The sequence below is a fragment of the Apis laboriosa genome, unplaced genomic scaffold, assembly GCF_014066325.1.
Source record: "Apis laboriosa isolate Shangri-la unplaced genomic scaffold, ASM1406632v1 scaffold56_cov145, whole genome shotgun sequence".
Classification (NCBI taxonomy): Eukaryota; Metazoa; Arthropoda; class Insecta; order Hymenoptera; family Apidae; genus Apis; species Apis laboriosa.
In genome coordinates, this window is record NW_025223765.1 from 304,739 (window position 1) to 448,917 (window position 144,179).

Genomic DNA, 144,179 nt, shown 5'->3' on the forward strand with positions numbered 1-144,179 from the left:
TGTTCGACGAAACAGAAAAATAAGTCTGAGTTCTGAGGTCGAATCATATTGGAGTCGAATCTCTATAAGTGTAAAATTTAGATATCTTTTTATCTTATCTAGATCCATTTCTCTTTTTTCTTCTCTTTTATGTTTAGTAAAACAGACTATTACTACTATCCCATAAATGCAAAATTTGAATTTTCATTTTTGAACTTCGATTTGTCTTCTTTAACTTTTCGAAAATTCAAAATACAAAGGAAATGCGAATCTGATCAATTTCGTATCAATTTCAATACCATTACACGATAAATGCAAAATTTATGTAGTTATCCAAGTATTACTATACTATAAATCCTCTTCTTATTTCTATTAACATTTTTCACGTACTTTTTCAGAAGAGAAAATGCACTCCTCTAACCTAAGAGTTGTCAGAAAAACTCTCTCTGTGAAAAGAGCGGAAAATAGTGCAATTAATGAACCGGTTATTGGTCCGCCACCCGTTATTTGTTCGCTACCCGCCTCCATTTGGCTAGAGTATGAGTTATGGCCTTGCCTATTTCACTAACTATACTTCTTTCCCCCCCCCTGCCACACTTTTCGCGAGGATAATTTTTCTGGCAACCTAACCTCTAGAGATAAAAGAGAAATGTTTCTGGAACATTTTACGGTCCAGAGGCTCTTTTAGAAATGAGCATACGGTATATAACGTACGTAAAGAGGAGGGGGAATAAGAGTCGAGAAAATATCGAAGTGTGGGGAAAAATGGCCGCGCGACATGCGGAAAAATGCGGTGGATCAAAGGCTCCTTCCTTTCAGAGGCGTTCATTTAATCGAGCGAAAGACGCTCTCCTTTTCAAGCTTCTCAGAAACGAGAGAGATCGATCGACTTTCATGCGTACCTTCTCAACCGAGTTGCTTAAGGCGAATTTACACTTTAACGTGCATCGTGAATAATTTATTTAATTTATATTAAACACTGTTTTCATTCAAAATGGATAAAATATAGTCGGTTTTCATTTTTGTATATACAATGATTCATGATGTAGTCAGAAACAAGTGAACAGTAACGCTCTCTTTACTATCCTATTACTATATTTACCAATTCTCGAAGAAGGAACCTTGAAGCGAAACTTGACACCGATTTTTTGTTTCTTACACTCATTTCTTTCAGTTGAATAAGCTTGAACTACGACACTAAAGTATTATACTTGTTATATTTCGCTTGTTAAGAAATTTTTGAAAAATTTAGCTTAGAAATGAATTCAATTATTAAATTGATGTAAAATATTTCAAATATTCGAAATTTGTGGAAATGAATCATTGATGCATATGCACAAGTGTAAACTCGCCTTTATTCTGCCATTTGTACAGAGGAATTAAGCAAATTACGACACGAGACGTCTTTTGTTCATTTTCTTATTAATTTTGACTTTTGTTTTACTGTACACCGGACAAGTAGAGAGAAAACACTTAGAGGTTAGGACTTTTAAACGATTAGCACCTTAGATGCCGTACTTGTACCTAAGAAGATGCAAGCGTATTTAGCATAACTTTAAGGTGAAAAAAAAAAAATATAGAGGTTAAGGATTAACTCTAGGCTTCAATAGGGATAATAAGGCTCATTGTGACAGCAATCAGAGGTGCCCCGCGGTCGAAACAAGCACGTTTTTTTCGATCGCACATCTCGCGTCTGTCGTGCACTTCTTGCGAATCTTAGTCTCGAGTCCTCGGTTCTGATTGGAGCGTGCGTGAGAGATGTGAATCGAATCAATAAGAGCGAAAGAAGAGAGAGAAGCAGAAACGTGTGACAGAGATTTGTACGAAAAATTATCCTTTGACAATTGTTAAAAACAATTGCATTTTATTAATCTGGTTTATCAACTGAAATTAGTATCAACTATGTAGAATAAAACTTTTTTTTTTTTTTTTTTTTAAAACACAAATACTCCATATCTATTTATACATATGCAAAACCTATAATGCATTAATCAAATTATTAAGAAATTGTGATGAAATAAGTACACATGCACTACGTAAAAGTCAAAATCATCATTTACATGGAACTTGAAAATTGGCAGAAATAATTAATAATAAAATTTCGAAGAATTGCGTTACGCAATAATTCAATTAAGAAAAATCGAAATCGTAATTATTTTTCGAGTTGTCTCGAATTTTTTAAAATTTCACCATCAAAGAGTCAATCGATTTTTCGAATCGCCACATTTTCGAAACGCTTAAAATCTCTGAAATTCTGTACGACATCCGAGTTTAGTCTACTTCTGGCCCACGAATATTTGAACAACGGTTATCATACTGAAAGTCAAACATCATCCCTGCCGGTGGAATATCGGGGACGATGACAGATTCTAGTAGTCGTAGGACCACAGCGGGGAACCAACACCGACCGATCGAAATTCTAGAAGTTGGAGCTGCGGGTTACCGACACCCGACCGCAAATTACCGATTCAACGACCATCCGATTCGATGAATTACGCAAGTTCGCTACCCGGGACGAAACTATCGAGAACTCGATAAGAAAGTGGGAAAGTTAAAAGTGTTATATCGTGCTTACAAGATCAATATTTGTATCGGTCAGAAATTTGGAATTATTGTTTTAATTATTCCACTTAGTGGAATATTTTATTAATTTTAATTATTGATTAAAAAATTAACGGTAGAGATATCAAAAGTAAGACGTAATATAATTTTAAATATGCTTTAAGTTTTTTTCAACTTCTTAGATGGCTCTTTAGTGGCTCTAAACTAATCTAAGTTTGAATGACCTAAGCTTTTTAATCTAACCTAATTTTCTTTAAATTCTTCTATTCCATAAAGTTAGATTCTAATCTAACTTTAAATAACTTGATTAATTGTTTAATTTTGTTCGTGTTTTTTCGATTCTTGAAACGTATTAATGATTTTTTATTAGAAATAGTAGCAACAAGAATCAAATTAAATAAATACACATTTTTTAGGTTAAAAATACAACACATTTACAAAATATATCAAATTAAACTTTCCAAACTATTTTTTACGAGTAAACATTGCATTCATAGTAATTTGCAATCCAATAATATTCACTATGCTGAAAAACAATTCTCGAATGCAATACTCGTATATAAAAATAAATCTTTAGAAAAAAAATAAATTTATAATAAAACTTTCGAGATTAATGCAATATCCATTACACCTAAAATAATTCTTAAGAACAATTTTAAAGTGGAAATTCATTTGAAAGAAAATTGTTTAATATCACACATAATATTCACTACATACGAAATAATAATTCCCAAAACCAATTTTTGAAAATTTTATTTTCAAATATCTTCACCTATGATTATTTTTTATCTCACACTGAATTGACAATAATTATCCAATAATTTTCATTCTCAATGCAGTATTCACTAACAAAAATAACTCGATAATTTTTTCAATTTATAAATTTTTACATTTTATACAAAAGTTCACAAATAACTTTAAATTATCCAAAGTTTATCTATAATCTAATGTTTTGCATTCAAAGGTCACAGAATGCTTTAACTCGTCTAAAAACTTTATCTTATCACGTACAAAAATTAAGAAATGTTCTCTTATTTTCGATTTGCTCTTAACCTATAACCTATATAAACTTTCGCGTGCAAAAGTTCACAAATTGCTTTAAATTGTCCACAGAATTCGTTCTATCGTGTGTATACACACTGGATGTAATTATTATTTTCGATTTGCTCGACACCTAACCTACAAATTTTCACGTGCAAAAGTTCGAATGCAGAGTTTCGAACCAGTCCAAAATCTGGATCCTATCGCGTGTCGTCTAGATACCAAGTGTTTTATTATTTTCGATTTGCCCGGCACAAACAACGGCCAGAGATTTGATAATTATCAGAGCATCCCCAAACATCGTTACTGACCGACCGCCTAGATTCGCGCCACCCGTTCTCTCGTCAAACATTATGCGCTCCGCTTAATGAGATTGATGCAATCGGCCGGCGCATTTAATCCAGTTAATTTACATTGGGTCCTAATATCGCACGCGAATATTCCGCTAATGCAGTCGGTAATGAGAAACAGAAAATTGCTTGTACAAACCGGCCCCCTCCCCCTCCACCGGACCTCTCCCCCCACCTCTCTCTCTTCCCCCTCTCCTCCTCCCTTCAATAGCGACGAGCGCGTGCGAGACGCGTGCCCGGCTTTCGACCCCGATTTTAACTTGACGCGTTTCCTCCGTGTTTTCGATTTGCCAGGAGAATAATAATAATTGTCTGTGTGTATACGTGTATCTTCATCAATGGAATTTTCAATGGGAGACACGGAATTAATTTAATTTGGAAAATGATTTAAAACGGAGGGGGGGAGGGGGTTCAAATGAACGGATTTCCTTGCGAATTGAACAATTTTTCGAATTCTTGAAAATTCTTCAACAATTTTTCATATTCCCTAGAATATGAATAAAACATTGCAAATAACTTGTGCACAAAATTATATATAAATGTAATTATATATAATTATATATTATATTATATATATATTATATATATATATATATAAATTATATAAAATTATATATAAATGTGCAAAAATTTTCAATTGAACGCACGTACTTAATTATTCTCACTTTAATCAGTCATTCACAGTATACTTAATACAAACAGTATACGTAATATAATTCTCCTATTAAAAATCAAGTTTCAAAGTGTCCCACTATCCACGAGAACGGTTTTTTAATCGCTTAAGAGGGGGGGGGGAGAGAGGAAGGTGAGACAAATTAAATTAGCCAGTCAAAAAGAGAAGAAAAGGAAACGGAAAAGGGATGAAAGAGGCAAAAGCAAGGGATAAAGATGAGCTGGTTGTCGAGGGGAAAGCAACGTCAGAAACGGGACACGTTTATGGGTTGGATGGCGGTTAACGATTTTATGGAGACCCATCTAATGAGATTATCGGATTACTTCCGCGTCGGTACGGGTGCTCCATCCCAGTTTATTATTCCCACACAGTAGATTATGCGCTCATTCTTGAATCTTCTTCGCCCTGTAAACCTCGACTAGGTGTCTTTCAGGTATACAGGCACGTTTTCACGCATTTGCAAACTCGAAAATTAGTACTGGCTTCGTTTTGAATTATAATTCTGTGAGAACTTAATTGCATCGATAATTAAATTTCGTTTATTAGGAAAGATCTTTTGATTTTACATTGTTTTTCTTTGTTTTCTTTTTTTTTTTAAAGTAACTTTTAAGAATAGAATATAAATGTTGTCTTTTATATATTATTTAAGGGATTATACTAGTAGACTGAAATATAATATTTGAAATGATATTATTTTATCATTTCGTAATTATTTAACAAAATTATTATTATCAATAGTATCACTTCTGATTATTTAAAGTGGAAAAAAAAAAGAAAGAAAGAAAGAAAGAAAAATTTGAACAAAATTAATTTTACAAAAATCTCTCTCACATTCTAAATTGAAAAAAAAAACTTCTTTCCAATATTAAAAAAGTAATCATAAAATTCCAACTTCTTCATTCCATCCCTTCATTTCCCCTAAATTATCAATCCACGAACAGGAAAAATTCTTCCTATTCACCATCCTTCAATTTATCCCATCCCCTTGTTGTCAAACCAATAGTCAGCTCTTAATGATTGCACGTGACACATTCGAAATCGCATGGCTCAAAGATTAAAAAGATGGCGCGCCATATGGGTACACGTTGCGCCATCTCCGCTCCAAGCTTCTCTCTCTCTTGGTCCAACGGAGCCGAGGGACAGTTTTCAATCAAGGGACAATCATCCCTCGACGAGCAATCGAACCTTTTTATCGAAACATTGCGGCCAGTAGTCGTTTCCATCCCACGGAACGAAACGTCACCGGCCGATCATCGAACAACGACGAAGAAATACTTTTTCGCGGCGAGGGTACATACGGAGCAATATAAGAATGAGTGAGAGAGAGTCGACACTATTAGAGTATTCGCGTGGAAGGGAGAGAAAGAGCGCGTGTGAAGATAGAAAGCGTGTTCAGAGCGTGTGTATGTGTGTCTGTGTGTGTGTGTATGAGAGAGAGAGAAAGTCGAGTTTAATAATAAAGGACAAAGTCCGGTGGGATACATAGCCGGACGAAGGAGGCAATATTTTATAATACGGACAAAGAGCACTACGGCGACTGGAAGAATCTCCAATAATTTGTTACTTTAATTTTCAATAAATAATTATTATCGGTGTTACAACAAATCATCGGCGTTAAATCTATCCTTTGATCTCCTTGTGAACGTGTGTGATCAATGCGGTTGTCATTCATTAGAGAGATTTCAGGTTAGGTTGTTGCACATGAAATGAACGAGTTTACGAGTAGGTGTTTAATTATTTGGAATTCAGTGATTAAAAATACTCAATGGTATTATTAGTTGGTTAATGAACTACCGATTTAATGTATCTATTAATTATAGTATATCTATATTTATTTTAAACGATTAGAATTGATTCTTTGTGCATAGAGAGTTCTAATTTATAAGTCGATTAGAAAAATTGAAATTCATAAGTTGTCAGTGATGGAATTGTTAATTAAGTATCTAATTAATTTGGTATTTTGTTTTATATCACTTTACGTGTTTAACAGGTGAAATAATTCTATTTTTATGTATTTTATTAAAATAAAATTCTGTACAACATGACTCTTTTTACTATATATAAAACTATTTGTGCCATAAGGAATTAAAATAATTGAATATAATAATATTTCTGATGCTGAATAAAAATCAATATCGATTTTATCAAAAAAAATCATTTACATATTTTTAAGTAATTGCAAAAGCAAAAAATTTGAAACCCATCATTTTTTTGATCGGTTTGATAGTTCTAATGTTAAGGCTTGAAACTCAATTGAATTGATTTTATCGATCGTATTATTAATAGACTGTAGATTTTTATGTAAAAAAACTCAAATTTTTATTGAGATTAGCTTCATTTCTTAAATATAGTGCATATTTATGTTACGGTTTGAATATTTTTTTTCACGTAATATACATTTTTTAGATTTTTATGTATTAAAATTTTGCATAAATACATAAATATTTATAGTCTATTTATTATAAAGAAATGAATTATGTCTAATGCATAATAAATATCACAAGTTTTATTCTTGCCTTAACAACAAAAGTTTAAGTTAAGCTTTCCAAAATCAAATATTTAAAAAAAAATTCTTTTTTATCAATCAGTTAGAAATATAATAATGCCTCTATAAGTAACAATTTATTATATTCATTCAACATAGAGATCTTGAAATCATTTAATTATATAATTTTTCTCTTTTTCTAACATAATTAATTCAAAGAAAAATCGAATTCCTATAATTTTGATTTTGATTTTTTTCTTTTATAAAAAAAAATATTCATCACATTGCATAATAAATTTTGCAAATGAAAAACAAACGCAAAATAATTTTAAATTAATTCTTGGCTCTAATTAATAAAAATGTCGATAAAACTTGAAAACGAAAAACTTCCAATTACCAAAACCGAGCGAATTTTGTAAAACTGTCGCTTCATTGATTAAAAAATCTTATATATATCGTTTCTATGCATAACTAACAAAAACTGATTCCAAATCACTTGTATATTCAATAAATAATTAAAAATTTCAAAAAAAAATCAGAATTTTAAAATTTCAAAAATTTCATCTGCAACAATCTAATACGAATCTCTATTCTTCGTCGAAAGGGTACATCCATTTGGAGTTTACCCTCGTGCGAAGAAGTCCCAATCGGGCATAACTAGGGCCCACGCATTGGACCCATTACTTTGTATGTTTGCGCACACTTTAGAATACGCATGTATATAGATATACATATATATATATATATATATATTATCCTATACCGTATATGTAATAATTCTTGGTCTCGTGGGAAGTGCCAGGTGCGCGACGCGTTGCGTATTTAGCAAACGATGAAACCGCGGGGCAATGGCGAAAGAGAGAGAGAGAAAAAGAAAGAGTATCTCGATTCGATTTTTAAAATTAAAGGATCGATTCTTGCTTGATCGACGACTCAGGGGACGGTAGGTGCATACGTCGAACATTTTCAAATTTATCATGGTATTTTCATTGAAATTTTATTTATTTGTTCGTTTGCTTGGTTAATTAATGTACATAAGAGAAGCATGTTAGATTAATTTACAGTAAAAAATGAAAAATGACCAATATGGATTGAAAACGTAGAAATTAATCACATTATTTATCTTGCATAATTAAGTAAATCTACGTAACATAATGGAACTTTACAAAATTTATAAATTACAGTAATTAAGTAATTTGATTATTTTGTTACGTTATTTAAATTTTAAAATTGTAAGAATTTTAAAACAAAAATCCATAATTTATTAATTACAACTTATAATTATCGATAACATTGTTAGTTTGTTAAATTGTTGTGCAAAAGATGTTGAGCAAATTATTATTTGAATTGAAAAAGAAAAACTAACCAAAGAATTAATTGTTAAAATAATTTCGAAATATAATGTGCAAGTGTTTTCATTCAGAAGCCAAATTGTTATTTTTATCATAGACAAATTATTAAAATTAATAATATAGAAATAATTGGGTACTATAATTATGTTTTTATCTGAATAGAATATAATATAATTTTTTACCAAATTTTTATCAATTACCTTAAAATCTTATCATCCTCTTAGTAATTACAAAAATTGAAAGCAGTCAATTTCGTATCGTATATTTGATTTAATTTCTGAAAAATTTCTTAATTTTAATTCCGAAATATACAATTACTATTTCAAAAGCCAAATGACATTAATGAAATTGATCAATTTGGCTTCCAAGTGACACTTATAATTCTAGTGTTAAATTTCGAAACCTTGAGACTTTGACACACATAACTCTAACAGTTAGTCCCTAGATGACTAATTGGAAGAGAAAAAAGAAAAAAAAGAGAGAAAGAATTTACGAAGCAAAGAAGCTGCGACTTCAATCTCGCGAAGTATGATTCATGAACCGTTCGTTTCTATGCATCAGGTCACGGTCAGTGGCCAATGAAAAAGATGGCTGCTTCTTATTTAGCGAGGCAAACGATCGAGGACATTCCTGTCAGCGGTTTTGCCCCGCAGCCTGGCCAAGAACCATTTTTCCAACGTAAAAATAGCATTCTAAGAGAAAAATGTATACCACCAATGGAACGGTTAATAGAATGTCGATTCTCTATGTGACACGTGTCGGATGTGATCGGGGATAAAAGCCAGGGAACGAACGCAGTCGATAAAGCGACAGCCGGTTCACCTGTATGACCGACATTTCTGTTTATTTGTTTATTACTATTTTCTCGTATACGTGAAAAATGGAAATGCACAAGTGGAAGTCCATTTATGTAAAGCAGTTTGGGAATGATTATTTCATAATATGATAGACGTTTAATTGATTTTTCTCATTATTTGTGATTTTTTTTACGATTTTTCCTTCGAATAATCGGAATTGGGTTAAGTTAGATTCTTTGATCTGTGATTTTTCATTCAAATAATAAATAAAGGAATAGTTTTTAGTTATTTTGATTAAGTGATTATGATTCTTCGTTCAAATAACCGAAGGTAAATTAGATTATAATATTTTATTAAATTAAAATATTTTTTAATTATTTAATTTTTTAATAAGTTAATTTATCAATTATTATTTTATTAATATTTTATTAATTTATTAATTATTTAATAAGTTAATTTATCAAGTTTTTATTTCTATTTGTAATAGATTTTAATACATTAGAATATATATTATGAAAATGGTACAAATATTTATCATGAAATTTTCATTTATAGAAAAATCCATATTTTACATTTAAAAATATATTTATATTTTGATTAATTGAGAATTCAATTTAATTAATTCAATTTCTCGAAATCTAATAGAGTACTTGTTAAAAAGTAAAATTGATGAAATAAAATGAATATAAAAAACATAAACATCTAATCAATCAAAAATCTAATTCAATTTTAAAAAAATATAAGAGTATGTTAATAATAATAATTAAATAAATATTAGATCTGAAAAAAATATTTGTATAATAAATTTACATATATTCGAATTTACAAAGACATGTTTTAAATTTATCAAATTATCAATATATTATTTTTGAATCATTTTGGAAATTCTTAAATATCTCAACATAAGAAGAAATTCGTATAATTGAAGTGACAATTGATGATAGTCGGATAATAAGAGCTCAGCCAGAATCAATTTAATCAGGCATTAATGAAAATTGCGTTCTAATAAATTGACTTCTACTGTATTGCCAACTCACGCATATTGGATACGAGACAAAGCATTACGTAAATTCACATTCGATTATCTGTTCTTTTCGTAATCACGTTAATATTGGTATTCCAATGTTATTTCAATGAATTTGCGAAATCACGAATAAACTTAGCTTGAATATATCTAATACGAATATCACACAGTGTAAATACGAGTATTATTGCGGCAATTTAATTAACGAAATTTATAGTTTATACAAAATCGTTTGATGAATCAAAAATGCAATTAAAATTTTTGAAAATTTTCAAAATTTTTTTAGTAATAAATTCTAATAAAAAGAAATAACGCACACTTGCTGCAAGAATAAAATTTGCACTTATCAAATTATCGATTTATATCGAATAAATTTGCATTTATTAATTTGAATTTCTCAAAGATTGCACTTATTCAGTTATTGATAATCTTCAGATTTGTACTTATAAAATTATTGATATAAAAAAAATCATTTTTACTTGTACTTTTTATTGTATGTTTTTAAACTGTGAAACTTATTTCTACAAGTAACATTCAACATCAGTTCCTCTTTTAAAATCGTAATCTTTTGAATTACAATCACTGTTAAAGTTATTCAAAAAATTTTATTATTATTATTTAACACATGACATTCCTTCTCAATCACTTTTCGTCTTAACAATATCTTAACGATATTATCAATGAATCGAATACCGACAGAATACCGATATTATCGACGTTCATAAATGACTTTATCGATAAGCATACCTCTATTTAAGAAGTATTCGCATAGAATTTTCATACTTGTCACGCAATTTCGTCACTTAAAATTTCGAACATAATTCGATATAAACCATCAATCATTAGTTGGACAAGGTTTAATCGCGTCGAACGATTCAATTTGACGAGTGAAGCGTAGAATAGACGGCCGATCGAAATCTAGTTTCGATCTCACTCCACGATAGCGACTTTCCAATGCAGTGCGCGTGCAAATTGTGCAATCACGTTGAATCAACGAAGCGACACGAATATCCGCCATAATCGAGAGTTAAAGATCGTCGCATGATCGTGCCTCCTCTCGATTTAATTTATCGAGCTACATATATGACGCGGAGAGTATAAAAAAGGAAAGTGGACAAACGAGAAATCGTGATTATCGAAACTTTCGAAAGTTACTCTTGCAAATTATTTTTCATTAACTGCGTTGAGAGCGATAGTTATTATTGGACAGTCATTTTGAGCGATAATAATAATAATTTTGAGTGCTACAAATTTACAAATTTTCAAAAGTTTTACTATCAAACGAATTTACACTCTTAAATTTTCTATAAAGATAAAATTTTTCGAGAATTATTTATTACTGCTATTTTTTATTAATAGACATCGAGAATGAGAGCGATTCCATTAAAAATACTCTCAAAGTGACTCAAAAAGTGACTAATTAATTTTCAAATAAATTTAAGAAAAAATACTCTTAAGAATCTTTAACGAGAAATATTCTCGATAATTTTATTGTCTAAATAATAAATCTATTTTCAAATTAAGGATATAAATTAATTTGGAAATAAAATTCTTTAGAATTGTTTGCTATATTTCATTTGTATACATTAAATTAAAAATAATTGTCCAAAAGTAATCTTCATTCTCAATACATTATATATTCCTAAGAGTAACTCTCAAGAAACTTTTAAATATTAACTCAAAAAAGTATAAGTCCATTTAAAAAATTCTCGAGAATTGCTTTTATCTTTTGCTAATAAAAACTGCAAAGAAAAGAAAAAAAATGATAAAAGTTATTTCGCTAATTATTTTATTTCTCTAATTACGCAAAATTATTTTAATTATTTTAATTATAACAATAATAAATACAGATAATGCTCCGATCGTCCCCATGAAGCGCCGTTTGACGAAGAGAAAAAACGCTAGGTTAAACAAAATAACCGATAAGAAGTAATATAAAAAGCGTAGAAAAGAAGAAAAGAAACAGAGTTACTGTAATCTCTGTCGGATGAATGACATGAAAAGCAATACTGCGTGAACGAGGCATGCGTGCGAGGAGCGAGTTTGCTGAGTGAGCATGAGCGAGACAGATGGACTATAACGAATGTCACCGAGTGCGAAAGAAAGGGAGAGAAAGAGGGACGCTCAGCGAATGAACATACGTGTGTGTAAGCTACCTGTGCCTTGTAAAAAAAAAACTATGTATGTATATACGTACCGTATACACACTGGTCACACCGGAGAGAAGAGGAAGAAAAGAAGTACATTACACACCACACATGTAACACGTAAACTCTCACGGTAATCTATATATTTAAAAGAAAAAAAAAGAAAAGAGAAAAAAAAAAAAAGAAAACACAATCGTTACCGTCTCTTCTGAAAACAGCGGAAGCAGCGAGAAAATCGAGAACGCCCCTTCTCTGAAATTTCGAAATGTTGCGCGCTTTTAACGATCGAACATATGCGGAAGAGGTGACGAGAGAGAAAAAAAAAAAAAAAAAAAAAAAAAAAAAAAAATAAGAAATGAGAAAAAAAGCAGAAAAAAAAGAGACTCGGTGAGATAACGTTGTTAAATCGAATGAGGACACATGGGGGAAAAAAATAAATAAAAACGAATGAAAATAGCAATAATCGAATCTCAGACTGAATTATTAAGTGGAAAAAAAAAAAAGAGAGAGGAAAAAAGAAAAAAAAAAAGACGAATGGGAAAGATTTGAATATTACACCGCAATCTTTGTTGTCGCGGCGGCGACGCGCGAGCGTGTTAATTATTATAAATACTGTTACAGTGTCTTGCTATATTGGGGAGATTAAAATAAAATCTCGAAGCTCGAATTATGTTTTATTTATTTATTTATTTATTTTTAGTTTACGAGTTTCAATCGCAACTCGTTTTAATTAATTTACTTATATAAGATGTTAATATAATAGAGGCCAACAATAAATATTTTATATATTTAAAATAAAATAAATTATATTTGAAACAAAATAAATTGCAAAAATTGACACTTATTTATCGAGTTAATTATTAAATAATGTTTGTGCAAAAATATATATATTTATAAGCACAGATAAAGAAATAGAAACGAAAAATTTATTTCATGTATTAAATATTATAATAAATATATGTATATTTGAATGTTAGATGAAGAGAGAAAATATGATAATATCTATCTTCGTTTCGAGTTTTGTATATTAATTTTCGTGTTTGTTTTGGCCTCTAAAATTGATCGCATTACACAAATATATTAACACCTTATATTTTGTTTTCTATCCTTATCCTCCCTTCTTTCAGAAGATATGTGCAAGCGAGAATGAACGAAACGAGAGATCGTGCCACCGTTTGGATCTCAAGTTTGCGATTCAATCGGTGCAATTTCACGAGTAAATATTTTCACACAATCTCTTGTTCATTTGAAAATATTAGTTTGGATCTTCTTTGTTATTCTTGGAATCGAGACGATGTTATCGAATCATTTTTGAAAAGTCGATAAAATATTCCCGAATACTTTATTATCGATAAATATCACGATTAAAATTACAAGAAGATTGATATTTTAAAATTTCTCAATCAAATCAACGCGATGGAAGTTCCTTATAAAATTAGATATAAGTTCTATTATAATCGAGAAAACAAAAACATAAAAAAAAATAAAATGAAATTCGTATAAACTCAATCGATATAAAGAGAATTAAAATAAAAAATTTTACGTGAGAATCATTCAATGTCGATCAAAATCAAATTTGATGATTGCTAATATTTGATTTTTAATTAATATCTTGAAATAATTTGTTTTCCATCATAAAATTCATTTTGATCAATCTCTAATTAAAAATCGTTATTATTCTTAAAATTGTCAAAAGTACAAAAATATATTATTTCATTTAAAAAAATGATATCTCAAGATTTTGATATCTCTATTACCAATTGAAAAATTATGTCTCTCTCGAAATGAAATAAATTTGTTCTGATATATTTTTTTCTATATTTAAGAACAATTATTCAAATGTTCAAATGTTATAATCAAAATTTAATTAAAAACTCAGTTATCAATTGACATATTATTTTGAAGTTATACCCATGCATTTATAATTCTTAAATTTGATTTAAAAATTTAGAAGCTAAATTCAATGTAAGTCATTCTTTTATTTTCTGGAAATGACGTACATAATTCAAGAATCTCTTTATTATTTAAACTTTCAAGTAAACAAGTCAATTAACTACTTTAATAGTCTAATATTGACTTAATTGATGTGAATTGAAAATTTGAACAATAAAGAAATTCTACAAATAGGTAAATCATTTCAAAGAATGTCACTTATATTAATTGACTTGTGAACCATAATCAAATTTGTTTAAAATAATTTTTATTTCACATTTCTCGTTCCAAAGTGTTCATTCATCTAAAATTAACACAATTGATTATTCCATTATTCTTTTGTAATTAAAGAGTTTGTTAATAATAATTTCTTACTATACTTCAGTTAAATTTTCACTTCAAATTTATTTCAAAATTTCATTTTCTAAGATTTTTTTGAGATAAGAATTATGGAAAAGGGATTAACTTCGATCTTTTCAGATTAAATAAGAAAATAAATAAAGCATCAGAAGTTTTCCAATCCATAAATTTCTTAGAAATCGCGTCTTGTCTCCATTTTAAAAGGAACGTAGCTTCGAGAAACGAAGCTTTTTCGCCTTGACAATGTCAATTCGTTCGATTTATAGTCACCGCCTTACATCGACGCGGTCAATTGCCGGTCACCAATCGTTCTTTTTTTGATTTAAAACTATTTCTCTTCTCTTCTCTTCTCTTCTTTTCTTTTCTTTCCTTTTCTTTTCTTTTTTTTTTTTTTTTTCACGATTGACCAAATCTGTCTCGCTGTTACGCGACACGCACACTCATATAAATCCTTTCCATCCGGCAGCACGTGCCACGATCGAAATTCTCTTCACGACGATGATTTATCACTGGCCTGCGCAAGTCAAGACTCGGCGATAACCATACACCCACACGTCTCCTCTCCTTTGCATCCTCGTTTCGCGTTTAGTCGCGGTGATTTAGGGGGTAAAGACGACCAAGTCACGAGACGAAAGAGTAATGGCCCTATCGGTTTTTCGTTGCAACGTCGAACAATAGCCAATAGCTTTCTCCGACTTTTCCGTCGACATCTTTGGACGCCATGATGGGTTGGTAATCGAGGAGAATCGTGACTGCGCCGTCGGTAAAGAAGAAAAAGCAGGAAGGCAGTCGGACAATGGAAATGGATAACGAAACGGCAGCAATTTACGTTTAAACGAGGTGGCGTTGTATCGGTGGCGTGCTATCGGCATTATCTTGCTCGTTTTCGCGTGACGAAAGCTGCCATTTGCGCGAGCACTATCCACTTGTGCGCCACGGGGCTGCTGCTTTTGTTTTTACACTGGGAAGGGCTCTTTGTCAGCACGGATCAGCGCCGATCCACGTATCAGGTCTGACAAAACATAGGAGGAACGGTGCGGAAGGTTTGCGGACAAAGAGGCCATCACGGCAGTCAAAAGGACAATTTTTTCCGGGAGATGGATTCATTTGTCGGGATAGGATATCGTGAATCGTGAAAATAATTGAAATTTTTTAAAATTTTTTTGAAAGAGAAAATATTAAATAATTAAGTATAGGAAATATTTCATAAGTTTGAATATTTGAATAGTTCAAAATCAAAGCAAAGTAAGGAACTTGTATAATTTATAAATGTTCAACGATCACAAGAGTGATTTTTAACTTTTAAGTTCAATATTTGCGAAGAAGTGATAAGAAATATTCAAAAGTCAGCAAAATAAAATTACGAACTTCTATTATTTAATTGAATTTTAACAACCACAAACTGAAGTAATTTCTAATCTTCGACTTTAAGTTTTGCAAAGAAAGTTAAGTGATGAGAAATAAGCAAACTGGCACTTTGGATAGAGAATATCTAATTATAACGTAATTAAAAACTGATTAAAAGTTATATACTTTATTAAATTATGGATTATTTACGTTTTAACTTTAACAATGATTCTTCTAATTTTGTCTTTTTTTTTTTTTTTTGAAATATTTAAATATTCATCGATAAACTGTGAATCTTATATTTGGAAAAAAAATTCATCATGATACAATTAAATTACTGTCAATCAAAAACATCAGTGCCTCACATCTTTGCCTCTTCTTTAATTTTCTAACTCAATCAAAGAATTTTCCAGAACTTCAAACAGATATTATCATTTCAAATTACTTTTAAACTAACTTATTTCACATCACTTCTAAATTAATATCTATTACATAGTTTTTCAAATTTTTTATCCAAAACTCATTACAAAATAACTTTAAATAGAAGAAAGATATAATTTTTCACATACAATTAAATTAAAATTAAATTAATAAAATCCATTTAAAGATTAATATAGCATGTCAACCTAACCTCCAAAGAGCCCTGTGTATCTTATCGATTGGTGGTTCCAGAAGCGAAAAAACTTCCGATCAATCAACATCGATAAGTTAATGAAAACAACAAGAGGAACATTTCAGACTATTCTAGGTTAGGTCTTCTTTCGTTCGGCGGACGAACAGAGCCGAACGATTTATTGGAGACGAGACGAGGCGTACGGTCGTGTCGTGGCTGGAACAGGTTCTCGTCCAAGGGAGATCAATGGAGGCGGAGAGTTGGTCGACGTTTCCAAATTGGAAAATAACGCGTGACCCCGTGCATGACGGCCAGTCACTGGTCCAGCTCGTTTCGACCGGTTTCGCATCCTGTTACCTGGACGTTACTCTTCCGCGTCGCGGATCCAATTGAGCTCGTGTGTCAGCTGGACGACTCTATCTCGTTAAGCATTCCACTATCCGTGCAATAGGTGGATCTTCGAATCTTCTGCCTGCGAAACTTTCTCCTCTCTCGTTTATTCGAGGAAGATTCGAAATTTTTGCATATCTCGCTGTGACGTGGTAATCTCCTCCTTGATTAAAGAATTTTTTTTAAATATTTTTGAATTTCACGAGCTTCTTTTTTAACTTTTACATTTGCACAAACTAGTTAAGGAAGATGAAATTAAAGATAAAAGAGAAAATTGTGAGATTGAAAAATTGGAAAAGAAATGATGTCTGATATTGAACAAGATTTATTAGATTTATTAAAATGTTTGAAAAATATATTTATCTATTTGATTAGATATACACAAGTATAAATAATCTTTTTAACTCTATCAAGTCTTTTTGAAACAAAAATAAATTTCCCAGATTCAATTTTTAATAGTTTAATAATTTCAGGTATTTAAAATAAAAATTAATTCGTACAAGTAAAATAATCTTAATTATACGTTGATAAAAATTATTTACTTAAATTACTCATAAAAAAAATAAATAAAATATTCGACCATTATCAATTCATTCATAAATCGTTAATTTTATTTCGAATAAAACCGTGGCCAAACCCGACACAGAAATCTACGTTCCACGATAACCTTTTAACTAACCTTATTTCTTTTATTACCCATTACTCGACCGTTCCGTGGTAAAATTAATCGTGCACATTTTAATCGCGATGCACATCGCCGGACTAGTTGGACTCTGCATCGCGAACACCAGTGAAAAGCCCCCCTTAATATTGCGATAACGTTTATACGCGTGCAGGAGGAGGCTGTAACGAGTCTCCTTTTAAGGAGCAGCCATAAATTTCCAAAGTAGCCGTAAAATGATTATAAACGAGCGAAGTTATCCTTAACTGTGCGCCGACGTTGATTTAACGTAGACTTTACGTGCCTAAAGGAAGTGTATATTGTTGAGGCCGAAGTTCGAGTCTATCCCTAACGAACAGTCCTTTGAGACCCATAATTCCGACAAATCAAAAATCGTATTTTGTCCGAAAGTTCGTTTTTTTACTTCTGTTAGTTGCGAAAGTATAACGAGGAAAACAGAAAGACATGTGTGGACGCAAGAAAGAGCATTAGAGAAAATAGCATGCAAGTATTATTATTAAGGATGGATCGAAATTTAGATTTTAAAAATCGAATTGGAAATTTAAAAATAATATTTGCATTGTATGATAAAATATAGGATATAAAGATAAATATAAAGAATGGAGTATAACATGATTGTCAGCCATTTGATTAGAGTAAAGACTGTGGTGCACTCTACAGGCGAATATTAGGTTAGAATCATTTCTTATAGAAATGTATTTCTACATGTTGTGAGTTTTATTTTATTTTGTAATAAGTCAATTTATTTTCTGATTTTCTTTCTATATTTTTCTATATTTATTATATTTATTCATTTTTAGAAACTGTATTCTATATAGGTAAATATAATTATTAGCATTGACTTGGTTTAGATTAGAATAATTTGCTGCTCTTTATTGTAAAAATTTGTGCTTTGCATATGCTTTATTTTTTTACTTTATAATAAGTTAATTTTTGGATATTGAAATATTTGTACAAAATATTGTTATAGTCTTTTATGAAATATTATTATTTTATTGCAATCATTTTTAATTTTTTAATTATTCACAATTATAACCTAACAGAAAAGCTTTTCCTAATCTTTAATATTGTGGAACCGTAAGTATGTCTATAGAGTGCACCACATTTTTTTTTTTAGCATATTAAAATGGCCGAAAGCAACTTTTTTCTTCCGTTTCGAGTTTCAATTCTGCAAGAAAAGGCTTTATCCTTATATTCATGGCAAACAATACAATAGAACACCTGTTATTTTCTCTACTTTTCCAAAGTTTCATTTTTAAGTTCTACCACCACAACTATTTTCTTTCATTTTCTCTCCCAACTTTTTCCAGCAATCCTGATATAGAAGTAAAATAATGAGCAGACTGCACAAGTTCGTGCATTTATGCAAAATTTAAATTGTACAAAAAATTACAAAATTCACATAATACGCAAAAAAAAAAAAAAAAGAATATAAAACATCCAAAATCAAGTACGTGTTATAATATTTAAAAGATGAAATAAATCTTTATTTTTTAATTCCACATAATTGTATCGATAAAAACACAAAAAGATACATTTGTATTTCTTCATTTGAAAAATTTAAATGTTCTAGTATCTACAATATTCATTTAAAATCAAAATAAAATTTGAACCAAGCTCAAAGAAAAATGTTAATTATAATCTAATTATATATCACAATTAGAATAATATTATAAATAAAAATATGTAAAACTGAAAAAATTCAGCTCCTCCAAACTTTTGACATAATAAAAAATATACAACAATGCTGACAAACTCGAAAACCAACCAGGGTCTAACACCAAGGAATCGGATAAACATTTCACAGACTATAAAGAGAAAAGTTCTCTCCGACTTTTAACAAGCTTGCAAATCCGCATTGTTGAGCCCAAAGCAACAAAAGTAATTTCGCTAATAAAGTAAAATCCGCGAAATCAAGTTCCCGTCCAATCTCTCCTAAAGACTTCTTTTCCACCTCTCTCCTCCCTCCCCTCTCCCCTCCCCATCTTCTCTGCAACCTCGAATTACCCTAAAATTCTCTGAAAGATTCACCTAATAAAGGTTATGCAAGGTTAATTACTATTTTTCGTTAACAAAGTCCTCCTCAACGGATCATTCTCAACGATGAGTTATGACAGAGAAAACTTTAAAGGGTACATCTCTCCTTCTTCAACCCACTCCTTCTTAACCTGAAAGTGTACACTGTTTCGAATGAGCGTCCGCTTTCCAGACACGTCTCTCGGTCGAAATTTAATTTAAACTCGCTCTCTGTCCTCCGATACGATCTGGTTGAAGGGTGTTCGAGGAGAGATTATAAAAATAGCGGTAACTGGCGGTAACGAGGGAGGAGGGGGAGGGGGGAAAAAAAGGTGAAATTTGCTCAAGGTTCGCAAGAGGACACCTTAACGAACCAACTATTACGTTGATTGGCTGGCTCGTAGCAGGACAGCGATTATATATCTTGGTGCACGTTTGAGAAAATAAATGATTTTGGGATTAATAGCGAGGAATTATGGATTCCCAATCTGTGGAATCGAGACCTTCAAAGTTGGTTGGAAAAGTGATTTTTTTTTTTTTTTTAAGGCGAAAATTATTTTTATAACGTGTTTCATATAATTCTATTATGAATAAGAATAATGATTAAAAGAAATTTAAAAGAAAACGATTGAAAGAAATGATTAACGAAGTCAGAAATAATCTACAGAATAAAATTTTAAGCAGAAATTTAATTTTTATTAAAAAGCTTTGATAGTGGGAAGTAAATCGTGGAATGAAAAAAATTTTGGTGACGAATATTGGATTTTTGGGCAAATATCAAAGCATTTTTTTCTTGTTAAAAAAAAAAAAAAAATGTGACGAATATTGGATTTGACAAATATAAGGTCAGATGAATGTATAGAGATTCCACTGTATAAATGAAAATGATTTATTAATAGTTATTTTTATTTGCAATTATTTTTTTTTTTTTAGAATGTATTTAATTTTAATAAAACTGCAGGAAAATACGATAAATGGAAATGATTTATCGTCTATCACGAATGAAATTATTTAAAAAAAAATAAAGATTCATTGGTGGTATATAATTAAACTGCTGAAATTTATGAATTTAAAAATTATGAAATATACAATGCATAAATAGATTTAGAATATTCAGTAATAATTTAATTCTATTAAAATATTCGAATTATATTTTTGTAGTTGTGTTAATAAAAATCTAAATTTGGAAAATATCCACAAATACCATACATATATACAAATATATTTTATACTTACCATGAAGATTTTTTTAAAATTCTTTTTCATTTCTTTTCTTATTTTCCACCTGACTCATTTTTATATAAATAAAACGTTATATTTATAAATTTTATCTTAATAAAAATAAATTTTTAAGGTTGTTATCTGTCTATCGTAAAAAATGAGATCGAAATATTGTCGAGAAAAAAAGAATAGAATAATCGATAAAGTATTTGAAGAAAATGTAAATTAATGCGATTATACGTGAAAATAATATGAAAAAAATATGTGAAAATAAATTTTTAATCGAGAATTTTGGACGATTTTTACTGGTCTCACGAAACGAGGTTTGCATTTGTGGCCAAGTTCCGGTAACCTTGTCAACGATTTCGAAATTTAAAAGCTTCGAATTCGGGAAACGTAAAACCCAATGACCCGGAATCGCGTGATCGCCCCTATTCTGCCTTCCTGCAAAAGATTTATCAGCCAGTTATAATTAACTCGAATTTTTCCAATTTTCACAACAAAAGGAAATTTTTCGATATACGTAATACGAACTCTTTTTTCATTTTTCTTTTTTTTAATCGTAAATAATTTTCCATGTGTCAAATAAAAATTAATTACATTGCATATATGTAGGCTAGTCAATAACATAGTTATCATTAACTATTGTTCTAGGAGAGATATGTACATAATTGCCACTAGATGGCTACGTGAATGCATAACTGCATTGTTGGCATACACAGTACGAGTATATTCATAGAATAGCTTTGAAGAGGAGATTTTAGAAGCAACAATTGACGTACAAAAATATCGATTGAAACTTGTTTGTTAAGTTATAAGCAATTGGAAGATGCAGATTGGAAGTGTTATTGCAATATGACAAAGATAGAGCAATTATTCGATATTGTAGATTCAAGAAGAGATATGGAAACAATTGCAATGAAAATTTAATGAAAATAAATTAGAGTTGAAATATATTCTATAATTGAAATTCTATTCGATTATATTAGAATTTCTGTAAAATGCATTTATTCTTGGTAAAATTAAATCGATTTGAAAACAATTATTAACAATTTATCAATTTAATTTCAGCCACATAATGTGTTATCATTCTTTGCAAGTGACTATTTAAAATTTTAAAAAATATAACACATTTTTATAGAATTCTATCCATTTTTTCTTTCATAATATTTTTCTACAATATAAGGAAAAAATACAACAAAAATACAGCAAAGAAAAATATGAGATTTAATATTCAATTATTTAAAAATAATTATTTTAAAATGTTATAACAATAACATAAGTGCTATTTATAATATCATCATCGTATAATATCGTATAATATCATCATATCATAAAATCTTTATTTGAATTAAAGAAAATTGACTTTTCTTTGATTTATTATAAAATTAAGAATCTCACACAAATTTTTTTAATAGATAAAACTGAATATCAAAATTCTTTTTCTAACATTTCAAAGTGACACATTTTCACTGTCACTTTTAATGTACTTTTTTATTATTTCGTTATTAAAATATAAATTCTCCACATCTGTTCTATTCAATCCTAACCTCTTCAATTTCGACGAAGTAAAAGCTTCCTCAATTCCTTTTACATTGAGATATAGATACAGCGTACAGTTCGGATAATAAAATATATAGTTCGTTTAATAAAACACTCGAATATTAAGATACTGGTTTGATTGAGATCATTCTGCACTTGAATGATGGAAACGAGGGCAAAGCTTACAAATAAACGTGCATCTCATTTTCAATTTTGTAAAAACACGTGGCACTTCTGGTCTCAGAAGAATAGTTGGATCGTTATTCGATGCAAGTTGCGTACCGCTGTTTTTCTCTCTTTCTCTCTCTCTCTCTCTTTCTCACAAAGATTGCAGTGAATCGCGTTACTGGGTAGTTCGTTAAATGGGTAGATTGCAGCGGTTCAGTTGGAAAATAAAAAGCAGTCTATAGAAGAATGGAAGGAGAAAGAGGTGATCAACGGGCAACACCGGAAGGAGAACTGAAGTCAGAGAGATGAAGAAGTGGAAGACGTATACAGTGTTCTCAGTTTCTTCTTTTTTTTATTCTTTTACATGCACAATAAAAAAATTACTCTCCTTTCTAAAGAATGAATAGAAAAAATATTTTTTGTTGTCGAAAGAGAAATTTCTTGACCAAGATTTTTAATCAAGTGAGACAAAAAAAAGAGAGATTGAAAATTAAATTATTTTCGAATGATATTTATTATTATTTATTATTGTTTGATTATTTCGGATAATAATAAAAAAAAATTAATTAAAGATTTTTAGAAATATATCAACATTTAATTAAATTAAAAAGCATGAATAAGTGAAATATGTATATATTTAATAAAAAGTGAAAAATGGCTTTTGAAATTTTATACAGAGAAAGCATTTCACTGTAAAAGAATATCTTTAGATAATTATAAATTTAAGAAAATCGAATCTAATGATCTTAATTTTGAAAAATGTTGTAATTATTCATTATTTTAATTATTTTGTTAATTATTCTTCAAAAAATTCTAATTCATTTCAGTTCATTTTAATATCTATTAGAAAGTTATTAATAAAAAATATTTTATTAATAATATATATTAATAATATTAATAATCATTAAGAGTATAAATTAAAATATATTGAATTTAGATTATATAGATTATGTTCAGACTAATTTATCTATAATATTTTATAATTTTTATAAAATCAATCTATAATATCTAATAAAGTAAAATCAATCAATAATATCTAATATATTTTTATCTTTAAAATATATCATTATCCAAATAATATTATTTAAGAAAAAGTAATGTAACATAAAATAAATTTATTTTCAATAAAAATATATTTTTAAAAAATATTCAATTTAATACTATTCTCATAAAATGAATTTATCTATATATATCTATAAATAATAAATTTATTGCAATGATGATGATACAATTTTATTCATTGTCAATTGCATTAACAATCAATTGCATTAAATGCAATAAGATTTTACAATAGATGAATTTAATAAATGATTTACGAAGTTTATAAAACTATTTTAATATTGACATTTTAAGTCTTTTGTATTTTCCTGATATATATGGAATTTAAACAATAATAATCTCTGCAATAGCAAGTTTAATAGTATCGATTATAATCATTTCTTTTTATTTAGTATTTTTAATCTCATTGAGATTATTGTGTTGTATAGAAAAAATATTTTGTCACTGATCAAAGATTACAAACAATTCTATATATTATTACGATGAGCTTCGTGAATAGATCAACTAGAGAATAAAACTGGTTTTCATATCGTTATTGGTTTTCATATTTTCATAATCTTCCAAATTTAAACAAAAATAATTCTATCAAGTAGGATCACTTTAGCAATTATTATCCTTGATAAATGAACATATCTAATAAATAAAAGAATTAAATTAATCCATAATTTATCTCACCTTATAGTCTATTAATTTTTTTATCTTCTTAATTAAATTATATCCTGACCAAATCTAATCTATAATCCACTAATTCTTCTTCTTTATTATTTAAGAACTAACATATATAACAGAATAACATTATAACTAATATTATAACCAAATCAAATCTAACTTAACTTATAATCCACCATTTTCTTTTTTATCATTTAAATTAATCTTCATAAGAAAGAAATAAAGCAAATAATCTAACAAGTTTACCAAAAATTATTCGTAAACACATCAGAAATTAAATTTAACTATAATATTTATACATAAAAAATTCTTCAAAACGACAACATATTTCAATATTTTTATCGAAATGGTTGAGACCAAACGTCTAATTATCGATCAATTTCAACACATCGTTTCGAGTCTCTCGTATCTCCAACATAGATTCAAGGAAAAATAATCGCCGCAACGTGAAATTAGATCGTTTCACCGATCGTTATCAACGGTAAGTGGACGTCGGCCGAAACTTACTCGCCTTTTGCACGAACAGGCACGCCAAGGCTCCTCGAACCGAGGCTCTCGAGGCACCACGGCGCCATCTAGGCAAATCGTCAGAACGCAAAATTCCTGAGAAGCTTTAAATTTTCGAGGTTCGCGCAAGAGGCCGCGCGATTGCACGCGGTGGACCGCACGCGGCACGTGAGACCGCACCGCGATGTAACGAGGCGCATTCCAAGCGTGGACCGCATAACAGGTCCCGATGGTTGCGCACCACTGTTCCACCGAGCAGTTGGCCACGAAAAATAAGGCGGCCGATCAGGTGAGAATCACTTCCTTCCCCGCTCCACGGCCGCGTCTGATTATCGTCTGCCGATCGATCGAATTATTTCGAAGGAGAAACTGCTGCGAGACAGAAAGTTTCGGTATAAATAACTTGAGATGGGTGAGGGAAATATTTACACAATATATGTACTTTTACTTTTGCAACGAAGTTTTTTTCTATTTGCACAATATACACGATTTCCCTTTTACTTATTGTATTATACAATTTCATTAGTAAAATTGGTTCAGAAGAATTTCTTTGTAACTTGATTGGAAGTTACAATTAATATTTTTCATTTAGTAAAATTGATTAGAATAAATATACGAATAGATTCAATTTAATAATATCGAATTAATTGTCGTAGAATCGAAACATTATCCAGAGGAATAAGTTCTTTGAGAATTGTTAATAACTATTTCATCGTAATTTTATTTTATTTAATTTATTTTTATTTTAGAAGTAAGAAATAATTAAAGAAACGCATAAGTAAATGACTAAGTAAATATATAAATATATTGGGTATTACTAATTAACAGTCATGTGGCGCTAGTATCGCGTCACTGGTCGTCATACTTTAAGTTCAAAGGAATATATATGCTTAGGAAACTTCAATTTCTAGAATTGGTCAAAATAACTCTAGATAGTTAAACAAATAGAAAGTGTGGCATTTTAATTACTATACATAAGAAAATTGATTAAATCGAAGTAAAGTTAATAGTGTAATATATACAAAATACATAATAAATGTCAGATAATCTATATTTTGTCTAGAAAATTATCTACAATTGAACAAGTGCTATACTTTAGATATTTTTATTTTATTTTTATTCTAGATATCGTATATCTTTACACCTGAGTTGATTATTCTTGAAAAAATTGAATAATAATGTACGATATAGATAAGTAAAATATAATTCCAAATATTAATGCTTAATGTCCATCATTTTAAATAAGATTATTAAGATTACAATTAATAAATCGTTAAAGAAAAAATTAATCAATTTATTGATGATCTATCTCTTCATAAATTTATATGGAATTCTTTGTTTCCTTACAGATAACTCTTCGTTACTTTTATTTTATTATGATGTACAATAGAGACAAGATAATTGAAAAATTCTTTTCCATCTCAATGATCTCGAAAAAAATGAAATAAAATGAATCATAAATTTTAATGAAAATTTTTTTTAATCATTTTGTTATAATGTATAAGTAATGGAAGAAATAAAAAACTGAAGAACATTTTTTGTATCTCGATGACATTAAAAATAAAAATAGGAGAAAAAATTAATGATTCATTCGCATTTCTCCGCGAATGTCAAGTTTGTGTTTTAGGTTAAACGTTGCTTTCTACATATATATGCTAATACATATTAATTTTCTTATATTTTTTCTCAGGATCATTGGAGGTCAATTGTCGTATAACATTATTTTCCCGTTATACATACATACATCAAAATGGTAAAAGAAAGTCCCGTTTAGTCAATTTCAAAAGTAAGATTATCAGCTATTGAGGACGAAAAAAAAGAATATTTGAAAGAAAATTTTTTATTCGATTTCTCTAACAATTATGTATAAATACAAATAATAATTAGAAACATGCGTTTTTTTAAAAAGATTAATTCGATTTTATTTAATTATCTTCATCCTCATTTTTACCATTTTTTCCCTTATATTTATCTACATTGCGATATAAAAATTTTCTTTCATTCTTTTATAAAATAAAAATTTCTATTTTTATAACAAAGTTTTTATAAACTACAGACAAAATGTGTGGAGCATTAAAAGTTTTTTCTTTCTTTGATCCATTAATCATGAAAAATATTCTTTTTATATTTTTTATATATTATAAAAATAAAAAAATAAAAACACCAATCTTCAATAATTCCAAATGAAACTCGATACTATTTTTTTTTAAATATTCTATCCATTTGAAAATCGAATTTTTAAAACCTTTTGCATTAAGATTTTTATATGCAGCGAATTTTCGCTTAAAAATTGGCGGAATTGTGAAAGAGTTACAAAGGATTCTGTTTAAAAAAAAAAAAGAAAAAAAAATATACGTCCTCTTAGTAATACTCTCTGAGAAATAAAAAATCATAATGATTAATAAATCGATACATGTCAGTTTACATATTTCGAGTAAAATGATAGAAACCGATAATTATCACGGAAAAACAAGTTAAATTCCCGCCATTATTAATCACATTCCCTGTTACGATGCCTTAATTACGTTCGTTAATTACGTTTCCTTTGAAATTGAAATCATATTGGCTTCCTATCGATCGGGAACATGCATATATATACATATACGTTACGTTTCCATTAAAGTTTTGTTTACTCTTTGCCGAGGTTTTTTTTTTTTTTTTATTTTGACCGCGTCGAGTCGAGGAGATTTAGAGGAACGCTTGTTGTTGGCTTCGAAACTCATGCCAAAAGCGAATCGTTCGATCTGACCGATGAAAAATTATATATCGTCCCGAGTCTGCGCTATTTAATTTTAATCAAATGAGTGGTAACCGTGAGGGTTAAGGGAACAAAATATCGTCGAGCGTAAAAATATTTTTTTTATCTTAATTACATATCATTCTTGTAGAAAAATTTTTTTTAATAAATTTTGTGATGTTTTGTAATTTTGTGATGTTACATTACATTATAATTTGTTTATATATCGTTTCACGTTATGTAAAATATAAATTATTTTTATAAAAATTTAATAAATTTAATAATAAGTCAATTAAAATCATCGAATATAAAAATGCTTTTTTAATTTAAAATTTGAATATTTGTAATTCTTCTAAGAGAATTTTTAATAAAATCCTATTATTATATTATAATTTTGTATATTAATTTATAATATGTAATTATATATGTCATGTATTAATTATAGTAATTAATTATAATAATATATTTCTATTACATCATTTGGGTAATAATATCGATTATTATTATATATTGGATATATTTAGATAAATCTGTTTATTAGATTAGTAGATCTGTTTAAAATAATTATTTATGGAAATTAGTTTTGAAATTAATCGATTTACGTATGATTTTAATTGTTTGCTGGAATATGTTCATGAATATGAATTTTATTATAACCTTGTAAATTTTGTTATATTCCTTTATTATTTAATATCTTTTCTATCCAACACTTGGAAAAATACATTGCAAAAATCAAAAAAAAAAAAAAAATAAATTAGATCTGATTCTAGATCCCTAAAAAGCAAGTAGAACTTTTTGAACATAAAACTCAAATTTAAACATAACACTTGAAATATTTCAATATATGTTGAAAAATAAAAAAAAAATTCTAGATAAAAAAATCTTGATTGAATATGCTTTTTCTAAATTAATTTTTTGTCGAGAATCGTTTCCTCGTTCATTCATTTATCAGTCCAACAATCTTTATGTACCATCATCCGGTTAGATAAACACAATCAAAATGGTGTTACTTAATTCGGAGAAGAGATTGCAAAAACATTCGTACACTCTATTAATACACGATGAAACTTTGTTTCCATGAATGAAATTTTAATAATGTTTAATGTTTATGATTAATTGAACTTTAATTCGATTCCTAATACTCTAATTACATATACGTGAACATTTATGTAATATAAAGTAATTGAAAATATACACGACTTAAAATTAATGTGCAATTTTTAATTTAAAATATAAAATATAAGTTAAATTTACAAGAAAATTTTCAAAATTCATGAGATTTGATACAAAATTTTTCCTAGAATCTTCTTATGTAGAATATTAATATATTTTTGAAGCACTTTTGGAGAATTCTAGAAACAAAAGTAAATGTTGATTGAAGCTTATTTATTAAATTATAAGTGAAATTCATCCGCAATGAAGCGAAACGAAAATAGAGTGAGATAATTCTATCTCACATTTTTCTTCTTTACTTATAACCTCAATTACTCATAACTTAAAAAATAAACCTCAATTAAAATTTTTATACATTAACTTTTGTGTATGTTTTGTCGCTATAATTGAGTCTATAATTTTCATTAATTTAACAAAAAAAAAATTATAATCAAAAGAGAGTCAAATATATTTCTATAACATTAACCTATATTCGTCCCCAATTTAAATTCAAACAAATATATTTCACTTTATTCCCAGCGATTATTAAATCATCTCCCAAATGAATTAGAACGTTACATATTATCTCGAATATAATCTATATTACACAACGCTACGGTAGATAACAATTTAATCAACAAACAATTCTCTCCATGCACGCTAAGAACTTCGATCCAACGTCGACGATTCGAAACTGAGCAGAGAACATTTGTTACACCGAATTTTTGCACGTCCTGACTTAATTTAATTTTCTCGAATTCCATATCACTATCTCGAAGGGATTACAATTGCTACCTCTGAATTTTCATTTCTTCTTTTTTTTTTGTTTTTCTTTCATGATTTCTTTTTCTTTCTTTCTTTCTTTCTTTCTTTCTTTCTTTCTTTCTTTCTTTCTTTCTTTCCTTTCTTCCTTCAATGAACCGACAATTTATATTTTTTCGCTGGCAAGCAAGAGATTTAGAGAGACAGCCAACTCGGCTCTGGAATTCGTGCCAAAACCGTGCAATCTGCGCGATCGAAGCAACCGTGCTATAAGCTACATAGTTCGAGATAAATCCGCTTCGTCATTCGATGACATCACGAGGCAAGTCGCTCGAATATACACTATCATTATTCTCTATAAATGCATGTTGCGGATCATTCTTCAATAAATGAAAACACGTTTTTATCAGAATGATGTAAACACTTGTATCTTGATCATAAATCAATATAGGGAAATCCAATGTAATTAATGATATAAAAATAATTTAATTCTTATTCTTTAATTTAATTCTTCAATGTTCGTGGTAAGTAATAAATGCTCTTATAGTTTCTTTATTTTTAATCGTTGTGTATTTAAAAAAATTGTAAATTGTACATAATATATAAAAAAATCTTTCTAATCAAAATGTTTCATATATAATTTCTTCATTTCTCAAAAATGAAAAATTATTCATATTTTTGTATTAAGATATTTTATGTTCTATGGATTTAATTTTTGATTTGGTTAGAAGTTAGAGAATTCTATATGGTTTTTTTTTTTAGAAAAAATTGTCTTAATTAAGTTTAACATACAATTTAACATTTGTTTATTTTTTAAGATACATTGAAATATTTTAAATTCTTTTATTTCTAGGTTGTTTAATTTTTAAGTAAGGTTAGAAAACTTTATACGCTCTTTAAGGATTTGAATTTTTCAGATTAGATGCTACATTTATATTCCTAGTTATATAATTTAATATTTTAACAAATTGTTAATAAAAATTTAAATAAAAAAAATTTAAATAAGAAATCAATCTAAAGTTAAGACGTTCAAAATCTTCGAGATTATATTCATAACACCTAGACTCATTAAGAATATGAGTATCATAAGTTATATCGCTCTTTGATCCATTCTCACTTACAATTAGAATATTGTTCCACGATCGGTGGTCGACCTATCAACAATATCTTTTTAATAAAATCGAGAGCATTCAATATAAATTCCTACTATTTGCTTTCATTATGGGTTCTCTCATGTCATTATATAATCACGTCTGAACACTTATATTAACTCGTCTAAATTCTTGTGCCTTGAGAGATGCGACATAGACTGATGTCAGTCTCACTATTTTAAATTGTCACTTGTCCGGAAACCTTTATTTGCAAATTATTTATTTAATCAAATTATATATATATATATATATATATATATATATATATATATATTTGCGTAAATTATACTATTATATATATTGATTCAATAATTCAACAAATTAATGAATTAATCTTTTGATTTCCAATTTTTTTAAACGAAATGCATGTATAGTCAAAAATATTTATACACCATTATATTTATTATTACATGAAATATTAATAATTAATTAATTTAGTTCAAATATTTTTAAAATATTGTATGATTACAAATATTGGGTAACAAATAAAACTATCTAAAAGGAAATATTAAAGTCTGTTAAAAAAACATTTCATTATAAAATAAAGATGTATAGAAATATTTTCTATAACTTTTGGACATAGATTAAATATATTTTTTTTATTTGTATATATTTATTATTTGTAAAGAATTCTCATTTATTAATAAATAAATAAAGGAAAAATATATCAAAGTTATTAAGTATTAAGATAAAAATATATCAAGTAATTGAAGTTTATGTCAGTTCTATCTTTGTCACACCGTTATATTCTATTCGCTTTATATAAAATTACGGAAACTAAAATCACTTATATCTTAATAAATAAGAAACGATATATTTTTATATATCCTTGTTTAAAAAAAAAATAATTAAACATATACGCAGAAATCATCTAATTCAAAAAATTTTCTTATTCAATTTTCTCGAAATCTAATTTTTGAATGAAAAAAAATTTATCCAAATAAGAATTAACTATTTTTAAAATTTTCAAAACTTGACTTATTGAAAAAATTTTATTTCATATTTTCGTTTCATTTTGAATTCTCTATTATATCTATAGTATCTTCCTAACCTATATTTCTGATTAAATCCTACGCCTTAATTTCTCATTGTCCTCCATAAATCGAAACATTCCTATTTATTTAACAAACTCGTCCGCCCATTTCTGTCCAAGAAAATTTTTGAAAACACGGAATAACACAGAAATCGCGTGCGAAGCAACACTGTGAACCAGTTTCGATGATCGTCTGTTAGCCTAGACGTAACGAACGTGCGACCTGGCCAATTAAATTCAATCGAAACTGAGTGAGCCGTGTCAATGTACAATCGTAACTCCACGTGGCTTCGATAGAGAAGCTATGCGATTACTAAGAAACAAGAGTTACTCGAGAGATACGATTCAACAGTGGCAATTATCCACCGAGAAGTCGTTTCACGCGATTGGAATGATGAAAGTAGGTTTTTCACGTCGTCATCCAATTTTCAAAGATTGCAAAAGATCTGTCTAGTTTACGCGATATGAGATAAAACACGGCTTCGTCATCCGTTAGATTTAACAAATTGTGAAAACATTTAGAAATTAAAATAATTTTGTGGAATTTATGAAATTATATGACTAAAATTTAAAATTTAACGAAGAAAACTTCGGCGTAATTTAAAGAAATAGTAAAAAAGAATTAAAGAAAAATACTAACTTTTTTTCTGATATAGGATTTATAGAAGCTTATATAAGGTTCGATAAATGTTATTATAAAAATTGTTAATCTGGGTAATAAAATATTTTTCCTGATGTTGGATTTATGTGAGAATGTGAATGATAAAATAATAAAATTTTCTTTTTCAATTATTTATGAACTAGAATAAATTAAAATATAATTACTAAGCCATTAAGTTTGTTAACAATGGAAGAATTTATTTTTTTCAAATGTTTATCAAAAAACTTTAACGGATATAACTTTATATATAACTAATAAAAAAAAATTGTTAAGCATTTAACTTACATTTAACAATTAAAAAATAACATTTAACAATTAAAATAACATTTTTCTTCTAAGAATTTTCTTTGTAAAATTTAAAATAGAAAAAATTAAAATAGAATAATTTCAAAAATTATTGAATTGAATTATGAATAGTTTGCAACGATTATAACAATTAAAGCAATATTTTTTCTTTTGAAAAATAAAATTTATCGAATACCTTGACAAATGTAATCTTAAAAATTATATAAATTTAATAATAATAATTGTATAATTTTAATAATAACTTACAAGTTTTTTAATAACTATATTAATAATAATAAATATCATATAAATCAATAAAAGTCAAAGTAAAAAATTTTTTTCTTTCTTCGAAATAAAATAAGAATTAAAGTAAATATTTCTTTTTTTTTTTTTCAAATTTCAACAATTCTAAGAGTTAAAAGCAACGTTACGCGTCATTTCATAGTTGAGATTTTATCGGAAGAGCCGATGAATCGCAATTTTTAAAAGAATCATTTCTCTAAATATAGCGATCGTAATTCACAGCCAATTAGAAGCCATTGATCCCTTGATTCGCTGAGCTAACCGCAAATTATATATATTATATATTATATATATTGTATATCTATACATATTGTATGCACATAGATGAAAATAGCTAGATATCCAATACAAGTCAATAACCTCTGGCAAATGGTCTAATATAATTTAGCAATATACTGTAATGTATAATAATACAATACTACATAATACATAGTTAACAACATACCTCATCCATCAGCTTTAATATTGCTTTTTTATTTAAACCATTACCAGATATCAGAATAATTTCTCAATTTGTGATAAATTCTAAATAATAAATTCTTTTTGTCGTAATATAAGCAACAATGATATACGTATATTATTGGCTATTATCGTTCCTATCTAAGAATCAATTATATTGTCAACTTTATTGTTTTTCATCGTGCACGTTTTAACACTTAGTTACTGCCAATTAAAATCGAAATTAGCTTGTCTTCACAGGAATATTTGTTTCGAATATTAAATGGAAACGAGGAAGGGGAGGAGAGAAAGAGAGAAAAGAGAGAGAAAGAGAGAGAGAGAGAGAGAGGAGAGAATTCAATTGAAATATTTTTACACGAATTAAAAGCAAATAAATGTATATTTTTTGATAACTTTATTTCCATTTTGCGATTATGTATCATGTCGTGTAAAGTAATTGGCCTAGATAGATACAGTGCCAGTGAAAAAGTTTGGAATCGTTAAATATTGATTGACCAATTTTCAACATTTCATATTTAGAAAATTATTAATTAAACAAAATTTTCGATGCACCTTTTATATTTTCTTTGCCGTTATAAAAATAATTTATTTAGTAATGTAATTAATTTTATAATTCGTAAAAACTTATGACTCATATTTTTCATTATTGATAATTTTTTATTGATATTCAGCATAAATATTTACAACAATTTCTTCTCTTTTTTTTTAATACGATTTATTAATTTTATAGTAAATCGATCTAAAAATTACATAAGAAAATTTTTTCTTCAAAAATCTAAAAAATTAATGATATCTGCAATATTGATTTTAAATTAAAATGAAACTGCAATTTCTATAATTGTTAAATATATTATAATATATTTTGTATTTTTTATATATATAATCGGTGGTTATAGAGATATTTTCAAATAAAAGTTGTTACTGTTACATAGAATTTTGTCTATACGTATCCATGATAAAATATGCGTCAGTAAATTATACGACTGTCACTTATCAACTGTTTATATAAATATGTATAAGTAGCTGATACCCAAAATATTTAACGGGTGAGCTATAATATCACGCTTAATTATCTTACAATTATTTGTCCAACAAATATTTGAGAAAAGAAATTGCTGTATTTTGAAAATGGACGAATATAATACAATGTCATTTACTGATGAATTTTCAAACATATGAATATTTTAAAACACAAATTGTGAATTATCTGTTAAAAAAGTTTATGCCATATCGTGCACAAATTATTTATCTTGTCAATTTTTTCCAAAAGAAAATTACACAAAAGTCGATTTAAAAAATAAGCTATACACAAACCTAACCTAACTTTTCCAAAAAAAAAAGACTTACACAATTTTCATAACGAATTTACGATCCAAAATAATGATCGTCGAATCGGATCTCAAAGTATCCCATCTATAATTCCTATCTAAAGAAAAAAAATCGAAAGAAAAATAAACAGCGAGCACCTCATTCAAATCTAACTTAAGATAATAAAAATCGTAACTCGATTTCATCACGATTTCAAAGGAATCCAACGCCACGACCTCTACGCGTAATCTATTACATCTAATCTAGAGGGAGACGAGACAAGGAAAAGCGAGACGCGGACGAGCAGCGACGTGAAATTGAAGTGAGGGGGAAGAATAGGGCGGGAGGGAGGGAGGGAGAGAGGTTTTCGCGGCGAGAGGAGGGGGGCAAGCCTCTTACACAGATTTATATGTAACGTTCGACAGGCACTCGCTAGCCATTGCGAACCGTGTTCGCCAATGCGATAGTGTTTTCTCGTTTATCGTTCGACGATATCTCGGTCGGTCAAGCGAGAAGGAACCTTGGATACGAAATTTCGGCCGAGACCTTGAGACGAGCCGAGTCGTTTCGTCAAAGTTGCTCGAGTCAGACGCGCTACTTGGCTCGCTTTGCGCCGGTTGTTCGTGCACTGCCGACCGACATATCGCGAACGTGAAAGAGAAAGAGGAAGAGAGAGAAAGAGAGAGAGAGAGAGAGAAAGAGAAAAAGAGAAAGAGGTTTGAGATTCTCTTTTTTCTTTTTTCGGATTTTGTGGTCGATAGAGGGGAAGAGTTACGTATCGAGGAAGAGTATCGAATTGTTTGGATCGGAGGAGAGGAGGAGGGAGCCGATGTTTGGTAAAAACAGGAAAAAATGTCGGGTGAGACAGAGGGATAGTTTCGTGGCAAGTTCAAGGCTGAGAAGATTTGCGCGGTCGGCAAACTGGATTCATTGAGCGTGGACAAATTGAGTGTCGAGAGTGCGTGCTCGCCTGGATGAAGTTGCACCGAGCTACTGGATGATAGAGAGATAGAGGAATCGTTACGATAGACAGGTACACGATGCAATTTTCCAATTTATTTTGTAAGTGATTTTCTTAATTGGAACTGTTCTGATTCTAATTTTTTTTTTTTTTTTTTTTTTTTTTTTTCGTTCTAATCTATCGCTCGTTATCGAGAAAAATGAAATTTTAAGGAAGAACGAGCGAGTTAATTTATTATTTTTTAAGTTTGTTGGATTTTTAAGTTATGTTGTTTCGAATGTTTCCACGTAAGGAAATATTCTGATAATTTTTTTTTTAATTGATTTTTTGATCGTTTTGAACAGTGATAATTTCATTCTGATGATCATGTATTTGAGAAAAATGAAATTTCTAGAAGAGGACAAAATATGTGATTATTTTGGGATAGCTTTAAATATAGTTATTTTAAATATTTTTATTTCGAATGTTTATATAATCTTTAAATGAAAATTTTCTATATTCTTATAATTGAAAAGAAATACTGTTAAATAACATACTTTTAATTATTATATAAAAGCTATAATAGATATCTGATGTATATCATTTTAACAAGTGCGTGTTAGAAAGTTTTGATATTGAAATTATTCAATGAAATATGAGAAGTAAATATAGAAATATTTAAAAGTTGAATTAAAATTTTAATCCCTTGTATTAAAATCAAGATATCCATATATTGTAATTCTTGAAATTATTATGCCTCTTTTTATGTGTAATTTATTTGACTTTAAAGACATTACAAAAAAAAAATATATAGTCGATTCTCTATAATTCGAAAATTTTGAAATATTTATCGAATTAGTTGTCACATTGTTAAATTAATTTGCAATCTTTAAAAATCAAAATTTATTTTTATAAATCAAATTATACTCAATATGTCAATCTTTAAATTATTGTAATTTCGAAAAGAAATAATGATTAACTTGATCTCATATTAAAGGGCAAAGTTTAATATTTTCACGTATTAAAATTAGATTTTCTTAATACATATTTTTTTTAAAAATTATAATAGTTTAGAGATCGATGATTTTTTTTAATCAAAATTTTGTGATCTTTTAATTTTAAGTTTGAGTAAATCATTAAAGTTTCTACAAACTTTTCACTCAAATTGTCATTAGAATTCGATATTTTCACATGGCTCTTTTTTTTTAAATGATAAAATCGTGTCGAATGTCTGGAAATAATAAAAAACGAATTTTTTTTTTGAATCTTACAATTGAAAAAATATTTATACAAAAATATTTATATTTCTGTATATCAAATTTTTTTTTTTCAAATTTCAATGAGACGAAATCTTTATATTTCTTTCCCTTTAAATTCGAATTATATAAGATATTTAATGAAACATCATAGAATAAGATAACTTCAAAAATATTTATTTAATCTAAAATATAAATTTTAATAATTCAAAAAAAAATATAGATTTTGAATTATTACAGCAATGAAATGATATAATAGAGCAATTATTATATCATATAAAAATATTTGAATGAAAAAAATGTGGAATTAGATTGAACATATAAACCATAGAATTTTTTTTCGAATTTTCTCAAAAACTAGTTTTCAAATAAAAAATTTTATTCTACATTTTTTTTTTTATTATTTTCACATGTAGAATAACCTGCTGTAATTCATTCGTATCCAATAGGGAATTTCATTTGAAAAATCTTCAAATCTGATTTACTCGAATCAAATGAAAAAATTTTATTCTTTTTTTTTTTGTTTATTGTTGCAATCATTCTCAATTACTGTGCATTTATCCCTCATCGATATATCGTTCAAGCAGATATTTTAATTTCGTAATGAATAATTATAAATTTCGTTCTACAAATAATATAAACAAATAATATAAATTGTTTAATATTTTAATAGGAAATAAATTGTTCGGATAATAGAATATTCACCTTAGATAACGCACAGATAACACGTGTTCCGATAAGAAAAATATTATTTTTTTTTACTATAATCAGATTACGATAAAAATAATATTTAATAAAAAATATTAAACAAAAAAAATCAATTACTCGTATTCACGTATACACAATGGCGATAATGCAAGTAGAAATTATATTTATACGAGTTTCTAATATCCGAAAATCTATTATTCATATGTTCGAACATTCTATTTATTTATTTTATTATTTTATTATATTATTTTAAATTTTCACAATGAACAAGAAAAAATGATGAAGACACTTCATAATCTAAAGTATTTAAAAAAGGATAGTTTGAAAAACAGATAGAATCTAACAATCTCAACAAGTCAATATATCGAAGAATAAATAATTAAAAAATATATAAATAAATAAAAATAAAATATATAAATAAATATAAATATATATATATAATAAATAATAAATAATAAATAAATATATAAATAAATATATAAATAAATAAAAATATATTTCATTTATGTTATTTCTTGTAATTGTCATTACATTATTCTTTTTGAAATCTAAAATAAATATAAAAGTTGGCGTTACAAAAATATCTCTTAAGATTTATTCGACTTTAATTATAAACAATTGAAGTTTGCGTTAGAAAATATGATCTGTCTCCGTCACATCGCTGTCTTCAGTGTATTTCCATCTCGTTTCACCTAGCGCTAACTTCAATTGCTTGCAACCTAATAAATAAGCCTTAATCAACATTCTTATATTCTATACCAACTTTTCTATTCGTTTTGACATCTAGAATCGATATTCTAAACGTTGTTCCAACATATTAACATATCCTATACAATACAATAATCTTACTATACATCTTTCTATTATTTTAAACATTGCAGATTTACATTATATGTGAATTATATTTATGGTACATTTTAATTTTAATTAATTTTAATTTTTTTTTGTATACAAGAAAAAAACGAGATAAAAATCAAATTTTTTCATCTAAATTAATTGAATAATCGGAAAAACAGAATTTTCCTACTTATACGGTCACCTCTGTAAAAATACGAATTAAACGATCTGTTTCGATTCGAGGATTGATCGATCGATCGATCGAATCGAGATGAACAAAACTGCGATAAAAAGTATCCTGATGACAGATTAAATCGTTTCTGTCCTGCTCGAAGAGGCGAGCCGTGTCTCGACGAGTTTTAATGGAAAGCCCGTTCTTGCAGGTGGCTCGGAAGAGAGGAAAAGAGGTTTTCAAAAGTGCGGGGAGAGACTGAGACGTCTCTGTATCGGATTCACTTTACTCCAGGCTTTAACTGTCAACCGATCTACCGAACGAAATTCGACAGGTGAGTGAACGGAAATCGCTGGCCAATTTAAATCGTGATCTAATGGAAAATGGACGAGAATAAGTTTGAGATATAAATTAATCATTTGAGAAGGATTTATTTTTGCCGCTAATTGTATTGAATTATGTACATGTTTTATGGATGGAAATTTTATAGAAAAGTTTTTTAAAAAGATAGGATGAACGGCCCAGTTATTTGTTGATCAGTGAACTTTCAATAAATTGGAAAAGAAAATAGATAAAAATATCTGAAGACATGTTTTATATTATGAACATGTTTTATATTATGTCAATATACGTATTTGTTATATTTATTATATATTAAAAAAGAAATAAGTATATATAATAATAGCAAGTTAAATAAAAAGATAAAATAAATTAATTTAAATTGCTATATATTTAAAATAATAATTAAATCTTTATTTATCTGCATGGAAAATATAATCTATATAATTTTTCCATTTTTTTTATAGAAAATATTAAAAAAGGTTAATCAGGGATTAATAAAATAAAGATTTTATTTTATTTCATTTATAAAAAGTGTTATATTAAAAAGATATTAATTTTCTATATATTAGGAAAAATTAAATCAGAGAGGTTAATAAAAAAATTTTAATAACAAATTACAAGTATTAAAAAATATTATGTTTCTATATTACGAAAAATTAGGAATAAATAAGTAAAATAACAATTTGTTTTATATCTTAAGAATTTTTAGAGGAATAAAATTCGAAGATTTTCGAATGATTATTAAATTTTCATTAAAAACGTTTAATCTTAGATATTATACAGATATTAAAAATAGAAAACATGAGCCAAAAATTTTTATTTCGGTTCTGTAGATACGATTTACATAATTTCGAGATGCGAATGCTTACCATAGTTTGTGGTATTCCATCTTCATTTACTTGGACAGATTCTATTCACTCGAATTATGCTAAAAATACTCTTAAAATCTTATTCAATTATTAAAACGTTGAACATGGAAAGACTTTTAATACAGTTAAGCAAAGAAAAACAAAGAATGGAATGGCCGAGTTGTAAAAAGTTTTAGCAATTACAAATACCACTCGTAAATTTAATCGTTATTATCCATAAAAATATTTATTAAATATTAATTTTTTAATAGCAAATGTAAAAATACATTCTACTTTATGTTTAATTATTTTATGCACTTGTGCGTAATATAAGTAAAAATATCTCACTAAAATATAGCTATATTTTTCCTTTACAAATATACGAAACATCGTTTTGTTTACTTTAATCGTTTGCTCTAAAAAATTAAAATTGAATCAGTTATGAAAAAAATCTTCGTACTATCAAGACTATAATTTGATATGGTCTATATTTAGATACAACAGATCTATGATACAACATTCTTTTTGTCATAATTGTTACTAAAAAATATATATAAATACATTAAATAAGAGAATAACTATAAATTTGAAAAAATTTTTTGAATGTTTTATATATTGATATAAATACAGAAATTATCGTGACTTATGTTTATTCCTTACAGTTAAAATATTGGCTTAATTTAGATTCTCCATTTTTTTTATTTGATTTAAAAAAAAAATAACTAATACTCATTATAATTCATTTGAGTCAACAATGAATATCCAATAGATAATAAAGAAAAACTACCAGTTTCTTCTGTATTATATTAAAGCTAACAAATTGTTTCATTCCTATTTCTATTTTCTTATCTCATTTTGTTCTCGAAATATAAGCAAACGAATATTATTATTTTTCATCTAACCTTAATAGTAGTATTAAATCGTTCTTTATTTTCTTTTTTATCGACTAAGAATTATCGACCGAGTTTCCAAAAATTCGCAATAACACGCCACATCCACCACTTTCGTGACACAATATAATTTCTGTGAAACTGGCCGTGAAATCGAAATCGATCCGGAAAACGAGGCCTCTGAATACAAAAATCATTGACACGTTTCTGTATGCACGAATAACGATACGTTGACAGGTATGTGGAACACTTTTGAGAATCGCATAGTCGAAGAGTTTCTTGAACTCTGTCGATATTTTCGATTCGAAATGTCTCACGCATTACATTTATTGTTACATAAATGTGTTAAGACGTGACATTTGGGAAAATATTGAAAATATAACGAGACGATAAATAATTGTCGGATTATTGTGACGAATTGTACGAGAAACAAGGAAAAAAGATGTTTTATTATCACGCGTGCTATAACCTTATCATTGTTTGAAGATGAAGATTAATTTTTATATGTTTTTATCACTTAAATAGAGAGCAAATGATTTCGAGAATGTAACTTTTTATAAAAGACAAAAATATTAAGTTGTTGTATATAAAATAGCTTGTTAAAATTGATTTTTGCGCTTAAATTAAACAATTAAATTAAAAAAATGATTAAAATATAAATAAAAAAACTTTATAAATAATAATATATTATATTTTCGATATATTCGATAATATTTTGAGTGATGTAACGATATTTGGCTAAAAAGAATAAATATGGAAAAAACAATATAGTAATTGCAAAATGTAGTATGGAATGGCATATTAAATATATTACAAAATATATCATTAAGATTTTTTAATTTTAATTAAAAGTGAAAGGTTATGTTTAGCTCAAATTTTTTCATTCTCAAAATTCCATTTAAAAATTAAAAATGAAAAATCAATCATTTAAAATATAAAATAATTTAAGGCTTTTTAATTTTAATTAAAAGTGAAAGGTTATGTTATGCTCAAATTTTTTTCATTTTCATTTCAAAATTTCATTTAAAAATTAAAAATGAAGAATCAATTATTTAAAATATTAGTTTAAATCAAACGAATTTTAAACTTTCTATTTGATTTATGAATCATGCCAGTATTCTTAATTGATTAACGTAGCACATCTAAAACCGAAGTCTAACCAATCAATAACAATGGTAATTTACGATCATAAGAAAACGAATATATATGATATCGAATTATGAAACCTAAGATAAGAGATATTATGATATTATAACTCTTGCAATAATATCCGGCATAGGAACAAAATGAATAAGCCAGAAGTTTCGAAAATTTGATATGTTTTATTCAAGAAAGAAAAGATAAGTTGAATTAAATTTTTTTAAAATTTTCATTCATTAAAAGATCAAATTTCAATCGATCTTTAATAAAAATGTAGATTTACGATTTAAAAATTTGTGATTTAACAAATTGTAATTTGAATATTTAAATCATATTAAGTTGAGATAATTAAATTGTAAATGATATGATAGAATATGGAAATAATGATATATTACGATTTGTATTTGTATTTGAGAAGATTTTAGTTCAGAATGATCAAACTATAGACTTATAAGATTAAAGTAATGAAAAATATATAAAAGCCTTGGAGAGTATAGATAAGCATATATTGCTATTTATGCTTAAACATTTAACTAATTTTAAATTAAAATAATTTATAAATAATATAATATAATATAATATATTATAGAAATGGAATGATGAAAAATAGATGCCTTGCAATTCAATTTTAGAATAATCTGTAAAAGCAAAATAACAAAAAATAGACCAAAGAGTGCTTTAATGATAGATATAGATTTTAATTTGTGTTTAATTAAAATAGAACTGAATTGTAAACAACATAACAGCAAAATAATAAGAATTAGAATTAAAATGGCATCTTGGTGATATAATATAGACTGCTATTTTAACGTTTAATGGCAAATTATAATACGTTAAAATAGTGTAATTATAGAGGAAAATGATAAAACTTTCGCAATTTTTTCACGCAATCTTTCGAATTTTTTTACTTGAAATGTTGCAAAATGTAGAACACTGTTTTCTTCCAACGGGACGAAATCGCAATGTAAAGAATGTTCAATCAGAAGTGAAGTGAAACAATATTTCTCGCATTCTTCAAAATTAATCTTTTATCAAATTAATACATCGACCAACAATCTCTTAAGTAATCGATATTTCAGCGATATTCTGACATAATAATTTGACGAAGTGATCCGCAGAAGACGATAAATCATTTAATTTCAGGAAAGAGGTCAATTAATGGCCCCGGATGTGTACAACAAAGCTTTCAAGATTAATTATGGTGAAATTCTTTCACGATAATTATCGGTCGCCATTTTTCCACAATTATTCATTATCTCCCCTAAAATTCCTGAATACTTTCAAGGATCAAAATCAAAAGCGAATAATGAAAATAATTTATCACGTTTTAGATGTACACTTATCATTGCCATTGGCAAATTTCTTTATTCATTTTTTTATTTATTTATTACTTTATTAACTTAACTTTGTAGAAGTTGTATTAGAATGGAAAACTTATTGCTTATTGATACGTTGTAAATTTCAAGATAGAAATCGTTAATCTTTCTCAGGTGTATAAAACAATTTTATTGATCCAGCTTGTAACAATATGGGCAATAGTCGAAAGAAATAACGAATAGTAATGTACTTTCAGATTGGCGAAATGTGATTGATCAAATTATTGTTATTTTAATTACAACCTTCGCTTCTATCTCTGATAACAAGTATTGAAAAAACATATTCGATTGGTTTGATTAGTTGATACGTATAGCAAATTGAGTGTCATATTTTTTTTTAAATTGACGTAAATTATTCGAGATATTTCAAATTTCTTTATTTTGATGTAAACTTTATTTTATCGTATTAATTATGGAATATTATTCGAACGATATTTTCAACATATCTCAATTTATTTTAATCTTAATCTTTCCAGTTTCTTTATTTTTTAACTTCGTCAATTTGTTTCTTATTGATTATATCGATATAAATTTTATTTTTCAAAAAGAAAAAAATTTAAGAATTTCCAAAAAATCTATTTAAATTGTATAGATTTGGCCAATTGATGTCTGTCTTCTCATTCTCAAATTAATTTTAGAATTTTTCCTTTTAATTAACAATTGTTTTTTTTTAAATGTATAATAATAAAAAAGCGAGTTGAACGAGTTGAAAAATAATATTGTACCATTAATGAAATAAAATTGACCATTATGCAAAAATGTAATGAAATTAAAGAAAATTCGCATGGGAAAAAAAATTCAAGAAGATCGTTTGTACGATATTTTATCCCATAATTAATACGAAGCGAGCTTTATTTATTTATTTTTTTATATATTAAAATAAAGAAATCTGAAATATCTCGAATTTCGTTTTAATTTAATATGGACGACTCTGTGTACCATTTCGAAAAATGATTACATCAATTTCGTTGGAAAGCTTCCCGTTATCAGAATAATTTCATTCTCGAGTGAAATTACAAATTCGCCACGTTGAAGGGGGACCGAATTTAATACGACGTTTTAATTCCATAAGTAAATCGCCACAGACCTTTTTTACGCATAATGCATGATGTCAAAGTGGTCCGTGTTTCTTTCATCCCCTCCCCCCTTTTTCTCTCTCTTTCTCTCTCTTCTCTTTTATTTTCATTCATGGCCAACGACGAATTAACATTTATCAAGCACTCGACGCCGACAAAGAAATATAAATTGAAAATTTCTTTTCGAACGGTTGTATTTATCGAATATTCGAAATATAATTTGTTTATACCGAATGATAAAGCAATACGTCCACGTTATGATTTATGGATGAACATTATTCATTTTCATTATCTGTAATGCGTTTCCAATCCCACTGCACCTCCACTTTTATATACCATCGTTAAATATAATTCCATAACTTTGTCGAGCATACGTACCTTGGCTCCAAAAGGTGTTGGCGCGCCATTTCAAACGCGATAACCTTTCTCTAAAATTAAACTTAATTGATTCGAAGTGTTTCGAGAAGTGTTTGGAAGTTTACCAGTGTGAAAAAAAAAAAAGAATTTTGGAAAAAATTTTCAACTTATCTGCAATGAAAATATTAAAAAACACATTCTGAAGACTTATTGTCAAGGTATTTATATACATATATATATATTATGTGTGTGCTTAAAATTTCATTGAAATCGGTTCAAACGTCTATAAATCTTTAGATTTTACACGGAAAATCGCAAAGAATTTAAATTTTCACCAACTTTGACCACTTGTAAGTCATTATTGTAGCAATTAATTGATTTTGATGAAATAATTTTTAAATCTACAATAATATAAAATATATTTTAAAAATTGACCTTTACTATTCTCTTTTTCGACCAATATCAATCTTTTTAAAATTTTATTTTTTTATACATTTTTATCGCTCAAAACAATTCTCAATTAAATCCAATTTTAAGAAATATAATCAGTATAGCGTTTTAAAGAGTATGCCAATATTTTTTGCAGCCACTGTACTTTCGTTCCATCGTTTTATTTTATTTTGTTTTTTTGCCCGAAAGATTTTTCGTTACGAATTTTCATCTGCCTGTTGGAAAAAGATTCTGCGAATAATTATAAACACGCGGAGCAAGCGTATATAATCAGGCGGACTCGCGAGCTCAACAACGTTTCGCTTTTTCCTTTTTTTTTTTTTTTCTTCTCTCCCCTCCTTTCTTTTTATTTCAGAAGGGAATTAAAAATGCAACACGCAAGCAACGCATCATGCTTCAATTACGGGAGACGCATCTCAAACTAGTCGCTAATTCGAAGAGCGCCCTCTGTCGAGCTGTTCCGAAATTACAAATATGTATTTCCTTTTTTCGCGAATTCTCGTCCTCTGTGGCAATTTTTTTCACGATTCGTCTCTCGTGTGTATAATATCTTTTGATTTCAAGATTGATATTCGCGTTTAGATATTCGTGAATATTTTTGGAAGCGATTTAAGTTAAAAAGTGTGGAAAAGTTTGTTGGAATTTTTCAACAGTAAAAGTTCATCAAAATGATTGTATAGGTTATAGATGCTTTGATTTTATTTTTTAATTGTTGAAAATAATATTTGTTGAAAATATTTTGGTGTTTTGGCAGAATGATGATTTGAAATTTGCATTTTTAAATAGTATATTTGGTATTTTTATCGAGATGTCATTTCCATTAAAATGTTATAATTATAATAATTAGATACTAGAATTAATTAATCACATTTTGATCAAGTTATTATTCACTTTTTTCGAGGTATTTTTGTTGTAATTATATTATTATTATTACATAATAATTATTATATTATATAATAATTAGATAATTAATATAGAAATAAAAATTAAAAATATGAGTAATAACTTTTAATTTTTGCATTTGTTAAAAATGTATCTAGCATTATTTGCAAAAAAATGTAATTATGTATAATTATTTTTATATAAATATTTTATATATGTTAATTTTTCTTTAATTTATATAAATTTGTTTTTATAATAATTAGGTTCATTACGAATTAATATATGAATATTTGATCAAGTATTTGGATCAAATAATAGAGAACGTTTAAAGATCGAGGCAATCGATCGATTAACACATCGACCTCTCTAATTATTGCTAAGCAGAAATGCATTCGCTTAAGCGTGTTGGAAATATTTAAATATTAAAATCATTTCTAGCTGACCAGTCTGTTACATATTTATTATTGGTTAAATTTGTTATTAAAGATGTTTTCGATTAATTATCGAGAGGATAAAGTATTAAAGTGTCAAAGATAAGAATTTAATTCTTTATAATACTAATACTTCACATTAATACTCGAATATATTATTGCTCAATTTATTAATTATAGAATTAAGAATGATTTATCGTGCCTTATCATATGGACGTATGTTTATTGAGGTTGTAAAGTCAATTTGAAAAAATATTTGCTTATAAAATTTATAAAGACACGTTTAATATTTTATATTTCTTTTTTATCAAAAAAATTATTAATTTTATAAGATTTATTTATTTATTAAAAAAATTTATTCGATTAAAAACTTATTAATATTTTCCAATTTTTATATATCATAATCGTTAAATTGAAAATTTTTATTCAATCGATTTGATTTTGTATATTTCATTATTTATTTAAAAAGGAAAGAATATTTTAAAAATATCGTTAAAATCTGAAAATATTTATATTATTAATGTATACATTTTAAATAACGACTTTTCATTGTAACATTTATCGACTTGTCCATGAATCGCATTTCTCAACGTTATTTATAAATATTAATAAATATTAAATATTTTTCAGTAATATTATTTTCGAAATAATGATATAAATAAATTGTTGCAAAAAGTTTATGAACGTGATTACAAACTATATTTATTAATATTTTTATATTGTATAAAAACCCACACAAAATATTTGAATAAACATTTCTCATATGAAAAAATACGAATATAAAACATTATCAAATATCAGTAATACTTAATTACTTTATCTTATATTTTACCTATTCTATCTTAAGTGTTATATTGATTTTTACATAAAATTTTCTTTAAAAAATTCTAATATATTTATATATAAAATACATCACCAATTAAATAATAAATGTGATTATAAGCCTGTACTTAATTCACACTGTTTCTACTTCTACTTTAAGTAACAATGATTTTCACATAAAATTTTCTTTAAAAAATTATATTATATCAAGTATATTATCATTTCAGCTATACTTGCATTAATTTATACTATTCTTACTTTATCATATGGTGAATCATATGGTGAATATAAGTGCTTGAAATACTCTACCTCTGCTTTAAGTGTAACATTGATTTTTACATTTTAAAATTACCTTTAAAAAATTTTTATTATATTATATCAATTATATAACTATATCACTTGCATCAGTTCACATTGTTACACTGATTTTTATGTAAAAATCTCCTTTAAAAAATTCTATCAATACATTATGAAGTACGTTACCAATTCGGCTACAGATGTGGATCCTATTTGAATCGTAGGAGATAATAACGGTGGAGGCAGGCACGGCAGGCATATCAGAGTCTGAAAGAAATATCTGAAATGAAAAAAACGCTCGTTAAGGAATTACGTTAGGAAAGTTTCTTTCGAAACGCTTTCTCCAAGATTAACAAAATCAGATATAAATCTCGGGGACAGGAAGTTCGGAACTCGTTCGAGACGCTGACAGCGCTGCTGAACGATCGTAATAACGAAGAATAAATTTTCCTAGCTGTCCGAACTTTCTTCGTCCGAGCGAGTAATTAAGTTTTCGACCAATGTCACCGCCAACAGTTCCAAAAACCTATCTTTTCGATTTACGAAATTTTTTCCCACTTTAATTCGTATAACCAAATGTGAAAAAATGGAACGTTCTTAACATGTGTCTTGATATACAATATCAGGATATTCGAATATTTGCCGAATTATTGACGATGCAACGAGACGTTTCGAATAAAAGTTGAATAGTTTCGTCCTAATTTGTTTTTATTTGAAGAATTTTTATAAGAAAGTATCAATTAAAGCTTGTTTGCGTCGAAAAATTTTCAATCTAGGATTTATTTTAATTCGAAGTTTGTATCATCCATCCAGAACGTATTTCGTACGAGATAAAGGGAAAATAAAATTTTAACCTATAAAGTATTTAGGCTTTAAAAATATTTTCACACAAAGTTGTATATAAACAGGAAGAAATGAAAATAAGAATATTTAATAGAAGTAGTGAACATGACAATAAAAAAAATTTCCTCAAGATTAATTTTTCAAAGCATTAAAGTTCTTTTGAGTAGAATTTTACATATTTTTCTTATCGCAATATGATGATTAAAGATGAATGGTGAAGATCTGTAATATTATGACCTTCCTATGACTTTGAAACGCACACAAAAATTCATAAAAATATTTCCTTTCTTTCTACTTTCACAAGGATTTGCCAGAGAAATCGCGAAAGAAAAACGTATTTTAACGTTAATTGCTGCTAAAAAAAAAAACAAAAAGCGCAACTATAAAATTAGAATCAAATTTAACGATGATCAACCAAAAACACATTCCATGAAATTTTAATAATCGAAACACATACGATATTATATGCACAGGGGATATTTTATGTTAATGTAAACGCGTAAAAAAAGGAAAAAAAAAAAAAAATTGCGAGGGAAAACCTGTCTTAACAGAACACTGTATAATGCATACAACCGGGGACAAAAGTGAGAAGAGATAGAAAGAGAGAAAGAAAGGGAGGAAAAAAAGAGCCTAGTTTCCTCTAGAGAAGAAGTTTCGCGATATATCGTGGACGATATTCTTGAAAACTAGGCCGACACGGGTCACCCGTTGTTTTGTTCTTCCTTCTTGTCTCTCTCTCTCTCTCTCTCTCTCTCTCGGTCGCTCGCTCGCTCGCTCGCTCGCTCCCTCCTCTTTTTCTTCATCCTAAAGTCGAGCATTCTCGTAAAATCGGGTCTCGACGAGGGGTCAAACGCAGCGTTGCATTAATATTCGATAGAGATCGAATCCGCAAACCTAGCCAAACTGCCGCCTCGAGCTTGTAAATTTACATTGGAAATCGGCCGGAAACACGGCTGAACACTCAACGGGGAAAAAGAAGTTTCCCTTGGATACGAAGCGGCGCGGCGCGGCGTGCGTTTCGAGACGTTGTTGTTGGATGTTATGCACGAGTTTCAGTTTACAGGGACAAATTACACGATTGAACGATCGGCTGACAGAATTGGTCAACCTTCTCCTGTGCTATATCTATATCTACATCCGAGTTTTATATGACCGTATCCTCTCCATTTTCAATCGATAAATCGATTAAAACATGTTGGAATTAAAACTTTGTTTCTCTGATACGAAGATATAGATTCGTTGGAATATCGTGAAAGATATATAAGCAATTCATGGATTAATATTGTTAAGAGAGTGGTAATATTTTTGAGAGTGTAATTTCTAATGTCAAGAATTGATGTAATGGAAATGGATATAAATGGATATTGTTTCGTTTAGGTTAAGAGGCACGTGGCGCTGGTGTTTTTCCAAACTTTTTCCGGTCGAAATTTTTTTCATGTAACGTTCAAATGATCTACGACTCTCTCACTGTAACGAGAACAAATTTTACGAGAAAATTAACTCGGTTTTATTGCTTTATTATAAAGCTAGCTTTGAACTAAGTAACGAGAAGATATTTTTTCTACAATATAAAAATGTAATTATTAAATTGCGGATTTATATGCAAATACATAAAATTAAACACGTAGAATATAATATTATTATTATTATTATTAAATATTTCATATTACAACAGATATACAATAAAAAGTTGTAACTAATACGTAACAACAAAATAATGATTCAGAAAATCAACAAACAAAATATTAAAAATTAATTTTTTTCAATTTTGAAAAAAAAAATTATTCGTATACTGTACGAAAATTTTATTATTATATATTTCATATTAACAGATATATAATAAAAAATTGTAACTAATACGTAACAACAATATAATGATTCAGAAAACAAAATATTAAAAATTAATTTTTTTCAATTTTGAAAAAAAAATTATTCGTATACTGCACGAAATATTTTTACACATTAATTCAAATTGCACAACAAAACTCATTAAATCGAGAATAACGAGCAACGATTCCCAAATTAGATTAAAAATAATTAATGCCAAAGTTAAGAGTTATAAGATCTTTTTTTATATCTTGCCTTGTGTAATTAAGTGAACATTTTTTCACTCGCAATTTATCAAAATCGTCGCAGGGAAATGCGATTCCACGGAAATATATATATACACGTTCCATTAATATTCTATAAGGATCGGGTTCGCGAAATAGGTGCAACGGTGAATTTACATTGGAGAAACGTTGGTGGAGAACGATTACAAAGAAAAAGTCAAGTTGGAAAGCCGCGGAATATATCGAGTGACAGGAGGAGAATATAATGCGTTCGAAACACGAAGTTAATGTTCGAGCGAATATTAGAGGTGGAACGAGAAATTTGATCTATGAACTTGGGAATGAGTTTCATTGATCGTGCGCGTAGCGGTGAAAATAGACGTTAATGCGGTGTATTAAGAAAATACCGTTCCGCGTATCGAATTACACAACGTTTTGATTATTAATTGAAATTAAAAATTTTACGAGTGAAATTGTGTACAGTGTATATTTTCTTAAATCTTAAGATAAAACTATCGAATGAAAGCTCAAGTAAAATTAGTTTTAAAATTTTATTATATACTTGTAACTGTCGTTTCTAACGTCGTATGCTACAATAACTGTGTTTATCCATGTTCATAGGTATTATATATTGTTTTGATTTCCTTCACAAATGTAATTAACACTATTTATAATTAAAATACAGATACGTGTATTATTTCATCATAGATTTTCTTTCTGTGAGTTCTCTTCAAAGAAACTTTGCAATTGTTTAATAAGAAGATTAAAAAATTGTGCATTCCTTATTGGAAATACCATCGTTCTCTTTAGTTAAAACGTTCTATCTAAGTTTGAAATTTAATTTTCTTTCATCCAGTTAAAATTTTCCACCCTTCTTTTTTTTACTTTCCAATAACGGATTCGCTTCTTTCAAGAGGTACAATACAAGGTGATACAAATTTTTGAAATTCCATATTTCGAGACTATAAGAATAATAAATCAATAATCATGGATTGAATGATATACGTTTTTGTTATCCTGGGATTCGTATTTTTTAAACTATTTATTTTAAAAAGAGATTGTGGAATTTTGAGTTTCTAATTCTACTTGAAAAATAAAAAACGTGGTATTTGGAATATTGCAAAATATTTTGCAAAATGAAAAAAAATATTAAGTAGGATATTCAGATTATGGAGGTCGAAGTAATTACAAATTACTTCTGTCATAAAAGTAGTTAAAAAAAGAAATCATTAAATTGTTCTGCATAGTTTCCTTGCTAAATTGCTGCACACAATTCTTAAATTGCTAAAATTGTATTATTTTACAAAAGATGACTCATTCGGTCAATTATTATAATCATATTTTTAACAAATTTCTCCTACCATTACCATATAAAATACACAAAAATTCATTTCAATAATTCAATTCCAATTTCAGAAATAAAATTTTCGAAACGTCATTTGCATTTCTCGAATTGTAAAAAAATTTTCATTACGACGATTAAATCTTATTATTATTATGATAATGATATTCGAGTCTTTTATTTTTTTTTTTTTTTTTTTTTTTTTTTCTAGCAGAGTAGATTTAGATTTCAACAAATTCGATTCCACGGTTGTTTCTTCGCTTGTCCCAATTAGCCACCGCCTCAACGTGTATTTGACTGCGTGCGATTAAGTAATTGCCGGCGATAAGAAATTAGCATGGAACGAGCATTACGTTGCTCGATCCAGCCGGCAAAGTTAATCTTTAATTTATGCTAACCGTTATTACCTGGCCTTTAATACTGCCTCACGCAAAACTGTTCGCGAAATTGTTTCAAGGATGAAAGGATAATGCGACTACTTTGGCCAGAAGATAACTATACGCGGAAATTATTTAACGAAAAAATCGAAAAAGTAGCGCAAATTGGCGATATTTAGGCCGCCGCTACGGGAATAATTTTAGTTAATCAATATCAGGTTAATTGTGGTGCTGCAAATTGTACGCCGTTGTATTCATTGTAACATTTACGTATATACAGGATGTCTCAAAAATATGAGAACAGGAGGTAATTTTAAGCGATATTTTCTTTCGAAAAAATATTCGTTTTCGTTTTATCAACGAGTTATTAACAAAAAAAAAAAAAATTGGCCAATCATTGGAGCGCGTAGCCTAATCGAGTCACGACGGTAGCGATGGCTGTGAATCGCGCACCAGCAACGCGAACAAATTCGAGCAATATAAGAAAGTGTGTTTGAATATAAAAAATATTTTTTTATCTGATCAATGAAAAATTATATCGAGTTATATTAGCAATGAATGAATTGTGATATTTAATTTTCTTCGATATATGTCGGTTAGACTTGTTCGTGCTCGGCGACGGTACGTAGCCAACGCTAGCTCGACTATATGGGTTCCGTGATTGGCCAATGTTTTTTGTTAATAACTCGTTACAACAAAGTTGTAACGAGAATTTTTGCAAAGAAAAATGTTGCTTGAAATTACTTCAAGAATCTTTAATTAATGTTCCAATATTTTTGGAACACCCTGTACATGTTTGATTATTAAATCCAAATAGAGGAATTATTTAGTATGACTATTTCTATTATTTCTATCATAATTTCGTAATCTATCTTCATCATATGATTCAATTTAATTTATCTTTTAATATTCATTTTATAGTATTCTATATAATGTACAATTATAATTTATATATATAAAAAATGATACGTAAAATAAAATCTCGTCCACGTATCACAATGTTAATAACAATTTTCGATAATAAAATTTTAAATTTGAAATATAAATGGATAACGAATAACAATTAGATTTGAAAATTTGAAAATTGAAGAAATAAAATTGAAAATTTCTTGAAAAATTAAAATATTTTGAATTTTGTATTAAGGTTATTGGCATAAGAATCAAGAAGATCGATGTATAAATACGTAACAATCAATTATTAAAAGTGATTAACGAATCTTTCTCCTCAGAGAACTCTGGAGAATTCCGTCTAGACAATAGTCTACTTCATGTAAATGAGTGGCATTCATAGCGATAAATTCTTTTTTTTTTTTTTTTTTTTTTTTTTTTTCACTTCTATCATATCGCCACGATTCTTCCTATATATCCATTTCGTTCTTTCCAAAGCGAATAACACTTTCAGCAATCTCGATGGAACTTCACCGACACTTGACCTATTTAAGTGTGGTATTAAGTTTATCGAGGAACAAATAACTTGTATTATACAAGCGATACGTGGAAAAAGAATAGCGGATAACGAATTATAAAACAAAAAAGAAACTGTATTACGAATGTGTACATTTACATGTGACACATTAACCGTATAATAACACATTTTTTGGTTCAATGAATGACATATCGTGAATACGTGTCTTACGTATATGTTTATTACGTCGTGCAAAAAATTCTAAAAAATAAATTCATTGGCATGCTTTCAAGTATTAACGTTTATATTAACGATTCTTCACTTGTTCTAGATGATTGCATAGGTTTTGTAAAGTGATTGAATTTCTGTTAGTCTACAATAAAAAAAAAATAACTTGTATAGAAGATAATTTATGATTCATTGATTTCGATAATTTTGTAATATGTTACAGAGAAAAAGATTTTTAATTTACAAAAAGAAAAAATAATTATACAGAAAATACAAGATTCTTTGCAAATTTAGAAAAAAAAATAATTTAAATTTAAATTTTTCAACAACATATTTCAACAAAAAAAGAAGTTATATAAATTCATCCTTCGTTCAAAGACTTTGAATCACAATAACGAAAATATTCTATTGAAATAATAAACAATTCCAGTGTATTATTGAAAGGTCATTTATCACGATATATCTCGAATTATCTGATTATCACAAGTAGAATCAAGTACTCACGACATAAGAAAGATAAAAAAAAAAAAAAAAGAATTTCAAAACTACGTAACACTTATTCCTAAATTCTGATAATCGTCCAGACAACCGAGATGGTTTCGCAAATACACGAACCGTGTAATATCGATCGTAGACCGATAAGTAAATACTCGTCGGGATAGATATTTTCTCCATTTCCATCGAGAAAAATATTTTCAAACGATTCGGAAATTTGCAGGATGCCGCGACAGCCACTCCTTGAATCTTGAAATCCGAGGAAAGGGAGGTCGAAGGAGGAATGCGTGCCCTTGGAAATTCCCTTTCTTCACGATTCGAACGATAATAATTTTTCCAAGTATTATATACCAATTCTGCAAGGAACAATCTTATTTATCTATATATATATATATATACATATATATCGAGAACGAATTGAAATTGATAGAAAGAGGGATGGAGGCTATCTTCGAGGATTAGGTCCTGCTACGAGGCAAAAGAAAAATATTGGCGGCGAGGGTTGCCTGTATACGTCAACAAAAGCGGCGGCTGACTGCCGATCGACTTTCAGAGCTGTTTCCGTGTAAGCTTGGCGAAGGCCCCCTTGGGACACCGAGTGCACTCGAACGTCGATCTCCCATTCGATTTATTCTGTCTCGAAATGTGTATTGGTATACAGTAGTCCACCTCCGAGTGCCGTTCACTTGGATTCGTCGGAAGAGAATTTTTTCGAATGCGAAGTATTAACGTATAGTTAAGTCGTGGAAAGTATGGAAGCGTTTCGATTGGTTGGTTCTTGTCTAAGTATGTAAGGATAGAGCGGAACGTTATTGGGTAAAAGGTATTTAGAATTTTTATATGAAAAAAAAAAGGATATTTCTTTCGTTTTTGATTCTAAAAAATATAAAAATTATGAAGTAAATAAGTATTATTATATTTATACTATAAAAATTGATTGATACAAAAATATCGATTGAATTAAAAATAATTTAATGAACAAATTTCAATGGATATTTTTGTATATCAATTTTAATTGTATGTATCAATTTGAGAAACAAAATTATTGAAATAATCAATTTGAGAATTTCTATATGATTCTGTTCATTGATCATTTTTAAAATTGGATAAGAAATACTATTGATTGTAATGAATTTTAATCAATTTAATGTTTCTTGATCTTCTTAAAAACGAAATTTTAAACAAATAAATTTTAATTCATATTTATTACTTATTATACGTACTATAATATTTTATTAATAATTTAATCTTGATAAATTTTCAATTTTAATTTTTTTTGAAAGCAAAGCCTCAAACGAAAAAAAATGTTACTTTTTTTTTCCAACTTATGTTTATATTTAAAATCATCCTTTATACGCGAAAGAAAATTTAATTTTATTAAGAGCATAGTGTTTTTCGAGAGATAAGTTCTATTCGAAATTTAACTTCATGTGTCAAATTTATTTTAAAATAATTTATGCAATAAATATATAATATCTTAGATAAAATAGTATTACGTATAATTGTTGATTGATCGATAAAATTCTTATCGATTCAGTTGAAGGTTATCAAGTGGTATTAAAAAAGGAGAACGCATGTTAATATATACACATACATATGTATGTATGAATAAAAAAGTAGAATTTCAAGTAAGAAACTGAGAATCGAAGACGAATGGCAAAAATTTGTAATAATAATAAAACATATGTATGTATATCTTAAAACGATTAAATTATGTAAAATTAAAAAAAAAGGGAATAATAGTAATATAGCAAGTATAATATTGAAAAATTATAAAGGAGAAGAGAAATAATAAAAAAAATAAATGGTCCATTATTTTTGAATAGTTACCAGTTTACCGAGAGAATTACGAAAATGAATAGTACGAAAAAGAACGTAATTTGACGAAACGAAAAAACCCCATAATGGAACATTGCGTATCAAAACGATAACCATCACGTTATGGAACTCGTTAATAACGTCACGTTACCCTGCAATTTACATGCAAATGTCTCGATACAAGGCAGAAAAATCTTTTTTACTCTTTTACTTGAATAATTTCACTTGAAATTTATATCGGTTTAATTCTTGCAACTTTCAAAATATAAGTAAGATTCGAATAAATCAGGTCGATTTCTAAAATTTTTATCTTAAACAAAAATATTATCATTATTATCGATTTATATATATATTTTTAATGAAATTCTACGACAAATATTATGTATATTATGTATGAGACAGAATTCCCTCTGGGACCATGCTACGTTACGCTCCTGTACCTTAAACTCATCTCTCATGCTTATGCCACCACCTTTAGTCGCATGGTATAAACAGAGGATGTGTGCTATGTTATAAGAGTTTCTATTTACGTTTACCCTCGGTGTAGAGGTACCGGCTCGATCGATTTTTCGATTGGGTCGCCGTGAAATATTCGGCAATGTTTAGTTTTGTCAACCAATATGCCTCGATATGGCCATTGAAATTCGAGCGAAACGTTGAAATTTCCCAGACGCATGATCTTATCGTTTTTAACGCCTCGTGGCATGTTTCATCGAGGTCGTCGTGCTTCCGAGGTTAAGTTCGACTGATATTCTCTGTGTCTTTCCTCTCAATACGAAACGAACATACGAAATCGTACCAACATGGCTTTCGATTCTTCTAAATTATTGTATTAATATAATAGTATTTGATATTCAACTCAAAAAATGCGGTTAATTATCATGTTTTGATTATGTATGATTGACAATTGACGGATTAGTATAGATTTTCCGATTTATATCTCAATAGTATGCATCCAACAAAGTGCCAGGCATTTTCTAGGACTTCCTTATTTCTTCCGCATATTAAGCGGTCAAAGTCTTCAGAAGTTGAAAGATTCTTTTCTCGATTAGACGTTTTGTTGATTCAATCCGTTTAAAATGTAATTGACATATCAGAATGCAAGATAATAATGATATCTTGAAATAAGTGCTTTCATAGTTTTGAACAATTAGCTGTTGATTTATTGCTACCAATATTTGTTTTAATCGATACAAGTATGATCAAATACAATCTTATTCTATAATATAAATTTTAAAATAATTTGAGATTAAAATTTTTTTTTATTTATTTCAGAAGTCACAAAAAATGGCTTTAATATGGTACATTGGGATTATCACAATCCTAGGTATGTTGGAATAGTTTTTTATAAATGATATTATAAATAAAACTATAAAAGAATCTTAATTTTTTTATATTATACTATACAACAATTATTAATATTTTAGTTATAGACAAAACACAGGCAGATTTTAAGGTTTCAACTCAAGATCTAACTGTTCATTTAAATAGTCAAGAATCATTTGATTTGTACCTGACGTAAGTATTTTTGCATATAATAAATAAGCATATAACAACTAACTTTATCTAACAATAAATATAAAATATAACATGTTTACTGAATAAAGTATAAAGACTCTATTGTTCACTATATAATCTGTATATTATTTATTTATATTATTTTTACATGCAATTGTTAATTCCATTGCTTTCATTATATCTTAATTTTAAAATATTCTTTCTAAAATATCATTTCAATTGATCGTTATGTTATATTTAAAAATATTTTATCTAAAACAATAACATTGATAATATTTTATAATAATATATATAAAATAATAACATTTTAATTATTATCTTATAAACTATGATAAATTAAGATAAATGTTTTCTATGTTTTTTAATGCTTTAAACTAAATAAGAGATATATAATTATAATAACAATTATAATAACAATAAAATAATTATTTTTTATAGGGAAATGTTATCTGAAGATGTAGTTGTAAAATTCGAAGTGCAACATCAAGATTTAATTCGTATAAATCCAGACGAATTAAAAATTAATAAAATTGATATACAAAAGAATTGGTCTATAAGTGTAAAAGGTCTCAATGCAGGACATTCAATTGTTAGTGTTAATGTCATACCTAACAATGTTTTAAAGTATGTATACTCTTCTTTTACTTCTCCATAATAATAAAATATTTTTAAAAATTAAATTATTTAATTTATATTTTTTTGATTTGTAAATATATCATAAAGCAATACATATGAGAAAATTAATTTCTTTAATATTAAATGTTTGATTTTTTTATTTGAAATAATATAAATATTTATTTTTATGATTAAGATTTCAAAAGATTTTAATCAATATTACATTTATTAGTACTCAGTGGTTCGCAGAGATAGCCTTTTGACCTATACTTGTCATTAGCTCTTCTATTGAAAGTTCAGTCAGTTTGTGTTCATCTGTTCTGACTAGAACATGATACATTAGCTATTCATAACAAAAGTATTAATTTATTTATTTTTCAAATTTTACTTTAATTTAATGCATTTATTTCTATTAATTCTCATTTAAATATTTAACTTGCAAAGTATATTAAATCAAAATAAACTTTAAAAGTTGACATTATAATAATGACACTTTTTAAAGTGATTTTAATACCTCAAGATCAATTAAACAAAATTAATTTGAAGTAAGATTATAAATTTATTGTAATTTATTTTTCAAATTGTTTTATAAAGTTTGTGTGAAATAAATCACAATACTTAATTTTTTATATTTTCATAGTTTTTCAGATGCATTTGTTAGAGTGACAGTTGAAAAATCAGATATACTTTATCACATAAGTATTGTGGTAGGATGGTTTTACTTTTTAGCTTGGAGTGTGAGTTTTTATCCACAAATATACAGTAATTACAAACGCAAAAGTGTTGTAGGATTAAATTTTGATTATTTATCATTAAACTTAGTTGGTTTTATTATGTATGCACTTTTCAATTGTGGTCTGTTTTGGATACCAATAGTTGAGGTAAATTAATAAAGTGTAACAAATGCAATTGATCATGATTTTTTATCATAGGTTAATCTAATAATTATATTTTATAGCTTGAATATTTTAAAAGATATCCAAAAGGTTTAAATCCTGTACAAGTGAATGATATTTTTTTCGCATTGCATGCAACATTTGCGACTGTGATAACTATTATTCAATGCTTTATTTATGAGGTAATTGATTAAAATTTATTACGATTATTTTATAATTTTAAAAATTTTTTTACAAAATAATGAAAATATTATTTTTTTAGATAGGAAATCAAAGAGTATCTACTACAGCACGTATTATTCATGGAATATTTATAGTTTTTATTTTAATTTCTATAACATTAGCTATAGCAAATGTAATAACGTGGCTTGATTTCCTATATTATTGTAGTTATGTTAAATTGAGTATAACGTTAATTAAATATGTTCCACAAGCATTTTATAATTATAAAAGAAAATCCACTGTTGGTTGGAGTATTGGCAATATATTTTTAGATTTTACTGGTGGTATGTTATCAATGTTGCAGATGATACTCAATGCATATAATTATGGTAATGTATATAAAATAAAATAAGAAATATATAAAAATAAAAAATAGTATTCAATGAAAAATATTTAATGAATTATAATTTCATTTTAGATGATTGGGAAAGTATTTTTGGAGATCCCACAAAATTTGGTTTGGGATTCTTTTCAGTAGCATTTGATATATTTTTTATCATACAACACTATGTTTTGTATAGGTATGTACATTTTTAAATATTTCCTCATCATAAATCATTTTTTAATTAGAAAGAATTTTAAATTTTTGTAGAATTAGAAATAATGCTTGTATTATTAAAAAAACTTAGTAACATTAACGATTTTAAAGAATACTAAAAGTTGCATGTTTGTTCTAATGCATTATTGAAATATTGATGAAAATTAGTCATTGGATTTATTGCATGTGTAAAAAGTAAATAACTTGCATGTTTCGTATATTTTATTCATTTAACTGTTTATATTTCATTATTTCATAACAAATTAAAATTGACTACATTTTAATATCTATAAACGTGATTAATAAAATTTATATTCAATATAGATAAATTCGGATGAATTTGATAGAAAATTTCATATGCACTACTTGTTACCTGCTTAAATCAATTCAATTCTTATACGTATGTACGTGCTTTTGCTAGTATGAATTGTAGATATGAGGCAGCAAAAAAATTTGTTTACAGATTTATCCATGAAAAGATGATTGACCTCAAACACAGAATATAAGAATCTTTCGTCGTCAATTTTATTTTAGAATCATTTCACAACCATACGCTTTTCCCTTCCAAGTTGCACGAGCTTGCAAAATCATAAATTCTTACAGAGTAGATAATGAGAATGCAAGAAGTATCGAAATACTGCATAAACAAGAGAATTCATATGACGAAGATTCGGGGCGATACCTGAAAGATACGTATTGTTGTGGTTTCCTAACTAGAATATCATAAACAAATATAATCTATGAAATTTCATTTCAATAGAAATGAAAATTCAAAGCTCAGTATTTAAAACATTTTAATACATATCGTTATCGTTATCGTATAACGTTAGATATACAAAATTTACATTCCATTCAAAATTTTGTAATATGTTTTTTTGTAAATGAGATTATTTTATTTTTAAATGTTCTAACGAATCTCAGTTGGTTGTTTATTATGCAATAAAAAAAATCCTTGCTTAATAGTTAGAACTGTATTAACATGCTATTATATATATATATATATATATAAAATATTATATATACATAAAATAGAAAATATTATTATTTTCTATTTTTCATTGAATAATTATAAATATTTATCCAAAATTTTTAAAAATTATTAAAAACTGTGATTATTCGTTGTTTTACATTTGTGTACTTATTTTGAAATTATAATAAAAATTATTTGCATGTTTTTGTGCATTTTAGTCTAATGATAAATTATATATTTAGTTTAATGAATATTTAGAAATCTATTATATTTCAAAATTAAACATTTTAAATTGTAGTTCGTATCTTGATGCTGCAATTAAAGCATGCAGCATGTTTTTTTTTAAATCTGTTTTATATCAAAGATAAATTGTAATAAAATATATGTGACTTTTTATACTTAATCATTGTAAAAAGTTTTTATAAATTCTATAATGATTTTCATTATAGTCGAATTTCTACAAAGCGAAACAATAAAATATTTTGCCATAATTGTTTTGGTATAAAAATATTGGCTTTAATATTTTTAAATCATAAGAAAATTAATATTTATATAAAAGATGTGTGACGATTTAAAGTATATCTGTTTTTTGCATGTGTGTGTATGTGCGTTGTGTGTATTTATGTGTGTGCGATATGTGTGTATGCATATGAGCGTATTTTATTGTATTAAATTTACTAACATCACTAATCAAACTAACATTGTTTTGCAATGAGCGAAAGCTGAGAAAAAAATAAATATCATAAATGTAGAATCATTCATTAGACAATTACATTTTTTTTTATTTATCCTTTTATTATAAAGAAAAGCTATATACAAAGCTATATTTAGTTTACTTTCCACAGGGATCGTAAAGAATATGTCGAAATACCTGGTAACAATTACGGAGAATCGCAAGAAAATGCATCAACTAGCAATATTGCTTAATTTTATGACACTAGTATCAACTACTTGCTTGTTTAGAATTACAATAAAGAATAATGTATTTATCTGTGATTCAAATGCGAAAATGAATAATGATCTTGATACCGATCTCATAATGCTTAATTTGAATACGTTAAATACAATTTTATTCTTACCATTATGTGATATTCATCCATAAAAATTGTAAAGCCATCCAATTATACAACGTAAAAGTTGCATCCACTTTGTTTAATCACTCATAAAGTCAAATAAGTCACTTTTTTTTTCAATAAAACTATCCATTTCACGCGCTTTGATTAAACGATATATGAACTAATAAAACCGCCAAGTTTTTACAATTAAAATAAATATCGATATTTCGATATTCGATTTTATGATACAGAGCCATCTATTGGTCACATAAAATGATACGTTCAGGTTATGCATGTATTGTACGAAGTTATTGATATTAATCCAAGAAAGAGGTAAGTCTAGTTTATTTTTAATTATGTAAATTTATAAAATATTATTATTAAATATTAAATAGAAAATGTAATATTAATGAATATTAATTTTGGTAATTATGATTCAAAAATGAATTTTAATCTTAATGTTGAATATAACCTCTTTTTATAGTTGTTCAATAATGCATATATTTGAATTATAAATTTTATTTATTATATCAATTTCTTAATACCAATTTTATTGATATTATAGTGATAGAAAAAATATATATTTAGTAATTCTTTAAATGTATATTCATATTTCAGAATGAATATATTTTCAATTCTACAACCAATGCAGAAAATATTATCACTTCATAGAAATCTTAATTGTTGGACAGCAGCAATAACAAAAAAGCATAGAAAACTATATTTAAATACTTTTCCAGTGTACCTTGTTTTACCAGATGGTAGTAGTATTAACATTGAGTATGAAGAACCAAGAAAAATAATTACTCTTCCTCTTAATCTTAATACTCTTTCTCAAGAAGAACGTCAAAGTAGATTGGAGAAACGTAAAAAAATAGTTAAGGTAAAGATAATTGAGGAATACCAAGATGAATTTGATGAAACTCAATTTTACAAATAATATATTGCATTATATCATTTAAAATATTATACTTTCATATATAAAATAAATTATTCAATTTTTTATGTTTTTTTAATTGTGAATAAATATAAATCTTAAACTAATCTTAAAATAATCTTGTTATAAGTGAACATATGTATACATAAGTGTTATTTAAAATAAAATGATAAGTATATTTAAAATCAATTATGTATTATATTTCTGTTTATTAATAATATGAAAAGAATATAAATATATGTAATAAATAATTTCAATGCATTAAATATAGCAAAAATAATTTCTGAAATAACTTTATTTTATTTGATAATGTGATAATAATATGATCTATTAACATTTTTTATAACATTGATTTAATATACATCCCACATATATAAAAGCTATTATAAATAATACATCCCACACATATAAAAACTATTATAAATATGATACAATTATCAATAGAACAGTGAAAGTAACTTATAGTCTTTTTTATAAACATTCAAATTCAATAAATATCTCAATCAATTTTTTTTTTTTTTTGCTTACATGTATTAAAACAATAGAAAAAAATTAAAGATATCAAAAAAATTATCCTATGCATTCACTATTCATAAAAACAAAAATTCAAATTAATTCATGAAATTATTGCATTGATTATTATTTTTGATTTGTTTTTTATCTTTACTAAATATTATTATGAGGTATTTAGTAAATTTTCTCTAGGTATTGTATCTAAATGTACATGTCTAATTTTGCTAACATTATGTTAATTATAAGTCATTATAAAAAAAAAGATCATAAATGTACCTTCTAGTAATACAAAAATGAAAATAAAATTTATAAATGTCATATCTCATTATTTAAAAAAATAAACAAAAATTATTAAGATTATTTATCATATTTTCTTAAAAATTAATTGTTGCTTTAAATTAATTTTGTTTTGAATGAGTTTGTTTTTAATGAAACAAAGATACTACAAATATAAAAAAAAAAATTATTTTTGTTACAATTTTGATATAAAGATACGAAATATAAATAAATATAAATAAAAATAAAAAAAAAAAGAATTTTGAAAGATATAATAGAAGTGATAAAACAAGTGAAAAAACAATTTGGTGCCTTTATTGCATCAATCTCAATTAATGATTATTTGCCAAATTGAGCTATTATTTATCATGGGAAAGAAGAGTCCAAGAGTTCACTTTCATTTTCTATACAATGATATAATATTTAATAATGCGCAGTTCGTATGTCATTGTGCGGATGCTTTCGATACTAGTGAAACTCCTCTATTGCGACAACCTAAGAAATTTAGCAGTTTTTATTAGGCAACGATATACAGTAACCATAAGGTGCTAGAACGCATTAAGAATTAAATAACAACGGTTTGCTGCACATCTAATAATTTCACGCGACAGGAAAATAAAATTACTTCTAAAAATATTCGAACAATGATATATTTTATATCTTTTTTATTATAAAATAACTATAACTATTTATCATAAAAATTTTGTAATTTTTGCAATATATTAAATTATAGCATATAAATATTAGAAAATAGAAAATTTTTGATGTATAAACAGTTGTTTAAATATTTAAAAATAAATAAAAAAAAAAAAATTTTATAAAAATTTTTTTATAAAAGATCCATTTAAGATGAATATTGAGATGAATATGAGATAAATTATGTGAAATTTTAAATTAAATGAATTTATTATTAAAATTTTATTATTATTAAAAAAGCTATTTTTTATTTTTTATTAAACAATTTTTCATTTTTTTTTTTATTTGATACTAGAACTATCAAATATAAGTTTCAGATTTTTTTATTTTATAATTATTGAAAAGGTATAGATTTTTTAAAAAAACTAATGTTTTATTTTATTGAAATAAAAATAGCTATTAAAATAATTATATAATTTATCTATTTTCATTATATTAGCTTAATTCTAATTATATAAAAAATATTTAACATTAGAAACCTATATCTCTAGAATTAATTATTGTTTTTTTTTATGGTTTATTTATTTTATGGTTTTTTATTTTTTTTATTATGCAAAGAATCATTTTTTTTAAATAAAATTTAAAATAATTTTATTTTAATAATAAAAATAATATATGATTATTTATGTTATTTTTTTTTAATTTGATTAAATACTTTAATAAATTTAAAATGCATTTTCCTTCGATCTTATAAATTAATCGCTGATTTGAATTAACTATCTGAATTAACTATCTATTTTTAACAATAATTATACATCATTTTCTTAAACAAAAGTTTTTCTTTTGTTTTGGAATATAGTCTTTCTCAAAAGTTTTCCTCTTTGTAGAAACAGAATTCTATTATTTAATATACAAAATTATTTTATTTTAAAATTAATAATATAAAAATGAAATAACATACTTGAAAAACAAAATCTATCTGAGTTTCGCGAACATCCCAAAGCAAATAATAAAAAAGCTCTTTGAATGTTCGTTGAAGCGATCAACTACGGAAAGCAAAGTTGTCATCGATGTCATCTTGATTAAATTGCGATGGAGGAAATGGTTGAACCATCGGTAGACATGGCGAATAAACACGTTTATAGCAGGTAAAGAGCCACGGTACACCATGGTGGGAGTCAGTTCTGTTATAGTAGGCCACGAGGTAGCAGCTCTGGTGTTCCTGCAGGTGTAGACTACCGATTGCACGAACTCTCTCTTAGTTTCTGCTGGCGCTTCAAGCCTCTCGTCTTGATGAACTGCGCCTTTCCGCGAAAACTCGAGATCGCTTCGAAAGCTCCGCGAGAACTCGATTGGACAATGAAAACGTGAAATTCGTGCAGTATCGTGCGATATATCGATAATCGAACGAGCCATTCGATACCTAGACAATTAATAATTTTATCGATTTCCATGCATCAGTTGTGTTCATCGAAAGATTAGCCGGTTGTATATTTGGTTATATTATTAATTCTGATTTTTAAATAGTGAACTATTAATATGGAACGATATTATACTTATCGAGTGTTCATTGATCGATAATGCTATTGAATCTTATTGTTAAGTGTTTGATTTATAGGCGATCGATAAATCATCGAGACAATATTTTTAAGTGGAATTGCAGAATACATGAGCTGTGTACTTGATTTTTGGTCGCCTGAGCGTTTAAAAGAACGTCGAGCCTTTAGAAGGAGAAAGCAGAAGAAATTGAACAGTTCAGCAGCTGAAAAAAATACCATCTTTCCTTGACAGTCATTGTTCGCCGAATTCAATAATTTTTTATTTTTTATATTACGAATAATTTTTCACGAAAAGAAAATTTTTTTAAATTAATGTTGCAATAAAAAATATTGAAAAATTATAATGAAATGTGAATCAAGTCGTAAAGGACAAAATAGAATATTTTTTTAATAATTAAGAAAAGGAAATCGATAGAAAGAAACGTAGAAGTATATTGATCGAGCGAATCACGACAGCTTCGATCGATCGTTTATTTTTTTTATTCGTACGTCAAACTTTTAACAATTTCGCCATTGTTTTTAATAATTTTTCGTTGGATATTGAAGCTGTCGAGAGTATGAAAGAACATTGGTCTTTATGAGTTTCAAAGTTTTTTGATGCAATCACAGTGAAACACGTGCTTTATTTGGATTTTTCAATTGGTATGTGGACGATGGACTTTTGAAAGAAAAAATCAAGCATTTCCTGCTGATCTACGAACGTGAGATGTTTAGCAAACTCCTATTGAGTTTTTGGATACTCAAATGCATCAGCCTTTATGGTATGTTTTTTAATTATTTTTAATATTTTTCAACTATAAATAATTAAATATAAAAATATAATTTTTAAATCAGATTTAATTCTTTAATATTTATATAACTGTATGAAACATATATTTACTTATATAATATTGATAAATTATATTGATATAAATAATTGATATAATAATTGATATATAATTGATATAAATAATGATATAAATATTGATATAAAAATCATATAAAAATAGTACTAACAATAATAATATTAATATTTAATTATTATTTATTTAAATACAACAATAAATTTTTTAATAATTACGAAATTTGATATCAATTCTTGGATCTAATTAATATTTAAATGTTATAATATAGTTTTTTATAACTATTATACATGTTTTAACATAAATTAGATAATTTTTGAATCCACAGCGATAATAAAAATAAATAATAATAATATATTAAATAATAATAATATAAATAAAAATAAATAATATTAATATTAATATTTACAGATTTTTTAATTTTTTTTTATTTTTAAATTAAAATAATTTTAATTTAAAAAAAATAAATATACACATATGTCAATAGCTATAAAAGTATTAATAATATTTAAAATTTATCATAGAAATTAAGTAAACACTTAACATTTAAGTGACTTACTTTTATTATTAACCATTTTTACATTCTCTCAACGTACGAATTTGTAAATTCCGTTGTACGAACCGTTAACGAATCGGGGACAATTATTTAATCATGTAATAGGACGCTGAGGTCACCAATGGTGATGTTTTAAATTTTAAACATGTTTCTTAACAGGCGTCTGATCATTAACATCACTTTTCACTTGTTTCGTTGAGCGAGATCCAATAAAAATTTTTATTCAAATCGAATTACATTTGTAATTCGTATCGCCAATTTATACAAGTAAAAATATCTCTTTTAACATTTTAATAAAAAAAAAAAAAATTTATTATTGAAATTATTGTTTATGAAAAAAATCTCTATAACTTATAAAATTTATATAATAGCTCGTAATTAAAAAAAATCGAAATGAAAAGAATCGCAATATTCTCGATTCATGATCGATTTCAATCGATAATCGATCGCGTGAAAATGATCCGGTGATCCGCGTCAGAGATAAAAATTAGCAGGTAGGAATTTCACGGGCGGATCGCGTCACGATGCGGTTATTTCAGAGTCAGTGAAAGCGACTCTTGTCACGGCACTGATATTATATACACGCATCGCGCAAGTTTCATTCGAGTTGTCTGAAAAAAAGTCGCGCCACAAAATTCGCGATTAAATTTCCCTGTTTCGATTATTTACGAACATTTGCCGCGTTAAATATGCGAAAGTGGTCTTCCATTTTTCGATGAATTTTTTTAAAAATTTTTACCATGGAACAAGATCTCTCTTTATTGATTAATGATCGATTTTCCAGATTTTATAATATCCAACAGATTGGATATTATAAAAATAAATTCTTATTTAAATAATAATATAATCCAAATGATAATAAATATAAACAATAAAATTCAGACTTATTGCTTGATTTCATTATGAAAATATAAAAATCTTTATCCGTGTGAAATTTCTATTTTCTAAAATCACTTTTCTTTTATTTGTATATAACAATGCAAATGTATTCATAGTTTTTCATTTATGAACTTCCAGATCTGAAATAAAATCTATTATTTCTCGTATTGAAATTTTTATTATTTCTTATTTTTTATTATTCAAAATAATGAAATTATTAGATACTAATTATTATATTATATTATTATTATAATTTATATTTTTTTTCATATAATATGATTTTCAATTTGTATTAATTCTTTTATAACATGATAATTTTTCAATATGAATATACAATATGAATTTCAATAGTACACTTTTTTTTTCTTATAATATTGAATTAAATTTACAGAATTAAGTAAAACTATAATTTCTTTTTTTGATATGATAAATAAAATTTATTTTTTAAAAATTTTTTTCCTGGATTTTTTCTAACTTCCATATTATATGAGGATTATAGATTTATAATTTATTTTGGATTTTAGGATTTCTTCGCAAATAGTTTTTATTTTTATATAAATTTATTTTATTTAAAGTAATTATTTTTAATTATTTAAATAAAAAATGTTCAATCCTTTCTAATATATTCTAATATACCACTTATTTATTCTAGCGTATCTTACATATAAATTTTTAAGATGAAATTTGTTATCATTATCAATCTATTATCTTATGAACAAAATTAACATCAATGTAATTTTATTATTACAATGAGTTCAATGAATTAAAGAACAGAGAACCAACAGATATTTTGTGTAATTAGCATGTTAAATTTCTTATTGTTAGTTTATATATATAGTTATATATATTTAATACTCGACAATTGTAGTATACTTCAATTATAGTCGAAAAGACGAAAAATGTTTTTATTATTAACTTCGATAACATAATCAATCATATTTACGTACATATTTAACATAAGAACACGTGATATACATACATATGGATGTGTATAAATACTATGTCATAATCATAAAATAATCTTGTTACTTATCTTTTATTTAAAGCAAATATTTAATTCTAGTCATCCTCTGATTTTTAAATAAACATACAAAAAAATCTGTTTTATTTAAAAAAAATATATAAAAAATTTCATATATAAAGAATAAATTAAGATAAATAAGATAATAATTATATAATAATTATAATCAATAAAATAAGCATAATTTTCTTTAAAATTTCATTTGTATTCATTTACAATTAATTATCAGACTCTCACTATGATATATTAAAGAACTTTAAGAAATAAGGAATTATCAATAATATCGAAAGCAAGGAAGAAATTTCATAAGGAAAATCTCACGCCCTCGTAAGACCTCTTTCATTAATCGCTTTCTTTTATAATTAATTCGGTTTGTTTTCACGCAGAATCCACTCTACATATCAAAACAATGAAAATGATCCGAGCGAATTTTAATTCGCAAACGCTTTCTTTTTCGGTAACAACCTACTTTCAAAGTGTGCAAAAGCGGTCTCTTTGCTTGACGTATATTTCGGGTACAAAATAGTCACAATTGTCTTCGTTCATTCTCGATTCTCGACGACTCACACCATTTCAAATTGTGTTCCTAGGCCTATTGTAAATTTAATTTCTCTAATGCAACCGTCACGTCGTTTCCTCTTGACTCGACGAGAATCAGGTTTGTCAACTGACTCATGCCGGATCTGACCTTTTTTTCGAATTTTGCGATTAAATGCTTTCTTTCATATATTTAATTTCTCTTCGTGAAATCTTAGAATTTTTCTTAGTTAAAATGATTAGTAATTGTTAAACAATTTGGAAGATATTTGAAATTCGAAGTTTTTGTTTGTTATTCTAATTTGTTTTAATTTTAAATTTATATAAGGCACACAAAGTTTTCTAATTTTACTTAAAAATTAAAAAAAAATATATGTATATATATTTAATCTTAATATCTAATGCATCATAAACATTGATAAAACATAAATATTTAATTTTTTTATTTTAATTTATTTTTTTTTTTAAATTAATAATTTGCAATTTTGTTATGAAATTAAAAAATTAGGTTAGAATTAAAAAATTTTTCGAATTCAAAACGGAATATTGAAATATTAATTTCAGATTAACGATAAAATTAAAAAAAATTGATATAAAAAAAAGAAATAATTCCAAATATAATTTTTTTCGAGAAGAAAAATCATACATGTTAAAATGGTGATCTGCAGTTCGATTCGGTTCATAAATCATCGAATTTCGTGACCCAGTCTTCTATTGATGACGTCAAAACGATTCAACAGTAGGTCATCAGGATATTGGGACATCTGAGTGTGATTTAAAAGTTTTCTAAGATAGAAAATTGAGTATATTATACAAATTAGATTTAATGATTAATAGATTTCAGAAAATTAATGAACAGATTTAACATTTTTTAATCTTATTTTTATATATTGAAGATTGTTATTAAATTGAAAATTAGAAGAAAGATTAATCATTAACGAAATTTCATTCATTAATTAAATTATTAAAAATCAAACAAAATAATATAATTATTATTTGAAAATTACTAAGAGTACAAAATAAATGTTATATTACAAAGATTTTTACATAATCTTATTGTTATTCTGATGAAATCTCAATTGAAATTCAGACAATTAAGCATCATTAAAATTTTCTTCATATAAGTGGATTTTTTATGTAAACAGAATTCCACTATAATTACAATTTTTAGAACTTTTTAGAAAAAATATATTAAAAATATTTTTTATAATTTTCAATTTATTAAATATTACATCAAAAAATCACATAAACAAAATATTTCATTATAATTATAATTCTAACTTATAATTGTATATTTCCTTAATTCTAGAATAAAAGAAAAACAATGATAAAGAAAAGAAATATTAATATTTCTAAAATTTCCTTTCAAAATTTAATCTTTAATTTCTTAAAAAAAAAAAAACAATTACACATATTTCTTAAAAAAAAAAAAAATTACAAATTATTTTATCTTATTACTTAAAATTAGAAAACACTTTCATGCAATATTCAGAATAATAAATAGCAAGTTAATTGCTTAGCCATCGAGGTGCAAAGTAATTTTGAAATACCGTTCCACAATCAGCATAAATGACAAACCGTTTCCTCCTTCCGTTGTTGCGCGTCGGCTGCATAATTGCACGTTCCGTTCTGTCGGTGATTTTGGTGTCATCGTAGTCAACGGGGCGGAAATACCAGAAATGTTGCAACACAGATATACAGGAAGTGAAGAAAGGGGGAAAAGGAAAAACCTAAGAATGGTTCGATTCTGATTACACGGTGAAGGAGGACGGAACGTGAGAAGTCGTTGATGAATTCACGCGAGACGGAACTGACTACGCGGTAATTTTATTCCCTAAGGCTCCTAACCTAACTTCTTCTCGAAATCAATGGTAGATCTATCATTCATCGCGTAACGAGATCAAAATTACATCAGTTAAGCGGTTAAAGTGTCAAGTAAAAACTGAACATTCCTAGAAAATAAAGGAAATTCTTTTTTGCGGTTTTGTAAAGGAAGTAGATTTTACTTGAGGAAAATAGATGAGGTTTTTTGAATAGATAAATGGTTATATGAAGAAGTAATATTTATAATACGTGGAAAGAGACAAAAATGAATATTATATATTTTATAAAATATTAATTTTTTTTAATATTGATGTAAGTGTGTAAAATATGATATATTAGAAATGCCAATGTTTTTCACTATTGCAATAAAAAATCAAAATTTAGATATTGAAAAATTAGATTTGAATAAAAACAATAATCAATTATCTCTAATCATTGAATAAGTATTTATTTAAAATAATTATAGTTTATATTCTTGAATATGTATTCTGAGATGCTATCTAAAAATAATTCATTTTTTATAAATTTCTCCTATTATGTAGATATAATAAATATTTATATTTGAAAATTATAATTTTTAGTTTTTTTATAATAAATTTAGTTCTTTTTGACTGATTATCTAAAAAATTTGTTGTTCAATTAGTTAAAATAATTGATGTTCTACTTTCATTTGTATTCACAACATAGTTTATGTTTTTTTCAATTTCCAATACATATATAATATAAATATATAAAAGTAAAATTTTTTAATGAAATTTCTCCAAGAAGTAGTATTTATTATAATTTAGATATTAAAAAGAAATAATATTTACAAATGTATAATATTTACAAATATGTAGTTTATGGAAATATTTTAACTTTCTAATTCATATTTTATTTTATTTTAAATTTTCTCTATCTCTAATTTACTATAATAGCGAAATATTAACCAAGGTAATCTTTAATATTATATTTAATATCATATCTGTTGTGCGTAAATTTTTCCTAGAAATGGTTTTGTAATTTTATTTTGTGAAATATTACCAAGGTCTATAGGCAATATATATTTATTTTTTAATTAAAGATCGTAAGTTTACACAAAAGAAAAACTATTTCTTTCTTCTGAAAGAATATATAGTTATTCCTTTATAAAAAAAGAATATTTTATTTTCAATATTATTAATATTATATTATATTATATTTATTATTTTTTTTTATAAGATAAAATAATTTTAATTTTATACAATATTATTATATTGTAAAATATTTTTATATTTGGGCATTTTTGAAAATCTAGAGACCAAAATAGATTTAAAAATTGATTGAGACTATTTATTAAATTACAAGCAATTTAAATTTGCATTAGATGAAGCGAAACATGGATAAGACTACAGTTTAACAGAAGATCGAATTGCTTTATCTAAAAACTTAAATGCTTTCAATTTTAATCAACTTTTTTATATATTAATATTTATATTTGTTTTAATTTTTAGATCTTTCAAAAATTCTTTACTGTGAATATATAACATATTATATATCAAATATATAATATATAATAATAAATATAATATAATAATTATATTACATAAAATTGAAATATTTTTCTTTAAGATTGTTTTATATAAATATGAATTCAAAAAGACGAGCGATCTTCTTAATTAATATGATAATGTATTGTGGATCGTGATTGTATCATGATCATTGCGTGACTATAAGATAGTGTTGATTGAATTCTGACAGGAAAAGGACGGAAGTAATTTAAAACTACACGTCAATTGTTGTGTAATTTAACTTATATCTCATTTCAAACGTTTCCTTTAATTATTTCATCTTCTTTAAATACATATGTGATGTTTCATATTATCAAAATCCAATCAATCATCCAATCAATCATTATTCCATAGCAATTACGATTCAATCATTGCGAAATGATGAAATTTATATCATGAGGAAACAATTGGATATCATTTTTCGATCCAAATTAACATACTTCTGTACGAGAAATCGAAAAACAAATATTGATCAGATACAAATTTAAAAAGCAGATGAATTATTTATAATGAAATATAAAATGTAGAATGTTTCTACAAATTTTTTTATTTTTTATTATTGTTTGGATTTATAGAGTTTTGAATAAAGTTTTGAATATAAATATTTAAAATGTAGATTCAAATATATTCCATTGATTTTCTAATGAATTTAGTCGAAGAATTGAAGGTTAGAAAATATTAGGTTAGAATATTTTGAAATTTTCTCTTGATTTTCTCAATTTTAATAAATTCTACAATTTTATAATTTGATTTAGATTTCTTAAAGATTTTAAAAGATTTATCTGTATTGCTGTTCTTGTACTTATTATCATGTCTTTATATTAAAATCATTTATAAAACAAAATCTTTCGTTGCGTAAAAAGTGAAATTTCTTTTTTCCAAATCTTATGTGCGAATAAAATAAATTAAAATAATTCTCTTATTTATTTAAGTATGAAAATTCTTCTTTTATAAATAATTTTAATTAATACGCAAAAACACAGAAATAGATATATAACCTATATTTCTACTCAATACTATCGCTCAAATATCCAGTAACAGCTCTAGTTCCAATGCGTGTAGGTAGATGTCGAGAATTTCTATAGTCGAAGTTAACAGATACTTTCTCCGGCAAACGTCGTTCATTTCCTTTTTCCACTCTCCTCATGAATCCTTGCGATTAACCGATAGCATGAAGTAAGCGGTCAATTGGCCTGATCTTCGATCATTTATCTCGATTTAGTATTCGAAAGATTTTTAAGATTGTTTCTAGAAAGTATCTCGAAATAATCGATTCCTCGAGGAAGTGCGATATTCGTTAATACCGTTGAGTGAAGATAGAGAAGAAAGAAAAAAAAAAAAATATTTTTAAAATAAGTAGTATACTTTCACTAATCGTGAATCACTTTCAAGTAAATATCTCGGATGTTTTTGACCGGACAGTTTCGAATGTTATTTCGAGAAGACACCTAAGTGTTAAAGAGAGAAGTTACTCTCGAAAGCGTAATACTTAAACCGCACCCTCTTCCAATTATCGCGTACCGCATCTGTTGAAAATTTAATTTTCACATTTTTTTACTACCTCCGCCAACTTTCTCTCTATTTATTACCATTTCATTTTCCGTCATTGGACCTTGACTATTGAACATATATATTGCATATATATATTTATGTCTTGATCAATTATTTCTATAGTTTATAGTTATATCTTATATGACAAATATTTTTAACTTTCTTCTTAATATTGAGTTGTTAAATACTTGATCTTTAAAAGATTTCATTTTTTTGATAATTTTAATGCAACATAAAAAAATATATTATCTTATTTAGAATTATTTTATTTTATTTTTCATATTGAACTTTCTTCTAGTTTATTAATTTAAAATTGCTGTAACAAATATTAATATTATTATAAATATTAATATTAATAAATAATTTATTTATTTTGATAAATATTAAAGAAATTTAATTTTCTATTATTATGTAATAGAACTATCAAAGCAATTAAATTGATTAGTTTCGGATTTTTTATTTTATTTTTTTTTTTATGCAATTATTAAAAATGATATAAAATTAATATTATATTTACGTAAATTAAATGATTAAAGTAATAATAACTGTTAAACTAATAAATTAAATTATTTTAGATAAAAAATAAGTTATTGTAATTAATTAATATTTATTTAAATAGAAAATAATTACACTTTTAATATTATAATTAAAAGAAAATTATTATATAACTGAGATGTATTAAAGTATATATTATTAAATTAGATTTTATATCTATTATAATATAAAATAGATTTGTGATTGTAAAATTTAATCAATATTAAATTCGGATTACCGAAATAGGAAATGGAAAACGCGATGAACATTCGAAGTAAGGTGAGCGTATAAATTGCGAAAGAAGGTGCAGCCATTGTTGACTTTCCGTTCTCGTCTTCCTCTTTAAGCAGCCTTCCGGTTAGAAATTTATCGCAGCTTGACCAGTGAGAGCTGTTCACGATCTTTCGACTTCTTCTTGCGGTTGTGATCGTTCTAATTTATAACCGCGTTGTTACAAATACTTCTGGTTTTCTTATTCATATTAGTTAATCTCGAATATCAGATTATTATTAACCTTGAATTTTTAATTCTCTGCCATATTATATTTTTTCTATAATATAACAATTAAATCATTCCAATGGTGATTGGCTATTTTAAATTTATATTCTACAATTTTAATTTTCTTTCATTTTTTTTTAATTAATCATATTATGAGAAAGTAGAAAAATTGAAATAAACAAAAAATTAGAGAAACTTTAATTACAATGCCAACAAAGTAATTGATTCTGCTACTAGGCCATAAAACTATCAAGATGAAATACATTAGAATACTGAAATTTATTTTCAGATATTCTTTTTCAAATATTATAATTAGATTATTATTTATTATAATAAACAAGAATCTGAATAATTATCTAAAAATATAATTTGAAATAGAACATTACTAAGCATAATTGAAGTTGATCTCAATTAAAGTATATTTTAAATGTCAAATCTATTGTCTTTCTTTAAGATCATTGTCTAATATCGATTCTTCTCTTTTTCTACTATTTTTTAGTTTCTATTTGAATCTCTACCATGTTTCTTCAGTGGAAAATGTCGAATGCGGGACACCGTTACTCTCTTATTCTCAGTTGGCACCGATAATCTGGTGTCCCTATATTCGTGACCTTAAAACTGAATTCTTGACCTGGTGTCCGGTATCCAGCATGAAAAGCCGTTACGAAATCTTGTCTTAAAATCGATCTTTAAATTCCCTCTGGTACATTAAACATTGTATACAAAGATAATCTCTTTATTTTGAGACTAAGTAGATTGAAAAATATTAAATTATCCTTCAATTGGTAGCGATTTAATTTTTACAAATTAGATATCTTTAACTCATAACAAAGTTATGCGATAATTACGTAGTAGTGTATGTAATATGTAATATGTAATATATAATTTCAAAAGAAGAAAAAGTGACTCACGAAAAAAAAACGTGTTCTTAAGGAAGGAAAATTAGGTTAGGTTAGGTTAGACATGCTAATAGTCAAATTCTTAATAAAATTATTGAACTAAAAGTTAAAATCACCATTTATTACTTATATTAATTAATTTAATTGATTGTTATGAACAATTCCTTTATTTTTTATACTTATATTTATTTTCGATCGTAATTTTTTACACCAATGAAAGATTTTTATTTTTCTCTTTTAACGCAATCCTTTTCTATTAATATTAATAACAATTTTAATTTTATGCTGAATTTTAAATCCATATAAGAAAACCTATTCTTTTTTTTTTTTTTTTTTTTTTTTTTTGAGTGGTTTTGTGAAATCGGTCATTTCATTCGCGACAGCCTATAATAGAAATCTGTCAATAAGAAGAAACTGTTAGCTGTCCAAGTGTGTCAAAACCGGAAGAGCTCGGTTCACGGATACGCGAAGGAGTTTGAAATCGAAAAGAAAGTGATCGAAACGAATCGATGGATTAACGTTGCGTGTGACGGCGCACTGAATCTTGAAAACGACACGTGTCATTTTTTTTTTTTTTCTTGATTATTTGAAAGAGAAAAAGAGTGATCTAAGCAAACTTCCCTGGTTGTTTTGCATCTAAAATGATCCACGCTGAAAGTGGACGCAGTGATAGCGATCGATGAAAGTTATCAATTCCTCACAGCTACGCCTTTCTCGTTTCACCGTTCACGAGAATATAATAAATCTAGTCTCAAGGTCTTTCTATCTGTTCCTGCCTCCCATTAACCGTAACCAGATAAATTAATACGACGTTATACATGGTGGAAGAATTAGTGTGGAGAAATATCATGTTATGCCAAATTCCTTTTAACGTCAAGATATTGTGAGGAATTTTTTCGTCTTTGATTTGAATAATAAATTTCGCCCAGAATAATAATGTTCTGATATCGTAGAATCTTCGATTCTAATGTTTCAATGATTTATCCCAATCTTTGGAGGTTAGGTTGGAAATTATCGAAAAGCGGTCGAAACAATTATTTTATATCACAGTTTATTTCAATCAAATACAATTATATTTACTTTATATTTACACTTTAATCGATATTAAAATAATGGATAAAAGTAATGGTAAATTAGACATAGATATAGACAAATATGTACAATTAGTTCATATGAATTATACAATCTGACAATCTATTCACAATTATATATCATAGAATATAGGAAATAATTGTGATATTCACAATTATATATCATAAAATATATGTAAAAATGTAATACTGATGATGTTAGAATAAAAACGACGACAAAAATATATTTTTGTTCCAATTTTTATCGCATTTTTACAAAGACCAATTATCGACTTAATCCTACCATCCGCCATCTTGAATCCCGTCCATCCTCAAATTTGGGTCGTGAAAAGTGAGTCTGGGTCCGAAAGGAGCAGATTACGAACGAGACATACCGGTCCTTGGATAAGAGAACGCCAGTTATGCGACGGTTCGATAACCTCGACTTGGCCAACCACCTGATTTTTAAGATCGATCTCCAACCTGAATAACACAACGTCCGATCGGTTATCGATATTCGACGCAAGATTGTCCCTTTTCGAGAACCAGTTCACCAGTGTGAGTGGTGGACACCATCATGGTCACCAGCTGTGACCCAAATGGAACGAGCTGTTGCAAGAAACTGTTTCTCCCTTTGTACCATTGTTCTCCAGTTGTTTATCCGGAAAATTCCTCGAATCCGATTGTCAAGTCGGAACACAATGGCGAGATGTTGGGTAATCGTTCTTCTACAATTTTTTGTTTGCAAACGGCGATAAATTGCAGAAGATGAGATAGGAATTGTTTCTCAAAGATCGTTTTCGAGGAAAAATTTTTTTAATTGTGAATTGTTTATGGAACGAAATCTTACTTTTGAATCACATTCGAAGAGAAATTATCTTTCAGATTTTTGATGTAATAATAATAAACAAAAAGAAAAATTTAGGAAGGTATAAATAGATACTTTCGATTAGTATAACCTCTCAAGAGTGAATTATATGAATAACACATAGGATAAACGTGTTGTTGTAATGTTAACGGAGTATGAAAAATATGTAATAAGCATGCAGTAATTGGAGCGATGCATGCATAAATAGTTTAATTTTGAGGCTGATGATACATTCTCGTTTAAACAGTGGATTTTTTAATATCCTTTTTTATTTTAGATTTAAACAATATACAATTTCTATTGAGGTATACTCATAAATAAATAATAAAAGTTATATTGAAAATAATGATTACAATGTTATTGATATATATATATATAACTATAATGATTATTATGTTGTGATTATTATATTTCATACGAATAGAGTTCAAGTTCATCAAAGGAAAGATGTAAATTAAAATGGTTAATCCTTTTCTTGATATTGTTAAGAAAATCATTTTTATGAAGAAAGATTACTGTAATGCATAGCGAGTTATGATTTTTAAGATCACTCGTGTAACATATTCTTCATTTATGTCTCTCCATTGTTACTGCATAACCAATCTTGAAAATTGGTATTAAATTACTATTCTTCTTCTTTATTGAAAAGGAAGACCTGTCTCTCACGAAGATTAAGCTTCGTGCTAATAATGGGTTGACATCGTTCGAGTTACATCCGGAGTTCTTGTTAAGAAACTGCATAAAACATCACCGTTGCACTAATGGAAGCGATGTTTCTGAAGAAATCCCGTTGCTGGTTTTAAAACGTCTTTGTACCGTTAAATCTTTGAACTGATTGCATCTTCGTTTCACGGATGCATTTAAATGCATGATCTTTTCCAATCTAACGTTCATTCAGAAACTAAGTTTTCTGAAACGAACACTTCACAATAATATTAATAATGTCACGATAATTTAATTTATTTTGATACTGATCGAATTTTATTTTATTAATATAGATTAATATAATATTAATATAATAGAATAGAAAAATTCTAAAGAACAGAAGTTTTATTATGAAAAGATTTTATGATACATGAAAAAAAAATTTAAGATAATGCAAATCTACCTGAAGAAGAAATTCTAAAAATTGTACTTGTAAAGAAAAATGAATATTATTATTTAACAAAATTAAGAAAAAAGTTAAAGAAAAATATTTAAAGAAAAAAAATTAAAGAAAAATATCAAATTTAATTTACTTTAATACAAATATAATAAAATAGAAAAATTCTAAAGAACAGACATGAAATTTTATTATAAAAAGATTTTATAATACATGAAAAAAATATAAATTTATAAATTTAACAAAATTAAAGAAAAATATTAGATTTAATTTACTTTAATACAAATATAATAGAATAGAAAAATTCTAAAGAACAGAAGTTTTATTATGAAAAGATTTTATGGTATATAAAAAAAAAATTTAAGATAATACAGTTTTGCAAATCTACTTGAAGAAGAAATTCTAAAAATTATACTGTCAAAGAAAAATATTATAAATTTTACAAAATTAAAGAAAAATATCAGATTTAATACAAATATAATAAAATAAAAAAATTCTAAAGAACAGACATGAAATTTTATTATAAAAAGATTTTATAATATATGAAAAAAATATAAATTTATAAATTTAACAAAATTAAAGAAAAATATTAGATTTAATTTACTTTAATACAAATATAATAGAATAGAAAAATTCTAAACAACAAAGATTCATTATGAAAAGATTTTCTATATGACAAAAAAATTTAAGATAAAGCAGTTTTGTAAATCTATCTGAAGAAGAAATTTTAAAAATTGTACTGTCAAAGAAAAATGAATATTATAAATTTAACAAAATTAAAGAAAAATATCAGATTTAATTTATTTTAATACAAATATGATAGAATAGAAATATTCTAAAGAACAGACATGAAATTTTATTATAAAAAAATTTTATAATACATGAAAAAAATATAAGATTTAATTTAAATATAATAGAATAGAAAATTCTAAAGAACAGAAATTTTATTATGAAAAGATTTTATATATAAAAAAAAAATTTAAGATAATGCAGTTTTGCAAATCTACTTGAAGAAGAAATTCTAAAAATTATACTGTCAAAGAAAAATGAATATTATCAATTTAACAAAATTAAAGAAAAATATTAGATACACATTATCAATTTCCAAAGATTTAAAATTGAATTATATTCGTTTATTCATTTTTTTACGTCTTCTGTAAATAAATCTTAAAGTTAAAATCTCAAAGTTATTATTGACTTTCCTCTCGAATAAAAGTCTATGATCGTCATAGTTGAATTATTAATTCAAAGGATTGCAACATTGTGAACGTATACGTAACCGTAAATGCACATAGAGGTGTTCCTATACGGTCATTGAAGGTGAGGCAATTTTCCAAACCGATTTCGAAAGCTTCGATCGTGTTCGAATCCCAAGGAATCGTCCATTGTAGATCGATTACGTATGCGATTTACGTGTCGATTTCGATCGATTGTAGTATTATTCACGGTTGTATAGAGGCGTATAAAAAATTGAAGAAAGTTGAAGAAAGTCTGAAATATAAATAGAAAGAAATGAATAGAACGTTCAAGAAGAACACAAAAAGCACAAGACTGAAAAAAAGAAAAATTAAATACATAAGAAGAAATACCAAAGAAAGATTTACAGAAGAAAATAGATTGTAAAAAACTGAAGAGTTTTTAAGAAAGAAAATCATGGAAGATTAAAAGAGACTAAAAGGAATAATTTTTTTTTTTTTTTTCTATAAATCGAAAACAGTTTACTGCTTCGTCATTCTCTAATTGCATATAGAACCTATTAATCCTAATGCAGATTACTCGTATCTCATGATGGATTGCTAGAAAATTTTTCTTTCCAATAATATGAAAAAAAAAGACGTTTTCTACAACAATTTGGACTTTCATAATGAATCGATAATTTTTCCACGATTTTCGAGAAATCGTGTTATAAATCGAACAAGAACAAGTTCGATTTTTATCTGAATGGTGAACAAAAGTTGGGTAAAAGAAGAACGAGTTAGAACTCGGTTTTAGCCATTTTCAGGTCGATATTGCTGTTTCTATTTCGTAACAAAAGACAGACATTTCCTGTGAATTACATAAATCGTTGCCGTTGTATCAATGGTAATTTTTAAGGAAGTCTGTCAGAAAGTGGAGCTCGTGCGATAGAGATGCATTTTCTCTGACGTTTTCCATTTCATTAAATGATTAGATGTAATTTAATCGTTTCCAGCCTGTCTTGCAGAATACACGCACCGATGTAACGACTTTAATGGGTGTGCAATTGATGAGTTTTGCTCCATAAATGACGTGATGCGAGAAATAGAAGTTTCTATTAAAGCAGATTTTAAATGAATAAATATTCGATAAAAATAATAATAATAATAAATAATAAATGATTGAAAATAAACTATGACCCAATTTATTTTTCAACAAAATTTTCTTCAATAAGTATTATTACTTTCATTGTGAGAATATTATTATAAACACGGATTCTAAATAAATAAATGAACAATATTTAATAATAATTATGAATAATGAAAACTATTCTAATTAAAAAAATCTTAAATAAATTTTATCAATAATAGTGATGAATAAAATATTCTGATATCAGAAAGAGAAAGTCATTATAAAATTTACAAAGAAAATTACAAAAGAATAATATGAAAATAAGATGTTACTATAATACTTTAAATTTTAGCAGAAAAATAAGAATAAGATTTGAAAGATACAAATATATGACTTTAAAATCAAATATTAGGATTAAATTTTAAAAATACAATTTAATTTAATTTTACTTAACAATTTAATTTTTCAACTTAATATTCTTTTTTCTAATTTTTGAAAAATTGATTGTTCAATAACTGATAAAAGATAACTGAGTTATCTTTACCTATTTAAAATGTATAATTAAATTTAATATCATTGTTAATAGAAGAATGAGAGTAAAATGGCATTTTTAATATTTAATTATAAGTTTCAAACATTACTTTAATTTATATTAAAAATTAATGAAATATATATTTTTTTACCAAAATAATTTGAACATTTAAAAAAATAAAAAAGTAAAAGTAATAAATAATCAAAGAAATGTACAAGTAAATAAATAAAGCATAATGAAGTATTAAATTAATAGTCGTATGGCTTCTATTAATTTTTATTAAAGACTCAATAAAATTATGAAATTTCACTCATAAATTTCATTTCACATATTCCATTTTCTTTTAGTATAATTTTCTGATAATAGCTTTCTGATAATAGCTTTTAAGGATAAAAACTATAACTTCTTTATAGTATATTAATATACAAATTTTTATAGACAAATGGCATTTGAAAAGGAAATCTTCAAAAAGTCAATAACGAAGATATTTATTAACTCTATACTCTTTTACTCCTCTAAAAAGAAATTCGACGAAACGTGTTTAATAGCGCGTTTCAATAGATACAATCGTTGTCTGTCAGTCAAACATTGTTTCATTAGAGCTATGATGATGTAATTTCCAGAAAAAAGAATTTCTCGATTTCGCGATAATCGATGACGAAATCATTAAAAAACCAAGAAATTATCGCTTTGAATATCCGTTCGACATTGTTGGTTTTGTTTTTTTGATTCGTTATCGAGGCGAAACGTGCGTCATTGAGGATGCGTAGAATGATCAGATGCGATGCAAGGTGTTGTTATTCATTTCTATATAGGAACCTTGACATAACCTTCATGCTGGATTAGATATTAGATAATCACTCTTAGAAAGTCATTCATGTTTAAGTCTATTTTTTTTTTGTTCATTCTCTTTCCTTTATTCTATTTTAATGCAAATTTTGCTAACAAACAATTTATATGGAAAAATTATTTTTGAAAAATGCATTGTAACACAATTGAAAATGAACAAATATTAATTCTGATAAAATTAAAAATTTCAAATGGATGACACTTTATTTTCATTATCCCTTCTTACTTCAATCAAACCATAAATTTTAATCCATGATTTGCAAACCATTAACACTACAAAATCAAATAAAATTGATTTTAAATTTTCATTTTTTTCAATTATTAAAAATGCACAAATATTCGTATATCATATATCATACCCTTTAAAAGTCAAAAAACAGTCTATCGTAAACTAGATCTTCTCATATCTATATAATAAAAACAAGCCTCGATCGATATTTTTATGTACAATATTATTTTTTTTTTTTTATTTACTTCAATCCAATCCAAAAAATGTATGATGCACGTTGTACACCTGCTTCAAATCGCGGACCAAATCTCAAAGTATCGCAAACGAGGTGGCCGGGATCGAGCAGGCAACTCGAGTCAAACGGTCTTGATTTCCCTTTTCCTATCCCTCGCTCGAGACCGCGGTATTTTTTGCACAACCGCTCGCTCCACGGACAAAAAACTCGAGCAACTCGAGCCGCTCTCCGGTCTAGGTGACCATTAACGACCGATTCCTCTTGGCTTCTTGGCTTTCTTTTTCCGAATTTCTCCCCAGCTCAGACTGGTCTGGTCGGTTCATCCGTGACGGTTGCCCTATCGCAGGCGCCCCGCCTCCGCCTCCGCCTCGTTTCCCGATCTCTAACGAGATAATCGGCCGGCCGAATAAAAAGAGTTTCTCTTTCTTATCTTCTGACCCACCGCCACTGATACCGAGCAACTTTCTTCGCCCGATTTTCTTTCTTTTACTTTTATCTACCTTTATTCCTTTCATCATTTCGAGCATATATACAATATGTATAAACAATTATTACTCGTCGTTTTAAATATATGTATATATGCTTGAAATCGTCGCATTGAATGAGTTTTTATTATATATTTCAAGCATATATTTTGACAAACAATTATTTGGAATAATTATTAAACTCATCGATTTGTATATATATTTGAAATCATTTGAATGAGTTTTTATCATATATGTTTTATTATATGTGTTTGGTTTTAGTTTTAAAGATATTTTAAGAAAAAATTTTTGTCAAAAATTTTAGGTTATAAATACGTTTTATTATAGCGGAGATGATTGTAATAATTAAACATATTTCTATATATACTAAAAATTAACGAATTATAGATTAGGTTAGGTAAGGTTTCATTTGTTTATTCCATTTTATTCATTCATCGTGTCATGAATTATTTATAAAACTTAAATTCATTTTAGCGTAGATGAATCGTTTAACGAACAATAAAAAAGAAACATTAATAATTTAGAGGTTAGATTTTATTATTTTTAATTCGAATAAAAACTGTATCAACTTATCATAATTAGAAGCAATGTGATTAATGTTCTTAGATTCTATATTATGCTACATGTATTTGTCAATAATTCATTCATAAATTACTCACAAAACATCATTCTGTTGTAAGAAGCAAAATATAATATTCTGGACAAACAGGAATTTTGCTATATAGTTATAAATCAAGAAATAACGACTATGCAGAATTGATAAAAATTTTATAACCATAAATTCTTCAATTTTTTTATATGATCATACCGAACTAATCGTGAATTTACAATTCTTTGACCTGTCAAGATTGCTTCAATCCATTAATAATTTCACAATTTCTCGTTTTTTCATGATGAGCTGTCCTTTGATACAAAATCCAATTCAAATCACAGAGATCAAAGAATAGACGATTTTTTTTTTAATTTTAGTGAAAAGTGGAACATTTGCACGAAAAGCATGAAACGTATGGCGACCAAATATGGCATTAGAGAATTATCTCATCGAGATGTTCCAATTATATTCCAGAGATGGCGCGTCGTTTCATTGTTCCGTTCCTATTTTATGGGTTCCCAAGCATCGAGGAACCGTTGCCCAAGAACTCGTTTCTCAAGATGCTTATTCTTCCAGATGTAACGCTTGATCCCTTGCCTTGTTTTTTTACACGCGAATCTAGGTCGTAAGTTCAGGAGACAGTCGCAATCCTGATTGGCGACTCCTCGACCTGTAATCCTCAAATAACAGGTGAGCCTAGATTAATTCTAAGACGAGGTTAGCACGTTCCATGGATCGAAGTATGAAATACATTTTGTACTTTCAATTGGAACAATTTCAAATTTTTTTTTATCACGAATAAAAATTTTTGTTTTAAAACTCTTTTTCTCGATAATTATATTAATAATATTTGCAACATTGTAAATGTTGTAATTTGTATATTTCATCAGTAAAAATATACGGGTTATGATTTTTATTAAGACATATGTAATAAAAAAATATTAATTTTCTTTTTTTTTTTAAAAGAAAATAGATAACAAAATGGTATATATCTTTATTAAATATTACTCATTCAATCATTAAAATCCTACAATTCAAAACATGAAATTTTCATTTCGTGTAAGATATAATATATCTGCTTGGAGAATTTTAAATTTTAAATTGATAGGAAATTACAAGTACGCAATTAGATCACTTAATGCCAAAAAATTAATTAATTTTTTAGAAAATACTGATATAAAGTATCGATAAATTAAAAAAAAAAAAATCTGACTTTCAAAATCGTGAGAATTATTAAAATATTACATTCTTCGTAGAAAATTACATATAATTCTTTGACTTAATTGCGAAAATTGTAGGAAATTAACTTGCAAACACGCGCAATTAATGTAATGCCAAAAACAGTAATCTTTGATCTTCAATGCACATTTAATTGGAAACATTCCAGCAAGCAAAAGAATATAAAATAAAAGATCTTCGATATCTGTTTGATCTTAGTATTAAATGCGAGTCTAATTGCACTTTCTGCACGTCTTGCAGAAGAGATTGGTCGATAAATCTTCCGCAATTTTCTAATGTTCGTAGGCCGACAGGTAGAGATCGATTTATCGATCACCTAGACCTAAACTTTCCCTTCTCACGAATATTGGGGATTGCGATAGCTCGATGGACAAGTTTCAATCGAGGTGGCCGTGCTTCTTCGAATCAAATCTTCAATTTAGTTATAATAAAAACAAAAGTGAAGTTACTTTGAAAATGATCGATTTAATGTTTTTTAGTGTTTTTTACGAATTTGAGAAAGGAAACAAGTGTGAGTCAGTGCTAAATAAGTAAATGGTATATGGTAGTACATTTTTAGTGTATTTGCGATAAAATCTCTGATTTTTCGTGAAATTTGACTTGAAGAGAATCGAAAGAGAAGAAATGTGTGTCAAATGAATAAATAATTAGGATCGAATTTGGATGTTTTAAGTTTGATTAGATTAAATTAAATTAGATTAAGATAAGATAGGTTAGGTTATCCGGGCAAATGTAAATTTGACTTGGGAGAAAGAGAAAAAATAAATTAATTTAGAAATTTATAATTTATTTTATTATTTTACTTTTTTATAGTTTATTTTATTATTCTGAGATTTTATTTCTAAGAATTAATGGAGATAGTGGATAAATAGTATGTTAATATTTCGTTGTATGTGTCATCTCGATTTATTTTTAATACCAATCTTAGATAAATAACTTTCTTATTACTAAACTTTTAATTGGATTTTATCATGCAAATAATTTTTAATCTTTTTAGAGAATCATAATTAGAAAGTTATTGTAATGATTTTATATAATATTGTTCATCTTTCTCTATCTACTAAAGTTCATAGATCATTGATCCAATCATTGGAAATTTTCAAAGTTCATAATTAATTATTATGTTTAAATCTTTTTGTAAACAAAATTTTTAAGAATTGGAATGGAAAGTCATTATATTTTTCTTGAATTACATTTGTGTTAAACATGTCTTATATAAAGTATGTATTAATTGTATTAATTTTTGACACAATAATTTATAAATAAATTCAATCACTTTAAATAAAAATTAAATAATAAATTATTGAATATAAAAAATGAAAACTTTTAAATATCATATCTATAGAAAAGATAATAAATAAAATACTATCTACCCTAATTATTTTTAAAATAAATAAATGCTAATTTATTAATATTAATAATTACTTATTCAATTGATAATGTTTACTTCATGTAAACAAAATTAATAATACAAATTATTTAATATATTAATATATTATATATCATTTCACAAAGTAAAAATATTATACAAAATATTTACACATCTTCAGTTAAATATTTGATTTAAAATCTAACTCTTGTTGCTCGATTCGAATAATGTTTATACAGAGATGACTCTATCGACCCACTTTGGATCGTTAAATTTCTGGTTCGTGAATCTCGATCGCACATTGACACCGTGAGAAAAAGGAAACAGGTTTGTCCAAGAAAAATAAAAAAAAAATCATTGATTCGCGTTCCAGAAGATTGTTATTCAGGCGTCATGCTAATAACAGTGCAACGAGCCAAAGAAACCGTTACAAAGGTTTGCAAGAATCAATCCGGCCTGCGATGCATGCAACCACGTCTCAAGACAACACCGATCTCGTTCCGAACAATTTGAGGTTTTGTTAGCTCGATTGAGCAACAAACGAAGATCAAATTCGATAAACTGGTTCAGATGCAGAGTTCGATTTAAATTAACGGTTCTCTGAATTGAGTTTATTTATTAACAGTAATATCAAGAGATGTGCGAGATAAAAGTCGTTATTTTTTACGCCATGTGCATTTTTGGGTATTTTTAATTAAATTAAATTTTGCATAAAGACATAAATATCTGCAAAAGTTTGCGTTAAATGAAGAGAACTTCATTTCGTTTCATTTAATGCAAACTTTACTATATATGTATGTATAAATATCGATCAAAGCTTTTATTAAATTATTAATATTATTATAAGCAATTTATGTTAATTTTTATCTCTGAAATTGATTTACCAAAGAGTTATTCTGTACATGTTATTGATTAATTAAAAAAAAAAAAAAACTTAAAGCAAAATTAAATACTCAAGAAAAGTATAATATTAAATTTATCATTAGATGGAATTTTATTAAATATGTATATACATTGGAGACTTTATATAAATAACAGTTTTTATTATTAGAAAAAGATTAAATAGTATAGGAGAAGAAAGTATAATTCTGAAATTACATAAAAAATTTTTATAATTTAAGTTTAGTAATTTATATTTTTGAAAATTTCTAAAATATAAATTTTTACATATTAATTCTAGCTGAAAGGAATCCAAAGAATATTAAACATATTCCCTTTCACAATTACGACATATTGTTAAAAAAAAAAAAAAAAATTACAAATGAAATATTGACGCATTGACGCAATCTTGTTAATGGATTATAAATTTTTTGTTTGATTTGCAAGAAAGATATTTCAACGATTGAAGAAAGATTTAAATTTAAAATGCATACGTATTTTTAAAACCAATAATAGTATTATACCAAATATAGTAATTTCAAATTTTCACAATATGTATTTAGACTTTCATTAACATACATTATATCTTCATTTTATTTCTTTTTAACAATTATTTTAATAATATTCATTTGCAATATAAATCGTCATTATAAAAGCAGATTCATCAGAGTAAATACGATAATTATTTGCTGTAGAAATGCATAAATCAATATACTATACTAATAAATAATTTTGTGATATTAAAAAGTTATTCGAAGATCAAATTAAAAAGTAAAATAATTAAACGATTTCTTGCAGGAGATCCGGCGGTTGCACAAGAATGGCCGACGCCTCTCGACGAATCCGCGGACGAGAAAAACGATGCCGAAATATTTCGAGCGGTCGTCGAATCAATGAGACAATGGACCTTGCACAAGAAATTACATCACAGGACCAGGAGAGAGGTATCGAAGGTCTGCTACGAAGATGTTGGCTGTTTCGAGGACACGGGGCCCTTCAGTTATCTGGAAATGTTACCCTCTCCACCCAAAGATGTCGGCACTAGGTATATGGCGATAAGAAAAAGTACAAAAGTACAATTTGATTCATACGTATAGAATGATTGAACGAGATTTGAGAATTTTCATTTACTTTTATCAATGATTTTCAACTCGTATATCTATACAAATTTATCTAAAAAATTTTATGAAAATTTGAGAAAAATAATAAATAATTATCTTACATATTTATATATATATATTACAGTTTGTTATTGAATTGGATTATTGAATGATAGTAAAAAATTGTTTATCATTTATCTTCATAATTTCATAATTTGTTAAAATTGAAAATTGCATGAGATTGCAAATATTTTATGAATTCCATTTACTTTCATTTTATTCCAATACTACTTTTGTTTTATCAAGTCACATTATTAAGTTTGTAATGTATTATTTTATTATTGTGTAACTACATAAAAATTAAAAAAAAAAAAGATTAAAAGTTAATTTTTACTTTTTGATTTTACAAAGATGCTTCCATTTTTCTTAAACAGCATGATAAATGATATAGTCATATTTATACAACGTTAATATATTTCTGATATATTTTTGAAGGATCCATTTTAAAATAAACACAAAAGTTGATATATCATAGTAAAAGTTTTCTTTATAAATATAAGCAATTGAAGTTTGTGTTACATAAAGAGACAGAAATAAAATATGGTATAATTCAATTAAAATTTTTGTATACCAACTTCTATATTTATTTTTGATCTTTAGATTAGAGATCATCTATATATGTATGACAAAAATACAATTAAGAAATATTCAATCAAAATGTTTTAATACATGTTTTAGCATTTTGTTTTTCCTTTCATGAGAATATGCTTTGATCAAGTTATACAAATTAATCTTTATGCAAATATTTATTAATAAATTATATTTATATATTTTACATTCTATTTATAGAATAAATCAGTTATTAATGAGTTTTTTAAAATTCTATCATTAGCATGTTAGAATTAATACATGATAAAACACCATGTTAAAACTTAATGACCTAATTATATGACCTTTAACAGCACTTTTATGTCATATTATAAAAAAAAAATACAAATAACAGACCATCAGTAAATAGAATTGTTAATTTTATTGTATAGCTAATATTTGAAAATAGCATTCATAGTATTTACTCACAATATTCTCAGAATATTTTTATTTATTTACTTGTACAATAATCAAAGAATATTATATAAAAAAAAATCCAATATTTATTAATTATATCTAGTTAATGTAGTCTGTTTTTCAAGTTTTTGAAGTTTAAATATATTTGATAAAAAAAAAGAAGCTATCATTCTCAAAACATTTGTATAATTAGTTTAATTATAACTTTTCAGTTTATCCAGGCATTATAATATATAAATTCAAATTGAAAATCTATGAATTTTATTCAATGAATCATTGTTTTTAGCATTTAAACTGAAAAATATTTCTATTCTTTGCAGATTTCTGGTGTACGGTAGCAGGAAAGCGAGGTCGATCCCGATGGAGGTTCCTGCCGATGATATAAACGATAATGCACACCGTGCCATAGATCCTGATTTACCCACCAAAGTAATCGTACACGGATTTGGGTCCAGCTGTGACCATGTATGGGTTTACGAGATGAGGTCTGCCCTGATGACGGTGCACGAATGTAATATAGGTAATGATTTTTTATATATTTTTTTCTTTTCTTTTATAAAGTATTTTTTTAAAAAAATTATAATCAAAATTCTTTATTATTAAAAAAATCGTTTCAATTCTCTTTAATAATTTTAGAAATACTTTTCTATTGTATGAGAATTAAGTATTGCGAGAAATAGATAAAGTTTTTGCTGAAATTTTATTATTAAAAAATAAATCATTTTTATTTATACTTTTTGTACAAGAATAAGATATAAGAATTGTCAGAATGTATTTTTTGTTAAAAAGCTTTTTGTATTTCGAAGGATTTCGAGAAAATAATTTTATTCTGACAATTTAACATTGTACTTTGATCTTCATTAAAGATGACTCGAAATTTTGAAATTTGAATAAATTATAGCAATCAACAGTTTTAAATTCTATAAAAAAGAAAATTAGACCATATAATTATTGATTCTTTTAGATTTTTCTCCAATCTTTAAATATATATAATTAGTCTTCAAAATATTCAAATTAATTATATTTCTCTTTTTATCTTAATATTTTTATTATTTTCATATTTCTTATAGAATGTGTAATATTTTCTATTAATATTTACTCTCACTCTAAATAAAAAAAAATAAAGTAAAAAAATAAATTTAATTTTTTCAAAGTTAATAAATTTACATTATCCTCTTTACTTAAAATATTTCATCTAATACTTTGAAATGTATAATTGAAATTCAGATTTATTTTTCAGATATTCTCATTAGAAAATAAATTATCTGCTACTAAATTTGTACAAAGCATATAACTTTCTAAATTTCATTTAAAAAATAAATAATATATATCATGTATATTTTGACAATTATTAAGAAATACAAATCAATAAGTTAAAAGAATTTCAGAATTTGACATTTGTTAAAATTTCAATTCAAAAATAAATATTTCTTACAAAAAAAAAACATTCTAAATTTAAGAAATTCTATTCTTTTTTTCCAGTATGCGTCGACTGGGGTCCAGGAAGCGCAGTCCCTAATTATGTAAGGGCGGCAGCCAACACTCGTTTAGTTGGTCGACAATTAGCCAAATTAGTAAGAAGCTTGAACGTGCCTTTGGAGAAGATTCATCTGATCGGTTTCAGCCTTGGTGCTCACGTTGCTGGATTCGCTGGAGCCGAATTGGGCAACGTATCTAGGATCACAGGTATTAAGACCTGTAATTACGCAACATTTCGTATAATTATTTATAACTCGTTAATAAGTTTCTTTGCTCTCTATTTATTCGAAAAAATATAATTGTGCAATATGTATTTTTGTTGTTTTTCGTGAATCATAATTCTTCCATTTGAAATGAAAAATGAATAAAATGAAAGGTGAAGAAAATAATGATTGGAAAAATTCGTTCTTGGGCAATAAATTATTTCGTGAAGCGATAAATAAATGCGTTCAATTGCAAATAAGTAATTTAGATTATGTTTCAAATTTAAAATTTTCTCGAAAAATTTTCAAACCGTCCAACTTTTTATTACCAAGTTTCCAATTAAGCAAAAAAGGCACTTGCGATTTCCTCATTTAATCTTTGAATCGATTAAACTTTTTCCCCGCATTCTCTCACACCTGTCCACCTTGAACGAAGTTTACGATTTCAGAAATCATTCTTACCACATACCTGTATATGCATACCATTACAATAAATTGGATCGATCGATTATTGTATCGTGTTTTCATGGATTCGTTAATTTATACAAGTTTTGCAACGATTCATTATTTAAATGAAAATCGTAAGAAAGAATCCATTTTGGGCATGGAAAATGAGAAAGTAAACCACGAAATGTTGTGCAATCCTTTGATCGATATTTAAATGGAATAACCGTTCACTAGAAACTGTAACGAGGACTTTTATAAAAATATTTAATTTTTTGTATATAATATTGATCATATTTTCTTCACACGTCAACAACTCGAAATTTTTTTATTCCGTTCTGCTATTTGAACACGAAAGAAATTATCTTTCAATTTTTTTTTTCGAATATGTTAAATTCTTTTTTTTTTTTTTTTTTCTATAATTTTTCATTTACACATTTAGAGATTTTTGAACTTTCGCTTATTTTATTTATTTTGATTACTTAGAATTGAATAAATAACGATTTAATGCAAATGACTGGAAAGATTGTTGTATAATTTTGAAACTTTAATGATTTAATTTAATATATAAGATTTAATATATAAGATAATCTCTTTAATTTAAAATTTAAAAGAAAATTTCAAGATAGATTTTAGTTTAATTTTTTTTTGTATTTTTTTTTATTTTTATAAAATATAAAATAAGTGGCATGAATAATTTCAGATAATAAAAATACAAAAAAAAAGATTAGATCATGAAATATTTATTTAAAATGTAATATTTTTCAAAGCAAATGTGAAAGTGTCTGTTTAATTTTATGCTTGTAACAGGTGAATCTTCTTATATAATAATTTACAACTAATGATTATTAGTAGTTTTAGTCATAATTAAAGTCATAATATATAATTTATAGAATTCCTTTTTAAACTTATTAATTTTACATTAATTAAGATTATTTGACATTTATGATCTTTATGAAAATAAAATTATTACTTATTATCAATATATATTATATACTATATATAATGATATATTATTAAACTTACATTATTATATACTATATCATATATTATAACTTATGAGTTATTTTATATTTTACTTTTATATTTTATTACTTTAACTTATGAGTTATAAAATTTTATATAAATATGTATTAATATTGATATAATATTTTAATAAAATTTTGAATCAATAGTATAATTTTAAATTTGTTATGTATTATATTCAATGTTCAAAGAGTTTATAAGTTTCAATATTCACAGGATTAGATCCAGCAGGGCCATTATTCGAATCCCAGGATCCAAGAGCTAGACTCGATAAAACAGATGCGAATTTCGTTGACGTTATACACAGCAACGGTGAACAACTGTTGCTCGGTGGTTTGGGTTCTTGGCAACCTATGGGTGATGTAGATTTCTATCCTAATGGTGGCAGAATGCAAACTGGGTGCTCGAATCTATTTCTTGGCGCCGTTTCTGACATTATCTGGTGTAAGTATTTTTTGAATCATATAATTTTTATTTATGACAAAATATATAATGATGTTATAATGAATTATATTATATGAATTATAATGATATATATAAAAATCCTAATAATAAATAAAAAAATTTACAAAAAATAAATATACATATAAATAACAATGGATGTAAATCAATGAAATATTATTTAGAATTTGCATCTAAATAACAGAAATTATTTTAAAAAATCAAATATATTTTGTTTATAATTATATGATTATTCAACATATTATTCATTTATATTTGCATGATTTTGTTTCCATGTTTTATTTTTAAATTTTAATAAAATATTTTTTTTTTATTTTTCTCGACACATACATTTTTCTTTTATGTTATTTTATGTTATTTTCATTACATAAAATTTTATCATATAATATTTTTTTATATAACTTTAGTATATAATACTTTTTATTATGTAAAAACTTTTTTCTCGAATACATTTATATATTGTAAATTGTTTTTTGTTTTATACTTTGTTGCAAATTAATTGTTATATGTTCTTTTTAAAATGGTATCATCCATGACATCTATATAAAATATAAAACAAATTCAATAGTGAATTGTATTAAATATATGATTGCATTCAATATGTCAACATATAACATCAAGTTCATTTTTCATTCTGAAAGAAAACGAAAATATAAATTTTAAAACTTTCATAAGTTAATGATGCATAATGACATTCATTATTTACTCTTTTGTTCATCAATTTGTTTGTATTACAAGTGATCGATAAAATCTAATGAGAAGTAATAATAAATCAAAGATTAGAAAGTACTCTATGATCTTTTTCATCCATCATTCAGGATAGTATTACCTTCTCCGCAACATGGATCGAATTCTTTGTCCTTAAGAAAGTGGGTCATACTGCCTATATTGTGAAATATCGCCTAAAGATACTTTGAACATTCATAAAAATCCTGACCAATTTTGCGATGTTTTGATCTACGAGTATTATTCTTATTATGATTCAATAAGCAAAAAACAAAACAAAATGATAGAAATCATTAAAATATTGTTGTATCATCTCAATTATTATAATGAAGACATCGTTGCTCCAATCATTCGAATTTACATGTCATTCCAATTATATAAAATTATCCATCAGTAGTGATATAATTCTGTAGCATTATTATCAATAGTGATATAGTTATAACATTATTTTTTATAAATGTGGATAAGATATTTTACTTTAATATCATAGATATAATATTTTTTTAATAAGGATTACAAAAATTTGCACTTATTATTTTATTTCAAGTAAATTATAGCACTAGTATTATCGCATTTTTCGTCTATTTATTAATTATTCTCAATTCTAGAATTGAAAGTCTAATATGCTTCAGTATAATTAATATTATTCCAAAAAAGAAATTGCATAAAGAAAATATATAAATAAAATTTTTATACATTATTTTATTTAATATAAATATAATAAGAATGCAATATGATAATATAATATAATAAAGATGAAAACTACTATAATAGTGTTTAAATATAATAATAATATAATACAATAGCAACGAACAGCAACGAAAAATTTATTCCATTATAAAATCTTTGATGATGTTCAAGTTTCGCGATACTAATCATATAATCATTAACTACTAATATCCAATATATCTATTAACTATTGATACAATAATCAAATGTACTTATGAATTTATCTACTTCTTTAATTATTTACCATTTCTATTTTTTTACTTTTTAAATATTTAAATTACTAAATTTTCTTTTACAAATATAAAAAAAAAAATATTTTGTTACTTCTTGAAATTAACCTATTATCATAGCAATTAAATACGTATCATAAAACAAAATATAAACAATTTTTTTGTATCTCATTCATAAAAAATGTTTTGATTCTGATATTAATATATATTACTATTAATACAATATTTGTATAATATATATAATGTATACAAAATTCAATTCAAAACACAAAGAATTCTCTCGTTCATCCAATTAACTTTCAATAAACATTTTCATCATCTATTAACAGAATAAAAATTATAATTAAACATAAATTCTCTCATCAATCCAATTTTCAATACATACTCTTATCATCATCCACTAAATTCAACGTTCATATTGCAGCAAGCGCAGTCGAAGGTAGATCTTTGTGCAACCATCGACGAGCCTATAAATTATTCACCGATTCCGTCAGTCCCAAGTGTCGGTTTCCAGCGTTTTCTTGCGACAACGGGTACGATGGTCTTCTTCGAGGCGAGTGTTTCCCTTGCGGAGCGAATGGCAATGGCAGATCTTGTGGCGATATGGGTTATTACAGCAACGAGTCACCTGCTAGAGGTCAACTTTATCTGGTAACTAGAGACGAAGAACCATTTTGTGCTCACCAGTACCAGGTGAAGGTGTACAACAGTCACAGCGAAAGACCTACTAGGAGTTATGGCAAATTGCAAGTGACTTTGGTTGGAGATGGATCTTTCAATGACACGTTCGCGATGACTAAGAAGGATGAAGAACTTATGGTTGGATCCGTGCTTCAGAAGATTGTCGTTCCGCATCCTGCAATCTCTGATGTGGAAGCTATTGAGGTAAGCTATGGATGGCAATGTTTGATCTAAAACATTATTGGATTCTCTAGAGCTTTGATTTGTACTAATATTTTTGAACTTATCATTTCTTATAATACATTGTATAATTTTTCAAACATTTCTACCTATAATAATGTAAAGAAAGTTTCACAGTCATAGATTTTAAATGATAGAAAAATAGAAAAAAATTTTCATTAATCAAATTTAAATATTATAATATTATAATGTATGATTTGATATATGTGTAATATATTTTTTATTCTTTTATTCTTTAAATCTGATCTGAATCCAGTTCCATACATTATCCTATAATAGACTTCTTTTTATCTGATGCTGTTTTAAATGATCAACAATTTTAAAAAGTAAAGATTTAACATTTTTTGATGATGAATTAACATTAGATTTTAATTTTAATATAATAATAAAGATGCAAGCTTTACATTATCCTCAATACTAATCTCAGAAGTATTTGATTTTTTATTTCTCATTTTGTTTTCAATATAATTGTAACTTACATTCTATTAACACTGATATTAATAATTGTTATTATCGTTATGTGGCTACATTCATAACAACATTTCGTTACGATTAGTTTGTTTGTAGTATCGATCTTTGCTATTCAAACATCTGTCTCTTGTTAGAATTATTTATGCTATTAAATAAAATTGATTTGAACATACAAGTACTATTCTCTATCTTTAAAAACTGAGAATTTCAAATCAGAACTGAAAACATATTTTTTTTATTAGTCATTAATTTTCTTATTTTTAGCAAAATGACAAAGATTTGATCTTGCGTTTTCTAATTCTTTCAATAATTCTATCATTAGCCTAAATCAAGTCCATCACAAAACAATGATTCAATTATAGTATATAATATATAAAAAATATATCATAATTTTATTAATTAATCATAGTAGATAAGTTCTTGTACATGATAATATAAAATAAGAATTAGATAATAATATATAGAACTAATTTTTAAGAAAATAATCCTACAATTATTGAACAAATGCTATGGGTAATTTTTCACTATTTTATGTTCTTTTTGAAATAAATTAAACAATGTTAAAAATTAATATAAAGTTTTTATATTAATATGTAATTATTTGTGAAATATATGAAATTCAATATTCAATAATAATCAAATACTTCTGAGATTAATTCTAAAATCTGAAAGCGAATCTGAAAAAGAAATATCCTTATCCTTTTTCTTACATTACAGATCAAATACACGGCATATAGTGGTTGGATCTCCTCAGGCTTGGTGTCCTGGAGCATCGACAAAGTAGCCATAATCGACAGCTTCGGGAAAACTCTTTCCGTTTGCAGAAAAGGCTTGAGCTTAGAATCCGGCAAACCTGTCTATCTTCCCTTATTCTCTGGAGAATGCAATGTTTCCAATGAATCAGATAATTCAACTTCACCAACTCTAGAACGTCTAGTGCAAGACAAGCAAGGTGGTATAGGTCCATTCACCAAAGAGCAAAATTACGAGCAAAAAGACAGTTACTCGATAGAAACATTGTCCAAAGAAAGAACCACAGCATCTTTATCTTCATCAAAAGGTGTAGGCCCCTTTACCAAGGATCAAAATCTACGGATAATCGAAGGTAAAGAGAACTTCAAGTCCAACAACTTTGAGGACCTAGGCAATCGTCGTAGCAACAGTCCTTGGAACATAATAGACATATCTAGCGATGGTGATTCGAATTCCTTGGAAAACTCTGATTCTGAAAAAGGCAGAGGATTCTCTAGTTCCAACTTCTTCACCAAGACTTCATCTCCCCATCCTTCCGTGGAACCATCGACAGAGTTTCTTCCAGAGATTCGAGAACCAGTATTGCAAGTGGATAAAAAGGAAACAGGAAGGTCTTTGAAATTCCCAGAAATCACTGAACCTATTCTGAGGCCACGTTCTGCGAGACAAAATATCAGAAATGAAGTGCACAATCGTGAAAAACAGGATCAAATACAACAGGAGACTTTATCAACTTCTAGAGCCTTTACTGTACAATTCTTGCCTGAGAGGTTGGCTGGTATATTGGCACAGGCTGAAAGATACGCCAGGCAGACTCTTCTTCCTTTGATCTCTCAATATACGCCTAGTTTCGTGAGTGGATCTAGGTACGAGGAGCCCAAATACTTTCCACCTTTGGGCGAGATCGCCACGGAGAATTATAAAGGTTCTATTGAGTTGACTACGAATAGCGGTCAACAGAACTTTTCAATAAAATATAATCAAGATAATCAAACGAATGGAAATACTGAAACTGTCTTTAAGGAAGAAATGAAAACTAAGAGTCATTCTGATATTACACAGGTGATACCTGCAGTTGTAGAAGCAATTTATCCGGAGAAAGATGTGAATTCAAGTACTGCTATGGAAAGTAACGAATGGGTACCAATAGAACCATTCACTTTGAGCAGTCCATCTACATCTAGAAAGGATTTAAATGTTTCTAGATCTCTGAATTGGGAACACGAGAGGTATAACTGGTCCACACAGACAGAAAACAGTAGTTTGAGATCAAAGGTGGATGATTGGGTACCTATTACTATCAAAAACGAAATTCAGATTAATGAATCTTCGAATAACGTTTCTAACGAGATTAGTTCGACCCACGTAGTCACTGACAAACAAGTTGAATTTAGTCAAATGGAAGCTGCAACTATAAAAGAGTTTAGAAATAATTCTGAAGCTGTCACTAAAGACGAGAGGAAATATATACCTCTGACTAATCCAGAAATGAAGGAATTATCGTCAACGAGCTCGAATGACATCTCAGAAACTAGTTCTTCGAGTACTTCTTCGCAATCAACGTATTCTCATATTCAGAAGATTCCTAGGCCTAAGAATACGAGAAATAGTAAAGTTGGAAATTTGACGAGAAGAAGTATGGTCTTCCCTTATGCATATGAGAAGAACAAAGATCCTAGAACTAGATATATACCTTTAATTCCTGAAGAAGATTTGAAAAGGCCTCATTTTCCTATGGAAAGGAAACGTTAAAAATGGAAGTTTACATTTTTGAAAATTTGTGGAACTGTTGTTGAAAATTTTCTTATTGACTTCTTTCGTTATTTGTAGACATTGATTAATTGTTACATTTATTAGGATTCTAGAATCCTAGATACATTCATTTTATTTCTGAAGACTTGAGAAGGCCTCGTTTTTTATGAAAAACAAGCAGCGAATAACTGGAAATTTATGTTTTTAAATTGTGGAATTATCGTTGGGAATAATTTTTTCATTCAAAACAAATTTCTAATTTGTTATTGATTTTTTTTTTATTATTTGCAAATGTTAATCAGTTGTTAAGACCAGTCTATAATAAATCACAATCATAAGTTTTAAATTTAAAGAAATTTTCAGAATTATAATATTATTAGATAATTGTCTAAAATTTTACATTTATACAATACTGATATTAAAATTTAATATCAATAAGATTCGATTAAAGTTTTGAATAAAGTTTCCTTTATATTTTGTTAAACACAAAATAAAATCCAAAATAAAATAATTATAATAAATATTAAAAGATATTAAGATAATATTAATAAAAATATTACTTATACTTATAAAGTATAATAATGATATGAATAATAGTTTAATATATTGATCAGAACTTTAAGTTCTTTTTGTATTTTCCTAAATATAAGAAGAAAAAGAAAAATAAGATCAAAAGTTAAAATAAATACAGAAATTATAAAATATTGGTATAGATTGATATAAATTTAATCTTAATATGATTTGACCAGAACTTTTATTTCTTTATCATACTTCTAGCATATTGATATATAATTCCTAGCAATCAATGAAAATCTAGATTTAGATCTTATGATCTTCTTTTGATTTATTATAAACTGGTCTTTTTTGTGAAATTAATGTTATCAATATCATGCAATGTGGTAATGTCGTTCGCTGGAAATTAATGGCTTTACAAAGAACGCTTTAAAAATTGTTATTTTGGTAAAAATTGGAGCCTTAACTTTATTTTTGTATATAGGAATTTTTTTACAATATATATAATATAATATATATATAATATATATATATATAGCTTCGCAGAAATCTGTTTTTTTTATCTTCACATTCGTTATTATTAATTCTTAGTTGTTAGAATTTTTATTATCATCGTCATCTGTATTTTTATCCCCCATCAATGTTTTTATTTATATACGTCGAACAGACGATCATAAGAGCGAAAAATCCCCACTTTGTATATAATGACCCGATAATTATTCCCTCTTTGAAATTGCGAAACGACTTTCGATGAAATACTATTATTAATTTTCTCCTCGTAATAATATGTACAGCTAACTGTCTACATGAACCACATCGTTCACGATCGTATGGTCCACGTGGACTATAGTCAAAAAAGTATGGAAGAGATGATTTTTAAGTGGACTTCTATGTGTATCTATAATATACCTGTTTTTACTTAAAATAAATAATCATCTTTAAGAAGAAAAATGCGCCTCTCGGTTTTCATCCCGATTCATATTACTTTTACTCGTTTCCTCTCACACTTTTATATTATCTCTCTCTCTCTCTCTCTCTCTCTCTCTGCTGCTTGTCTCTCTCTCATGTATGTATACACACGCAGACATCTTTCTTTTTTTTCTTTTTTTTTCTAAACTCCATTTTTCACGAGCAACCAATTTTCAGGATATGCCCACTCCTGATATGTCCGCGACTATTTTAAAAATAATCCATTCGCAGTCCTTGCTTCTACATTTCTTCAGGTACCGATTGACGCGTCGAAATTGAACGCATCGTTCTATAAAAATCGATTCGATACAAAAATAACAGGTACGTATTTTTTTTGTTTCGACAAATGGGAAGACGTAAAATGTTGAAAAAAAATTTGCATGTCGATCGATACATGCGCTATTCTTCTTAATGAAAATTTTTTATCTAGCATTTTGAAAGATAAATAAAAAATCGAAATTTGTATCATTTTCTTTATTAAATCTTTATTAAAAAAAATAAATTTAAAAAAGTATATTTTTTAAATTATTATTAATGAATATTCTAGTCATGAAGAAATTTTTGATAATTTTTTATTATGACGAAGATATTCGTCATGTGAAAAAAAAACTATAAGTTTTTATAAACTTAAAAATATTATCAAAATTATTCTTATCAAAATTTGAGCTATAAAATTGTTAGTTTCTTCACGAAACGAAACCATCACATTTCATTGTAATTACAGAAGATACAAATTTCTAAAATAAAATTATATAATAGATTAAAAATTGAAATTAAATATTTCAAAATATCTTATATATTATAATATAACATCTATATTATACATAATATAAATATTATATTATTATAATTGAAAAACAAAAAAATAATTATAATTATATAAATAGATAAAATATTTTAATTAAAGAGAACGGCTCATGAAAATGAAAAGCATCATCATGAAATATAACGTATATTTACGTTATTTTCGTATCGACTCGACAGAGAAACGGAAAAAAAAAAATCATCTTGGCTTTGACAGTGCACTCCGTTAGGCAAAGAAGAAGGGACTGCGAACTTATCGAGAACTTACTACTTACATACATATTTAACAAACACGCAGTCTTATCAAATAGAACCCGTGAACGAACTCTGACAAGTAAAAAGATATAGTTGCCTATTATTATTATCCTAATAGAAATTTGGTTCGACTCGTCCCGCAATTAGGGCGACGAAACGATTTTCTTCGCGGTTGATTTTCTACGCGAAATAGCTATCCAAATAAATCCTCAACGTTCTTCGATACTTATACACAGTATTCTCTTAAAAAAAAAAAAAGAAAAAAAAATAAATAAATAAATTTCAATAGAATCGAAGATAATTTATGACGACTAAAAAAATTGAAAAAAGAATTCAAAATAGAATATATAGAAAACATATTTGATACTTATTGAAAGGATATTATTTTATAAGGATACCGTATCTGCGTAAAAGAGAATATTGCTTTCTTTAATTAAAATATTCTATTTAATATTTCAAATTGTAATATATGCAAAAAAATTAAACTTTTTGTTATTTTCTTTGTGATATGTTAACATTAGGAAAAATAAATTAAATCTGTTTTTAGATATTTAATAAAATTTCTAACCTCATAAAACTTCCTAACCTTAACTCTTAATGTGTTTCTTTAAAATTGAATTGAATAGCTATTGACTTAAATTTCAATATTACAATTTTAATATTGAAGAAAATTTTTTATATAGATAGAAAGGCAGCATAGAATTTCAATATATTTAAAGTAAATGAATTTTCAGAAATTTAAAATAGAAAATTTTAACCAAGAAAGGCAAAATATTCCTTGCATGCCACCTTGAATTCATTTCTCTGCCTTGCTAAGCTCTGAATCTACAAATTTCAATTACACAATTAAATATTTCAGAGTTATAAATTCGAGGAGGCGGACAAGAGATATGCACGCATGATTTCTTACACTAACTAAATATTCAACCATTCTTATTCATTTATTCACTCATTCAATTGTCTTTCCCGACAAATAATCAATGAAACAATATTTCCAATAGTTCGCTCGTTCGTTTCGCGTTTTATTAATAATTGTAATTACAGTCAGTCACAAAAAACTTTATACGAAAGAAAATTCATTATTAAATTCAACTTAATTTTAATAAAAAAAAAAATGTAAAAATTTTTATCTTTCTCACATTTCCATTATTTTTTCATTCTTTGAATACAATTTTACTTTCCTTTGAAATACTTATGACAAGGAATGAATATTTCATATATTTAATTTTGTTTTCTCTCAATAATAATTAAATTCAAAAAGTAAAAAAAAAAAACTAAAAAATTAAGAATTGATTTTCTTCAATGTTTTGTATATAAATAACAAAGTTTCAATAAAATAAAATTATCATTATTTTTAACAACACTTATTAACTAAATTTCATTTGAGATGAAATTTGTTATCGTTATACATTTGAAATTAATTTAAGATTAAATTAAGATTTTTGTGGCTAACTGTATATAAATTTTTCAAACAGAAGTTATGAAGTATTCACTTTTGTTCTATTATTCAACGCTTTATCCACTTTTTTTTTTGGAACACTTAAGTTATTAACGCTACGACATACAAAAGATAAGGCCGCCACGATAATACACTGACTAGATCAGTTTCATTTGCTCTCTTTTTCTTTCTCTCTATCGCGCTCGCTCTCTCTTCTTTTGCACACTCTCTCTCTCTCTCTCTCTCTCTCTCTCTCTCTCTCTTCGTGTGTATATATGTGTGGTGTGTGGTGTACGCGCGCATCGCGCATGTGTGTAGACCACCGTTCCAATTCTTTTTTTTCTTTTTTTTCTTTATCAACAAAAATATTCAGGACACGGTGTATTTCTTTCAACAAAATATACTATGTGTCTTGTATTGTATCCTTAATAAATCTATGACACGCAACTATTAGCTGCGCGTTGGGGAAGAATCTTTCGCTCGATCGAAAGTGTTAATTAATTAAAAACTTGTATAAGCACAGTATAGGCCCTGATGAATTCTTTCTAACTTACTAACTTACGCGATATTATACAAAGAAAAGACGGCACAAGAATAATACACAAAACATAAAACATAAATTGCATAAATCATCAACCATTTTATTTTTATAAAATGGCTATAAAAAGTATTTGCACATTTTATTATATATATTTCATTTAAGTATAGAATTTTTAATTGCAAAAGTTTCTTATCATTTAATAATATCTTTATATGATTATATTTTACAAAAATTTAATATTATGAAGGTGAAATATGAAACCTGATAAAAAGACTTAATTAGAAAATAAATGTACGTACTTTTTATAGCCATTATATAAAACAATGTTACGTAGGAATGGATACACAAAATTTCAAAATTTTTTAAAAATCAAAAAGTTTAAACTTCATATTTGTTTTAATTGATACAATTTCATCAATCTATTACAATAACTTATAAACAAAAAAAAAAAAAAGAAAGAAATTAAAAAATAAAAATAATTTTTTACAAGTTCAAAAAATTTCAGAAATCAAGATTCAGAAATTAAAATTTTAATTTCTAAAAAAAAAAAAAAAAAAAATATTTTGAATTTTAAAAGATTCAAATTCAATCTTCACGAATTTAAAAATTAAGTTTCAACTCGTCTCTAATTTAAAAATTTTTTTAAATTAAACGTTTCTTTTTCCTTTTTACTTTAAAAAAAAATTTTTAAAATGTACCGCCTTTCATTGCATATCGCCATAGTTCTCCATGTTTACCTCAACATCCTTGTTCTTAATGCAAGAGTAACGCGGCTGAACAATGTCAACTTCGAATATCGGCGTCTTCGAAAAGTAACGCGGTACAAACCAAGTAAGAGGAGACTGTTAGGAATCGATTACAATGTAAAATTTCTTTACAATGTAAAATTAAAAAAAAATTTTTTTTTTTCGAGCATAGATATAAATACAACGGGAAATTCATATTTCAATTTTCTACGATCGCCATTTAATAATCGATAAAAAGTCGGTTGACGTGGATAAGGACGGAGGTGGCTAACTAGGAACTGCGAGGCACTGCAAAAAGGTAAGAACATGAGCAGCGATTTCTATTGGCAATCGAATGCCGCAGTCTCAAAAATGAAACGTGTATTGCTTTCTTCTCGATCGCTCTAAAACTTTTTTCATTTCACCTCTTCTTTTTCTTTTCTAAATAGTAACGTCCTATAAGGAAAAATATGATAGTTTTAAAATTCTTAAGTATTTTGAATTACAAAACGCAAGAAACGTTCCATTTTCGTGCAAAGAACTATTGACGTCTAAAAGTGAAAGAATCATTTTTTAAAATTGATCTGTTATCGGATCGAGTATAAAGATATTTTTTAAAAGTGCACTAGCGAGAAAAACGCTCGAACGATGGTCGCACGCGAAAAGAGGAACTCGCGCCGACAGCTTCAAACAATAGTCGTGTAAGGACATCAATAATGTATGTAGATTATCAAAAAAGATCACAGTCGGGTTACTAGATTTTTTAGAGAAGCGTCCGCTGAACTTCAATAATTGACTGTATTTCCATTGGATTTGAAAAACCGGATAACTCGAATTTAAGTAGTTAATACTGACCCTGTTCAAATCCCTTTAAACCATTTCAAAGTCCAATGAAAATATAATCGTTCATTCGATTCCCCTAATTTTTCTTTCGCATGCGACCCGACCTTACTTAAGCGTTAGACCTTACTTCCTCCTCTGATCGTTACTTTTCTCCAATATTTTCGTCGCATCGATATGAGCCGCCACTCTTCAACAATTTCACAATCGTCGAAGCGTTTCTTCTTTATAGACACCTGTGTTTCCGCACGTGATTCCACAGATATCGGCAGAGAGAACCAAGAAACCCTAAGGAACGAATTCTACGACGTGCAAGTGACGTGTATCACTTTTTGTCAAACAAGGATAGTTTGCTGCGCACAGCACCCTCGCAAACGACCAATCTCTGCGCAGCTGAGATGTTGCACAGTGGTACAGAACCCTCCAAGCTGGCCTTAAGCAAGGTTAATCTGCTGGAGCCGGCATCGTAATCGGTTAAACGCAAGCTACCAGCTTGTTTTTTCTCAAAATATTCGACTATCTTGGAGATTGTTTTACTGGAAGACCCTATGCCGCTTAATCTGTCCTCCCAACAGGAATCACCACCACCTAGGCTGGCTATGTCCTCGGAGGAGTCGGTGTAAATGGAACTGGTTCGATGATCATCTAATAAGAAAAGACTGCTCGCAGCAGAACTGCTTAGAGTGGAGGTATGACGACGATTTGGTGGCTCTGGACTGAGATCTTCACCTACGCAGCTCCAGAAACCTGATTCGCAGCTGCCGCGCCTTCTTGGCTCCCATCCGTCTCGGAAAAGCGGATGCATGAACAAGCTGGCTGCGCCTACCTTCGTGGCCACCTGAAAAATTGTTTTAAATGTAATTGGACGTATTAAAATGTTTTTTTATATTTATTTTTAATTTTTAATTTACTAATTAATTAAAACTAGACACATCTAATTATTAATTTGTAAATTAAGATTTTATTATTTTAATTAAAATAAAGATCATTGTAAATCTTAAGTTGTAAAGAAAAGGAAAATGAGAGAAGAAGTTTTTCAAATCTTCAAAAGAATGCATTATTTGTTTCTTATTAATCTTATATTTTCAAAGTTACTCATGAAGGTTTGAAATTTTTGAATTGTCTTCATGATTAACTAACCTTTTTTTTCATCAAACAACTGCAATCATGTGGACCCAAAAACTGAGAATATGGTAGCTTTCTTATTGGCTTAAGTTTTTAGTCTGAAAAGATCGCAGTTGACCAACTCCTTACAATTTATGTTCTAGGACTTAGAATTGAAATTAGGATCAAAAATCAATATCAGGACTTTAAACTTAGGACTTAAGATCTTTTTCAGATCTATTGCAAACTGGTTAATTAAGATTTAAGATTTAGAACTTAAGATTTCTTTTTAACTCATTGTGACTAAATAATAGCTAAAAATAAAAAAGATAGTAATAATAAGTCTATAATAATGAATGATCTAAATTAGTCATAAAAACAAATTTTTTATGATCTAAACTTGGATTTAAAAACTATAAATAGTATTATTTCAAATATATAAAATATAGTATATTTTAAATCTTTTTAAAATTTATTGCAAATTAATTATTAGAACTTAAGACTTAAAATTTAGAATTTGTTTTTGATTAATTGTGATCAAAAAGTAAGCTAATTTAGAAGATCCTAAATCTTAAATTCTAACCTCTTTAACCGTCTTAATATCTTAGATCATAAATAAATTGGCCAAATACCATTTTTTCAGAATAATTGATTGCAGTTATTGTTTGATTTATGTCCTTTTGCAGATTTTAAAAATTGCTTCTTCCATCATTGAATTTTGCTATTGCTCCAATTCTTCACACAAATCCATTTTTCTTTAAGACAAATTATGACTTACTATAGAATATATTATATATACTGGCTTTTAATATTTAAATCACAATTAAACGTAAAAAAAAAAAAAAAGGATCCTGAAATAAGAAACAGAATTAAATGGAATATATCGATACCTTTCTTTCCCATTTTTTCCTGGCAGTAGGACTGCTAGGTTCCGAATTAGGTTTCTTTCTGTCCAAGATCTTCGCGATACTGTCGTTCTGCGCAGGTTTGAATTTGGCGATAACATCGGTGACACTTGGTCTAACATCCTCCAGAGATGGAAGTTCCAGACAACTAGAGAACAAGTCACCAAGGATTTTCTTCACACCGCCCAGCGCATGGAACGGATTCGCCGTCATAGGTCTGTAATGTGGATCCCTTCTGCTTGCCAATTCCGCTACTCTCCTTGCAGAATGACATCTCGCTTTGTCGGAAGGTGTCGCATTATCGCAACCTCTTGCATCAGCTGATTGGCTCCGAAGACGAGCAGTTTTACGTTTAGTGGAACGCCCTTCTCTTGTAATCTCGTCCATGCTGGACATGAGATTAGGATCCACGGATTGACGCTTGCCTATGTTGTTTTTAGATTCTTCATAATTGGTGATCATAGTCTCTAGGCTGGAGGTAATTTCTGGGAAGGTCGGTCTTGATTTTGGTTCATACTGAAAACAATGTATTGTGCCCAAGAATACACTTTGTATACATGTCGAGATGAGAAATTGATATTATAAAGTATTTTGTAATCCGTGTGAAATAATATTGTCGAATATACGAACTAACATATTTCAGTTATGTACAAGAAATGAATAGAATGTCATCATTCAAGAAATTTTGATTATCCGAATATTTAAGAATTTAAGAGTAGAATTAAATTTATAAAAATGAATTTTATTTTATTTAATATCCAATTGAATTCCTATTATCTAAATTAACTATTATTATTATAGTTATTTAAATATTATTATAATGTAATAAAATTGGAAATATATTTTATTACAATAAATATATTTAGTAAAAAATTAATTAATTAATTAAATATTAACCAATTATTTTTCAAAATTATTTCTATATTAATATGTTATTATGTATTTTAGAAAAAAATGAATGAAATATCATATGATAAATTCTTATTACAAAATATTAATATATTCATGGAATTCTTTTATGTATATAGATAATTATAGACAGAGATAAAAAAAGAACATAAAAATTTATATGTAAAAATATTGGCTTATTTATTAAATTAAGAATTATTTAAATTTATACCAAAGTGAATATTTAATTCATTTAATTTTAACATAATACATTTTGTGTCAAGCCAGTATTATGTGATTTGATCTGCAGATCGCGTGAGCGTTTGTTCATTACATTTGTTAAATTAATTAATTAAATAAAATGTGTGATATGTATGATATAAAATACAATAAACATTGGAACAGCCATTATAATGCATATTGCAATTTCCGCAATATTTTTGAATCTCTAAATATTAAATATTGAAAGATATATTATTACATTAATATATATTTTTTTTAAATTATACATTTATTCAACAAAAATAAAAATAATTGTTATAATAAAAAATTAGTTGAATAAAATTTTTAGAAAAAAATTGAATAAGAAGACAAAGATTATAATAATCGATATTTCAGATCGAAAGTGATTGCAGCGCCACATGGGTCATCGATAATCGATAATGCTAACGTTATAATATAATTTTATATTGATAGATGATATCAGAAAGTATTTCACAATTTTGATTTTAATTATAAACAAAATATCGAATATCTAAAAATCGATGATTCACATGATAAAAAAATATAATAAATAACTTCAATTGTTTATGACTTAATAAATATATTTCTTGAATAGTAATTTAATTTATCATGTACAATTTTTTATTGATTATATCAACTTGCGTAACTTTCAATGTAATTTATTATATATATATATAACTAAAATTAATTTTTCAAAGATATCCTATGAATATAAAGTAATATTTTATATAAATAAATACGTATTGTATAAACGATTTAAATATTATTATGAAAATTAATTATTTAAATTATTTAAATCATTATATAACGATTTAATTATTATTATTAAAATTAATTATTTAAATGAAGTTCTCAATATTATATATATATAAATTTCGACAAAAATTGAATAAACATTCCATTTTACTCACAGTGCAACAATTGAAGGCAAGCTGCAGGAAGGCTGGCGGCGGATCAGCTGCTGCACAGATTTCTGCCACGGCTAGGTAATCGAGGCCAAAATTATCCGACCGTGGTAGAACATCCGGATCGGCAGGCACACGGCCGATAAGCTCACAAACTACTATGCCGAACGAGAAAACATCTGATCTATGATCGTACCATTGACCCTTCAAACATTCAGGCGACATCCAATACGGACTGCCTACTGTGCTCAATCTGTATCCAGAGCTTGGATCTGGAATTTTTGCAGCCAATCCGAAATCTCCAACCACGGCGGTCATTTCAAAAGTGTTCTCATCCTTCTTGATCAAAACGTTCTTAGACGTGAGATCTCGATGGAAGAGTCCACGACTGTGAAGATAGGTCATGCCACGTGCTACGTCCTTTGCTAGATTCATTCTGATTAGATGGGGTAAAGATGTGTGCCTAGACATGATCAATTGCTCTAAGCTGCCACCGTTTATATATTCTGTCAGAGCATGCAATTGTCCCTCGTGAACGCAAACCCCCATAAACCTGAAACAGATGAAATGAATTTATTATTGTTTGTTATTTAACTGGCATCAATTGTCATAGTCATTAAATTTATAATTCTATATTTAAAATCTATAATTATTAATTAAAATATGTTATCTACATTTTTTTTTGTTTTTTAATATATGAATCATTCAAAAATTAAATTAATTTATTTTTTTTTAAATTATTAAATAATTAAAATTAAAATGTATAGTCAATGTTTAATTTTTCAGAAACTAAATGATATATATATATCATATATCTTTAACTTTTGAAAAATCTTAAGAATTTTGTAAAAATTTAGAATCAGATTTAATTTATTTTTCCTTCAAAGAAATCAATAAAATTTCAATTTTTAGATATACTGAAAGGATATTGAAGAAAATAATACAATATAGCTTAAATAAGAAATTTCAAATTTATATCTTATTCAATTATTAATTATCTTAATTTTAATTATTACTATTCTATCACTATTGTATATTGAATACATTTTGAAGTATTTTATTGCCATTTTTTAAAATCTTTAAGCTGTTTTATTGATATATTCAGAGATTAATAAGTTTTAAGTAATTCTTTTTTTAATTATTTTTTTATATTTATTTTTATTTAATATTAACTTGAGATTAATTTATTTTTAAATAAATCATTTTTTGGAGAGACTTATGTATTTATAAAAATTATTAAATACCATACAATATAAATATATATATTCTTAATATAATTGTATATGAATCTATTCTTGCTAATAAGCTCCTAATCATTACAATAAGTGAATCATATATCACAAAGCCATCAATCAAATCGACATGACAAAAATGAGTCTTAAAAAAAAAATTAAGATCTCGTTTTTCAGTCACAGGATTTTATTCAATTCACTCTCTAGGACAAGCACTGCGAAAATTTTTCTCAGTACATAATAATTAGCAACATTGTTGCTATTATTGTAATCATCCTATGAGATTGGTTAGTAGTTGCGAGACTCTTTTTCTCTATCCCATTTTCTTCTCTATCCTCGAGTTCTCATTACCGAAATAGCACGTAATCGAGGAAAGAGCTCGACTCCCTTGAAAGAAATCCACTTTGAAATCCTCTACATTTCAAGAAATTATTTTCTTCCATTCCAACCGCAACTCGAATCTTTCTACACATTCTAGCTAGCAATAAATATTTTATTGTAATTTTGGTTTTCAAATTATTCTCTCCTTTTTTCTATTTTTTTTTTTTTTTATACTGATATATGTATCTGAAGAATTATTAAGTTAATCAGAACTAAAATATACAAAAATATAGAACAGAACAAAACAATATACAAAAATTTTTTACAAAATTAATACTAGTTTTTATTGATATAGAAATACAATTGCATATGTTCAATTATTTTCATGATGAATTAACTTTTGTCATTTGTAACATCTGTGCAATGCACATACTAAGTAGATAATGCATAAGTAGTTTCAATATTAGTTTATATTCTCTTTTTTTTCTATTATTATTGATATACTTATATTTGCTTATACTTATACTTATATATACTTATATATACTTATACTTATATATACTTATATTTTTTTATATTCACTTTAATTACTTGTATCATTCTTTAAAATATTTCTGTTTTCTTTGGTAATACTCACAATTATAACTATAATTATAAACTATAATTTCAGAATTTAATTTGTTAGATCTCTATGATTAAGTTTACATTATAAACCTAAATATTATAGATTCTAAATAAACACAATATAAGATAGATAAGTAATATAAGTAAGAGTACCAAGAAATTGCAAATCTGTGATTGACAATAAATAAATAAGATATTTGAGTTGAATTTTTCAAGCATTGTGTACGATATTTACCATATTTCTCCCTCTCTCTTTTTTTTTAATTTTAAATGAAAAGGCCAAAGAACCAAAAATGGAGAAGGCGAGGTGAATATTTTTTCCAACGTTCAACGAGGTTTAATTACGAACCACATCGTGATTCTCTTTATCAATCCGCGCACGAAGCGCGAAGTCGTTTCGCTCGTTACTCATCTTTCCCTATAAAGATAGGCGACCTTCGTGTCGAGGATAACTCAGGACGAAGGTCTACGATCCAGATGTGCATGAACGATGAAAGGATGGCGAATACGAGGTGACGAATAAGTATTGTCAATTTTTATTCTAACTTGAAACTTGAATGACAGAAAACGAATGAAAATATTGTTTTAGATTTAACTTTGAGTGATATAGTGGATTATACAAGGTGAACAATTATGATGGCACGTAAATAATACTTGTTTCTGTGCTCTCTGAAAATTCAAAAACTATGGGATTTTTAAAGGCAAGGTGTTGAGTAATCAAAATAAACGCAAGAGTTAATACATGAAATATGATTTAAAATTCATTTTTTAAATTATAAACAATTTATTATTCTATTTTGAAGTATTATTATTGTATATATTTTTTTTATTTATTTTGAAACTGGTCCTCCAGAGATGATAAATATATCAACACTCTCTCTATATAACTTTTTCCTACTCAATTTATTTCTTCTCCTTTTAAAAACAAATACAACAAAGAAAATTTATCACAAATTTGTATCAATCAATGATAAACAGACTATAAAAAAAAAAAATAATTCATATATGAAAAATATATAAAATTATAAATTTAATTCAAAATTTTCTTCTAGATATTTCATTGTACTAACTTTTCTCTACAGTTCGTTTAACAAACTAGAAATACTTACACCCTTGTTAAACTCATTAACGTCGCCTATCTAACGCCATACCTCGACGCCAGTTTGTTTGACTCGTCTGCCAATACAATTTGTTAAAATGGAACCGGAGAGGAGCAAAATCAATAATAAATCTCTTCCCCCCTCCCTCTTCCCTTTCAAAAACGATCATATCGATACAATCAACATTAAAACAAATCGTCCACTCGCAAATACGCGACAACATCATTTACGATATATAATAGAATTAATAATTATCTATAGAAAATATTTTTCACTGTGAATAATAACAGTGACGTCAAATCAAAACTTCCAAACTCTTGAGCCGATATACGTTACACGTTGAACATCTTCAATACACGTGTTTTAATAACAATACGAATAAATCGCATATTTCCATTACAATCCGCACCAATATCGTCGCAAAGTGGCCTTTTCACGTGCACGAGAGGGCACGTAAGACGATTATGGAGCGCTCGTATCGATTCGCTACAGCGCACTCTATTAACACCCAACAAGCTTCCACAGCGTCGCTGGTTGAACGTTTAAGAGCCTGGCGGCCACGATTCGGGCCACGGAACCGGAAAATTCGAATGGGCCGAAAGATTTTCGTGACCTGCCTCCAATTAGCCTCAATCGAGCACCTGCATTTCTCATTCGAGAGAGAATTTTCTCATTCGAGGATTTTCTTGTCGATTTGTGCCCGATTGAATATTCAAACGGCAATTTTCTTTCTTTCTTTTTCTTTTCTTTTTTTTTTTTTTTTTTTAATGCCAGTGAAAACGTGTTATTACCTGATCTGGAATTCTGCTTGGCTCTCTGCTCGGTTTAATCGGAGCGAAATATGATTGATCACACGTTGCATTTATGCATGACTCTCGGTCCACAAGTGTGACACTTTTTGTTTTTCAATTCGTTCGATATAAATTATTGTTGAATTAATTGAACGGTGAATCGAAGATGTAATTATATTCAATATAATTTTAACAACTACTTAAGTAAATCATGATCATAAATTTAAACGATTTATCCTTTATGCTAAAAATAATAAGATAAATAAAATAAGTTAGAAATCATTTTATTGGTATTATTTGAGCAATTAAATTTCATTAGAAGTAATTTAAAATGCTATATTTGATTTAAAAGATCAACTCTTTAATTTCAGACATCTAATGAAATTTTAAAAAAATAATTAAAAATAAATTTATTTTAGTTTGACAAACTAATGTTATATGAAATTAACTAATTTTTTTATTGTTTATTATTAATTCATTCTAGAAAATATTTGAATAAAGTTGAACAGATAAACATTCGTACGAAATATATTCGAAGAATATAATAAACATTTTATCAAAATTTTATTAACGAGTGATCTCGTAACATTAATTGTGATAATTAAAGAGTTGTCTATATACTTTTGATAAGCTGTGCTACATAAATGTGTCATCGTGAATAATCGCTTCGAGGATCAGATTTCGAAGGAAAGAGAGGATAGAATCTACGTTGGAAAGGAAAACACGCTTATCACGTTCGACTCGACTGATTCTTGCCAGAGATTAGATAACTCTGTCGAGGTGATTTCGAGTTTAAGTCAGAAAGATCGGTCGAATCGATTCATTACATTGAAATATTAATGCGTGTTAAATAAAACGTCAATTAGGAATTCGATTCATCCATCATCTTCGTTTATATATATATAGTTATGTTAGGTGATTGACACAATGTTATCTTTTTAGAACTAAGATAATAATTGTGAGTAATTAAAATATTCGAAATATTCTGTGTTCTCAAGTATCTGAATTTTCAAGATTCATTGAAATTCTCTAGTTTCTTAATTATTTAATTCTCGAGCTAGTTTATTTCTAGAATAATTAATATATAGAATATATATAGGTAGAATAATTAATTAAAAATATAAATCTGAATTTTCAGCCGAGTTGTATGTAATTCTGAGATATCGATATCTGATATCTGAAATTAGGAAACGTGTTTAAACTTTAGAATTATCGATGCCTGTAATTTATACGAATCGTATCACGTATTATTTGCGAAGCAACAACGAGAAATTTATGATTCTTATCGAAAATATGTACAAAATATATCTCGATGAAGATAGCAGTGGATTTCTAACCAGGCTCGATTAAATCGCGATGAAAATAAATTACAAAGTAGAAATTGGCAGAACGTTGTGCTTCATGCATAAGAACTTGTTCTTGACGAAAAAAAATTCGACTCGTTTCATGCAAGTCTATATTCTATAGCGAACAGTAAACGAGGTGCGATAGACACGTGTAACCGTCGATTAAATTTCACTACACGAATGAATTAATTAAACGCGTCTAACGAGTCGACGTAATTAACAATAACGTGAATTTCATATATTTTCGTTTTCAACTTCGAATTTCGCGCCGTTATATATCATTGAAAAAAAAAAAAAGTTCGCTCGATATCGTCGCGACCTACGTTATTAACCAAAAAATTTCTCAATCGATTCTATCTTCCCTTTACGCGTTGAATCCTATTTTTCCAATTTTATAATTCCAATTCTAATTAAAAAACTATATTTCGATCATTCAATTCGAGACAAATTCCGAAAAAAAAAATTCACCGTTATATTTTCAATCATCTAACCTATTTACTCTGAAATTAACCCAACTATTTTTCAAATATTATATTTGAATTTCGTAATGCATCAACGATTCTAAACTCTCGATCATAGTGTATATCAAGTTTATCGCTACAGCCAAACAATCGAATCAGCGGCCGATGAATTACCAGTCAATTTATTTTTATCGCGATATCCTCGATAGGAGTATCGCGACTATCGACACGATTCGATTCGCACGCACGCCCGCAAATCGCGTTGCGAGTCGATAATTTTGTGCCGGAGCGGAGAGACCAGTGTGATTTTTCATTGGCTCGACTCCTCGCACTGTTATCGATTATGTTCGAGAAAAACACTGGTACCCGCGTTCTTCGGCGAAACTACTAGAGATAAACGTTGATACGTTCTAAACGTTCCGATAAGATAGGCGAAATTCTTATAACTGCGAACGATAAATATTATCGTCGCGTTCTTTCGTGATATTTCTCGATATCGATTATATACAAATCTTATAACATTATAAACAATAATTTGAAACGAAATATTTCTTAAGGTTTTCTTATTGTAATACAAATTTAATGTGATAAATTATACTGTAATAATAACATTATATATATTTTTTATTTTTAAATATTTAAATATTGTTCGTCTTTTATAAGAATATTTCTATGATAAATTATTATGTTATTATAATTACTATATTTTTATTAAATTAATATGATAAATTATACTTTTTAAATTTTTATTGATCTCGAATTAATCGAAGGTTGCTATATCTCGATGAGAATGGAAAGAATTTTTAAAAAATTTTTCACGATTTAGAATCGAAAGAATGCAAAGTATGAGTATTATTTTTTTTTGACCTTGAATTAATCAAAGGTTGCTACACCTTTATTTGCAAAATATATTTATCAGCAAATGACTATGGCTTTACAAGTTGAACTTGTAACAATAATAAAAAGAAAAGAAAGAAATGAGAAATACTGTACTAATCTCTGTAATCACGAGCCACGATAACAATCATTCTTCGTGATTTCGACAGAGGTTTAAGTTAACTTTCAATCACGTGAATATCAACGTGAAAAATAAATACATAATAAATAAATAGATTTAGGAGATTATTTTATAAGACTTTAGTGGATTTTATTAAAATGTTCGAAATATTGAATCGGCTCGGGCAAATTGCAATGATTATTCACGAGCACGCTCCAAGTAATTGGCGCCAAATATTTAAAATATCGATTAATTTCATAGTAGATGAATATCATAATAAATCTCAACCTTGCTCTAAAATCTAATAATGGAGTCAAATATATGCATCATAAACGAATTTTTCAAATAGATATATCGAATCCTCTACTTTTGTAAATAGCGTCAAATATTAATTTAGATCAAGTCGCGAATGAATATTTCGAAGAAGAAATAATTAAATAAATTTTATTAGGTTAGGTTAGGTTAAACGTAAATAGCGTCAAACATTGATGTTATTTAATCAAGTCATCGCGAATGAATATTTCGAAGAAGAAATAATTAAATAAATTTTACTAGGTTAGGTTAGCTTAAATTAGATCATGGTAAATAGATTCAAATTCTTCATAAATATTTCAAAAAGAAAAAAGTATTTTCAAGTAACTTCAAACATTGATCGAAACTTTGCCAGTATCTTATTAAAAATTCTTTGAAATCTCATTCAATTCTAGAATCTCTATGCAATTATTAAAAATGTACAACAGTCTAATTATTTTAATATTGAAATCAATTTTTCGCATACTATAATTCTCATATATCTAATTATAAGTACACTCGACTTTACATCCTTCTAAAATATATTTTTAAAACCAAAAAGTTTATATATTATTTCCAAAAAATTATTTCCAAACCGAGAATAAAATTATAATCAGCAAGGACCAAACACAATCAAAAAAACGTTCCACTCGATCCCACCAAAACCATCCAACCACATATCAATTTATATTTCACATTATTGGCTTATTAAAAATGTATCGTTCCAAACAAAATCGACGAAATTTAATCGAAGTTCCCTATCTTCCATATTCCATTTCTCTCTTCCTTCAAGCCTCCCCCCTCCTTTCTCCCTCTCTCTCTCTTTCCTCTTTCTCAAAGCTTCTCCTTCTGGTCTGGACATAGAGTCTTCACGGATATTTCGCGGTTTCCGCAGCCTTCGACGGAGAGAAATGCCAGAAATAAGATCCTCTCGCGGGATAAACACACACAAGCGGATCTGGGCCAAGCCGTTTATATCGTTGGAATGCGTTGTCGCCGCGGATGAGCCGTGTCTAGTCAGGCTGCGGAGCGGTTACAGGCCGCCATTATGTCATAACTAACGTAAACCGCGAAACTCTTTTTGGACGTTGCACGATTGGTGTGCAACCGAGAATCGACGTGATTTGCAGACGTGCTTTTGCACTTTACCTTGGTGGAAATTGCCCTCTCTGAATATAATATGTTGAAGATATATATTGCGGATCCCCGCAACAAAATGATAATACCTACCGTCGGTATAGCTCTCGACGCTTCGAAATTAAAATTATATTCGAGGAAAGGTTATTACGTTGCAATTGTTCGTACGAGAAAAGATTAACCGTAGTTTTAACAGCGTTTCTGAGATATTCATGTGAAATCATTACGATACATGATGAAAGATATACACGATGTGTAAGAGGAAAATTATTTATATAATTTGATTTATAATTGTATGATATTTTTTCTTTTTTATTACGAAGAATAGAACTTGTTGGAGGATCAATTCGAGAGAGTGAAACAAACAGAAGAATAGTACGAGTATACTAAAATAAAATATCGATCGAGGCTTATTTATTATGTGACAAGTATTTGAAGTTAATGCAAGGTGTTATACAAGAGATATATATCCTGTCGTATGAATAATTGTTGTATAAAGAAAATGCGTTCGATTTGAAAAGAAAAAAAAAGGAAAAAATAATATTTTGTTAAAATCGTTTGGATTTATAAATTATCAATATGCAAATGTAAAATTAAAACGTGTTGAATATATATAACACCTTAAATATTTATACAAAATGTATACAAAAATATTATCCTTATAAAACGAATTTAAACGAAATAAACAATGACGATACGAGATGTTTGAAATTATTTATTTAAAAAAAAAAAAATACCTCCGATATCCAACTATGTACAGGCTACTGAAACAAGCACGATACGAAAGAATATTTTTCAATCCATTCATATTCTCGATATCTATTCGACAAACGAATTCGAGTCGACGAATTAAAATCGAAGGAAAAAGAAAAAAAAAAAATTGACGGCTTGATTGGTTCGAGAGGCAACAAAATATTGCGTTGACTCTTGAAATTTTTTTCTTTTTTTTTTATTCCAATCTAGAGCTAGTTTCTATTTCTATCCTGCGACAACTCATGTGGTCCAGTTTTAATTTAAAGCTCCAGCAAAGAAAGCGAACGACACGCGTCACTTCCCCCGTGTTTTCTCTCTCTCTCTCTCTCTCTCTCTCTCTCTCTCTCTCTCTCTCTCTCTCTCTCTCTCTCTCTCTCTCTCTTTCTCTGTCTCTCTCTCTCTCTCTCTCTATCTATCTATCTATCTAGAGAATGTTTAAATAAAATAACAGAATATATATTTCGTGCACATATATATATATATGTGTTTGTATTGGAGGAATGAAAGTATCGAGATTGCATCTGAATCGAAGAAATAATAAATGGTCAAATTATTGATGAACGTCGATTGAGGAGTGTATCGTTATGGAGAGAAGAGAAGAAAGCGAAGTGGATTGCGATGTAGGTGATAATGAAATTATTCGAAATGTGTGTGATTTTTATTAAAGAAAAATATGTTAAATTTTTATAATTTTATTCTTCTATCTTAATTTAATATTATAAGTATTTTTTTTTCGAGATTATATCGTTACAAGATATTTAAATAAATAATTATAATCAATATTTACCTGATTTTCTTATTAGAGATTATCTGTTATGCATATGTGTGCAATTGTTGTTGAAACATTGTCATTATTGTTCGATTTTATATTGGAATTATTAAATATTAAAAAAAGAACATGAAATCGTGAAACTCTTTCTTTAATATAACTTTTTTATCGATTGAATAATGTTCGGTGAAAGAGAAAGAAGAATTAAAAATTTACAAAGATATTTAGTTACATTTCAACATTTACATAAATTCAAATTTTTAATATCAATAACAAAAAAATAATATTAATGAATAATTTTAATCCAAATATGGAATAGACAAACAACTGCGTGAAAATTTTTCAATCACTCAACTTTTGATTTTAACAAATTCTCTCAATAATAAAATTATAATAATAATGAACAGGAAATGAACACCAAATAATCCAATTAAATAAATAAAAATCTCTTCTCCCATGAGTATCGACAATATCATTTTAAAATTTCAAATGAAAACACGTCCTAATATTCAAATATAATCATTACAACAACGCGTATACCTATAATTTCTACTTCCAGTTTCTTCTTCTTTCGAGAAACGACAGAGAAAATTCGGCACGTGTACAAGAGAGATATAATTTGCTCGTCAGTCGAGTTTCTCTCTGTGCAAAAGTGGACCGGATTCGGACTCACCTGAGTATGTTTGGATGGCTGAGCTTGTTCATCAGCTGGACCTCTTTCAACATGTTCGGTCTGTTCGCGGGCAGCTGGTTCATCTTCAGGACCATCACCTGACTCGTCACTTTGTGAGTAACCTGGAAAATACGGATGCACAGATGTTCACTATAATTTCATCCATTTTACACGCCGTTTTGCCGCGAACCCTTGACCGTTTAAGCGTTTTCTGATTACGTTTAACGGTTACTCGAGGACCGATCTATTAGATTTGGATCTTGGATTCGATGTTATTGAAAAATAATTGGCAAATATTTAAAAAAAAAAAAAAAAGAGTCATCATAACATGTAATATTAACCAAGATTTTACACGATCATCGTTTAATTATTAAATAAAATACAACAAAAATAAAAGTTAGGTTAGGTTAGGTTAATTGGTAAATACTTAAAAAAGAATCAAGGTTATCATATTATATAATATTGTGAAGATTTTTACTTGAAGATCGTTTACTTAAATAATTAAAATAATTAAATAATATAATTAACAAAAGTTAAGTTATAAAAATAAAATAAAAGTTAGATTAAGTAAGATTAATTTAAATAATAAATAAATATTTATATTATAATTGTGAAGATTTTACACGACGATCATCGTTTAATTATTAAATAAAATTAACAAAAATAAAAATTAGGTTAGGTTAAATAATTGATAAATATTTACAAAAAAAAAAATCAAGGTTATCATACTATATAATATTGTGAAGATTTTTACTTGGAGATCGTTGTTTATTTAAATACTTAAAATTAACAAAAGTTAAGTTATAAAAATAAAATAAAAGTTAAGTTAGGTTAAGTAAAATTAATTTAAATAATAAATAAATATTTATAGTATAATTGTAAAGATTTTATACAACGGTCAATTAAGTTTAATTATTAAATAAAATTAATAAAAATAAAAATTAAGTTAAGTTAATTAAAAAAATTAATTAGGTTAGGTTAAGTTAATTTGTAAATACTTACAAAAAAAAAGTCAAGGTTATCATGCTGTGTAATATTGTGAAAATTTTACTTGACAGTCATTGGTTATTAAATAGTTAAAATTAATAAAAATAAAAGTTCAGTTAGGTTAAATAAGATTAATTTAAATAATAAATAAATATTTATAGTATAATTGTGAAGATTTTATATAACAATATCAATTATGTTTAATTATTAAATAAAATTAATAAAAATAAGAGTTTAAATTAAGTTAAGTTAGGTTAAGTCGTCACGTATAGAATAACCTACTGTCGATAATTCATTCGATTCGTATCGAATCGAAAATTAATGAATTTCACTCGTACTTGAAACATTTTCAAATGATTAATTTTCTCGAGGACAAAGTCTCGAATTTTATTACACTTTTCTCCTTATTTCTTCATAAGGAATCATCCTATTTCCTATATTTATACATATTATTCTGTCTCTATATAATAATTAAAACATATCTTTATGTTAATTCTATACTTGATATATCTTCATATTAATTCCATTTCTACTAGTTTATATTTCGAAAAAAAAAAAAATCTAAATTTTTGAAAATTGAAAAAATCTAATTTGAATAAGAATAATATACATATACAAGTATAAGCAATCGTTTAAGAGTAAGATGAAAAAAATGGAATGTCGACTTAATTGACAGCTCGTTAATAGCTCGCTCGACAAGAGTATTTATTATCGAGATTCGAAATGAGTCGATCGTTTCCATTGTGGATAAGAAAATTATTCTCTGATTAACCATGAACGTGAATAAATAAAATCGTATTTCGTATCATAGAATATGCGTGTTCTACGTTTTTACAGCTCGAAAACGTCAGATTTGTTCTCACGAGACAAGTATAATATATTAACGTGTCATGACAGTCGAGTATGCGTATAATACGATCAAATAATGGAAATCTAGATTTTTCATTTTTTCTTTTTTTTAATACGATTACAACGATTGCAATAAAACACGTATATCTAATTAAATAATTAACATGTGCCATGTATACTTATTTAATAGCACTTCAATAGTAATATCACCATTATTGTCCAATTTTTTGTTACCTGTTAATAATACCTGCTAATTTATTAATACCAATGAGGAAATTATATACGTGTGTACAATTATCATGTTATTTTTAATAAAATTACTATTTTTAAAAAATAAATAATATAAATTTCTTCTTGCTAAAATAATTTCTTTTCTCTTCCAATCATTTCCAATCGAATTAAGATTAATTTCACTTGTTAACTAGGTTTACTTAGGACATTTCTTATTTATCTATATCTATCTATGGACAAACGTCAAATTGATATCACAGTATTCAGAGATTAGAAGAAAATAAATTCGGAATATATATTTGTCTCATCAATTGGATAAAAATCAGCACGAAACGTGAACGATTTCTGCAATTTTTCAAATTTTCAAATTTATTATGGCGTCCCGCCGTAATAAAACCTAGCGTTAAAATCGAGTTACCACAGCTTAGAGAAAGGTGCATATCCATAATTTTTTATAGTTCTTCGTGGAAAATTTCATCAAAAATTCTAACGAAAATCTCTAGTGTTAACTAAATTTAACGCGATCTCGAAATATTGGCCGATGATGGTGGCGGGCTCCGCAGAGGAATTCGTAAAAGTGCGGGAGGCGGCGAGGCGAGGAGGCGTCCCGTTACGCGAGTCACTCGGCGAGAGCAAATTAAAAAGCGGAAGCAGCCCGATTTCGTGCGCAAGCCCGTTCGAGGATTTGAGGCTTCCACGGTGCGAGAGTCGTTGTAACGAGCCGTCGAGATGCGATAACACGAGTTTCCATATAGCTCCTTCGGGGGAGGGTCGAAATTAACCCATCGCCACTTATGAGATATATTGATTGTCGAGAGGATTTTCGATTTGAATTTTGTAAACAATTGATCGAATGGACGATTGTGGAATGGAGTGGTGGTAAGTATTCTAGGATTTGTTTTTTCAGATTTTTTTTTTTGAGAGAGAGAGAGAAATAAAAAAAAGAGGAGAAGAATAGTAAAATTAGAAAGAAAAAAAAAAAGAAGAAAATTAGTTGTGAATATGATACAAGTTGGAAGATTGTCACAATTGAGTCAATTGTAATTTGTAAATTAATCGTAAATTGTTTGAATAGGAGAATTTAATTGATAATTCTCAATAATTCTCTCTTTAGATATAATCCTAGGTTTAACGAGAATTAAGATATTATTTTAAATATTCTAATTAATCGAGGAATGGCTAATTCTAATTAATTTTCTTTTTCATTTTTATTAAATTTCATATAACATTATAGTTCTTCTTCAAGTTATTTCCTCAAGATTCTTTGGAATATACTTTCCTTTTCGTGTTCTTTCGTTTCCTTGATCGTTATGCATACGCCGTTTTGTGAATCACGAAACACGAGAAGATGAATCAATGAATAATAAAAAGGGATAATTTTATCTTCATTATGCATATAAACAAAGTTGGAGGATGTACATCAAAAATAATATTGATTTTTAAAGGAATTTAAAGGAAAAAAAAAATAGACAAATATTTGAAAATTATTAATTTTTCTTCAGTAAATACATATTTTAATAATAAAATGAAATAGTAATGAATTTTATGAATAAAATTGGACAAGGATTGTTATGAATTTTTCAATGGTAAAGTATATGATAATTTTAAAATATAGATATGTAATCTAAGCGATTTCAAAAGTTGAGTGGATGAATATATGTATTAAAATATTTGAATTAATTTGATTTTGCAATTATTTTTTCTTTAAAGCATAAAAATTAATATACATATCAACTAATAACTAGTATTCAAGAATTAACAAATTATGTTTTTTTTCTCAAATGTATATATAGATAAATACATATGTATCAGAATACTGGTAATTACTTTAGTATTAATTAAAATTCTAGAAATATTAGAATCTCAATTTTTATAAATTTTTTAAACTCATAGAACATATAAGTTCTTTTTTCATCATAAACATTACTTTTTTTCTTTTTTTATTAACTTCAAGTTACAATTACATAATAATGTTTTACTTTAAAAGTAAAATTGAATAAAATTATAATAATAATATTAGAAGACATATGATGCCAATATTTACTTAAAAATAATAAAAACTCACATATAAGTCTTTTTTCATCATAAACATTATTTTTTTATTAACTTCAATTCATAATGATATAACAATGCTTTACTTTAAAAGTAAAATTAAACAAAATTATATAGCTTATAAAAGTTTACACTTTCAAATTCAAAATATCAGAAGACATATGATGCCAATATTTACTTAAAATATTTACTTAAAAATAATAAATTCTTAAAACTCAGAGAACATGTTCTTTCATCATAAACATTACTTTATTTATTACAAATTCTTTTTTCATCATAAACATTACTTTTATTAACTTCTTTCTGTTTTTATTAACTTCAAATCACAATTATATAACAATGCTTTACTTTAAAAGTAAAATTGAACAAAATTATATAGCTTATGAAAGTTTATACTTTCAAATTCAAAATATCAGAAGATATATGATGCCAATATTTATTTAAAAATAATAAGTTCTTAAAACTCACAGAACATGCAAGTTCTTTTTTCATCATAAACATTACTTTTCTTCTTTTATTATTAACTTCAAGTCACAATTACATAATACTGTTTTACTTTAAAAGTAAAATTGAACAAAATTATAATAATAATATCAGAAGATATATGATGCCAATATTTATTTAAAAATAATAAATTCTTAAAACTCACAGAACATGCAAGTTCTTTTTTCATCATAAACATTACTTTTCTTCTTTTTTTATTAACTTCACAATGATATAATAATGCTTTACTTTAAAAGTAAAACTGAACAAAATGATATAGCTTATGAAAGTTTATACTTTCAAACTCAAAATATCAGAAGACACATGATGCCAATATCTACTTTAAAATTACTATTTTTACAATGTTGACATTTTAAAAATCTATTTTCGAGTAAATACTCTAAATTTTAAGTTTAAAATACAAGAAGACAATTCGAGATTGCCAATATTTACTTCAAAACATTATTTCGTCATTTCAAAAAATCTTACTTTAGAGTAAACATTACCCACATCTCGAAAATATCGATCTCGATAACTGCCTTCTCACGTTTCACATTCACATCGTCTAAACTTCCGCACTTGTGATCGCGAACACATACACAATCCCTCCTTACACATCATCGTGACAATTCCATCGATACCACCACAACTGGGTTAATTAATAATAATCGAATAAAGGGAAACCTGCGTGAACGATCGAAGAGGGGAGGGGAGGGGAGGGGAGGGATCGATCAAATGGAAAACGGAAGACGAGGAATGTCGCGAAATTCCGCGAGATAAAAAGTCGAGAATATCTAAAAGGAATCTGGCCAGGATTCCTTGGCAGTGGCTGGCTTAGTTGGGCCGCGGCCAAACGATGACGAATACTCCCAGGCCGGAGTAAACAGAGCGCTTGCAAATCGAGCATTTCGCGAAGAAAGAAGAGGAAAAGGAAAAGGAAAAGGGAAAAAGTGGCTACCCTCGCGAACTCTCCACACTCTCGTCTCGGTTCGAGAGAAACGATCCTCCTCCTCCTCCTCCTCCTCCTCCTCCTCCACTCGAATCACCTCGTCGAAAGAGAGTTAGAGAGCTTCGACCTCTCGAGAGGGTTAAAATCGAACTGATTAAACTCTCGATTACGTGTGGAGGAGCTGCCCTCGTAATACAAACGCGTCACGGATCGATTCTTCGATTTCTAATCCTATTTCGAAATCGGATTTTTTTTTTTTCTTCTTTCTTAGCTTTTTTCCTTGTTATTAATACTTTTACTGTTTAAATTTTGTTTTCAAAGAGAGGGAAAATGTTTTCTTTCTTTCCTTTTTTCTCGTCGAATAATCTATCTATTCTTCCTGTTTAAATTGAATTGTTGGGGAAAATTGAATTTCTTTTTTTTCTTTTGAACAATTTTTGGAAGAAAGGACATTATGGATTCAAGGTTACAAATTTTTTGAAATGGAGCAGGGATTGCTGGGATATAGAAAACGAATGTTATAAACAATCTTGTCATTTTTATATTTGCAGTCTTATTCTTATTATTTTTGGTTTTATTTTTTCTTAATGGATGTTTACTTAGATGCATATTCAAATATGGATATATCGATGTCAAGATTTTCTATTTTCACTTTTGGAGACGATTGCCCAGATTTAATCAGAATTACGCGTGTAATAATAGTTCAAAAAGAGAAGCTTGGAAATTGGAATTTTTGATTTATTTTGTGACTTTGAATTAATTAGAATAATTTACAACTGTTGTTTATTGCGTTTCATTTTTTGATTAATAAATATATTTTTCGATTGTAATAAGGATAGAAATTTCTTGATTACCTAATAGAGATTACCAGTTACAAAATTTATACACGCAAAAGTTGTGGCAAGTTTCGTGCAGTTTCTATATACTTGTTATTTCAACTCACTGTGGTAATTTTATGTTGACCTATGAATATATTATAATATATGTAACCAGGTTGGCCAAGTACACGTAATAGCAATTTTATTTTATTAGATCAGTATATTTTAAATAAAATACTGATAATTTATGTATGCGGCATTTTGGATTAAAAAATGTCACCTAATTTTAATAAAATAAAATTCTCTCTGAATAAATATTAATTTTACTACGAATAAATAAAAAGTGTCTGATAACCAATCAATTTAAATAATTTAATAATTCTGATATTAATATTAATATTATCAAATATAATATAATATATAATCTTAAATTTTTACAATTATAATTAATAATGAAAAGATAAGAAATGATGAATTATTGAACAAAAATACTGATTTATAGTTATTACGTCATATTTGTTCTATCATTATCAAACAGACACATCTACATACAATACATGACCTAACCTCAAACAAACAAAATTATGTATATCCATTATCCATTCTCATGGCATCTTCTAATTCATTCATATGCAAAATTCATTTCAATTTCATTGAACTTTATTCCTGAGCATAAGAAAGAGAAAAAAATTGTAAAGTTAATTATAAACGTTTAAAAATTATCGATTCAAAGAAACATAGAACTATAAAAATTCACTTAAGAAAAATAAATCTTTTGTAATTTTAAGTTTCATTCATTTTTACAATTTTTACCATAAATCTTTCGACGATATTAAAAATGAGCGAGTCAAGTTTCAAACATTTTTTTTTTATTATATTATTTCATATTTCTTCATCAATAATTCTATCAATATTAAACAGATACATTTAGTACATGACCTAACCTCAAACAAACAAAATTACGTATACTTTATTCATTCACAATTTCGAATCTTTCATATGCAAAATATTTCAACATTGAACCTTATTCCTAAGCATCCTGAGAGAAAGAGAGAGAAAGAGAGAGAGAAATTTTAAATTAGTCGTAAAAAACGTTTAAAGATTCGATCGACTGAAAGAAACAGACAACTATAAAAATTTCATTTAAGGAAAATAAATCTTTTGTAATTTTACAATTTTTTCCAATCTTTCAACGATGTTAAAAATGCGCGATTCAAACGTTCGAAGAATCAACGAATCGATGAATTATGAAATTATATATTGTCACGGGACGCGTCATCTTCTCGCGCAATAAATCGAAAGCCTGATTCAGAATCCTCGACTCTTCGAGACTTTCCACTTGACGATCTACGGTCTATAAATACCTCATTCCATCTCTGTTTGCATTTACACGTGCATTTGAATCCTCGTAAGAGAACGAGTATCATCCCGCAAAAAGAAGATGTGCAACATCCAAATAATCTTTTTCGCGAACACGAAACTATGCCAAATATTGGGTCGAAACGTACGATTTTACAAATAATTGTAAAATCATTTTATTTATGAAACGTTAAATAATATTTCTCGCGTGCCAATTTTCATAAACTCGAAAAACTTGTTGCGTGCTAATTTATTTTTTTATCGCAACGTTTTATTCAAGAGAAATAAGAAAATTGCTATGAATTATAACTCGATGGAATTCAAGCGGTTACATGTAGATTTAAATTAATATGCGCGAAAAATAATAACATGTTTTAATATCGTGCAATAATTAAGCAATGAAATATTTTAATTGTTAATAAGATTGTAAAATAGATGTTCATGCAAATTGAAATTTTTAAATTTTGAAATAAAAATCTGCTTCTAATAAAATATAAACATGCAATATATTTTTTTGCTTTCACAAAAATTAGCCAAAAATGACCAGATACTTTTATATAATTATAATTACTCTCGTAATAAGTAATAGATATTTCATAGTTTTCATTACTTTTGACCTAAATAAAAATCTGCTCCTAATAAAATATAAACGTGCAATATATTTAATTATATAATTATATAAAAATATCTGCTCATTTTTGGATAATTTTTGCAAATCTTTCGACGATATATTTTTTTCAAATTTTTTGCTTTCACAAAAATTATCCAAAAATGAACAGATACTTTTATATAATTATATAATTAAATATATTTTATATAATTAAATATATTGCACATTTATATTTTATTAGGAGCAGATTTTTATTTAGGTCAAAAGTAATAAAAACTATGAAATATCTATTACTTATTATGAGAGTAATTATAATTATATAAAAGTATCTAGTCATTTTTGGCTAATTTTTGTGAAAACAAAAAAAATATATTGCAAAAATTATCCAAAAATGAGCAGATACTTTTATATAATTATATAATTAAATATATTGCTCTCACAAAAATTATCCAAAAATGAGCAGATACTTTTATAATTATAATTACTCTCATTACTAATAAGTAATAAGTAATAGATATTTCATTATCAATTTTCATTACTTTTAACCTCACGTTTCACATCTTTTTACATATGCGCATTCTCTAAAATTATTATTTTTAACAAAACCATAAAACCATTAAAGATCTCGTTAAAAAATTGTACAAGTTAGTTTTCACCGAATGATCGAAAGGAAGTCGAGTTTCGAGTAAGAAGTCGCGAAGAAAGTCGTCAAATAATTAGCCCGGTTCGTTTAAATAATTCTCACTGTCTACGTCTTTGCGTGTTCACCACGCACTCCATTTCCATTGTTTAAGGCAGGAGAGGCAAGGAGAAAGCACGCGGTGATTATTGTACCGCGAGTGATTAATGGCACAGCACACATGCAACGACTCTTCTCTTTTCCTTTTTTATTTCTTCTTTTTTTCCTTTTTCTTTTCCCTTTTTTCCACGATTCGAAACCCTCTATTCTTCGTTTATTCACCGTGCAACGATCCCACAGACAGAAGCGGAACGAAGCGATCGATACGTTTCTTATTGACCCCTTTTTCCTTCGACTTTTGCCACTTTTCATGTGGATGTCAGTTCTTCACCGCTGTATTGCGGTTATGAATAGTAGATTCGAAGTTTGAGGATATCGGTACAAAGTGGTGAAATTAAAAAATATATATATACGTATAGTTTCAATATTTGGCAAATGGATCTAACATTTCTTTTTTTTTTTTTTTGTATTTTACGATTATTAAAAATATGAAAGTGTTATAGGATAATATTGCGTTTCATCGGTAAAATATAATTACACGTATCTATTTATTTTAATGACATCACTTTAATTACAATTATTTGTATTTAAAACTAAAATATTTAGGTATTTATTATAAGTCAATAATTTTAGATTCTAATGTATCATTTAATTTTATGTTATATTTTATTATGGTTAAAATAGAGAAAGATATTCAAAAGATTATATTCAAAACAAATTTTAAATATAAATGATTGTAATTAAATATATATGTATATAGTTATTTATTACATATACTTCTAATGTTAAGTTAGATTAGATTCAATTTTTTTATTCCATTCTATTTTATTTACATTTAATTTTACATTATATTTTATTATTAGTTAAAGTAGAGAAAGATATTAGCTAAAGGATAAAATAAGGAAGCTATAAAAAAAAACGATATTATACCTATAAGAAAATATTATTATTATTACTATTATCACTAATAAAAAATAACGGTGACTCGGTTAAGTTTGAATTTATTGTGCATTTCACGCTAGAATTGGCTCGAACAATGACAATTTACTTCCAGAGTATACTATATTACACTTGCGCTACGCTATATCATAATATACCATACGCTATACTTCTTTACCGACTAAACCGTGGACGTTAATGGAAGTCGGTTCTGCAGCGACAGAGGCCTTTCAGGGGTGCCTTTTCCCGGAAGCTTTTGAATCCTCGAAATCTTCGACGCTTCTCTTTTAATCTCTACATTCCCTTTTTTCTCGATCCAAGGTTCACTGAACTCCAAGAACGTGTTTTACGAGATATTTGAATTTTTTATTTTTTACGTCTTTTTTTGCCGGAGTCAAAACGAATCGTTACACGAATCGAAGAATTTTTAATGATATTTTTGTATAACTTTTGAACCATGATTATTGAGATATTGAACGTGAAACTTGAAGTAGATGATTGAACGAAAAATTGTTATTGATGATATTCACATTTTTAATTTTTCAATTTTTAAAATTTTTTTTTTTAGTTTTTATACATTAAATGATTTTCTTCTATCTATAATAATAAATAACGAAATTAATTAATTATCTCGGTATCGCTTCATTTCTTTAACAAGAAATTAAGCGATATCTATTTATCTCGACTAGACGCTGTAATTATGTATGATTTCACTTTTTATATTGCTTCTTTTTCTAACTCGATACACTAAATTGTACAAAATAAGCAATTGTTGTCATTGATAAGAAATAATAATAACGGCAAATTAACCGAGAAATTATAACCATCGTGATGATTAAAGAGCAAACTGTTGTCTTTAATAATCATATTCAACGAGGCAGTTTTTAAACCAAAAGTCCAGCAAAGGTCAACTGCTTCTATTTGTAACTGCAATGGAGTGACCAGTGGGATGAGAAATAAACGATGAGGCTATTTTTACAAGACCTCAATCGCGTGAATTATCGGGTTAATTAATGATAACTCGAACGCGTGAACTTTTACAATTACGGTTATTCCACGTAAATTTCTTCCATCTCTCGTTAGTGATGGGTTTAAATACATCGCGAGTATATTTGAACTTTGAAAAATCTGGAAAAATATTTCGATACTTTCAAGTAGACTTTTTAAGTGAAATTCAAATAAATTTTCTTTTCTATAAATTCGTGTAAAATCAATTTTTTTGCTTGTTTTTAAAAATAATTCTTGCATAATCCAATTGTTTATTAGAATAATAAATATATATATATATTATTTTTCTTAGAAACATTATAGATTTTCATGTTTTTAAAAAATTACTAAAGTGGAAAAATGAATTTTATTATATATTCTATGATATGTAATAATAATAATTATTATTATTATACAAATGAATTTTTAAATAATAAAAATTATCGATTTTTCAATCAACTCTCGAATATACTCGACATTATTTTGAAGCATAAAAAGTGAACTTATTCGTACGACGTTCACTTGCACACGACTCATCCACTACTCAAACCCATTACTTATCGTCTTCTTCGAACCGCAATTTTTTCTGAACAGATAACAATTTGTCAAGTTCCACGATTGGCGTGCACGATGAATGAAATCACAGACGGCCGAGTTGCAGACAGAGGGGGAGAGGCCTCGACATAATTAAAATCCACGCACTAATTAAAAAGGGGGAGAGTCGAGAGGGTTTCGTGGAAAGTTCAAAGATTATTCAGCGACGCGTGATACGAAGTTTTTCTCGGCAAAAGTCAACTCGGCAAGTAGGGTTACATTTAACACGAGGTTAACAGGGAAGTTTAACCGCGCTGCGACTATTTCTGTATCTTATTTCTTATTTTTATACGAGCTACAAACATTTTCGATTGTGATTTCTAAAAACTCTTTGTAACATTTTTTTTTCTAATACGTAATTTTATCGATTGCATTTTAAAGGATTGCGTAGTTTCAATTGATGGAAAAATAAATTATTTAAAATTTTTGCTTAATAATTAATTAAATAATTAATTAAAATTTATTACAATGATATATTTAAAAGAAATTCTGTCAGTTACGATGAATATGTTTATTACATCTTCTTTTGGATTTTTTAAAAATATATAATTGTTCAATAAAAATGTACGTTTTATTTGTTATTAATTTATGAAATTAATTCTTATTAGAATGATATATTTGAAAAAAAATTTCTAAAAGTGGTTTATTTTTCTATCTTTTTAAAATTGAAAGAAGTGAAAAACTTACAAATTTAAGTAATTGCTTTTTTCTTTTTTATTATAGATTCTTCTTTAAAATTATAGATATTAATATATTCACTTTCTTATTCAATTGAATAAATTTTTAATGAAACAATTCTCAACAAACAACAAATAAAAAAGTAACGTATCTCCAAAGTTGAAATATCTTCTAAAATAATAATATTTATTACCATAAATAACTCATTAATTTTTCATTCAGTTGAATAATAAATCCGGATCGATTAATTTATTGAAAAACACGATGATTCCATTTGTTTAAAAAATAAATAAATAAATAAATAAATTTGACCTTCGCGTGTGTTTCAAATCCATCCACTTAAAATTATAATATTTTCCCTTCCATATCGTACAAGTTTTTTTCACGAAATGAATAATTTATTTGATGCTCTCATTTACAAGATATGTATTTCTCAATACGTATTATATGGAACATGTTGGCGATTCCAAACTTTTGATAAGTGTAATGTAACGCAGCTGACGCGAATAGAGGCAATGAATGAATACGTTATGCGCCACGATGGAGGTTTTTTTTTTTTTTTTTTTAAGTGTTTAGGCGTTTCTTTAGCCTAGGATGATAAGATCGTGGCTCGAGATAATGGCGATCCTAATTATTTTGCGCGGTGTGATTCACACGGATGCGTGCGAAAATGGAAACGTTATGAATACAAAGAGAAATTAAAAAAAAAAAAAAAAAAAAAGAAAGAAAGAAAGAAAGAAAGAAAGAGAAAAAAAAACAATTCAGAAAGTTCGAACTGTACATACACTTTCTTTGTTTAATTTATGAACGAATTTATAACTGTGGACCTAAATTGATTCTCTCGAGATTAGGATAATACAAGGAATCGTAGAATTGTTATTTTCCTGCTACTTATTTCTAAACGGTATTATCGAGAGATTTAGGAATCTTAGGAATGAATCTTTAGAAATTAAAAATACGTGTCACTATTTCATTAAGAATAATTAATTTTAACGGAAAAATAATATCTGTGTATACAGGATATTGATCCTGTAAACATCTTTTGAACAGTCTTTTTTTTTTTTTTTTTACCACATTGGAAAAAAATTCTTCTGGTTTTAATATAAAATTTGTTTTTAGAACTTTATATTTAATTTTTCACTATAAATTTAAGTTTATTAAGTAAAAAATAGTAAAATATGTGACATATATATAATAATTGATAAAATTTGCAAATAAATTTCGTAGCTATTATAGATTTTTTTTTTTAAATAAAATATTAAAAATACGAAAAATATTAAGAAATATAAGTAATTCTAATTTTTTGATAATATTCAAACATTTCAAGATTCGATACAACTTTATATAATAAAATATTATACATTATATTTCGAGTCGTATAATCTATGAGATATTATCACTACTTTTTATTCGAAATCTATAGAATGAAACGTGGAAATTGCCAGTGAATTTAACATTCTCTACAATGAAACAATGAAACGACAAAATTAATATCATTTATCTTCTCGTGTATAAAAAAAAAAAATGAAAGAAAACAAACCAAATATAATTCCACGTTCATTCCCGTAAAAGAAAGATTCAGAGATCTGGAAAAGGTTAGAAATGAACTCGTTTCAAAGAAAATGATCGAGGTTTGAAATCGCTTCGTGGAAATCCAGCGATTCTATTAAAAGCGATTTGCCAATTAAGAGCGAAGGCCGTGCCTTGAAAGGCTTTACAAGTTCACACTTTTTTTCCCCTCACGCGCGAAAGTTTCGAAGAAAAATCGTCGGCCGAATCGTTCGTATGAAAATGGCGGCCGCGCGGCGACTTATCGAAAAGTCGATCGATCGATCGATTCGCTGGCAAACGTCGCGTATAATGGCGGCCTCGAGACGCACCGAGAAGGATTTCTCTGACGATCGATCGCGGGACACAGCGATAAATTTCTTTCTCGTCTCGCGCTACGCACTTTCTCTGACAGAGAGTTTCTATATTAATATTTTTTCGATCACTTTTTAACAAAAAGTTTCTCTTTGAGTGAACGTCGATCGGCTTTCCCCGCGGGAGCTTAATCTCTTTTTATGCTTTTAGCCGGACAATAAATTGCCCGGTAATTTGGTACCATTTGCAATCGTCGATTCGCTCTCGATGAAATATCGAGAGATTCTGTGCTCTGATAATTATGTTATTCTGGATAACTGCAATTTATAATTGTGATTAAAATGATGTTATTAGGTATTAATTTTAATATTTTGTTCGTCCTATGTTATTCGATAAGATATCGAGAGATTGTACGTTTCGATATAATTGTGCTATTTTTATGTATAATTTATGATTGTGAATAAAATTATTCGATGAAATATTTAGAAATTTTATGCTTTGGTTCTCTCTGATAATTATTTTATAATTCAGGATTGGAAATATTAAAAAAATTATTAAATTTATAATAATCTTTATCTTATCTGTTTATCTGTTTTTGTATTTTATTTATTCTACTTTATTTAATTATCGGAAAAATACAGAAATTTCATAAAAATGTTTTATTTATTTTATGTTGTTGAAATTTATATATTTTATTTTATTTAACGATTAAGAAAATAAAGAAATTGGTTAATATCATTCTTGATAACAAAAAATATATTTATTGAAAAAATTTAATTCTTATTTATATCACGTTAAGATTTATTTTAGCGCTCTTCTATTAATGTATATAAAATATAGTTTATATAATATTTATTATATTTATAAATTTATATATATAAATAAATAAATATAATTTTTAATAATTTAAATATATATAATTTATAAATAATATTATAAAATAATATTAAAATAATATTATAAATAATATTAAGAAATTAATTATTATATTTAAAAGGTTAATATTATAAGTACTCAAACATTTTTAATTCTTTAGTTATGTCATATAAATATGCCACGATCAAAGATAAATTAATAGTTAATTAATAATAATTATTAAAATGAAATTATGAAAATTTTTATGTGTTACTTTATTCAATCTATATACAAAAATAATATAATATAATATAATAAAAATATAAAGTTAAAATATTAGTTATATCAAAGAGAGACACAATATAAAGAAAAAATGTAAAAATGTAAATGTAACGAATAAGTTAATTATCCTTTTTAATATGCATAATTTTCTTTGATTTTAAATTTTAAAAATTAATAATCAATGTTTATCGTGGAATGTTAACGAATATAATATAATGTGACACAATAATAACGAGAAAAAATTCGTCCATTGTGGAATGCATTTTTAAGTAATAAATTATAATATTCAAAATATTAAAATATTTTTCTTTCCTTTTAAAACAGCTGTACAACAAGAAATATTTTTAAATCAAATTTTTTTATTCCAATGATTATAGCATCTCGTTAATTTAAAAAAATTAGAAAATACTGGTATCTTTCCAAACTAAGGGACAATTAAAATTGCATCGCACTTTTTTTTCCCCTCAAAGACACAACAACTTGTCGAAGTAAAAACGAAGAATAGAGAAGTGGATCCGTATAATTACTCGGCAATTAGTGGCACTAATTGCCACGCGAGGAAAGTTCGATTCAAAATCAACATCGTTAAAGAAACCTCTGAATCCGACAATTGAAGTCTGACGAATTTCGATCAATCAAAACGTGTTTAATCAACTGTTAAATTGTAAAAGCTGTTCAATGTCTCCTTTCAAGTTCACGAATCAATTATAGGTATTTATCATGAAAAGTTTAATTTAGATATTTTATATCATTTTTACTACGTGTATTCTGTAGATTTTTAAATTTAGGAATATTTAAATTTTTTATAAATACATTAACATCTATATAATATCATATATATAACCTAACCTAACCTAAAAAATAAAAGATTAAAAAAAGAAAAAATAAAGATTATTGAAATACATATATGTAAAATATGATAATAATTTTATCGAATAAAATTTATTAATAATATGATTCAAATTTATTTTTATTAATTTAAAACGATCGATATATGAAGAAAATAAAAAAAATTTATTCTGCAATTGAAGTTATTCTTCCATTAAATATTCTTCCATTAAATATGATAACTGATTTGATATGATATAATTATATATAATTATCCATAATAATTAAATTATATGTATAATTATATTCCTTTTCGTGCGTCAATGAATACAAGCTTATTCAAAATTAGCGCCACCGATCAATCGTGTAATGTACACGAGCAATTTTTTGTTCTCGATAGATTTACATGTCACTAGAATCGATTCTAATAAACGTCTATTTCTCACTAGTCGCGCGACACTTTCCTCGATTAACCGGATTAAATCGAGAATCACGAAACATTTCGATTTTGAAACGACATTTCGCTTTCCATCCAATTGGAAACAAGCTTATCTCGTTTTCGAACGAATAAATTTTAACAGGTTAAATATCCAGGCCAGATTGGGATTTTTTTCCACCGACCGAATTCCGATCTCGCTTTTACAGTCGCGAGTAAAAGTCAACCCGGATGAAATATTAAAGGCACCATCAATTGGGTGAAACTCGAAATTTTGTTCGATTACTCAGAACTGGAGAAAATTTGAAATGAGTGAAAACATATACAAGAAAATTGAAATATCTCCATAAACAAATATTATTTAAAGATACGATTTCATTTGATGTTTAAATTATAAGCAAGTGGCATTTATTATTTAAACTGGTTTTGATATAAATAATATATATATATATATTTATTTTTATAATAAATAATTAAATAATATAATAATTTTCTTTTGTTTAATTGAAATGCAATATGTATTGAAAGTAATTATATTCTAATTCTTATCATAAATATTTGAATATTCTTATATTGCAATAAAATATTTCAAAATAATATTTTTACTAATATATAATGTTATTATTTTACAATGATAATAAAAAATAAAAAATAAAGAAATTATTATATGCTATATTTCTTTCTTCAAAAACCACGTGACCGGCGTGAATTTTAGTACATGCTCTATATAATCATATTGAGCATATTTATCTTATACCTATTTAAAATATTATTTTTAATTAATATTTCAAAAACAAGTTTTTGCAATATCTTATAGAGAGAAAAAAGAGATTATTGAAGATGAAAATATTCTTTCATGATTACTTAGCAATCATGGAAGATCTAACTCGGAATGCAGTTTGGAGACGAAAGTTGTACATAACTCATAGAGAATCGAAGAGATGTAAGGCTTATCGAAGATTTCACTAAAGATTCAAGAAACGATTGATTTCTCAACTTTCTTAGTCTCCCCGTTTGAAAAATTATAATATAATTACGCACGAGTTTGTGATAGTTGTTAACATTTTTGTATAAAAATCATATTCGTTTTTACAGGTATAACGAATTCTCGTTACATTTTGGTTTCGTTTCATTAACGACGAAATAATGATTTAATAACGAACTAGTTACGAAACCATTGAATAATCCTCGCTTCATAAGTGAATTCTTTATTACCGACTGTATTTTCTATTATTATCCCAGTGCAAAATTAAATAATATATTAAAATAAATTATAATCTATAACTATAAATTTCAATAAGATCTATTCTATAATATTTGAACATATAAATTTAGCATAAGTCAAAACCATTTTCCAAAATTATTTTTTTAAAAAATATTTTTATCTCTATTTTATTTTTATACTTTAAGAACTGTCACTGTGTCAAAGATCCTTAAGAATAAATAAATACAAACATCATTCTTATTGATATTAACTATTAAATTATTATAACCTCAAAAATAACCTTTTCGCCTTCACTTCAATTCTCAAAATCAATCCTTCAAGAATTCACACGTTCAACAACTCTTTTTGAGAATAACTCTTCGATTCTTCCTTACAAGCTTACATATTCGCTAATATCGAGAGAATATGGCGAGAAATTTCATCACTTTCGAAATACCACGCTCACAATTAATTCAACCGCGGCGGCGTGAACTTCCGCGGAAAGAGAGAGGGATTCCTGATCGCGGATCGGGAATGAGCGAACCGCGGAACGAGGTGGCTGGCCTCGCTCCTCGGCTAATGAATCGGTCGTAGAACGAAAATGACCAAGGAACGAGAGCCCGTAACAGTGGCTCATTAGAGAGTGTACGTACTCCATGGCCAACGCGGCGTGACCGGCTTTCTCGTCTGTGTCGAGCATTCTTATTTCAACGTAAGAAGGAAATGCTCGGGCTTCTTCGCTCGCAGGCAAGGTCGGTCGTTTCTATCTGCGCACGCAGCCGTGTTGAAAAGAGAGAGAGGGTTATTGTACTTCCGACAGTGAAGTTAGCTGCGGCCTTTCGAAGGTCTTTTGTGGAGAGGCGACACCTTCGACCTCTCGAACGCTTTCGAACGATAGAATTCATTCTTTCGATCGATCTTTTCTATTACGTTTCTACGTTACCGACTAGAAAATTTAATATTTTGTTTCTTTTTTATATTGAATATTTTTTTTTAATTTTGGTATTAATTTGAAATTATTTTACAATTATTAATTATAGTTTCATATAAAGTTACAAAGAATATTCTCCAAATCGTTAAATTAAAATCCTTAAATAATTGTTTTTTGCTATTTAAATTTACTCTGAAGAATTAAAATTAATTTCTAATTTCTAAATTATTTTTGAATTTTATTTTTTTAATCATAAATTATAATTAAATTATTAAATTATTAAATTATTTATCAACAACTAAAAATGTTTTAAACAAAAGCGATTCTTTCAAAATTTGTTCTTTTTATATGAAATTATAATCGCTTATTTCCCATTTAGTTTTAATACATTCGTTGTTAACATAATTTTAATTTTTCTCTTTTCTGTTTTATTTTCATATCTATTTATTATGCAAGATAATTTTTTTAATATAATAGCTAGTAACTTATGCATTTCAAAATTTCACTAATAATATTAGTCTACAAGAGACTCTCTTATGCAAGAGAGCTTTGAGTACTTTTAAAGTTACTTACTTTAGAATCATAAGACTGTTACATAAAAGTATTAAAAGAAATAAAATTCGAAATTACATAGTTGATTAGAGAAAAAAAATTGATGTATTTTAGAGAAAGAGAAAAGCTGTTAAAATGGTTCATTGGACCGAGATTTGAAAAGCCGGATCTTTCGCTTGTCGGACCATTGCTTTAACCAATTAAGCTATCCAGGTCGTGGACAAATTCTCTCCCTTTTAATATTTAAAATTGCTGCTTGTATAACTCTGCAGAATATGCACATACAAAAGTGATAATATTTATATTAGCTTTTATTTTTAAATTTAAATAGATATTTTAACCATTATATATTTCAATCATTTAAAATTATGAAAGATATATATGTGTATACATATACTATTATATTGAAATATTATTATTTATTATTTTAAAATATGATATTTAAATGCAATATTGTCCATTAAATTAAATAATCAATAAATTGAATCAATATTTGAATCATTCATAATTAGTCAATTTAAATTAAATTTCCATTGAATAGGATAAATACTAAAATTAAGCAAAACTTATAAATTGTCTAATATAAAATCAACAATATGTAAATAAAATTGTCAAATGTCTTATTATTAATCTTTATAATTTCAATATAATATATAATATTTTGAAATCATGTTTGAATTTGAAAAAAAATTATTTATATTCATTATTTTTACATAAAAATAATCTATTTTTTGCCAATAATTAAATTAAAATTAGACACCAATTGGAAAATATCACATCTGAATCTAAACGATTAATCTTATCAAAATCGAATATAATCTTTTCTAACCTAACCTCTTTTAAAAGAAAATATATAAAAGAAAATTTTATTGAAAAATTTCGATTGAAAAAAAACTTCATTATTATTGAATAAAGAATCTGCTACTTACATTCAAAAAAAAAAATTAATCTTCGAAATAACTATTATATCTATCTTATAATTTAATAATCCACTAATATAAATTATATTTACTTTACATGAGACAAAAGGAAATCATCAAAAGTCAATTTTAATAAAAAAAAAAAAATAAAAATTGAATTTCATTATGGTTAAATAAAGAATATTGCACACATTCAATTCAAGAAAGAAAATAACCAATATTCGAAGCAACTATTACGGTAAAGCAACATTGGAACTGAAACGCTTAAGGGAAGACACACAGTTTCCAAAGACCGAGAAACAACGGTTGCACATGATCCCGTTGTCACAACGCTTACGGTATCCGCGCAACATTTCCACAGTTCCCTTTGATCTTAACCATCGAATATTTTGAACGCAATTACATACGTACAAAGCTAAAGTTTGCTTAATTGGTGCACAAGTTATATGGCAATTATATCACGAAGCATATTAATACCGTGTCATTAAAGATCGATCAACATAGCATCGCATGCGTTATTAATTACGATGTACAACTTAAACCGTATTTTAAGTTGTAAATGTGTACAATAGATCATAAAAATATTTATTATACAGTGAAATTCATCTATTGTGAAATATGTAATTTTAATGAAAATTTGTGCAAAGTGTAATAGGTTAGTTTTTAGGTTAGATTTTTATAGAAGATAAAATATTTAAACAGAAACATAAATATCTGTTATTTTTGGATTAATGAAATTTTATTAATATAGAATTTAGTATAAAGAGAATTATAATATAACATTAAAATATATATAATCGAATCCAAAATTTATTCATTATTTGTAAAAGATGTAATTTAAAAAATTGTATGTACATAAAGCACAATATATATAATGCAGATACAGATGTAGTATATAGATTAGAATATTTAAATGTAAAACATTTAAATGTAAAACATTTAAATATTTTTGATCTTTAAAAAATTGAATGAAGAAATTTTATTAATATTAGTTATATATATTAGGTATAAAAAGAGCTAATATGACATTAGAATAATATAATTGAATCATTTCTAGTTTTATATTTTAAATAAGATGTCTCAAAAATGTGGAAACATTAGTTAACTGGAAATTTCTAAAGTAATTTTAAGCAATTTTTCTTTGTAAAAATTTTCGTTTCGGTTTTGTTAATAAGTTATTAACAAAAAATATTAGCCAATCACACAATGCATAGATTTGTACTTTATATTGATTTAAACCTTTATATATATAAGATAGTCTAATAAAACCAGTACTTTACATTATTTTTGGAAATATAGAATAAACTTTATAAACAAAAGTTGTTTATTATAGACAAGACAGAAATAACTCTTTTGGAGGTGAAAAAATTATGGATATTTCAAAGTTATGTCTTCTTTTTTCAATGGAGTCATACGTTTCATATGAACATATTGAAAAATTATTATTTTAGAAGATTTTAACTTTGTTAAATTTATTCAAAAGATAAAGAAAACAGAAAAATATTATTTCTTGTCTTTTACACAAATTTTTTTATTTTATAGTTGAAAATTTTCCTTTTCATTATCATTATGAAATTATATTTAAAAAAGAAAAAAAAACGAAAACAATATTGAAACTGAGAATTAATTTCACTCTTTCCAAATGATTTTTTACTAATAAAAAAAATTAATCCATACTCAGAATGTTTCATACAAAACATAATTATCATTGATTTTGATAAATCGACTTATCATTAGATACTTTCGTGATCATACGTACATACATACACTTTACAAGATTGTTTCACGTACAAGTTGCCTTGAATTAATTTCACGTGCTCGTTCTACGCTTTTTCTCTTTCATTCTAATCGAACTATCGAAATTGTTTCAATGTTACCAGAGTTGATTAATGGCCAACCGCGATAAGAATTATGGAACGAGATTGATTGGATACACACGTATCCATACTTATAAATTGATTACATATTTTACCGACTGAGTAACGTTGTTTTTGACCTAATATTACGTTAGGTTATCCCGGTAAGTAATTTCGTTTTGAAAGTATAATTTATGTGGAAAAACAACTTACTTATACATACATACGTACACCTGGATTTTTTTATACGCGATACTTTTTTGCATGATTCATAGTTCACGTTTCGTTCACAGTTACTTTTTTCAATACCGAAATTACCAAAAATCGGATTGAATGATTAGATTAGATTTTTTTTTTTAAATTAAACGTGTAGATATTTTGGCAAAAAAACAATGATTTTTATTTATTTACTACGTTAATTTTATATGTGTATATTTAGATATATAATATATTATATAATATTTTTGTTAAATAAAATATTCGTATCGTTTCTATGTTTCAAATTGTTTTTTTGTTTCAGTTTGCATTGAACTCGAGTTTTATACTAAAATGTTAATAATCAATATCAATATCATATAAAATTGCTATGTAAAAAAAAAAGGCAAAAGATTTCTAAGCGTGAAATTTTTCGAGATATGCATCTTATATTTTTAAACAACGTTAAATGAAATATGAAAATATCTATTTCACGTTTAAAAATAGGACGAGTAATGAATACAAATTAGCAATTGTGCAAAGAATTTTATATTCAACTCAACTCATTAATGAAAAAAAATTGTTACTTCGAATAAGCCAGAATTATTTGCAAATCATCGCTCGACAAACGCGCGCAAACTGTAGCTACACAAACTTTCTCTAAAGCATCGACAAATACTCGCATTTCACATTTATTCGCATAAATTTTAGATAAATTGCGCCATTTTCTCGTAATTCGATGCAATAGTTGATTAAAAATTCAATCTTTTAAGTTAATCTTTTCGCTAAGATTTCATCGAAATTAAATATTTTTCGTGCGAATTGAATATACAGGGTGGCTCAAAATAAAAAATAGGAAAATTTTTCAAATACATATGACATTAAATAATTTTCTATAGCACATAAGTGTGTTATATATACGATAGAATATTATATGAAAGAAACATTTTTTTCATTTAAAAATTAATAATTAAGAAAATTAATCTCGCTATTTTTTCAAAAATCAAGACTCAAAAAATCGAAATTAAATATCCAATGTCCAAACAAAAAAATTAATTTCATTTTAATCGTATTTTCAAAAATCTTCGAACTCAATTTACTTGAAAATTGTATTCCATATTTTGAATTATAGAATTTTCACGATCTCATTTGTACAATTTATGAATTATTCTGTATTTAATCTCCGGATGATTAACTTTCGATTAAGCGCAAGTGATTTTTCCCCTCTCCAAGAATGAAATTTCTATTTCCAGTGCAAAGGAAACGTTTAAACGATAAAAAAAAAAAAACGAATTCACGAAAAAAAAAAAAAAAAAGAAAAAAAAGAATGGAAAAAAAAAAGAAAAAAAATAAAAACGGTCAGAGAAATCGAGTGAACGATAATATCGCGGCCTGTCATCACGCGTGTCATTACATGATAATTTACTGCATTTTCACCGCTTATAGTGGAACGGTATCCTCGAGCATAAAATGTAGAAATTACAATGATAATTATTATACGTTTCATTGGAATCAGTGATGCGATTCTTGAGGACGTGGTGATTTTTATACGGATAATGAGAAAGGAGGAGGGGGAAAGGAAGGAAGGAAGTAGGAGGAAGGAAGAAATATATACACGTATACACGTGCTTATACCCAAGTGTTTGGAATCTAGTGTCCCAGTTTTCCTTTCGCTTATCAAAGGC

General features: G+C 26.8%; 4 protein-coding genes across 11 annotated transcripts in view; 3 read left to right on the forward strand and 1 right to left on the reverse strand.

Annotated features, from left to right (window-relative positions):
* The first annotated feature begins 35,215 nt into the window (after positions 1 to 35,215).
* Positions 35,216 to 61,889, forward strand: LOC122717694 (cystinosin homolog). Of its 6 annotated transcripts, XM_043941990.1 has the most exons (10): positions 35,216 to 35,800; positions 38,892 to 39,014; positions 57,426 to 57,477; positions 57,578 to 57,668; positions 58,107 to 58,292; positions 58,924 to 59,164; positions 59,242 to 59,361; positions 59,442 to 59,730; positions 59,820 to 59,922; positions 60,543 to 60,903. In XM_043941990.1, exons 3-10 carry the CDS (start codon positions 57,438 to 57,440, stop codon positions 60,664 to 60,666), a joined length of 1,194 nt encoding a protein of 397 aa, XP_043797925.1. In that variant the 5' UTR covers positions 35,216 to 35,800; positions 38,892 to 39,014; positions 57,426 to 57,437; the 3' UTR covers positions 60,667 to 60,903. The 6 variants fall into 6 exon arrangements, with proteins under 6 accessions (XP_043797925.1, XP_043797927.1, XP_043797924.1 ...); XM_043941992.1 differs by lacking the exons at positions 35,216 to 35,800; positions 38,892 to 39,014 and adding an exon at positions 44,766 to 44,927; XM_043941989.1 differs by lacking the exons at positions 35,216 to 35,800; positions 38,892 to 39,014; positions 60,543 to 60,903 and adding exons at positions 56,682 to 56,884; positions 61,755 to 61,889.
* Positions 61,890 to 62,155: 266 nt separating this feature from the next.
* Positions 62,156 to 63,010, forward strand: LOC122717695 (39S ribosomal protein L55, mitochondrial). Its single transcript, XM_043941994.1, has 2 exons — positions 62,156 to 62,297; positions 62,583 to 63,010. Exons 1-2 carry the CDS (start codon positions 62,254 to 62,256, stop codon positions 62,902 to 62,904), a joined length of 366 nt encoding a protein of 121 aa, XP_043797929.1. The 5' UTR covers positions 62,156 to 62,253; the 3' UTR covers positions 62,905 to 63,010.
* Positions 63,011 to 65,577: 2,567 nt separating this feature from the next.
* LOC122717736 lies at positions 65,578 to 99,825 on the forward strand. 3 transcript variants are annotated; one of them, XM_043942099.1, is made up of 8 exons: positions 65,578 to 65,814; positions 65,990 to 66,646; positions 89,110 to 89,356; positions 90,797 to 90,996; positions 91,959 to 92,162; positions 93,845 to 94,072; positions 96,200 to 96,660; positions 97,885 to 99,825. In XM_043942099.1, the coding sequence occupies exons 2-8, from the start codon at positions 66,592 to 66,594 to the stop codon at positions 99,670 to 99,672; spliced, it is 3,183 nt and encodes a 1,060-aa protein (XP_043798034.1). In that variant the 5' UTR covers positions 65,578 to 65,814; positions 65,990 to 66,591; the 3' UTR covers positions 99,673 to 99,825. The 3 variants fall into 3 exon arrangements, with proteins under 3 accessions (XP_043798034.1, XP_043798033.1, XP_043798035.1); XM_043942098.1 differs by having other exon boundaries at positions 65,578 to 65,811; positions 65,945 to 66,646; XM_043942100.1 differs by lacking the exons at positions 65,578 to 65,814; positions 65,990 to 66,646 and adding an exon at positions 71,419 to 71,541.
* Positions 99,826 to 104,839: 5,014 nt separating this feature from the next.
* LOC122717706 overlaps positions 104,840 to 144,179 on the reverse strand; it is a 60,698-nt gene continuing 21,358 nt past the window's right edge. Inside the window, exons 3-6 of the mRNA XM_043942020.1 lie at positions 120,298 to 120,419; positions 109,809 to 110,355; positions 107,752 to 108,282; positions 104,840 to 106,595 (exon numbers count right to left, since the gene is read on the reverse strand). Coding sequence (XP_043797955.1) covers positions 106,083 to 106,595; positions 107,752 to 108,282; positions 109,809 to 110,355; positions 120,298 to 120,419 — 1,713 coding nt within the window. The 3' untranslated portion in view covers positions 104,840 to 106,082. The remainder of the gene's footprint in view (positions 106,596 to 107,751; positions 108,283 to 109,808; positions 110,356 to 120,297; positions 120,420 to 144,179) is intronic.

Excerpts from the sequence above, each read along its gene's own strand:
- LOC122717694 (XM_043941988.1), top strand. The coding sequence starts at position 56,825 with ATGATCTTATCGTTTTTAACGCCTCGTGGCATGTTTCATCGAGGTCGT. Across the intron at positions 59,362-59,441 it reads TTCAATGCTTTATTTATGAG|ATAGGAAATCAAAGAGTATC; the intron begins GTAATTGATTAA and ends TTATTTTTTTAG. Across the intron at positions 59,731-59,819 it reads ACTCAATGCATATAATTATG|ATGATTGGGAAAGTATTTTT; the intron begins GTAATGTATATA and ends ATTTCATTTTAG.
- LOC122717695 (XM_043941994.1), top strand. The coding sequence starts at position 62,254 with ATGCATGTATTGTACGAAGTTATTGATATTAATCCAAGAAAGAG. Across the intron at positions 62,298-62,582 it reads GATATTAATCCAAGAAAGAG|AATGAATATATTTTCAATTC; the intron begins GTAAGTCTAGTT and ends TTCATATTTCAG.
- LOC122717736 (XM_043942099.1), top strand. The coding sequence starts at position 66,592 with ATGTTTAGCAAACTCCTATTGAGTTTTTGGATACTCAAATGCATCAGC. Across the intron at positions 90,997-91,958 it reads GGTGCACGAATGTAATATAG|TATGCGTCGACTGGGGTCCA; the intron begins GTAATGATTTTT and ends CTTTTTTTCCAG. Across the intron at positions 96,661-97,884 it reads CTGATGTGGAAGCTATTGAG|ATCAAATACACGGCATATAG; the intron begins GTAAGCTATGGA and ends CTTACATTACAG.